The sequence below is a fragment of the Maniola jurtina genome, chromosome 12, assembly GCF_905333055.1.
Source record: "Maniola jurtina chromosome 12, ilManJurt1.1, whole genome shotgun sequence".
NCBI lineage: Eukaryota > Metazoa > Arthropoda > Insecta > Lepidoptera > Nymphalidae > Maniola > Maniola jurtina.
Window position 1 is genome coordinate 1,538,975 of NC_060040.1, and position 108,520 is coordinate 1,647,494.

Below are 108,520 nucleotides of genomic sequence, written 5' to 3' on the forward strand. Positions count from 1 at the left end.
AATTTTTTATTGCAACGATATACAAAAAATAGCTCACGCTATCATAATTTACTTTTTAAAAAGAAAGACATCAAGGTTATATTATGAAGGCATAATAAGATAAAGTTTTTACAAATGTGACTATATTGTAGAAATTAATTTATGTTACACACATTACGTTATATAACACATTATAAATATACAGTAACACACAAGATATTAATACAATTATTTGTTTTATTGTTGAAGGTCCCGTACATATTATTTTCTGTCTTCTTCAACAAATACCAATAGTAGTTACACAATCTAAGATTTTGTAAGTATTTTCACTTCATTTCGTCAATTTCTAGCTAATAATAGTTCTATAGCAAACTAGAAATAATATTAGATAGTGGTAGATGCTTTTGACGATTCGAAAGAACTTGTAAAAGTCTAATTGAATAAAAACATTTTGAATTTGAATTTGAATTTGAATTAATGTGTGCGGGACTTTAATTTTTTCTATTTAGCTGAAATAAAACATCGAAGCTAAAAATGATTTGGAAAAAAAACAGCAATGTAATAAGTAAACATGAATTTGTGATTTTATTGAATGTGGTTATACTTATTTTTTCTTACGGTATATAAGTAAAATAACAGTCTATGTAAATATTTAAAAATTAACAAAAAAAAAATATCATATTATTACTAATAATATGTACTGATTATGAGGGAGTAACTCTATTTTCTCAGTCCGCATAAGAATCTGTAAAACTCGGCAAAATGCGTGCAGTACGACTAAATAGTGTCACTCTCTAATTCAGTGTTAGAATGTTATATTATTTGAAATCGGGCGTTTTGCCCCAGTAAATGTTAAGCAATAGAATAATTAAGTTTGATTTTTGTATAAGATTAATTCTAAAGAATTCTTAACTTTTCTAGAGTACCTATTGGATTTATTGCGAAAGGAAATTATTGTATATTAGTACAAAGTATCAATAGGCCGGAAGCTGGCGAACTAATTTTTTTAAAGCTATTTTCAACATAAAATCATAAATGTGGTGATGAAAATATTTTTAAAGGAAAAGTTCACTAGCTCTCGGTTCACAAATCGGTGAGTGTTAAAGCTTCATAAAAATGTTTATTTTGATATGACTTGTGTTTTTTTGTGTTGTTTACAATAAATTAGGATAAATTTCGCATTATTCGGACAAAAAAAAAGGTTTTTCGATCACCAATCTGGACCAATCATTCTATTCTAGTGATGAATTTGCAAGGAATTGTACACATTTGTATACCAAATGCGTTTACTGCCTATTGTAAAAATAATTCATGGGATTTATAGATATATCTAACGTAATAGGAGAATAATATTTTGTTCAAACAGAGAGAAAGGTGCGTCTAGGCGCGCATTACCGTTTTTTTACGATCCACTGGTGTATAGAAAGAAAGCCGTGTGGTGTATACAAAGTTTAAAAACCACTGGTCGCCTAAATTAAAAAAAAAAGAAACGCAGCAATAATTCATTTCGGACCTCCTAAATTGTTTCACACTTCTTATTATCGTTCTTGATTTAATAACATGGATTGTTATATAACATGTTACATAGTTGTGCAAATGTGTTATATAACATGTTACATAGTTTGAAATTGATTTGAACGGGATCGTAACGGTCATGCAGGTCTAGTTTAATCCGATTCGATGGACAGAGAATCATTTTGAAAATCGAATCTGTTTTCAGCACGATTCTACGCACATACGACGTATCTTTTACTTTTGTTACATCACTAGTGTTCGATAAAAGTTGTTTATACACCAACTTTAACTTTTTGTTGGGTCCATTTATGGATGGCCCTATGTTGTTGTATCGAAGCTCAGTTGAGTGTGTGTGTGCGAACCTTAGGACAACTAAGTACCTAATTATAGGTGGTATTTCTAAATAGGTTAATTTCTAAAAGAGGGAATAAGTTTTAGAGTTATAAATTATTGCGTGTGCATTTTCTGTTTGTCGGAGCGAATGTTGACTGGTCCTCTGGTACAATAGCGTACATATTTTAGCGTTTTATACAAGTGATATCAGTCGAGAGTACTATTGTAACAGAAAGTCCACAAATTTATATGCAATTCAGAAATAAATATAAATAATTTAAGGAAACAAAGCGTTTTTTATTTATCCCTTCTATATTTACCAGACTGCCGCAAAGCCAGAAGAAAGAGTGATTTTAGCAGTCTATGTATGTATGTTTGTATCCAGATTCCGTGTGTTCCACCGTAGCGCCTAAACTGGCCAAATTTCAGTCCAATCCATCCAGTGGTTTGAGACCAGATACCGATTTATCGAAATGTTGTGTTATTTTACTTAATACTAGAGGACGCCCGTGTGGATTTCGGTTTTTTTAAATCCTGTCGATTTTCCGGGATAAAAAGTAGCCTAGGTCCTTTCCCGGGATGTACTCCACGTCTGTACCAAATGTCATTAAAATCAGTTCAGCGTTGGGTTGTAAAAACGTAGCAGACAGACAGACAGACACACTTTCGCATTTATAATTTTAGTAGGTATGGATTTTGGGTTTTACTTTTAACTCCACGTACGTCTCTAAACAGATATAATCAGTGTAGTAAGTATTATTTGACCTTATTAAAAAGATACTATTTGTAATATTATGTTGCGATACATCACGTATTGAACATTTTATGTAGACATTACACAGTTAATTGAACTTACTAGTGGAGTAAATAAAGCCGTAAAATAGCCATTCTTAGGAAGTCCTCAGAAACAGCTCCGATTTTGATGTTTTTTTTTTTTAAATTCTTGTTTTTTATACATTATTTAAAATCAGAAACGTTTTGAAGCGAGGAAATAATTTTTAGTATTTTTTATCCATATGTGCGATATTTATACACGAAGTCCAGAAAAACGCTACTTTTTCTTCAAGAAGTTGTAGAAGAGGTCAAATGCTACAAATGACCTCTAAACACTTATGGGCGAAAACCGCCCGTTTTTGAGTTGTTGATCGTTTTCAAAAAAATACGTATTTGTTTCTTTTAAAATTAATTAAAAAAAAAGGAAGGCATATTGCCGACTTTTTATTTAATTTCTAAGTACTAGACATCCCAATTAATAATTGTGAATACTAAAATAAAAATAATCTTTTTAGATTCCCCGGTTGGGGATCCAAGACTGTACCAGTTTCATAATTTCTATTGGGTTATCTTGCCAAAAATGCTATTTTTTTTAAAGTTACAGAAAGTTTTGGCCTGCAAATTATTTGCAAAGCTTTTACACATTCTCAGCTATCTAATGATGTACAAAACTTTAAAATAAATTGAAAATTAGCTAAAAAAACGATAAAATAATAGCACAAGGAAGAAACTTAACGCTTTAAACAAATCGTTTTTTCTTTGTTTAGAGGTAATCTTTACTTAAAAAAGGTAACAGTTTGCTGTGAATATGTGATTTGGTCAAGTCTGATCGTAAAATCGGCCACGGGATAGCTCAATTGATCGATAGGAACGATTTGTTAAAATTTAAGCGTTAAGAAATTTCTCCGTTGTGCTATTATCATTTTTTTAGCTAATTTTCAACTTTTTCAAGATTTTCCAGGACAAAAAGTAGCCTATGTGTTAATCCATGGCATAATCTACCTAGTATTAATAGGATTTTTCCTGTCTAACATGCAATTCAGAATTTCGCGTTTCCATAATCTTTGATTGCATTATGAATAGTCAGGGGGGGATAAATGAAAATGGTTGGAACTAAAATGAAAATTATTTAATTGAGTTTTATATTTTTATTATTCTTAAATCTATGTTCACGAGGTCTCCATAGCGGTGGTGGCAGTTTCCTCGGTGTATTTGCCCTTGTCTCCACCAAGAGCTGCCAATCTTCCCTTCGCTCTGCGGTCCAAGATGGCTTTACGGTCCTTGTTCATCTTTAACTTGACGATAACACACTGGGGACAAATATTTGATCAAATTAGACAAATATTGTTATTTATTGGTGTATTGGTTTGGATGTTGGTATATCAGAGCCATGGAAGTGTCTCAGCAGTAATTGTATCAATGCCGAACCTTGGCGATGCCTTGGTAAGAGCATATGACACAATCAATGTTAGTGTATTTTCATCATTTTGGATGGGATCATTTAGAGTGTAAAGAGGATGAGATCATTTTACTGTCAAAATAGGCTAGTAGTTAAAACATCAGTTAGGTCCTATTTAGGTCTAGGGTTCAATACTTTCAAGACAACAAGACAGTGATATTGTTACATTGGTAATTTTTTTTTTATTTTTAAATCTCTTCATCTGTGATCAGTCCTTGGTATAGTCCAAGGACTGATCACAGATGGAAGAGACAACAGATTTGAGGTCGGTGAATGTAAATTTACATTGATAATAATTAAGTTTTTTAATTTGAATAGAGAGTAACAGCTGCTGTTTCTTATAGACTTCCTATCTTTTTTAAACTGGTGTTAGAGTTCCAGAAGTAGTAAAGCGATACAAGTTATCCTACATAAAGTAAATAAAGAATTCAATGAAGTACCTTTGAGGGGTGGATGCCGACATAGGCGCTGGCTCCACTGGCCTTCTCCCTCTGGATCCTCTCAATGTACACCACAAATTTCTTACGGTACACCTGAACCACCTTGCCCACCTGTTGTCCTTTGTAGTGACCTCGTACTACCTGCAACCAGTCAAAAGTGTGTATTAATTGATGAAGAAACAATTAAAAAGTTATTAATACCTAAGTCGCTTTTGCTATGCCTATATCACTTGTGCTTCAAGCTCTTTACGTGATTGTCTACTCTATATTTTAATTGATTGATTGAGCTTAACATTACTAGATCCTAGCTGAGATGTTTTTTTGATGGTTTTTGAAAATTCTACGGGAGCTATTTCATCTTTTGATGGGTTAAAAAGTAGCTGTTGTCACTCTCGTCTTAAAATGTAAAAATCATCAATCTCTAGTCCATCAAAGCATGATAGACAGATAAACTAACACATTTTCTGCATAATATGGATAAGGATATTCGTTAAAATATGGCTAGCTAGTATTTCCACTAAGATAGTTTGTCAGGCAAAATAATCAGAGCCAATTTTTGAACCATGGTGCAGAAAAGCGTCCACCGTCGGGAAGCACAGGAGAAAACCTCCTGCACAATCCATCCAGCTGACACTAACATCCACAGTCTGTGAATGGTTTGGTATCATCATTTTATTTTGCACTGACATTTCATCTACCTAAGGTATTTTAATCGATATGAAAAATTAGTCTAAGTAAAGCTAATAGATTATTTTAACAGATTATTGTATAATAAATGGGTATATTAAAGCTAGTCATCATGTTCATGATCAAAGAAATGGATAGTTTATTTATAAAGAGATTCGTTTTTAGGTTAACTAACAACTAACCTATTTTTGATGTATACAAAGTTTAGATAATAAAATCTATACAAGATACTAAAATCTGAAGCTGTGTCCGTTTAATATGATCATAAAACTCACGTTTTTACTAAAATCAAGGTATTTAAAAATTGCTTTGCTAAAAGATCTGGACAAAATGTTAATGTTTGGACAAAGGAATTAGTTCTATGAATTAGAAAGTATGTACTCATTGTATTTACCTGTACTTCGTCGTCTTTGCGGATGGGCATAGATTTAACGTTGAATTTCTGTCTCAATTCTTTGGAAAGGGGAGATGACATCAAAACTCTTCGTATGTGTGAAGGAGCGCTAAAGTGGCGTTTCCTGTTTTTCCTCCTCGAGGACGTTACCAGCTTATTGTACTTCATACTGGCACTCTTTGCTGAAATCCGAAAGACCACGTTTTATTTACCACTCCAAAAACATTAGGTTATTCTTCTGTGCGTGCTAAACGTCAAAATGCCGCGGGTGATATTTCCTCCATAAAAACATGGCATCCGAGGAATAAACATTGTGATAAAACACTAAATGCTTAAGGATATTATTGAAAACGCTCAAAGATCACAATATGCATCACTATCGAAGATTTTTACGGATTAATTCAACGTACCCGAAACGACACGGCAAAGAATCAAATAAAAGAATGACAGATGAAAAAAATGGCGACATGTCAAGTTTTCATGGTGTTGCCATTTTAAAAATATAGTCTAAAGTCTAGAGTCGATGATTGTTGTAAAATAACATGCGCGGTATGCTTTAGAAACCACAGTTAGAAACCTTCACGCCATGTTTTAAAGGCATAAAAGCACTGCTTACCCAAAATGAAATAAAGTCTAATATTAGTCTGAAGTGTGATTTGAATGAAATTACTCTACTTCATTTTTGTCTTGCTTGTAAGTATTAAAAGCTGAGCGTTTATAAAAGCAAGATGATTACCTATACCTTCGAGAGAGATACTAATCCTTGACATTGGCGCGGTAGTATATAACTTCCTAAGTGATCTGAGATGACTTCATAATATAAGAGACTCGGAAGAAATACAGAAATGGAATAAGAACTGATTATGACTACCTCTACCTACCCAGATACATTTATATCATTTTACAGGGTTCCTCTCGGTTCTTTCAAGGTTTCTCGAAGTGTACCAACAGAACCCCTCCCTGTGTATCTGTTTGTCTGTCAACGGGCTGTATCTTATTAACTGTAAAATTATCTAAGTAGTTTGAAGTTGTCTTGGTCTGTCTTGTATTAAGGCCAAGCTTTATAAAAGCAAAGTGGTAGGTATCTGTTACCTTCGAGAAATATCTGATCCAGAATCCGCGCATCAGATCAGAGATCAGATATCGGCGCGGCAGCTTAACATCATTTCCGAGACTCGGAAGAAATACACGAATGAAGCCAGTATCGCAAACTTTTTCTACCTAAGTATCTATAGGTGCTTACATTTTAATTTTTCAGGGTCCCATATCTCCGGAGAAAAAAGGAAACCTTATAGGATCATTTCGTTGTCTGTCTGTCTATCTGTCTGTCTGTGAGCACCCGTCAAGGGAATCAAAACCTGAAGGATAGGTACTTCCCGTTGACTTAGAATAGTAAAAGGCAGGTATCAATGTCTTAGCAGAAGTATAAAGTTAACAATCCGTAAACTGTGAATTTGTGGTTACATCATAAAAAAAATTAAAAAGTGTTGGTTCTTCTATGACGGCACAGAAATCAGTCAGACTCGCACTTGACCAGATTCTTTAGGATTCCTTACCCAAACTTTCCGACACTCTGCTGTCTGTCTGTCTGTCCGCGTGTCACGTGTCTCTAGGCTCTAGCGTAGATATCACAGGCCAAATGAAATTCTCCAAAACGACAAGGAAAGCCTTTCTGAACTGGTAAGATGAATGTTTTAGTTGAAACTAAACCTCTTTGCATCGTAACGCTCATTGCTTCGGGTCGGGACTCCTTTTCATTAGTCTCACAGTGGGATGTTAGTACCTACTTAGCTAGGCAGAGGGGTATCAAAGTTATTTATAAAACTGTTCCTTACTGTAGTGGTCAAGCGTAATTAGATTATAAAATAAAGGGCTTGAAAGCTTTGAAACTATATTGGTTTTTCGCAGAAAGGGTTAGAATCACGCTTAATTTTTCTTCTCTCAGAATGAGAAGGGCTTAGGCCCTTAGGCCGTAGTCCACCATGCGAACCAAGAGCGGATTAGCAGACTTCACATATATTTGAGACTATGGAGAATTTACAGGCATGCAGGTTTCCTTCACGTCAATAAAGCAAGTGATGATTTAATCTCTTAAATTAAAAAGCACAGAACTCCGAAAAGTTAGAAGTGCGTGCCCGGGATCGATCTCCCGAACTCCCAAATAAGAGGCGGTCGATTTAACCACTACGCTATCATGGCTATATTCTGACGTATGGTCACAGTCATGAGTCAACAGCCGCACATAAAAGTTCTGTTGAGACTTGAGAGCTTAGAGGCGCGAATGTTGTTTACTTACGGCGACGAAGTCTGAGCGACCCTGTGACCTCTGAGACGAGCCCAACCCGGCAAAATGCGTGGCCGAGAAAGCATTGTAGAGGTCTCTAGCGTCCCACCGAACGCACGTCCGAGTCTGCGCAATCCATACACGTCGCCCGGGCTTCCAGTGAATGGAGCGGCCGCGGAGAGTTCGCACGCAGCTCTCTGTCGGAGCGACGTGATATGAGTGACGTGCAGTGATCGTGCTGGGATGGGACTCGAGTGACCGGAGAGATGGCCGCGCGCTCTCCGGAGCCGGGCGACGACCGACCATGTGCCGAGTCATAGGTGAGTCTCAAGGTCACCCCGTAAACAATCCACAATCCACAATCCCAGCCTGACACCTAAGCCTGTGACGGAACGGGAACGTTTCGGGCGTTGGACTCCCTGATACTATGGAACGTGATACGGATTTCAATCTGGTCTTCTTCAGTTTGGTTTACAGTGTGGTGTAGAATTTTGTCGTATACAAAATCTGCGTTTACACAGTGTCACTCGCTGAAACGCTGAAACTATGGAATGTGATACGAATTTCAATCTGGTCTTCTTCAGTTTGGTTTACAGTGTGATGTAGATTTTTGTCGTATACAAAATCTGCGTTTACAAAGTGTCATTCACTGAAACGCTGAAACTATGGAACGTGATACGGATTTCAGTCTGGTCTTCTTCAGTTTGGTTTACAGTGTGATGTAGATTTTTGTGGTATACAAAATCTGCGTTTACAAAGTGTCACTCACTGAAACGCTGAAACTATGGAACGCGATACGGATTTCAGTCTGCCTTGTTGATTTGGTTTACAATGTCATGTAGATTTTAGTCTTACTAATTCAAAATCTGCAATTTGATTCTACTCATATTCAAACTGACAATGATAAGAAAGAGGTAGCTAACAGTTTTTTTTATGGGTACTTTCTTACCTTCACCGTTCACGAAACAATACCTTATTATCGTATCTGTTTCAATTAAGCTTTTATTAAAGCTTAAAACAAGCGTGTCGTCAATTTTATTAAAATTAGCTTAAATTGTTTGATGGAAATTGTTTGAAGATTGTGTTTTACTTGCGGTCAAGTAACTCTATAAATTAAATCAAAGTTAGTCTTTGATTGCACATTGTTGAATTTGTAAGATACAATTGACATAGTGATAAAATTAATTTGGTACGTAAACTGAAAACTACGAGGTCTATTATATTGATGCCACGAGGGTTTCTAACGTACTATGGTCTATCTAGCCTTTTCTGTTTTGGTGTTTGGGATTAATTTGAAGATAGATATCATAGGTTCCAGAGAAAAATTAAAATCCAGAAAAAAATAATAAATATAACTTCCTAATGTACCGGTGGATCTAATCATAAACTTTACCATAAGGGGTTTTTGAAGACTTATTAAACTACTTTGTCAGCTTAGTTATTTCATACTTAAAGATTTCCACTATAGGTGTATAAAATACCTAATTTATTAATCTTCTGCCTAAGCGTCTCTATATTTTAATCCGATTCGCTATATAGTCTACTCATACATTTTCTTAAATAAAGTCATTAGAAAATTGAGAAAAGAGCGAAATTTTTTCAATTTTCAGCTAATAAAGCTCTAATAGAGCATTGATATAGTATTACAATGCTCGACGCGACGCACGTTGCGTTCACTTTTTATTAATTTGCTTGATCGCGAGGAGCGGCAGCCATTAATTAGTAATAAAATAAAAAAAAAAAACAATCTAGACTGGAGATTAAAATTGAAACCCACAGTTGCGCGATTGCAGCCCAACTTTGTTCCAACTTAACAAGCGCGGCTAATTAAGACTTGCTCAGCAAACAAGATGGGAAGTTTTCTGATTAAAATTACTTCAAGTTTATACGTCTATACCTATTAATATGTATAATAAATGCGAAAGTGCCTGTCTGTCTATTTCTTACCTTTACACAGCTCATCCCGCCTCCATTTAACCAATTGTGACGGGTAGAAATAGTTTGCGTTCATCAGGTTTTTATCCCGGAAAATCAGAGTTCCCACAGGATTTTTAAAAACCTAAATCCACGCGGATAAAGTTACAAGCATCATCATAGTTTCTTATAAATTCTGTAACAAGTTCCTAATTAACGACGAAACGAAAATCAAAATTTTAAATTATTATTTTCCGTAATAAACTATCAGCCTGTGAAAATCATATTTACAATAATGAAAGTTCTAGCGTGCGTAGCGTTCAACATCACACTTTTAGCGTAGTAAATCACGTAACAAAATTGATCCGATTTTGAAAATTCTTTCACTGATAGCTAAATTATTCCTATAATAGATTAGTCTCGATAGCTTAGCGGTTAAAAGAGCGAGCGGACTGAAATCCGAAAGGTCGCCGGTTCAAACCCCACCCGTTGCACTATTGTCCTACCTACTCTTAGCACAAGCTTTACCTACTATGAGGGGAGAGGGAAAAATTAGTTATAATGACAAACTTAGCTAATATTCTTTAAAAAAAAATAGTCGCGTGCAAAAGCTAGTCCTGGATACAGAAATATGTAAATTATTATTTTTCACCAGAACTGCGATTTTCAAGTTAAGCATACTTAAGAACTTTTTTATTATTAATTCATTCAACAATGTCTTTACAAAGATCTCAAGAATCCCTTAATCCCTATAAGTATTTCTTAGAAGTTTGGAGGCAAAAGAATATATAACAGAATAATCTCCAAGCAAGCGCGGTGGTCTTTAAATTGTTTAGGTTCTGGTGAGAGGCTTCGGTCGTAGCTAGTTACCTGGAGCATAGAACTTAGAAGAGTATGGGTTTAATAAAAATTCCATACCTCCTAGGACTTCTAGGTTACCTAGCCCGCTTCCCCTTATGAGTAAAGCATGAACGTTGGCATCCTTTTGTGGTCGACATCCAATCTACTCGCAAGAAAAGTTTTTGATCAACGTTTCTTATACGTAGGAACCGCTAAAATGTGAGATGCCCTTACGGCGTCCATGTTTCCCGCTTCGTATAATCTAAATCTAAATATCTTCATACTTACATACATGCATAGACTGCTAAAATCATAACCCTTCCTTTTGGCTTTGCCATAGTCGGGTAAAACAGGTTGCTATCTCGAAATAAGTAGATATCCAACCTCCACCGAGCCTTCTCACTTCAAAAAATTGCTTATAAATCTAGGTAATTCCTGTTACAAAGTCAAGAAGAAAGTATCTTATCAAAGCACCCTGTATATTGTAATAGGATGACTTACAGCTTTATTCCAAAGGGACCCATTTCCAGCTAACCGTATTAGGAATAGAAGTTAGGAAGCACATTCAAAACTTATAACGAGGTAGAGAACTGCGACTGGAAGGCTACAGGTAACAGTCTATTTTAGGCACCTATCTCACCGCCTACGATAAGCGAGAAACGAGTTGAGCTATAAACTATGAACGACTTGGTGAGCAACGTTTAGGCGGTGTATAGTTGGGATAGTTTTGTGGCTGGAGTATGACTAGTGTGCGAGTTTGACGAGAGATATCTCGTCGTCGAGACATAAGTGCATTTACCTAATTCCTATACAAACTGCACTCGTGAGTGTTTTTAACCCCCGACCCAAAAAGAGGGGTGTTATAAGTTTGACGTGTGTATCTGTGTGTCTGTATATCTGTGTATCTGTCTGTGGCATCGTAGCGCCTAAACGAATGAACCGATTTTAATTTACTTTTTTTTTGTTTGAAAGGTGGCTTGATCGAGAGTGTTCTTAGCTATAATCCAAAAAAATTGGTTCAGCCGTTTAAAAGTTATCAGCTCTTTTCTAGTTTTCTTGTAGAAAAGAAGGTTATAGATAACCGTTAGGTTCATAATATTATGTCAATTGACAAATGTCAAGCTGTCAAGATGGACGTTGCCTAGATTGCCTTAATTATTTATTTGAAAATGATGTTTTGGAAAACTCAGATACTTTGGATCGTAGGCGCGGAATAGTCCAAGAAAATCGGTTCAGCCGTTTGAAAGTTATCAGCTCTTTTGTAGTTACTGTAACCTTCACTTGTCGGGGGTGTTATAAATTTTTAATTTACAATTGTGACTGCTGTGAGCGTCACTGAGTGAGTGTTTTTAACCCCCGACCCAAAAAGAGGGGTGTTATAAGTTTGACGTGTGTATCTGTGTATCTGTGTGTCTGTGTATCTGTGTATCTGTGTATCTGTGTATCTGTCTGTGGCATCGTAGCGCCTAAACGAATGAACCGATTTTAATTTAGTTTTTTTTGTTTGAAAGGTGGCTTGATCGAGAGTGTTCTTAGCTATAATCTAAAAAAATTGGTTCAGCCGTTTAAGAGTTATCAGCTCTTTTCTAGTTTTCTTGTAGAAAAGAAGGTTAAATAACCGTTAGGTTCATAATATTATGTCAATAGACAAATGTCAAGCTGTCAAGATGGACGTTGCCTAAATACATAATTATTTATTTGAAAATGATGTTTTGGAAAACTCAGATACTTTGGATCGTCGGGGGTGTTATAAATTTTTAATTTACACTTGTTCTTTGTGTTCTTGTCGCTTCCACAAATTAGTGGTCAGGGACTTCACTCCGACAGTGTTCACAGTTGGCCACCTACTCTTAGCATAGATATTCTTTTTTATTGACATTAAATAACATATCGATTGTACATTTCTTGAACGGGTAAAAAAAGGCGATAGCTTGCTCGTCGGCAGTGGGACAAGTGTCTTATGTAGGTAAAGGATATATTGTTGACAACTTACTAAGGTAAATGCACTTTTAAGAGTGTTTAAATAAGTAAAGCTGTAAGTTAATCGTGTAAGTTACTTACGTCAGTAAAACTTACAGCTGGTGTATCCGCCGCCTTATTAAAGGTATCACGGAGTTATTTGGACAAAACCAGCGCAGTGGTGCAGAAAATGAACCGTCCGTTTTGGTCGGACTGTGGATCGTTTTACGGACAGATTTTATTATTTTTTAAACAAAACAACCGCATATCCGGTTCCCTTCCCCTCGTTCTTGTTACCGGCGTTCTAATTTCATCAAATGAGATTTTACCCGTTTACCCCTTTTTGTACGAGTATTTTTTAAAGGAAAATAATTGTTTATTTTTTTTAGTCATGGGCAAAAAAATTATAGAATATTTTGTGAGTTGATGATTAAAAGGAATTCGATAAATATTTGCTGAAAGGTTTTTGCCATATAATATAATACTCATAATATTATATATTATATTAAAATACCGGCTTCCCACGGTGCGTATGGATTTTAACGAATTATTGGATCTTTTCGTTAAGTTGTTTGTAACTGAAATTAGTTTTTTTCAAAGAAAGACATATTTGGATAAATAATAGATACTCGTAAGTAGATATAAAATTAGCCCTCACTGCATCGTAGCCTACATCTACGACGTAGCATCCATCTACGGCGTAGCTACATGGGCGCGTCTTCTGCGCCCTCTGCTCAGGACACTCAGAGGGACGCGGAGACAACACCCTCTCCATGCCAGGGTAATTAGCCATGGCCGGTGTACCAGGCTACACCGGGTACAACTCAGGCTCACGGGGAGGTTACCCCAAACCAACTGTTTCTAAGGTAACTCCCACAACTAGGCCACACGTCCCATTCCAGTGAATTTCATTTGACTAAACATTTCAACGACAAATAAGAACTCTACTAAAGAAATAATTAATCAACTCAATAAAATTATTACATTGGATCGGAAAATGAAACGTATTCATTAATTGGATGCGGATGCAAACACTTGAGAGTCGGTGGAGCTTCGTACTACTAATTGTCACTTTCCGGAGCTCTTCGGGTTTATTATTGTTAGACGGCATGCTAATTAATACAGGGGTCTAAGCTCCGAATATGATTTTGTCCCATTCGGTGTCGAGACCCTTGGTCCGTGGGGTCCTAGCGCTATAAGGCTTTTTAGAGAAATATCAAAAAGGTTAGTCGACATCACAGGAGACCGAAGAGCTACCTCGGACAAAGATTTAGTCTAGCCAGTCAAAGGGGGAACGCTGCCAGTATCTTCGGAACCATACCTAGAGGGGCTTCTTTTAATAATTTATTTTAGTTAGGTATTATATTATATTTTTCAAGGTTTTTAGTTTTAGGTTCTTTGTTTTAATAATTTAGATTTTAGATGTTCAGAATAAATTAATTCTATTAATAAGCTAAAGTTAAAGAATATTATCTAAATATAAAAAGATGATTGATTGACTGGCTGGCTTTATTAACGCACTGCTCATACTACTGGACGGATCTCGATCGGTCTGAAAGGCATACAGATAGCCATTATAACGTAAAGAAACACTAAGGAAGGAAAATTCACCCTGTGCGGTAAAATAGTGGTTTAAAAAGGACTAACGCGAAGTTAGTAACATGCATATATGAAACGAGGATGCTTGTGTCAGGTTATTGCTTGTGTTATTGTTAAAAATGTAATTTCTTTATTGAAATTAGTTTAATTAAATTGATATTTGACTCATTAGATGTCACTCTTGGATGAATTAAACACCCAAGATCTCGCTCCATCTGAAGTGACTATGTCGTATTAGGCATGTGTGGTAAAAAAATAATACCATATTTATTTACACAGACATGTCTGTGTAAATAAATATGGTATTATTTTTTTACCTTATTATGGTATTATTTTTTATTATTGACATGTCACTAAAACTAATACTACGAGGATCGTTAAATATTAAACGAGTAATAAAACTCATACGTCCGTTTCAGTATTTTGAAATTTTATTAGTCGAAGGACATAAAAGTTTAATATTTAAAAATAAAATAAGAGAATAGAAACAACTAAATGCATTTTGCTAGACGGAATAAATCTAGACAGTAGACAATCTATTTTTGTACAACATGAATTGTGCATACATATTGCATACCCAATCTACATTAAAAAAAATATTACCATATTTACAGAGACATGCCGCGGGCAAAACTACCAGGATCCCATAAATATTAAAAGAGTGATAAAACTTTCATACGTTCGTTTCAAAGGTGGAAATATTTTACGACTCGTCGGCACGGGTACCCAACCGGCGCGGAGTTTTCGAAGCTAGATTTTATTGGATCAAAGTGAAATATGGATTTATTGATGTGTTTGTGAAAACGGACATTCTGTGAAAAGGACGTTAGTCCTGGGCCACGACCTTGGCGCGTAAGAGACGGCTTTGAGCGGTGCGATAGGCGACAAAATATTCCAATACATAGAAAAGCCTTGTTGGCTTCTCAAAATTATCTTCTAGCTTCATTCGCTCGGGGGTGCCTTTAAAAGATCACTTTGTAGGCTCACTAGCCGGGCGATAGGTTGGTCATAAATGATAAAACTTGGGCCACGAGCCATGTTCTGAATTCGAGATTTCAACTCAGAAACTTTTAGATCTTGTCCCGCCTTTCACCTTTTTACTGCCGTACCCAGAGAGTTTCCATTCTTATATCGTCGACTCTCCATCTATACGCACGAAACGTTTTGCGTCATCATTCCTCATACGCATGGCTAAGGTTTGGAATATCTACTCTTCCGCGATCTGTTTCCTACCAGTTACAATTTGTGAATAGGTATCTTTTAGGTAAACGCGTCCCATCTTAGGCTACATCCTCACTTTCTATAAGGTGTGATTTTGGTAAAGCCTGTTTCTATAATGAATTAAAAAAGAATTGGAGATAAGCTCGAGTTTGGAAAACGGAATTTGGATCTATGCGTAACACCTCACGCAAATAGAATGCTACGGATACTTCGGATCGAGATTTCTTGGAATCAGATCGGGTGTAGTGCGAAACCAGCCTAAGGTACCATGTGGCATAAAGTTGATATAAAAAGATAGTACTTAAGTACATACAAGTGTAAATTAAAAATTTTCAACACCCCCGACAAATCATTTTCAAATAAATAATTATGTATATCTAGGCAACGTCCATCTTGACAGCTTGACATTTGTCAATTGACACTTGAATATTATGAACTTAAGGGTTATCTAACCTTCTTTTCTACAAGAAAACTAGAAAATAGCTGATAACTTTTAAACGGCTGAACCAATTTTTTTGGATTATAGCTAAGAACACTCTCGATCAAGCCACCTTTCAAACAAAAAAAAGTAAATTAAAATCGGTTCATTCGTTTAGGCGCTACGATGCCACAGACAGATACACAGATACACAGATACACAGATACACAGACACACAGATACACAGATACACACGTCAAACTCATAACACCCCTCTTTTTGGGTCGGGGGTTAAAAATGTGTAAAGTGGCTGTAAACTTTTACAACACAAGAAAAGACTGCACGTACAAAAATAAAAAGGAAAATAATATGATAATAGAAATAATTGTTTTCATATTACTGTTTGCTTTGTGTGCCCTAGTCCAACAAAATATACAATATATTATACAACTGAATAAGATTCTGTGTACTGCATGTTAGTACTATTTAACAAACCTAGTTTCTCTTTTCACCAAAGGTTGCCCGGTGGTAATTGCTCTGAGCAATAAGGCCGACTTTGCATACAATTGTTTTTAGTTTCTTTATTTTGTCTTGGTTCATGTTTCGTGCGTAATAAAGTTTTCTATCTATCTAAATAAATAAAAGGAAAAGATGACTGACTGACTGATCTATCAACGCACAGCTAAAACTACTGGACGGATCAGGCTGAAAGGCACGCAGATATTTAGTTATTATGACGAGGACATCCGATAAGAAAGGATTTTCGAAAATTCAATCCCCAAGGGGTTAAATTAGGGGTTTGAAATTTGTAGCTCACGCGGACGAAGTCACGGGCATAAACTAGTATCAAATATGGCTTTAAGACTTTAAGGATAATAAATACTCAAGGATACTTATCCCTGGAAAATATTGGTGGCGATTTTTACCTCGCTTAGTTCAAAGACTTCCGTTCTTGAGAATCTCAAGAACCGACGGTCCTTGTTCATCCTGTAAAGATAACGGATGTACAGGTTAGGGATAACGGTATAAAAATGAAATTTAAGACGGTTGATGTTCTATGAATATTTTATCTCAGCCTCTCAGCCTTGGCATGACAATAATTTCTTGCGGGATTTAATAGGACGAGGAGAGGTTTCAAGTCCCGGTTACATGTCAGGCAGTGTCAAAGTATTTGTTGAAACTTGACAGTTGATCTTGCGATTGTGTGTAGGTATGTTTGCGTGTGTGTGTGTCTGTGTGTGCTTGTGTGTGTGTGTGTGTGTGTGTGTGTGTGTGTGTGTGTGTGTGTGTGTGTGTGTGTGTGTGTGTGTGCGTGTGTGTGTGTGTGTGTCTCAACCTCGAACTCATCCATACGAGTAAGTACAGAAACGCCAGCACCTAATCAGAAAATTTACAAAAAAAATATACTTTAAATAACAAGAGTTTATAGGTGCAGGACGTTTTGAAGTTTTTAATAATATGAAAAAATTGTGAGGACAGTTCACCAGACTGCTTAGTTCGCATTATTTAGAATGATAATTTAAATAATTAACCTCCCATCTCTGCAAGGATTTGTAAATATGTAGATGAGTCACCGCGTTTTATTCTGGGATTACTTTACCGGCGAATTAAATGGAAATTTGTTCACAGACAGCTTGAATTTTCCATGAGTCACCTTTTCGTGACCGCTGTTGGAGTGCTTTCATACAATTTACTGTGGGAACCCTTCTGTAGTTACTTAAAGTAACACACTTACAGTAAATAAGTTACGTTGATGTATGTACCTGCGCAGAAAACTTATTTTTGAACGGCGCCACTCTTCTCGTTTTTCTCAGCCAATTATACCGCGCGTCCGTCCGCTATTGGTAGAAATACAATAAAAAAACCAATGTGACCAATTTCAAAATGGCCGCAGGCAAATTAAGAAAGTGCGCCAATAGATATGTAGGTACACTCTGTGAAAATTCCAAGTCTCTATCTATCACTGTTCACGAGATACAGCCCGTTGACAGACAGACGGACGGACAGAAGGATGGACTGCAGAGGCTAACTAATAGGGTCTCGTTGGCACCTTCGGGTACTGAACCCTAAAAAATATTTTTTCAGTGATGTTTTTTTTTTAATTTTCAACGTAGGATCCCTTTTGCCTGAGACTTGTTGAGTGCATGCACCGCATCTCCCGAGTCTTGTTTTAAAGTCCATTAAAAATGTAGCCAATTTTCGCCTACGGCAATCCCTAATGCATTCCTTTCACGAAAATGACAGGTATTAAACAGTCTCGAGAGTAGAGATAGGCATATTATTATTGCTACTTTTAAATAATTTTCATTTGGTGAAATTATTGTTTTCTTCATATTGATTTCGCAGACTATTTTTCATGGAACGTGAATTTTGGCACCAACGATCGCTTACTAGGTACGACATTTGTCTAATTGTTTTCTCTTTCTATCAGAAAACGATGCTTCTTTTTTCTGCACAGGGGTAGGTCCCGGAGACGGATAGGCTACTTTTTTCTCGGAAAATGAATGAGTTCTCACGATTTTGACTAAAGATACAGAGATAGCTTGCATTCCGATGACGTACATGGGCTACTTTTATACCAGAAAATCAAATCCACGAGATTTAAAAAAAAACCTTAAATCTACGCCGGCGAAGGCGCTGTTATAATATAGTATGTAAATTTTAGATTGGTTCATGATTTTTCACAGGTTAGGTAAGGTAGCTAATGTTACATGCTTTTCACATGCTTTTCACATGATTCTTTACATGCTACCTTGTGAAATGATCCATCTTTACTCGAGAGGCATTCTTCGCTTTAGAGTCTTTAGACTGTAAACACAGACGTGGGCGTAGGTTTATGAGACTCATTCTGAGTGACGAGGAGAAGATAGTGTGTAAATATCGTGCTATCTACTGAATACGAACCTACCTTTACGATAAGTAGTGCTTTTGAGAATGTTTTGAGATATCTGAATGACCTAAGAATTCTTTTGGTGATGTATTTACATTTTGTAAGGTTAAGGGTGGATTCGAAGTTAAAAATAAACTTTCCGTTAAATAAATGTCTTTAAGCTAGCTGTTGTACGCGACTTCACCCATGTTGATATATACATATTTTCCTATTTAAATGCGAATCACGCCGCAAAGGATCAACGCATCGACATGATTTTTTGCATGAAATAGTTAAAGACCTGAAAAGTGACATGGACTTGGAATGGGCTTGCTATGGAATTTTTAACTCGGGAAATCAAAAAGTTCAAAAGGATTTAAAACCAAAATCCTCGTGTTAGTTAGTTATATGAAAGAAGAAACTTCTGGAAGATTGACTAGTGTATAGTGATTATGTATCAATGCGTTGGGTCTAGACAGTGGAAATTTCGCAACGTAGATTCCCACTAAGAAAAAGTTTTCAGAAATTCTGACGGGATCTTTTTAACACGTTTTTTAAAATTTTAATTCATTGCGGGTGATGTCGAGAGAAACAGCGAGTTTGGGTAACTACATTTAAAAAAAAAAATTTATGCCATGGAGAGTATTCTTTTTTCTTGTCCAGGTAAATGTTGTAGCTTTCTGACCAATTGTTTGAAGTACCTGTGGATGATGGGCACAGGGTGGTCCGTCGTCCACAGTGTGGTCCTCATCAGGTTGGTTGGCGTGCTGTGGTTCCGGCATGCCTCAAACGGTGTTTGGGGGCATGTAGTATCCCAATGGTGGGTCTGCTGCGGCGGACATCCGCTGGCGGAGTAACGAGGCGTTTTCGGACCATTGTGCTCCGTCGTCAGCGGTGGGATGGAACTTCATGAGTTTTGTGGTCGGTAGGAGTCCGACATAACCACTGTTCTACGCCGTGGCCGATGACGAATTTTCCTCACGATAAAAAAAAGGGTTGTCAATTAGTTGAGGCGTCAAAAAAAAAGAAAAAGATTCCAACGAATTACGAACTTTTGAATCCTTCTTTTTTGAAGTCAGTTAAAAAGTTACAAAACAAAAGACGCTTTGAATGAATTTACTGTATGGAATTTTATGGGAATCATATCGGTTAATTTTGCGATGCAATCGATCAAAATATCTGTGACAAATATTATAATCCTGCACATATTATATGACGCCGTGATACCATTCGCTAAACCACTCGACAATTATTTTATTATTTTGCCTTTAATAATCAATTTTTAGGGTTCCGTACCTCAAAAGGAAAAAAACGGAACTCTTATGGGATCACTTTTTGTGTCTGTCTTTCTGTCCGTTTGTATGTCTGTCGTGTCTATCAAGAAACACTATAGGTTCTATTCTAGAATTATGAAATTTAGCAGGAAGGTAGGTCTTATAGCACAACTTGAAAAAGTCTAATTGAATAAAAATATTTTGAATTTTGAAAGCACTCGAAATAGTAAGAGATCGATTTATTATTATATGAAGATTATTTAGAAGTCTTTTTACAAATTCTAGCTTCTGTGTGTGCAAAAATTAGTCGCATAGTGTGTCTGTGCCCTAACACGTAAAACTTGGAGATACGGGAATGGCACATGGTAAAAATGAGGATTTTACGACGCAATAAAAACACGTCACCGCATTTTAGACTCTACACTCTACGGAATAGGATAGTTAATTATGCATTTCGATCTTAATAAATAACAAAGGCTTCTTTGATATCGGTGGCACTGTTTTAAAAAGGTTGTTTAATATTTTATGGAAATAATGGAACATTTCCCCGATGGATTTTCATGATGAGAATTTTTTGTTTGAAGTTATTTTTTAATTTAATGTTAGCTAATGCCCGCGACTTTGTCCACGTGGATATAAATTTAAAAAATCCCAATTTTGATTTTCCGAGATAAAAAGTAGCCTAGGACTGGAAATAATTAGTTCGATCTGTCCCCTCATCGCGTGTAGGGGGACAGATCGAACTATTTATTCCTATCTGTCCTCTGAGCGGACAGATCAGGGGGACAAATAGGAACAATTCACCTCCAGGTCTTACTATAAGGTAGGTACAATTATCTATGCAAAAAAAATCATCTTTGATTTTCTGTGATAAAAAGTAGCTTACGTCACTCTCCAGCTCTTTTACTTCACCTATCCATGCAAAAGATCCGTTTTCCCGTTGCGGCGTGATTGAAGGAAAAACCAGTAAGCAAAAATATTACTTCTGGATTTGGAGCTTAACGCATCGCCGTGTTTTTTTTCATGGATAGGTTAAAGACCTGGAGAGTGACATAGGCTACTTTCATCCTGAAAAATCAAAGAGTTCTCACGGAATTTTAATCTAAATCCACGCGGACAAAGCCGCGGCATCAGCTATTATTGGATAATAATATTCCAAAGCTCCTCAACCGTGTCTCATTTTAAGAGGGTCTCGCACCCCTTCAATTTAAAAATACACGCTGACGTCATCTCAATCAGTGATGTCCCAGTTATGCACGTAATGACGTGTGACAGGTCGACTATATATAGATAAGATATATCGAGAGACTTGTTGCGGGGAAAATGGCTTATCCAGCACAAAATGACTTGGTACGCATACTTTTCACACACGCATACAGTGGGTTGCGCCACACATGACAAAGTTTATTCCAGCGTTTCTTCTGCTTGAGGCTTTTTGGCTTTCATGCTTAAGAGGCGGAACTTTCAAAGAATAAACGTTTTTAGGGTTCCGTACCTCAAAAGGAAAAACGGAACCCTTATAGGATCACTTTGTTGTCTGTCTGTCTGTCTGTCCGTCCGTCCGTCGTGTCTGTCAAGAAAATCTATAGGGTACTTCCCGTTGACCTAGAATCATGTTTGGCAGGTAGGTAGGTCTTATAGCACAAGTAAAGGAATAAATCTGAAAACCGTGAATTTGTGGTTACATCATTTAAAAAAAAATTAAAATGTGTTTCATTTTTCAAAGTAAGATAACTATACCAAGTGGGGTCTCGTATGAAAGGGCTTTACCTGTATATTCTAAAACAGATTTTCATTTATTTTTATGCATGATAGTTTTTGATTTATCGTGCAAAATGTTGGAAAAAATACCCGAGTACGGAACCCCCAGTGCGCGAATCTGGACAGGTCGACATGCTCGACATGGCAATCGGGGTATGAGGCAGGGGGACTGCCTGCACACCCACACGTTTAGGCTAAAGAATGATTTACATTATTTGATAAGTCAAAGACTAGTCCCAGCGCTAATTAACTTTAGGGGTATAATTTTATTATTAATGTAAACATAACATTTTGTATTTTACATGTTAAAGCAAACTCAAGCCTCTTTCCTTGCCCAAGCTAAACATTTTTTACATATCAAAGGCCTTGTAACTTTATAAAATTAGAAGATAATAATATTAAGATCATCGTCATCAACCCATTGCCAGCCCACTACTGAGAACGGGTTTCTTCTCAGAGTAAGAAGGGTGTAGGCCATAGTCTGCCACGCTGGTCCAATGCGGATTGGCAGACTTCACACACCTTTGAGAACATGGAGAACTCTCAGGCATACAGGTTTCCGCTCGATCTTTTCCTTCACCGTTAAAGCAAATGATATTTAATCGCTTAAAACGCACATAACTTAATTAATTAATACCAATAATTAATTATGTCTCCGCTCTGCTTCAGTTAATAGGTAGCCTCACCAATCTAATATTCTAAAATCTAAACTTATCAACTTTAGATCTAAACTTAGGTAGATTTAAACTTTGAAATTATGGCTCACCTAGCTGTGGCTGTTATGAAGACAGTTCACTGTAAGCTGTACAGCTTTTGTTTAAGAAGAATGAAATTAGCTGCGCCGTGGCTTTGACGGCGAAGTTGAAATGAGCCGCTCGAATACTGAATTTCCCGTTACCTCTTGCATCGGTTACCGCGGGAACGGTAACGACCCATTCCTTAAGAGGGCTCTCTCCGTCACTCGTTTCATACAATCGTAGTTCCAATTTCATTTGAATATTAAGCAACTAAAGTCCATGAAATTTTGCAGACATATTCTAGAAACTAATATCTATGTCTGTGGTTTTCCAGATTTCTGTTAAAATATTCGGTTTCAAAGTCACGCGGTCTTAAAAATTTTCATACAAATCTTTGAGCCCCTGTAGTTTTAAAACCACATATTTTTAGAAAAATCTAAAACACCACAGACACAGATATTAGTTTCTAGAATATGTCTGCAAAATTTCATGGACTTTGGTTGCTTAATATTCAAATGAAATTGGAACTACGATTGTATGAAACGAATGACGGAGAGAGCCCTGTTAATTAATCCGATGCGGCAGATTTCCCTGAGGGCTCTAGGGTGTTTTAATTTTTTCTATCATCGTCATCATCAACCCACTGCTGAGCACGGTTCTTCTCTCAGAAATTAAAATATTTTACGCCATAGTCTACCACGCTGGCCATGTGCAGTATGGCAGACTTATAATACACATTTGAGAAAATTATAGAGAACTCTCACGTATGCAGGTTTCTTCACGATGTTTTCTTCCACCGCTAAAACAAATAATATTAATTGCTTAAAACACACATAACTCTGAAAATTTAGAGGTACCCGTCGAATAGGAGGCCATAGGAGGCCGACGTCTTGATTATTAGGCTATAACTGCTTGATTCTATACATCAAATGCAAAACTGACTGGTTGAAATAATATCAACGTACCTACAGCTCAAACTGTTTGGGTAGAGACTTGAGATCACGCATGTAGGTATATCCGTCTCTATAACGTAGGCCGTAGGTAACGTATCAATGATATGGCATGTATATCGCTGCGTAGGCCCCACTAAAAAGAATTTTGCTTTGACGGCAAAGTTGAAATGAGCCGCTCAAATACTCGATTTCCCGTTACCTTTTGCATCGGTTACCGCGGGAACGGTAACGGGTAACGACCCGATCCTTAATCAATCCGATGCGGCAGATTTCCCTAAGGGCTCCAGAGTGCTTTAATTTCTTCCAATATCACTTAGTATTTATATATTTCATCATAAATTCATTGGAAATTTTCTTAACTACGAAATTGTTTGGTTTCGTTTGTTTGATTTTGATTGACTTGATAATTTTAGCATATTGTATAAATTGTTATTTTAAAATCCAATTTTACGGGCAAATCATTCACAAAAGATAACTATCGCGAAAAATTATTTTTCGGCCATGAAAATGTCGACCGTTAAACGAAAAAAAAGATTCCGACGAATTGAGAACCTCCTCCTTTTTTGGAAGTCGGTTAATAAAAACGATCAAGTGCGAGTCGAAATTGTAAACGAAGGGTTCACGAAGGGTTCCGTACCATCATAGGTAAGGTATAACACTTTTATATGCAACAGTGCACATGTGATTTAAGTAAACTCATTATGTTATTTGTTTATGAACACAATATTTTAATCTTTTTTGTGATGTAACCGCAAATGTACGGTTTTCAGATTTTTTTCTTTACTTGTGCTATAAGACCTACTAGGTCCTAGTCCTAGACCTAAGTAGGTAACTTAAAGGTATTCACTTTTCTTGACAGACACGACCGGCAGACAAACAGCGAAGTGTTCCTATACGGGTTTCTTTTTGAAGATAAAGGACCCTAAAAATTGACGTAAGGTATATACTAAATATGTATATATCATCTCCTATATATTTACCCCTGTATAGATATAGAACGTATACAAGTGCCCTGTATTTCGGAATCCCGCTCTCCGTTTGCAGATTTTAATTAAAACCCTCAATCAATTCCGCCATTATGACGTGTTTTGCAGGTTTACGGTCACTTATTAAGCAGCTGACCTTATATTTACAGCTCATGTCAGGGTTTATGACTTGAGGGATATTACAGTGTGTCTAGTATGAGATTGTACATCTCACCAACGTTGATAGAATTCGAGAGCCAAAACACATTGTAAGAGTCAATGTAAAATGGACCTAAATTTCCTACATTTTAAGTCAAAAATCATCACCAATATTTTAATTTCGCAGTTATTCCGCTTGGAGCGACGTAGCGGTGGCTTATGTGTAAATAAACTTGATATTTTTTCAAAAATAGAATAGAAATATTTTTATTCAAGCTTTTAAGAGTACTTTACAAGGCAGTTGACATCCATTTTATTTTAACGCTGACGTATTTCGACGCTCGTTTCGAATTCTATCGACGTTAGTACGATTTTAAATCTTATACTAAGCCTACAGGCCTTCAAGACAACAATGTGATGAGAGAATTTTCCTTGAGAGCTTACGACTTTAGCAATATATTTTTTTATGTTATTTAGATATGGAAAAGATGGCTCATTTCAATAATAAACCTCGGATGAAACAACAAAATAATTATGATTCATAGTCTGTTATTGTTTTCTTTTGAAAGGAATCCATGTTCCGCTCAGTGCAAAAATCTATCAAGTGAGAATCGGACTCGCAGATGAAGGGTTCCGTACCATATAACAAGAAATAACATAAGAAAATTAAAAAAATAACACATTTTTTTTAATTTTCATGGTGGCCATTTTAAAATATCATTTTGTTGTTACGGCAATAGAAATGCACACTCCGTGAAAATTTCAACTCTTTACCTACGGTTCACGAGATATAGCCCGCTGACAGATCGACGGACAGACGGACAAATACAGACAGTGGACTCAGTAATAGGGTCCCGTTGTAATTCTCAGGTACGGAACCCTAATACATCTTTAGGGGAAATACAAATAAGTTTTTTTTAACTAGGTAAGATTCTTTGCCGAGTTTCTTGCTGGTTCTTTTCGGTAGGAAGGATATACCGTACCAGTGATAGAGTCACTCGATTGGAAAAACCAGCCAAGTGCGATCAGACTCGTGCACCGAGGGTTCCGTACTCGCGTATTTTTCCGACACTTTGCACGATAAATTAAAAACTATTGTGCATAAAAATAAATAAAAATCTGTTTTAGAATATACAGGTAAAGCTCTTTCATATGATGCCTCATTTGGTATAGTTATATTACTTTGTAAATCGAAACACAAAGATTAGACAGAAGACAGATAGATTTTAGTAGGCACCTAAATAGGTATTTAAGGTTTTTTCAAACATATATAGACTGTAAAATATAACACTTTTCTCGTATTGTATTAAAACCGGGAGAATGACGTGATGTATATTCGATCCGCTATTTTGTGACGAAGCAATAAGTATGGCGTCGTAAATCTGTGACAGTAAATGGAGATCGAAGTTTACGAGATGCGAGACCGTTGAGTGATTGATATTGACTCCGAATTCATAATCATTTTGAAGAGATCTTGCATTAATAGTACAAGTTTTCCTGGGATAACAATGTAATGGGTTCCCAGATCCTCCCAAATATTGCTAATTCAATTTTCCCATTTTCCCCAAATAGTTTACAACTATGAAAATGATATTCCATTTCACTGACTACATCAGAAGAATTAAAAGATTTTTTCCCATGGAATTAGTAGGTCTTTAAAAAATTCCTAGGAAGTGTTTGATTTTCTGGGACAAAAAGTAACCCTTGGGGTGCAAGTTACCAAATTTTGACAAAGCTGTCAAACGGATGGGTCATGAAAAGCTAGTAGACAGATAGACACACTTTTGCATTTATTATATTAGTATGGATAGTTACGCTTGCTCCGCTCCGCTCGCCTACGCTCCAGTCGTAACCACTCACCCTTATGTTCCACGTGTCAGAGCCCAGAACAGAGCCCACAGTTTACGAGGGTCACATAGCAAGCAGGAAGGCAATAATCGTTATGGCCTGTTAACACACGACATTTATATGACGTCCCCGGGGATGCCTGTTGCCTACACAGTTTCAAATACATAGACTAATAGATTACAAGTATTAAAAATGATGATTTGATTTGAAAACCCGTCAAGTGCGAGTCGGACTCGAAAACGCATGGTTCCTTACCATCGTACAAGATATAAAAATATCTGTAAATATGAAGAGTGTAAGTCTAATTAATTGTAATACGCTTTGGTATCACCTATCAAGCTGTAAGCAGTGGCGTGCACAAGTTTAAAGCCAGGGTCAGCACTAAGCATTAATGTACATAATATGAACTCATTTTCTGGCAAGTGGATAATAAGTGTTAATATATTACAACTAGGGTAGACAGTACTTTTATACCTCTATGAGCTGCACGTCACAGCCCGTAAGCATAGCAAGGATCTGTAATAAAATGAATAAAATCAGCCTATGTACTTTTTAACTTTTTCTAATTTGGCCTTTAAAAAAAAATTAAATTGGCCATTTTGAAATTCGTCATCTTGGTTATTATTATTTGTTGTTATAGCGGCACACTTTGTGAAAATTTCAACCCTCTATCTATTGCAGTTCATAAGATACAGCCCGCTGAGCGCTGACAGACAGGACGGACGGAGAGCGATGGCTTAATAATAGGGTCCGTTGGCACCTTTCAAGTACGGACCCTGAGTAGTGGAATAAGTATGCTAAATCCTTACTTATACCCAACTCAAAGAATCCTCCGTGAAACCCGCGGAAGCGAATGTCCATCGGGAATTTATATTGGTCTTATTCACATTTACGACGCGTCGCGTATTGGAAAATAACAGGCCACAGCCTTAGCTGAAATAAAGAAATATCATTACACTAGTGGTTTGGTCACTGTGCTTAGTATTAGATTTTACATCTCACCAACGTTGGTAAAATTAGAAAAATAAGATTTCTAAGGTAAATAATAATCGGTGTAACTTATAAAAGTTTAATTACTGTACTACTCAGGAAGAAACATGGAAGTCTGGTGAAGGAAATAATATGGAAGTCTTGCTAATAATTAATGATATAATGGTCAGCCATTTTATTAAACGTAAAATACGCTGCGTGCTATGCCAGACATTAATTTTAATAATTTTTAAAAGCAAGGTTCCGATATCAAATTCTAGCACCCGAGCTATTTTTCTATCATGAGGTCTATGTAGGTAACTCATGTTACAGTCTTTCACATTTTTTCAAGTAACACTTTTCTCACCCCTTCAGATAGTTTACCTTTTCGCCTGTGTGTAAATTCTCGGGTAAAATTGCAAAGAGATTATACGATTCTTTGGCTGACGCGCGACGCAAATGTCCGAATGGAATTTATATTGGGTCTTATCCAGTTAAGGCGTGCACACGCGAACAACTCCTTCGTCCCCAACGTCTAGCAAGAGCAGAAACGCACGTGTAACCTTTGCCTGCGCTACAAGATACGTTTTTAGAGTTTTGTGGTAAAACAATACTTTGTATCTAGTTCTGTATCTGTTAAAGTATTCGTCTATCAGTTGAAATTTAGCACAGTTATAGAAACCGGTAGCAGAGTGAACTAGAGTGAAGGAACTCTCTTTTTACTTATTTATTCTGAACTTATTTATTTCAATTGTAACAGAATATGTTATGGAAGAGCGGGGCCGCCCGCCACAAGTACTAGTTTAATACTAGTCACTTACTGGGACGGTCCCAATTTCTATGTTATATGTAAACTGGTTTTTTACCGAAATAAATATTTTTGTTTTTTTTTTTGTATTTTGTGTTCTGTTTGATCCTGAATCAACGATATGTCAAATTTTAGGCTATGGTGACGTAAAATCATCGTAAAATCAAAGAATAATAGGGCTACTTTAGGGCTGCGCCAAATGTGACGCTTGCCAGTGAAGTCTCGATATTTTGTTAGTAGTTCCATAACTTTCGGGAACTGTGCCTGTACACAGCGATGTGTTGACACTTGAGTTTAAGTGAAGATTTGTGTGGTATTTTGTGTTGGTAATGCGTATTGCTTGGTTTTCGTGCTTCTCTTATAGCGGGAGGGCGGGTGGTACCTATCGTATGCTACACGCTGCACCATACACATTCGTCTGTTTTGGCGAATTATAGCTAATTAAATATGTACATATCATGAACTTTTGCAAAGTAATACCAGCTTCTATCCAACAATTTGTTCGTGTGTTCAGGCCCTTAGGTCTCGGGACTCCTATTGGAAAATCGGATTCGTTCGACCCCGGTTGTAATAAAAGTGCGGTGAAATTGGAGATTATTTGCTCCTCGTGAACTACTTGCTTTAAATCCTTCAAGGATTTCCGAGTGTTGATAGAAGATAAGTGATCTAGTTTGTATACTCTATCCACGGAAATAACTTAGTATAGGGCTCTCTCTGTTACGTTTTCCCATATAAATGACAGAGATGAACATCTCAGGGGGCGAAAACCATTTTTTCACCAACCAATCACGAACATGTTGTCAAAAAATATTCGAAATTGTTTTCAAAAACATAACTCTCACAAATTAGACCAAAAGCAATTTAGAAATTAATAATACATTTTTAATTTACAATTACAATTGTTTTTAAAGCTGATGTAACCATATATTCGTGGTTTTTGGTACGGAACCCTAAAAACCTCACGAAGTTCCATCCCACCGCTGACGACGGAGCACACGGGACCGACAAGACAACACCTCGTTACTCCGCCAGCGGATGTCGGTTCAACTCAATACAATTATTGACCCGCAAAGCGAGTGGTTGGTAGCAATTATCCACTGCCGAACGCGACGTTAATAATTAGCCCAACAATTGATTGATTAGTCTAGTTGTCGGGCAATGCTGCGTACTTGTCATGGTGATGATTATGGTGTGAGCTCCTCTTCATTGAATTTACTAAGAACCAGTATAATTATTAGGACTCTGTTGCAAGCTGTGTTTTTAAACACTGGCCAAGTGCGAGTCAGACTCGCGCGCCGAGGGTGCCGTACTCGGGCATTATTTTTGATATTTTGCACGATAAATCAAAAACTATTATACGTACGGAACCCTTAAAACATCGTGTATAAGTTTTTCGGAAACCTTATTATTTTAATATTGCGTGGTCACTGATTTGATCGTCAAAATGAGAGAGTCCGTGAAAATGTCCTCTTCACGGGCTGGTGTCCCGGTAGTAGTAAAACGTAATTAAATCACTTCGCTTGTGTGTAGCGTTGTCGGTGTTCCAATGATGACCAACCACCAGGCAATTTCGTGGTTAAAACCTGCCATAAAAAGATTAAAAAGCTATACCTAATGATATTATCAAAGCTCTCTAAAAAGTCAGATGAATCCCAAAAACTGGCCAACATTTTACCATAACAATGAAGAGGAATCGTAATAAACGCGTTTGGCGGGACATAATATAATTAACATAATCGTAAAAGAATGATGCTCCATCATTGCGAAGGGTTGTTGTGCCAGTTAGTGTCTAGTGGAACGTACCACACCATCTGCTTACGTTACGGCACCAAAAATGTTGCCACTCTTCATATTGTGTTTGAAAATGGGATCGGTCTCGCTGTAGTCAAAGTCAAAGTTAAATTTAAAGCCATTTATTTAAAATAGACACCATTGCACACATTTTGATGTCAATTCTTGAATATGTAAGATTACACTTTATGTAATGGTGATAATTATTGAGAGCTACGAGAGTTTCAAGTACGTCCTGGTTTGACAAGTTGCTTTATGAGAGGCGAGAGCCACAAACCTCAGATTGTCGAATAAATCTATACCTACTAATATCAGAAACTAGCCGATGCCCGCGACTTCACCCGCGTGATTTAGGTTTTTTGAAATCCCGTGGGAACTCTTTGATTTTCCGGGATAAAAAGTAGCCTATGTGCTAATCCAGGATATTATCTATCTCCATTCTAAATTTCAGCCAAGTCCGTCCAGTAGTTTTTGCGTGAAGGAGTAACAAACATACACACACACACACACACACACACACACACACACAAACTTTCGCCTTTATAATATTAGTGTGATAATTAATCAATCCAAAACTGTGACAATATCACTACTCATAAAAATGAGTACGTATGTTTGTTTATTAGTTTACTAGCTGACGCCCGCGACTTCGTCCGCGTGGATTTAGGTTTTTCCAAATCCCGTGGGAACTCTTTGGTTTTCCGGGATAAAAAGTAGCCTATGTGCTAATCCAGGATATTATCTATCTCCATTCTGAATTTCAGCCAAATCCGTCCAGTAGTTTTTGCGTGAAGGAGTAACAAACATACACACACACACACACACATACAAACTTTCGCCTTTATAATATTAGTGTGATTGGTTCGTTGGTTTATTGGTTTGTCCTTCAACAATGCCACAACAAAGCAACGGATCGCCATGATATTTTGCGTAAGTGGACATAGTAAAAGACCCGGAAAGTAACAGGCTACTTACTATCACGGAAAATCATAGAGAGACCACAGAAAAATCCATCTCTTCGCATAGTATTTAGTTTTGCACTAATCCTTACTAATATTATAAATGCGAAAGTGTGTCTGTCTGTCTGTCTGTCTACTACGTTTTCACGGCCCAACCACTGAACCGATTTTAATGAAATTTGGTACAGAATTGGGATACATCCCGGGGAAAAGGACATAGGCTACTTTTTATCCCGGAAAATAGAAAAGTTCCTACGGGATTTAAAAAAACTGAAATCACGCGGGCGAAGCCGCGGTCATCCTCTAGTAGTAAATAAATTTGAAATAATGCAAATACAAATTTATATGAAAGGTACTGCAGCTTCAATATTCTGAATTGCCCTCAAATGCATCATTTCCTAGAGCACTCCACTTTACAGATTATGCGATATTCAACTCTATCTACTTTAAAATAAAGTACGTTTTTGCACTTGAAGTGTCGACGTTTAAATCTGGTCTATTTCTTCCTTTGCCTCCTGAAATCCTGTATCACTTTGGAATGTTCGTAAAGTTGATTTAAAAGGAGCAATATTGAAAACGGCTCTTACGATGTAAATTAAGTCTTCTTTCAATTTGTCCCTTTTTAGCGATGTGGTTCTTTCTTTATTCTAAAGGCTTGCATATTAAGTAGTTAGATAGTTAAAATATATATAATAAGGCACAACGCATACCCACGGAGTAGTGTAAAGGCGAAAAATAAAAAAGTAAAAAGTGTTATTTCTTGTACGACGGTACAGAACCCTTCGTATGCGAGTCCAACCAATTTTTTCTAGCTTTCAAAGCTGAACTAAGTAATACAAAACTCCTAGTTCATCTACTGATGGTACATATCTACTACATAATATTATGTACCCCCTAGAACTGAAAGTAGGTCGAATCTCAAGCGGCTAGTACTTGCATGAGTTAATATCGGAGTTCACGTGTTTGTTCGATGCTAGATCATCTCCGCTTCGGAGTTTTTAAGTGCTTTGTGTTTTAGGGTTCCCATGTCAGTCTGAGCTACAGAACCCGATAATTTCGTTTTCTACAATTTAAATCCCTATTTGGATCCATCAACTTTAGACACGAACTCGAGGCTTAGGTCCTGCAACTTTGACGTTGTAGTGTTTCGAATTTCGACACTCGAATTCTATCAACGTTGTCGATATGTGGGAACTCGTGCTAACTCTGTTATATTATTTTTCCACCAACTCTTGTCGGACCAAATATTTTTAAACTTTTCGAGAAAAGCCATACCAATTCTAATATATTATTGTAACGTCCAAGCCGTCATAACTCACCGAGTAATACAATATGTGGTCTCTTATACCCATTCATCATAGGAGTTACCAGAGCGTAAACAGGGCGTATAGAGCACGTTGTTTCTTTGATTGTTTCATTGTTGAGCTAGGTGTAGGCATGGAGATGAAAAAAAATAACTTTTTACTACTTACGAACCAATTTTTATATTTAAATGTTTATTTAAAAATTAAATTCTTAAATTATGTAATGAACCTACTTAGTTCTGTGTTTTTGGAGCAGGTGCCAATATTAGATGAACAATAAATAATGTTTTACTAAGTATATGTTATAACATATATATATATATATATATATGTTATATATATATATATATATATATATATATATATATATAACATAATATATATACATATATATATTATACATATATATATAACATATATATATATGTTATATATATATATATATATATATATATATATATATATATATATATATATATATATATATATATATATATATATATATATATATATATAACATAACTTACACACATAATTACATACGCATACTATTATACAATACGCTTATACACACGCACACACACACCGATTAACATACTAACAAATATAATAGAATAGACATTAGAATAGATCAGCTTAGATAGAAACCATGTAAATACTAGTAATTGATAAGGAAAATAAAGGCTTAATAATAATAATAAAGTATATGTTAACACGTCAATGCTTTTTTACGTGTGAACAGATACTTGGGAATACATTTGTTCTATTTGGATGCTTTTTTAACGGACCTTAAAAAAGCTCTCGTGTAAATGAGGTCTAAATGACTGCGAATCGGACGTACAACAATAAATTGACAGGTGATGGCTGTAGCAGAGTTTAGATATGATATTACTTGTAAAGGTTCTACGAAGCCGTCTAGACAGAACAATCGTGTAGTTAGTGCGGGACAAGAAGCGTCCCGCAGTGTCCTTCGTAGTTAGGGCCCTTATGTTGAAGGGTCGTCATGGTTACCGTTTACCACGAGATCAAAGACGTCAGGCTACTGTATCTCTCTTTACACTGTGGTGTAGGTGCAAAGGGCAGTACATACTTGTGAAGGTACACATTACACAGTATACACACGTTTACATTACAGCTACAAGCGACGGCTAATTTTACTGCCCGTAAATAACTGCGGCACACACACAATAATAAATTGAGAGGTGATGGCTGTAGCACAGAGTAAGATATGATATTACATACAGAGGCTCAACGAAGCTAGCAATCGTGTGGTTAGTACGAAAAGTGTCCCGAAATGGCCTTCGTGGTTAGGGCCCTATGTTGAAGCTTGAAGGGTGGTCGTCATTTACCACGAGGCGTCGACTATTGTATCTTCTTATCACTTCTTATCTAACGTATTTATCTCTTTACACTGTGGTGTTTTAAAAAAAATACAAATATCGAGCAAACGAGCAGGTGGATCTTCTGATGTTAAGTGATTACCTCCGAACATGAACATTTGCAGTACCAGAGGAACCACCAATGCGATTTTTCTGGTGCTGCAAATGTTCATCTAATGGTGTAGGTGTAAAGGGCAGATCACGCTTGAAGGTACACGATATATTACGGCTACAAAGCGACTGCTAATTTTACTGCCCGTATATGATTGCGGCTCGGACACAACAATAAATTATAGTATTTGAGTGGGCAGGGGACGCTTATAGCTTGAATGATGGTTTTGTTACGCCTACCTTTGTTAAACAAGAGATTATCTTTACTATTATTATCCATGCTCATTTTGTTTATGTCAATACCTATAATGGGCTTCTGAATCGGTGATTTTAAAAACTGCATAGCAAGTTTTTCTCAAACATGATTTGCTTTGAATGCTTCCTCAAAGATGGATGTACAAACAAACCTGAACAACAACCATGTAAATCAGTACATTCATTATAAAGTTCAAACACTATATTCAGTCCGAAAGTCCTTCAAAATTCGTTTCCCTTTGAATGAAACAGTTTTTATTGAGTACTTAAAAAATATAATTCAGTGACTTAAGCGGTTTTTGAAATGACCGATTGTTAATAAAAGTGTTTGTATTGGTTTTTGCACGCAGCAATGATGCAATGCAACTCATAATAAACTAAACGGAACCTGGAACATAAAGTGTTATACTTGTAGTTGCAAAATATTATTTAGTTTCAATATTGGAACGGAACTACGAAACATCAAAACAAACAAATAATTTATGGAATCTACGGTGTGTACTCATCCTTAAATCGAGGCCAATTCGCCGCTGCCGTGACAAACAAACCCACTGTAGTGTGGAGATCAATTCTATACACTCAACAAATACTCTGAGAGCTCCTGCAAATTGCTATTTTCATATCCACGATACGATTCTATGTTTGACATAGTTCAAGAGCTGAACTAATTTGTTGACGTGCTTTACCACAACCTATCACCGGTCAACTACTGAGTATGGATCTCCTCTCAGAATTTAGAAGAAGGTTTAGACCACCACCATTGGCGGATTGGCAGACTTCACACGCCTTTGAGAACATTAGGGAGGTTTCTCAGGCAAGCGGGTTTCCTCAGACTGTTTTCCTTCACAGTATAAGCAGGCAACATTTAGTTGCTTAAAACGTTATATAACCTTGAAAATTTATAATGATCACTGTATCTAATTTCAATACTGAAGTTGTTAGTTTTAAGAAAACAAACAATAATTTTGTGGTATGCACCTACTTATCCTTAGCTCGAGACCCATTCGCCGCTGTACCGTGACAAACGAACCCACTGTAGTGTGGAGATCAATTCTATACACTCAACAAATACTATGAGAGCTCCTGCAAATTGCTATTTTCATATCCACGATACGATTCTTTGTACGACATAGTTCAAGAGCTGGAGTAATTTGTTGAAGTGGTAACTGCTTCAAGTATAAAATTTTAAAAATAGTGTACGAAGTTCTTCATTCATTAACTTCAAACCATAGCCCACTACTGGCCCGTACTCTGCAAGGCGCTCCAATGGTTCCTTTTTTGAAATCTTTTTGGGCACTACCGACAAGAAGGCAAGTAGATTATGTCAGCTTATTACCGACTTAAACGCTATGGTGTTCCACGCTGCATTGCATGCTGAGGCAGGGTCTCTTCAGGGTCTAATAAAGTGACCCTACATACCGTCTGATGCATGTCAGGAACACAAAAACTAGCCTCATGACTCAGGGACCTTTTTCCTATCCGGTGACAGACTTCTTGTATCTATCGCTGAAGCCCTTCTCAAGGGAGACCTTCTTGCGATAGATGGCATGAAAGCCCCCTGTCCGTCAGACCTGCAATAAGACGCAAGAATTTTCCCTAAGTCGACAAACTTTAATTAAAAGACGTCGTCCTTCCAATTATTCCGTGTAACCTTTGGATAATTTTTCGCGTTCGTCCTTTCATGTAATTAAACGCCTTGCGACTTAATTATATTGATGGCAAAGGAGATTTTAGCTCCGATGGAGGGGAGAAATTCGATCCTTCAATATTTTCTCGTGTTCGTTCGTTTTCTTAGCGATAACAGACTAAAGACTCTATAAAAGATAATAAGATGCAAACTGGCATCACCCACCTAAACACGGTATTCTTTTTTTATTGCGGGACACGCTTGCGCTTGACGACTATCATTCTTGATGAAAACCGACCAAGTGCGAGTCTGAACTCGCACACCAAGGGTTCCGTACTCGAGTATTTTTTCGACATTTTGCACGTAAATCAAAACTTTTATGCATAAAATAATCTGTTTTAGAATGTACAGGTAAAATTCCTTTCGTATGATACCCCACTTGGTATAATTATAATATTACTTTGACAATTGAAAATACTAATATTATTTGTTTAAAATTTAAATGTATTTTTTTTATGTAACCACAAATTCTCGATTTTCAGATTTTTCTCTTTACTTGTGCTATAAGACCTGCCTACCTGTTAAATTTCATGATTCTAGGTCAACGGGAAGTATCCTATAGGTTTTTTTGACAGACACAACAGACGGTCATACAGACAGACAGACAATGAGGTCATCCTATAATGGTTCCTTTTGTCCTATTGATCTACGGAACGATGTACGAGGTACCCAAAAAGCAATGATCAGGTCTAGGTTGGAGTGCGCTTGCCTAGAAGATGCCTATTCACGTATTTAGGTTATACGTGGTAGGAAACACGGACGCTAAGAAGGCATTCCATACCTTAGCGGTTCCGTTTGGCAGCTCAAGACTGCAACCGTGGATTTGACCTGCTATTCGCTCCAGCAATGCGCAGGACTTCAATTGCTTTTATACATGGCATAATATTGTATATCAAATCTTTGAGAGCAACCGCCGAGTTTCTTGCTGGTTCTTCTCGGTAGGAAAGGCATACCGAACCAGTGGTAGATGCTTTTGACGATTCAAAAGAACTTGTGAAAGTCTAATTGAATAAAAATATTTTGAATTTGAATTTGAACCGGTGTCACTGTCATGGTGTCCTAGTGAGGTACTGGCCTTAAGTACCCGGCAAAATCCGGTTTAACTTCAAACAGATTCGAGATAGATACCGCCTACGGGAGACAGGAAATCGCGTTTGTATCGAGGTGGCTTGTACTCAGTAACCGGTAATACTAATTCTGTTTCCGTTTCTTGAACGACGCTGACTGAATGGATTTTGAAGGGAGCTTCAGATTGCAGATGAAAAATGAAAATGAAATGAAAAATCTTTATTTATAACTCTTTAAAATGCCTTAACAGTAAAGTACGGTAACAACTGCGTTAGTTACAAAACTTGATGACTTTATTCAACGACTAGCTGATGCCCGCAGCTTCGCCCGCATGGATTGGTCAGATCCCCTGCAGCATCAGGATTGAGGAGTTGGACTCCAAATTTTTTATGAAACAATGTCGCAAAGTTCCTCTATCGATTAAAAAAGAAATGACGCAAATCGGTTCAGAAATCTCGGAGATTTCGGTGTACATAGGTAGAAAAACACAACTCCCTTTTTGAAAGTCGGTTAAAAAAGTAGCCTATGTTACTTCCTGGTCAATTCTCTACTTGTCTGTGAAAATCCCGTCAAAATCGGTTCAGCCGTTCCCAAGATTAGCCTTTTCAAACAGACAGACAGACAGACAGACAGACAGACAGACAAAAATTTAAAAAACGTGTGATTCAGTTATAGTATCGTTCAATTAACCATATGACTTTAATATGCGGTAGTTAATTCGAAATTACAGACAGACACTCCAATTTTATTTATTAGTATAGATTGACGATGACAATGTAATTGAAGGATAAACCAACAAACGAATAAACCAGCAAACATACACAGTTATGCATTTATAACAAGGGTAGTGATGCGAAAGTGTGTTTGTTGCTTTGTTCTTCAACCACACCGCAACGATCGACGTGTACTTTTCCATGGATTAGTTAAAAACCTGGAGAATGACATAGGCTACTGTAATTAAATAAATTAACAAGTGTAAATTAAAAATTTATAACACCCCCGACAAGTGAAGGTTACAGTAACTAGAAAAAAGCTGATAACTTTCAAACGGCTGAACCGATTTTCTTGGATGATAGCTAAGAACACTCTCGATCAAGTCACCTTTCAAACAAAAAAAACTAAATTAAAATCGGTTTATTCGTTTCGGCGCTACGATGCCACAGACAGATACACAGATACACACGTCAAACTTATAACACCCCTCTTTTTGGGTCGGGGGTTAAAAAGTAGGTAATTAGGTACATAATCTTATACATGGTACGAACTACGTACGAGTTCAGCTCGCACTTGCCGGTTTTTTGTTTACATAAATATAGAATGTTCGTCAAACGATCTTACTTCTTATCAGGATTTTATGCTTCTGGTTGACATGAATTTCTGCTCGAGCAAAAACGACATGGGTTAGTTAGTTCACTAGAGTCTTAAAATTCAAGACTTTATTTGAGCAATATTCAGTATATTGCAGTCTGAAATGCTTGCACTGCCGATATTGAATATGCACCCCTAATATTCAGATCCAATATGGCCGCTGTCACTCACAATATCTCTGAGTGCGAGAATTTAATAACGATGCAACATTTTTCCACAGTATCCAATAAAAAGACGTGACGAAGTATATTTTTAAAATAAATTCAATTTTTCGTGTCATCCATTTTTCCCCAATATATTGATTGGGTTTCACGAAATAAACTTTTTTAAAGCCAAAGCTTTTGAAATAAACCAAATGGTGTAACTCATCATGAATATCAATCATATAAGCTTTCAGAATGAGAAAGGGTTGTCTATGGTCCACCACGCTGGCCAAGTGCTGATTGGCATACTTTAAACAATTTTGAGAGCACTATGGAGAATTCTCAGGCATGCGGGTTTCTTCACGATGTTTTCCTTGATAGAGAAAGAGTCTGTGAGGGCCAGACCTTCGTTATTTTAAAAGGTTGAAAGTTTCTATGGCATTGTCCCCAACACAGGTAGGAACGATTAGCGACTATGATCTTTAAGTCTTAGCTTTTTCCGTAGCTTAGGCAGATAATAGGTAACAAAGACCTAAGTGTAATTTAGGCTACTTACTACCCTAAAGGCGAAACTTAAAAAAAAAAAATGAACGTTACATGTCTCTGGTTGTAGTTGTAATCAAAATACAAATACACGTTAGGTTAGTCGTTGGCGTTGGTTTTATTTGGAGTTCTACCGCAGTTTACGTCAGTTAGGGAACCTCTAACAAAACACCGAGGTGTCGAAGTCACTGGCAGGCTTCAAATGGTGGTCAAATGTTAACTTACATATTTTGACACAGGTAGCCCTATAATTATAAATCTATTCTTCTATGATTTCACGACGCCATAGCCTAATATATTTTACCTCCGTCGATTCAGGATCAAACCGAGAGTTCCCTCACTCTAGTTCACTCTGGTTCTACCTTGTGCGCTGGCCTTTAGACTGCTACGAAAACACGTAGAGCGCCTTCGTAGCAAGTGTGTAGATTGTAGCGGGCTACGAAGTCTTGTAGTCCGTAATTCCGTGCATCGAGGTCGCTTGCATTACGGTACATCTACGTGACTGACATTTTAACATCTTTTCTCAAGAACTTTCTCCACGGTAACTTTTTCTAGACTCTTATTTTCTCTTTTGGTAACCTAATTTGCTTGAATCACGGTAGTCAAACTTTATTACAATACTAGATGATGCCCGCAACTTCATTACGGAATAAAATGTAGCTTATGTGTTAATTAAGGGTAAGTTTCACGTATATAATCACACTAATATTATAAAGGCGCATGTTTCTGTGTGTGTATGTGTGTTTGTTACTCTTTCACGCAAAAACTACTGGACGGATTTGCCTGTTTAGAACGGAAATTTTATTTTGACTTATAAGTATAATATTATGTAAATTAATTAAATTAGTTTTAAGATTATATTGTATCTAGTGTTATAGTGATCAAATTAAAAAAGTTTTCTTTTCTTCTTTACTCTGGATAACTACACGGAAAACCCAAGATGTCCCACAGGATTTAAAAAACCTATATCCACACGAACAAAGTCGCGGGGATCAGCTAGTATTTTATATGAAAAAGTAAAACGATTTTTTTTTATGTAATGTTTTTATTCAAAGAGTTCCCACGGGATTTTTTTAGAACCTAAATCCACGCGGACGAAGTTGCGTGTAACGTCTAGTACGAATGTAATAGGATACATACCCGAGGCTTAGAATTTGAGATGAATTATATATGTTAAGAATATTAGCTAATGGACAGTCACAGTCAGTATAAAGAATGTACCTAACTTGTTCTCATTTAAAACTTAAAATTAGAGAGAGAAATTAAAAGTTTTGGTTGTAATTATTATTTTTCCTCGAACTCATACAGTAAATACAGTAGTTTCTAAATACAGTTCATTGTTAGACGAGTAAACAAGATTTACTTTAATGAACAAACGTTCGAAAACTCTCGCAATAAATGTTTTCACTTAATATAACTCTTCTTCCAAGGGAATATGGTTGAATTTAGCCCGATTTGTGTGAAATAGATAAACACATAGATCTTGCCTTCGATCAGAGGTATTCGTAGTTATTTGACTGGTAAACTGTACATTATAATAGTAACAAGGTGCCAAACATAGCACCTACTGAAATTTTGTTTCGATGCTAAAATTAAGTTTAGAATAACCTAAAAAATCAATTTATAAATAAAATAGACTAATATCGATGAAATGGTGAAACAGTTAAATATTTATCTAAATAGATACATAAAACTGAGTGACTGTCTGTCTGATCTATCAACGCACCAGATAACTATTTATGACTGACATCCGCTAAGAAAGAGTTTTTGTTTTGTTTTTTCTTGGCTTTTGTCTTAGTTTTTTCTTGTTTTGTGTGCAATAAAGTCTTCTATCTATCTGTCTATCTACATATCTATCTATCTTTCTATGATAGCGAAATCCATTAACAAGGGGTTTTAGAAAATTCAAGGCCCTAAAAGTGTAAAACAACGGCGTGAAAATTAGTCCCTGCGGACGAAGTCGCAGGCATAACCTAGTCACATTACTACTCATAATACACAATTGAGTTTCTATAATTCTATAATTTAAATATACAATATAATACATAGTATAACAATCGTAGCACCTGCATTTATAGATTCATATCATGTTTATGACGCGCAGGTGTGGCTGTAGCTTAAGTATTTTTTATTTACTATAGGCGCACGCTTGCCCACGATCACACCTGATAGGAAGTGATGATGTGGCCTAATATGGGTTTGATCGTTTGGCTAGAATGATGCCTAGTTTAAAAAATATAGAATAACAATCCATCCAAACCTCGCAGGCTTTTACGAATCCTTTTTTGCGATCTTCCGGCTTTTCATCTATGCGTCTGTTAAAATGTCGATAAATATAAATATAGGTTATGTGAATGGAAATATTTGGTGCCGGAAATTGGGTCGCCGGTGTCGGATTGCGTTGTCGAAACTAGATCGATCGCCGCGTATAGGAATATTCTCGTGAAATTCTAGGAGTATGGTCGCATAAAGTGTCTTGAGCCTAACGATGTGTATTATTGCTACTTTTAAAACATTTTGATTTGATGTACATGATTATTATTTTTCTTTAAAGCGATTTCACAGGTAGTTTTTCATGGAAAGTTTTTATTTAATATTTCATGGCATAAGATCAACAGCGACGATCTTTCACGGAAAATAATGTTTCAACACACAATATAATCGCTTGCTACATTAATTTTCATGATACTAAGTAATATTTTGTAATAACAAGCTGTGTTACAGGTTAGGACGTCCGCCTCCTAATCGGAGGTCGTTGGTCCGATCTCGGGCACGGACCTCTAACTTTTCGGAGTCAAGTGCGTTTCAAGTAATTAAATATCACTTGCTAAAGCAAAAAAGTGAAGGTTTTCCTTCACTTCTACCTCGAGAGGAAACCGGCATGCCTGTTCTTCTCCAAAGTGTGTGAAGTCTGCCAATCCGCATTTGGCCAGCGTGGTAGACTACGGCCAAAACCGGTGATGGGTTGATCATGATGAATGATGAAGTAATATTATTATCTGTAAAGGTGCATGCTCGGTGTATTTTAATCAGCGCGCGTTTATCTTTGCACCGCTGCTATAAATAAGAGGCGCTTACTGGAGGATTACCGATTAGGAACGATCGAACTATTTAGAGCCCCTTCACACGAGCATTTCTCCTGCATATGCATTCGTCGAACGGCATTTCTCCTGCATATGCATTCGTCAACGGCATTTCTCCTGCATATGCATTCGTCGAATGTATGCGCAACGTGGATGCCGTAACAACGCGACGCACGCGCACGTGAACGCGGCATTGAGCAATTAAATATCACTTGCTTTAAGAAACACCATTGATTTTAACGTTTTATAGCTCTATCGCACACACACTTCGACTAAGGCATTTTCTAGGTAAACGCATCCCATCTTAGGCCACATGATCACTTTCCATCAATCACCATGATTCCAACTTGATAGTCGCTGATCGTCCCTTCCTGTATTGGAGACAAATACGCACAGAAACTTTCAGCTTTTATAAAATAACGAAGGTCTTGTCCTCGTGGGCCCTTAATCCATAGCGCTTGTCTCTGTTTTCATGTAGCATAGCTGAAGTCGTGGGTCAGGATCAACCGTAGTACCTTAATCAGCCGACCCTTATTTTTTCGATAAATTTTACAAACTTATAACAACTTTTGCATAAACTCTTTTTGATATCCGATACCACTATAAGTACTTTTAAGTTGTAGTTACAATTTTTTGTAACTTAACCTTTCTGAAAGACTTTATATAAAAATATAATCGAAATACTGGGTAAAATAGGCAGGGGTATAATTTTATTTTACGCTTGTTAATAAAAGAAAATTGTAGATGTACCTACCTACGCCTCGTATATTATTACGGCGATAGGTTAATAAAAGAAACCATCCAAGTTACCAGCGCTTTCTCTGCACCATTACTTACCCGCACGTAAGATCGCAGTTGAGTTTCAGTGTTTATCTGTTTACGCTTGGCTTCTACCATATTCATCATGATCAACCTATCGCCGGCTCAGTACTGAGCACGGCTCTCCTCTCAGCAGGAGAAAAGTTTAGCCGTTTACCACAATTTACCAAGTGCAGATTGGCAGACTTCACACACTTTTAGAAAATTATGGAAAACTCTCAGGTATTCAGTCATCATGATGCCTTTACCGTTAAAGCAAGTAATATTTAATTGCTTAAAACGCACATAAACATGGTCGCACTTGTGACCCAGCTTTTTAAATGAGAAAAAAAAACTGAAAAGTTAGAGATGCGTATCCGCGATCGAACCTTACCTGCCGAAGGAAGTCAACGCCTTAACCACTAGCCTATCACCGTTCAAACCAAAAAATACATAGGCAATGTGTTTGGCATTTTGGGGCTCCTATCAAGACCCCACGTGCCTTTAAAATAAAGACCGAACGAGCTATGATTAAAGGAATAATGCAACTCAGTATAAAACATAAAATTTTTGGAGTTTCATCAAAAGAGGCACAAATAAGTTGCTTGATCCATCAACCCGAAGTAAGGGTCACATTGCTTTTTGCTTTAACCGAAACTCGCCATGGCAGTCTGCGGGAATTTTATTAATTAAATAGTTCCCCGGCCGGCGGCAACGTAAAAGCAAATTACTGGAAGCTCTAAAGCAAACTATTCTTCATAACTATTTTCATACTGCTCTTTGAACGCTCTTATATTTCATCGCATCATCGAGCACAATATAACCCCTTGGAGCAGCGATCCGTGTACTTATAATCACTTTGAAAAGGTTCTGGCAATATTTTTTTTATTCGCTACTCGTACTACGCCTTCGTTCACGTGGATTCAGATTTTCAAAATCCCGTGGGAACTCTTTGATATTTCGAAACAAAAAGTAGCTTACCAGTCACTCTCTAGGTTTTTAACTATTAATACCTGCAAAAAATCACGCCGGTGCTTCGTTGCTGCGTGATTTAATGACAAACCAACAAACCAATACACAAACGAACAAACACAATTTCGCATTTATAATATGGATACGTGATATGGGGTAGGATAGGCACACGGTTGACCACAATCACAACTGATGCAAAGTGATGATTTGGCCTAAGATGACATGCGATTATTAACAGGGCTCTCTCCGTCACTCGCTTCATACAATCGTAGTTCCAATTTCATTTGAATATTAAGCAACCAAAGTCCATGAAATTTTGCTGACATATTCTAGAAACTAATATCTATGTATGTGGTTTTCCAGATTTCTGTTAAAATATTCGGTTTCAAAGTTACGCGGTCTTAAAAATTTACATACAAATCTTTGAGACCCTGTAATTTTAAAACCACATATTTTTAGAAAAATCTAAAACACCACAGACACAGATATTAGTTTCTAGAATATGACTGCAAAATTTCATGGACTTTGGTTGCATAATATTCAAATGAAATTGGAACTACGTTTGTATGAAGCGAGTGACGGAGAGACCCCTCTTAAAAAGGTGCCTATATAATTCATTCTTGTTTTAAAGATTTGTTATCACACTAATATTATAAAGGCGAAAGTTTGTATGCCCGCGACTTCGTTCTCATGGATTTTACAAATCCCGTGGCAATTCATTAATTTTTCGGGATAAAAGTAGCCTATGTAGATTATACCCTATCCAAGGTATAATCTATTTCCATTCCGTCCAAATCCGTCCAGTATTTTTTGCGTGAAAGATTAACAAACATCCATATATCCATGCATAGAAACTTTCGAGTTTATAATATGCGTAGGTAGGTACTTTTAATAGGACTACCAACTTTGTCAAAAAATTTGTTGTCAGGATTTCCTGACTGGATGTGTTGGCTCAACTCTGCGTTGTAAACACCTTGTCATCCCATATTCAAACAAATATACTATTTCAGGTATTCAGCGTTGTAATAAAAAGTCACATTGGCCGCGGGAACTGGGTCACAGTGGCCGAGGTCAGACTGTGACTGGGAGTCGATTATCGTTCCCGGACGTGACAACATTTGTTTTTAGACTGTTCTGCTTCTGACTCATATACTAATTCTTTGATTTAGTAGCTTTTACGCGCAGTTTCATCCGTGTTACATTTATAAAATTCGCGTTTTTTGTCCTTTCTTACATTTTATCTTTATAGCAATGTTTTTTTGGGCTTCCGGAAGTTTTCCTTGCTATTGTTATAACTCTCGAATGTACTAGAATTAATTAGCTCTATTATTAATTAATTATTTGATTATTATATTTCTAAGTGGTAGCAGTAGTAGCCATGTAGTAGCAGATATAGTTGCAAAAAGTTACATTGCCCGTCGTGGGACGCGGGAACTGGGTCACAGTGACCGAGGTCAATCTGTGACTGGGAGGTGATTATCGTTCCCGGACGTGACAACATTTAAATCTCGTAGGAAATCTCTGATTTTCCGGGATAAAAAGTAGCCTATGTCCTTCCCCGTGATGTGTCTCAAGTCTGTACCAAATTTCATTAAAATCAGTCCAGTGGTTGGGCCGTGAAAACTTAGCAGACAGACAGACAGACACACTTTCGGAATTATAATACTAGTATGGATTAGTATGGATTTGGTCTCCTTTACTGCTTACCGAATACTATCGTAACAATTTTTTTGGGGAAGAAAAAATAATACTATGTTAGTATTTGTAAAATTTCCGACACCAAGCAAGTAAGTAGCGCGCCAAGTGAAGTAAGCATCTGAGTCCCTCTTCTATGTCGCGAACAGTAATTGAAATTTTAATCTCGACGGCGTACCCAGCGGCGAATATTGGCAGAACCGTTGTGTTACGAAATAAATAATAATACCTACAGAGTACATAGAGATCGTTGCTACAGAGTAAATAGAAGCTGACTTGTTAACGGTGCATTAAAGCTTCATTTAAAGCTTGTCCGTCGTATAAAATTACCTTTTGTATTAACTTACTTAATAGAAGCTTTTATTAGTTTACTTTGTTCATAATTTGTCAATCCGTCGAAATCGATAACTTATTTACCCGTTACTTCCAATTATAGTCCAACTGTTTTACGTATATTGATAATCAAGAGGAAGCGTCGGAATAAATTATAGTGGAGTAAATAAAGGCGTAAAATAGCCAATCTTAGGAAGTCCTCGGAAACAGCTCCGATTTTGATGATTTTTTTTTTAAATTCTTGTTTTTTATACATTATTTAAAATCAGAAACGTTTTGAAGCGGGGAAATAATTTTTAGTATTTTTTTATCCATATGTGCGATATTTATACACGAAGTCCAGAAAAACGCTACCCTTTCTTTGAGAAGTTGTAGACGAGGTCAAATGCTACAAATGACCTTTGAACACTTATGGGCGAAAACCGCCCGTTTTTGAGTTATTGATCGTTTTCAGAAAAATACGTATTTGTTTCTTTTAAAAATCTATTAAAAAAAAGTAAGGCATATTGCCGACTTTTTATTTAATTTCTAAGTACTAGACATCTCAATTAATAATTGTGAATACAAAAATAAAAATAACCTTTGTAGGTTCCCCGGTTAGGGATCCAAGACTGTACCAGTTTCATAATTTCTATTGGGTTACTTTGCCAAAAATGCTATTTTTTTAAAAGTTACAGAAATGTTTTTGGCCTACAAATTATTTGCAAAGCTTTTACACATTCTTAGCTATCTAATGATGTATAAAACTTTAAAATAAGTTGAAAATTAGCTAAAAAAATGATAAAATAATAGCACAAGGGAGAAATTTCTTAACGCTTAAATTTTGAACAAATCGTTCCTATCGATCAATTGAGCTATCCCGTGGCCGATTTTATGATCGGACTTGACCAAGTCACATATTCCCAGTAAACTGTTACCTCTTTCTAAGTAGAGACTACCTCTAAACAAAGAAAAAAACGAATTGTTTAAAATTTAAGCGTTAAGAAATTTCTCCCTTGTGCTATTATTTTATCATTTTTTTAGCTAATTTTCAACTTATTTTAAAGTTTTATACATCATTAGATAGCTAAGAATGTTTAAAAGCTTTGCAAATAATTTGCAGGCTAAAAACATTTCTGTAACTTTAAAAAAAATAGCATTTTTGGCAAAGAAACCCAATAGAAATTATGAAACTGGTACAGTCTTGGATCCCTAACCGTGGAACCTACAAAGGTTATTTTTATTTTAGTATTCACAATTATTAATTGAGATGTTTAGTACTTAGAAATTAAATAAAAAGTCGGCAATATGCCTTACTTTTTTTTAATAGATTTTTAAAAGAAACAAATACGTATTTTTCTGAAAACGATCAATAACTCAAAAAACGGGCGGTTTTCGCCCATAAGTGTTCAAAGGTCATTTGTAGCATTTGACCTCGTCTACAACTTCTCAAAGAAAGGGTAGCGTTTTTCTGGACTTCGTGTATAAATATCGCACATATGGATAAAAAAATACTAAAAATTATTTCCCCGCTTCAAAACGTTTCTGATTTTAAATAATGTATAAAAAACAAGAATTTAAAAAAAAAATCATCAAAATCGGAGCTGTTTCTGAGGACTTCCGACGAAAATGCTTCGTTTACTCCACTATTATGTCATGTGTGGAACAGCCCGAAACAAGTGTAAATCAAAAATTTATAACACCCCCGACAAGTGAAGGTTACAGTAACTAGAAAAGAGCTGATAACTTTCAAACGGCTGAACCGACTTTTTTGGATTATAGCTAAGAACACTCTCGATCAAGCCACCTTTCAAACAAAAAAAAATATTAAAATAGGTTCATTAGTTTAGGAGCTACGATGCCATAGATACACACGTCAAACTTATAACAAACATCCAAACAGAGGGGCTTTTTGGGTCGGGGGTTAAAAAAGGTCCCAACTCAGCGTAATGCTGTACACCTTGACATATACAAAAGCATACAGCGCTGATTTTCAGCCGGAAATCGGATTCGGTAAATAGGTAACATTGTAAACATTTTGATAGTCTTTTAGAATAGATAATAATGTAGGGGTGATAATTAATAAATACGTTCCCGCTAAATAAACCTGCGTATCTTGATTTTCCGTCTTTTATTTTTCTTTCCTTCCTTTCCTAACTTCTTGAGCGCGTTAAAAATATATTATGCTTTCATTGTAGTCGACTGTAAACTTTACCTAAAAACCGTACTCTTCCATCACTTTATTTAGACAAATTCAATAAAAAATTACCAAAAAGTACATTGATAAGATTAAAATGCTTAACTTTAAAAGAGCAAAATCCAAAGTCAAAATATTGTTTATCCGTAGCAGATATCCCTTTGTTAGATTCTTCGACCGCTGTTTCGATTTTCTGAGAGTGCATTTTCCGTTTGTGTACACTATTATTCTACAGAGTTGGGAAAATAGCTTTCTATTCAGGAAGTAAGCTTAGAAAACGCCGATAAAAGAGTTTTAGTGTGGCGAATCCATTTCTATTAGAATCGGATTTGCTCTATATATATTTTTTTAAATAGTTACTTGCTTGTTTATTTATAAAAGGATGAATTTAAAAGGATGAAAGGATTTGTAAATGCCTGATATAACAACTACATCTCAAACCCGCTGGAATGGGTGTAGAAACTTGAAATTTTGCATTTAAGTTATCTCTTTAGCATAATATAGATCCATAGTAAAGGTCATAGCACACATATCAATTCGAATTCTTCGAGCAAGGTAGATCAAGGCAGATGCAATCGCGGGGATTGTGTAGTCACTACCCTTATTATAAACGTGAAAGTGTGTTTGTTTGTTAGTTTGTTGATTTGTTCTTCAATCACATCGCAACGAAGCAACGGATTGACGTGATTTTTTGAATGAGTTTATTTAAAAATTTGGAGAGTGACATAGGCTACTTTTTTATCAAAAATCAAAGAGTTCTCACGGGAGAAACCCTAAATCCACGCGAAGTCGCAGTCCTGGGCATTATCTAGTTTCCAATAAAAGTAATTAGATACATACAGACATTAGCCCCCGCAGCTGGCGTCTCGCCAGTTTCATTGCCTTGCTTTAAGCAGATAAAGTGAGTTGAACAGTTCTTACGAAATGTTTATTGGACTGCTTTTATGTCCGTGTTAGTAGTGTTTTATTGTTCTAAAATGAGTTTAATTTTGTAGAATAAGTTTGTCACTTGATGCTAACATGTTAAACTTTTATTTTCCAGTTAAATTGTTTACTCTCAATTTTCAATCCTTTTGCTGTACCTAATGTGTTTGATCTCGAACAACGAATACTTTTATTTTGTAATCAACAATATAAAAATTTTGAAAATCTTATCTGAAAACAGTCTTAGATATCAGACTGAATGTCAGATAATATTTTCAAATTAAAAAAAAATTTGAATTGAAAATTTTGAGTCATCATAAAGTGAAATAGGGTGGAACTGTGTGTGTGGACCATAATGAAATAAATATTTTTTAAATGAAATAATATGATAACATGACTTACACTAGCTTCAAAAATTGCTTGTTGGCCACGCTGCCACCCTCAGTGGTGACGCAGCTAGTAACAATTTCCTAAATTGTACGTTCTTTATAAAGGACAATGACCACTGATAAATGGGGACAAGAAGGCAGTGTTTACCTACTTCCTATGATTAAACTACCTCATCTCTGACTCTAATTAATTACACTCAGTCAATGGCGGGCTGTGAAGGCCTGGCGCCTCGCCAGCCTCATTGGCCGCCATAAAGGCATTAGTTTCATAAGAAATGTTATGAAAGAAAGTTCTTAGTTTTATTACATCGTCGGCTCTTTGCTCTTGTTATTTGTGAATCATTTTCTCTTTTAAACTTTCAATACATGCCTGGAAGGAATTTGTAGTTCGTTGCCTTTTAGGCCGAGCGAAAGCCGAAAATTACATAAAAATTATTTAAAAAAAAACTTTAGTTTAGAGGGGATCAAATGGTGGTAAAAGTTTTGTGGCCTTACATACGCATGTAGGATATTGTTAGAAAGAACTTTTCAGACACATTTTAACTTAACGATTTTGACCTTAGTTTCACGTCCTTTGGTTTGTGCAATTTATGACTGGGCAAATTATATAAAAGGCTTATGAAAATGTCAGGAAAAATACAAAAATCCTTAGTGTTTGAACTATCGTTAGAGAGATTTCCATTATAAATATGTAAGAATCCGGCTTTACCCACGTGTTAAGTCGACTAAACACGTGAGACACCGGATTCTTAGGTATTTAAAATATAGACACGTAATAGAACGAATTCTCAGCAAAGATATTCTGAAATAATTCGAACATTTGCCTGCAATTCTTAGTATAATGAAGCATGTTCCCGTCCCACGTACAGACTACAGACGGTATCAAACGTACCTATAACTCCCCGTTGTTTCGAGCAGCTGAATTAAACGAGAGGAGCGTTCGTTTCGCTGGCGTAAAAGATTTATTTCAAAGATGGCGGACGTCCGGGCAATGTTCACAAGATTTTAAAATAATTGACCATTTCGTTCAAATTATTTGCTACTGTTTCTGTTTGCAGGGTAATCTATACTAATATTATAAAGAGGAAACCTTTGTATTTTTGTATGTTTGTATTGAATAGGCTCAAAAACTACTGGACCGATTTCAAAATTTCTTTTACCATTACTTAGAGGGATTCTTCCGAATCCGTATAGGCTATATTTTATCCCGTAAAATAGAAAAAATAAATGTCCACCCGTGCGAAGCCGGGGCGGGTCCGTATACTATATACCCTGCAAACCTTGTTTTAATTCAATGACTAGTTAACCCCTGACTACGATTTCATTTGTCTGGTGGTAAGTGACTGATTTGCCTAGATTGCATGGCAAATCAGGCTAATTTGGAAGAGGTATCGCAGTTTAATTAAACCTAAACCTCAATGAATTTCTACACACTCGCAGCATTGGAACGATAAATCACTTGGTGGTAGGTTTCGGTCGACAAGGCGGTAACTAGGCATAGGCCGAAGCATACCAACAGACATCAAGGACAATTTAGAAATCATAAACTTCTAAATATCACCTGCCGGAAATCGAACCTAGCATATCTCTCTTGTGAAACCATAGCGTTCACCATTCCGCCAGGGAACTCTACAATTTTTTTTAAACCAGGACCTTAAGGTACTCATAATTCATATCTACTCAGCATAGAAGTATAAACTGCAAGGCTGACTTTTTTAGGCATATTTATTTGTTTATACACAAACATAGCAATCATAACACGTGTAGGAAACCACCTCTATGACCGTGTCGGCGCATATTCAGTACCTGGTTATCACACTAATATTATAAAGGCGAAAGTTTGTGTATGTGCGTATGTTTGTTACTCTGTCACGCAAAAACTACTTGACAGATTTGGCTGTAATTTCGAATGGAGATAGATTATACCCTGGATTAACACATTGGCTATTTTTATCCCGAAAAATCAATGAGCTCCCACGAGATTTATAAATAACTATATCTATGCGAATGAAGTCTTATCCTATCACACTAATATTATAAAGGGGAAAGTTTGTATGTGTGTGTGTGTGTGTGTGTATGTGTGTGTGTGTGTGTATGTTTGTTACTCCTTCACGCAAAAATTACTGGATGGATTGGGCTGAAATTAAGAATGGAGATAGATTATACCCTGGATTAGCAAATAGGCTACTTTTGATCCCGGAAATCAGAGTTCCCACGGGAATTTAAAAAAACCTACATCCACGCGAACGAAGTCGCGGGCATCAGCTAGTAATTTAATATTTCACGGCCACAGGCTAAATAAAACGGTAGGTCTATAAACGGCATTTAGAAAGATCATAATGCGTGTAGAAAACCATCTCTATTGGCGCTCTAAGCAAACCAAGCGGCCGTGTCTGAGCATATTCAGTGCCTGGTTACAGTCTATAATAATTTAATATTTCATAGTCACAGGCTAAATAAAACAGTAGGTCTATAAACTGCATACTATACTGGCGTTGTTTGATATTTCGTACATAAAATGTAAAACTAGACGATAGGCTTAAAGCAAGTCATATTTTATCAAATAATCGAATTTATTAATTCACAGTGTAAGTTAAGCCTAACAAATGACTAGTTATGTATTTCTACAATTCCAGTTGTAAAGTAAAAGTAATTCGCCAGATGTTACAACGTAAAGACGTGCAATTTTTAAGAAATATCTAAAGCGAATGTTTTCAAGCATTTTTGTTAGCGATTCATGCCCTGCAATTGGCCATATTTTAGCGTATTCACCCGGCGAATACAAACCATAAATTTAATATTACCCCGACGCGCTGCAGGCTAAATAAAACAGTAGATTTATGACTCACGGTATGCTCGCTTGCAAAATTTTAAAACATAATTTTGTGTGTTTGACTTTAATTTTTGTTTAGCTCAGGACATTAAATTAGGTGGAGGAAGGAAAACGGTTTGATAAACGAGAAGTTGTAAAATTATAAATGTAGCTGAAAGTTTATTTACAAAGCACTGAGTGCACTTATTACGAATGCATACAGAAATTCTTCAAGAACTCAACAGTATTCGTAGAGTAAGTTGCTAACACACAGTTTTCTTACTTTTTAAACATTCATATAATTTTTTAGTTATGCAAAGCTTCCAAAGCTTGCTTCTGGTATTCCTTTAGAGTCTCTATTATTCTAAATCCATTGTGCACACATAAGCACATGTAAAAGATTTACCCTTTGTCTAATACTTTTATATTAAAAAACTTTTGATCTAAGTTATGGGTTAAAATACCATGTTCCCCTAGCCCCCTTTCATCTTAGACAGTTGGACTGTATCTGAGATAAATAAAAATAGAGCTTTTTATCTATGGCACTAACTACTTTTTCGTTATCATCATCATCATCATCAACCCATCGCCTCTACTGAGCACGGTCTCTTCTCAGAATGAAAAGGGTTTAGGCCATAGTCTGCCACGCTGGCCCAGTGCGGATTGGCAGATGGCACACACATTCGAGAACGTTATGTAGAATCCTCAGGCATGCAGGTTTCCTCAGGATGTTTTCCTTCGCTGATATACATATGTGATTGTTTAAAATGCACATAACTCTGAAAAGTTAGAGATGAGCTTTGACAAAGCATTGTACCTACTTATTCCTTTTATGACAGTTTGTATTTCTTTAGGCACAGTATTTATTTCAAGCAATTATGTAGTACTCTATAACTAATTAACAGTAACTCTATAAGAGACGCCGGCCACAAAACAGCTGTTCAGTTTGGCGGCCGTTTTTGGCGGAAATAACATTTGAGCGTTAGGTACTCATGTTTGAAAAAAATCTGAATTAGTCTCGAAGAAGTCAGACGTTTTACCACAAATTAACATTCATTCAGGAAACTCTCAGTTTTGATCCCGAATTGACATCTGTCAAATATTAAATTAGGGATGACGTGAAATCAAACATACCTACTCGTGTCATAGCCTACCTATGTAGCGTCAAATACCTGTCAATATAGGTGAAGGCTCGACGTTTTGTTAAAATTTTCCTAACCCGTGAACTTTAACATACTTCTGAGTTTTTCCAAATTATTATTATACTGATACCTGTAGACTATGGTAGCAGAATTTTTAATAGAAGCAGCGCTCACATTTATTTAAACATCGAGTAAGCCCGGCCGTAAACCGCGAAAGCTAAATGCTTTAACCACTGTGTTTGGATTATTTACTCAAGCAATTTTGCTCGGAATATTAAAACACTGTACATACAATTAGACTGTGGTGTTGCTAAAATATTACTTTCGTTTTTACGCGAGTTATTGTAATGCGATAGTTATTTGTGTTACAAGGGGCCAAAGTGATATTTTGCTTCTCGAGGGCGTTATTTTGAATTCAGAGCGTAGCGTATCTTCTAAATGTATAAAAGGAAAAGCTGACTGACTGACTGATCTTTCAACGCACAGCTCAAACTACTAGACTGATCTGGCATCAAAAGGCATGCAAATAGCAGACCCCATTCGGGCTATTATGATGTAGACATCCGCCAAGGTAGGATTCAATCCCCGAAAGCGTAAAATAGGGGTTTTAAATTTGTGTTGTGTGGATTGACCAACTAGCATGAGCTAGTTCAATGTACGCCGCTCAAGAGAAAAATATTTTGGTGCCAAGTAACATACACTATTTTTCATCATTACCTATGAGAAAAAAAAAAATACTTAAAGCTTTAACGCGGACCAATCAGAAGAGAGAAACACAAGATAGAATTTTGTTCTCGCTATCCCCTGATGCCGATTTTTGTTTTTCGAATACATATATATTATGCATTTACACGGTGTCCTGGTTAAATATTGTAGTAGAAGATTGCGAAAGTGTGCAAGTACCTATCTCTTAAGTTATGACGCCTAGAAGCTTGAGAGCACTTCGCAGCATCTTTTAGATAAATATTGTATCACATACTATTTTCATTCTTAGAGTCGTTTCAGACGGACCACACTACAACCAAATCACCGTGATTCAAAAGTACTTTACTTACTTACTTTTTTTGAACTGTGACAAATAGCAGACGGTGATTTGCGCAGTTAAATATTATGAATAAGTATGTCCTTCCGATGAAATATCATATTCTCACGTGAAACCTAAGACTTGAAAGAAGTCTCTGATGATTGCTTGTATTGTTCCAGATTGGTCCGCTCCCGGTCGGCGCACGAGCCGCGGCGGAGAGAGGGCCGCGGGCTCGCCGAGTTGACGTCATGCTCATCGCTTCCAACCACTCAGCCAACCTCTCAGACCTGGCCCTCGGCCCCGACCTCCCCGAGAGCCCCTTCAGCCTCGCGCAGAAGATCGTGATCGCGATCATCGCCAGCGTGCTGTCCGTGCTCACCGTGGTCGGCAACTCCATGGTCATGATCTCCTTCAAGATCGACAAGCAGCTGCAGACCATCAGCAACTACTTCCTGTTCTCGCTGGCCGTCGCGGACTTCGCCGTGGGCCTGATCTCCATGCCGCTGTTCACCATGTTCACCATCTACGGCTACTGGCCGCTCGGCCCGCACGTCTGCGACACCTGGCTCGCTTTAGACTACCTAGCCTCCAACGCATCGGTCCTCAACCTTTTGATAATAAGTTTTGATAGATATTTTAGTGTCACTAGACCGCTCACGTACAGAGCGAAAAGGACTACACGGCGCGCCACTGTGATGATAGGCGGCGCGTGGGGGTTCAGCTTGATACTGTGGCCGCCGTGGATCTACGCGTGGCCGTACATCGACGGCGAGAGGAAAGTACCCGAGCACGAGTGCTACATACAGTTCATAGAGACGAATCAGTTTATTACGTTTGGGACGGCCATCGCCGCGTTTTATGTGCCAGTGACAGTTATGTGTTTTTTGTACTATAAGATTTGGAGGGAGACTAAGAAAAGACAGAAGGACTTACCTAACTTGCAGGGGGGGAAGAAGCACGATTCGTCGAAGAGGTCCAATTCCAGGTGAGAAATCTTTATGATCATAAAAATCTAGCATCATTTTGAACAATTCCTGTATGTACCTAACATACAGGGTGTAAAATATATGCCTATATGTATATAAAAAAGCCTAAAATATTGGGACAAGTCAAAAAGTTAGATATTGCATTTTACGCACAATCATACAAATGGATTCGCGTTTTATAACTTTACCTAATTGAAACACGTAGACCTATCACCATCCCAATAAAGACTAAGAGCCTATAACTTTATATATGCCACTTAGAAAAAGTAGAATTTAGGACTCAAGTAACAATTTCTCCAAGTTTGGGAATCACTGTCCTTTCCACTTTTATTTTTAGGGTTCGGTCCCGAACGATGCCAACGAGACCTATTTAATTATAACCATTAGATTACTACATACATGGGGTTATTCGCGGGGCGGACCAACAAATTCCTGAAAGGCCGGTAACGGTGGCGGTAATCATTTAACATCAGGTGACCCACCTGCTCGTTTACTCGTTATTATTATTTAAAAAAAGTTATAACTAAGTCAGTGGAGTTAGTTATAGTTATAACTAAGACTTAGTTATAACTATAACTAACTCCACTGTCCATCCGTATTTTTTCTTGTATTATTGTACAGAACCCTTCGTTTGCGAGTCCAACTTACACTTGACGGATTTTTATCGATCGCAAAGTTCCCTGCCGAAGTAAGAAACTTAATGGTCCGACCAAAATCATTACGTTCAATCTGCAAGTTTAGCAACGGCCACAAAAACTTTTACAGTAATTCTGTTTGGCAGTTCACTTCGGATACTTGCGAAATTGCGTTTTTTCCACTTGCATTACGGCCCACTTTTGTTTGTCGTAGCTTTTTATTTATTTCTACCGTTCTTTCGTGAAAAGTTCCGCCTGAAGTATGTAAAGGGTGAATGACGATAGTTTTTCTTTGTGAGTTTTTGGTTTACTGTTATTTTTATGGGGTTGCTCAATTTATCACAATTTCGAATAAATTTCAGGCTGGTTACTAAAAAATAAGAAAAATATATTACTAATATATTAATATAATATATGCGGCTTGTGCTACTACGCTAAAAATAGAATGCTAATACATTGTTTTTTTGTCTAAAACCATCTTCGCCTTATTGCCCTTCTAATAAAACAACCAAGAACTTAAATGCTAAACTCTGTGAAGTTCTTTTCTATGATGGTCAAAATTATCGGGAAAAAATTTCTAAATCCATAACACTTTCAAGTTCTCACTTCTCAAGCTTAAAATAGGCCATATTTTACCTTTTTATTGTAAAATTCTAAATATTCTGCACGCTTTGTCGTGATTTACTGCGAGAAAACAACATTTTTCACGCCTAGTCAAATAAATGCCACTCTTCGAATACGAAATTTTAAACCAAAAGCAAAACAAAGCATTGTTTCTAGAAGTTTAAAAATTCAGCATTTGCGAATAATATGATCCTGCATTGATTCGTGTTTATTTTCTCGTCTCTATTAGCCTCAACTTGAGGCAATATGATCCGGCTTGAGGCAATATGATAGCTTCGTGATTTTTTTCTCGTCCCTATTAGTCTCGATTTGAGGCAAACTGAGGCTATTTAGATGAATAAATTTTTTTGATGACCTCCCTAGCGCAATGGTGAGCGCTAGGGAGATAGAGAAGATAACTACAACCCGTGCGCATTAACATGGCACCTAACTCGAACATAATCCCTCCTCCCACTTCCCCGCGCGATGCCCCGCTCTCGCCGTGCCGCTACTGGTCTCGCACGGCGCGGCGGCACGGCGAGAGCGGGACATCGCGCTTGGAAGTGGGAGGATGTTCGAGCCAGGTGCCATATGTTGGTTAATGCGTACGGGTTATATATAAAATGGGGTATCATATGAAAGGGCTTTACCTGTACATTAAAACAGTTTTTTATTTATTTTATGCTCTATAGTTTTTGATTTATCGTGCAAAATGTCGAAAAAAATACCCGAGAACGGAACCTTCGGTGCGCGAATCTGACTCGCACTTGGCTGGTTTTTTAAAGACGACTTGACTTGTGTGGGGCAGCACCTCAGACTGAGGCACGTTTAGGCAAGTTGAGGCAGCCCCCCTCTCGAGTTGTGGATACAAATCTAAAGAATTGTCCGCTTTGGCATGCTAATGAGAGCTGTCCAATCATCAGAGTCGATAAATCGAATAGGACTCGAATTGGAAGTATCGAATGAATATTCAAGAGGTGGTCTAACGATGGATACAAGAATAACAAGTGGGTCGGCGGTCATTAATGGCAACGACTCCGATTTTAATGGTGTATTTTTTGCTCTGTATTTTTAATTTTTAGCCTGGTAATAATTACTATTGATTGTGACGGGTAGGGTTGAAAGAGGTTTTATACTGTGAGTAGCTAAAGCAACCCGACTTTGCTTGAGTGGAATTTTTGAATTTTCAAATATCCTGAAACACGTATTTTTTCATTGTTGACCTAAACCTCAAATTGTGCGAATTTTCATGAATAAGTTGAGTAGCTTGTTTTTCAACCTATAACCTAACATACCTATATATCCTAAATATAATAAAAACCTAAATTCATGCGTGGACGAAGTATCTACTGGGTATCAATTAAATATTTTTGTGTGGTTTCATAAAATCATTCATTTATTTATTTGCTTTCATGAACCTTTAATGAACTTAAAAAAAAGTTTTTCGTTAATAGCTCTTATTTCAGCAATTGGATTTAAAAACTCACTTTTTAGCATAAGTTTTCTTCTTACCTGAATTAATTATTCACGGTCTACTACTTTACCTGCTCGTCTACGGCTTGGGTTTAAAAGCGCTTTGATTTTCATTACCATTAGCACACTTGTATACATCACACACATGTATAATAAATTAGCTGACGCCCGCGACTTCGTCCGCGTGGATTTAGGTTTTTCGAAATCCCGTGGGAACTCTTTGGTTTTCCGGGATAAAAAGTAGCCTATGTGCTAATTCAGGATATTATCTATCTCCATTCCGAATTTCAGCCAAGTCCGTTCAGTAGTTTTTGCGTGAAGGAGTAACAAACATACACACACACACACATACAAACTTTCGCCTTTATAATATTAAGTGTGACTATGTATGATGTAGCACACTAATAAACTATCTACTACCTACTGCTTTTATTATTCTTTGTCATGTTAAGTTTACCCATATTATAAACGAGATGCAAAGAATAATAAAACAGACCCGTTAAATAAAGCATGCTCAAGTTACATACGTAGTCGCGTAAATCTTCTCTGTATCTTGCCGGTAATGTCTTGCTACGTACCCGCCCCCTGATGATGGGGAAAAGGGGGAATGATGGGGAAAGGGGGAATTAATGGGGCTTGAGTAGTGCTGTCAAGTCGCGTATCGCAAATTGCGGGATCCAGTGAAAAATGGGAATTTGATATTATGAAAGTGATATGCGAAATCTGGGTAATGCTAACATTACGGTGCATCAGATAGGCTTTAGGTTTGGTACTCCGTTTATTAGTGAACGTTTTTCGTTTATTAGATTTCAGGTTCCCACATAGTTTACGTAGGTATTAACTTAGAATTCGTTGTTGCAAAAGGACTGCTTAGTGCTTTATAGAGCTCTCGACCAGTTTGCGTTTTGAATAAAACATTTTTTTGCTTTACCAAAATAAACTTTTACTGGTACTTTTGAATCGTCAAAATCATCTGTCATTCCACTGTAAGTGCCGAATTTCATAACTCGTTTTGTTGAAATTCCGTTCGCACTGCGGAAAATCGGGTAAATAAGGTACAATGTGTGATTGGTTTGATTGTGAACATACACATGTTACGTTTGAATCACATGGCTGGAATTAATTCGGTGATTTTATTTTTTAAATTGTGAGCGAGACAAAAGATAAAAGTCAAGTGCAAGTCGGTCTCGTACACGAAGGGTTCCGTACCATCTACAAGAAATAACCCTTTTTTAAATTTTCATGGCGGCCATTTTATATGTTATAGCGGCAATAAAAATACACATTCTGTGAAAATTTATCTACCTATTACACGAGTTCAAACAACACAAGACAAACAGACGCACGGACTGACAGCGGAGGCTTAGTAATAAGGCCCCATTGGCTCCCTTTTGGGTACGGAACCTTATATACGCATGAAAGTAGAAGAGATAGCGCTCTACGAAAGTGAACCAGGGTGTCCCAGTTTTAACTTTGAGTCTTCACTTTAGATTACCCACTTCTTTTTTACATTACATATCAAACTATCATTGGTTTTTCTGTAAGATTTCAAGATTCAAAGGAACTTTTTCTCTTCAAAAAATCGGCCAAGTGCGAGTCGGACTCGCACAAGAAGGGATCCGTAGAGTTTCAGACGTCACAATAGCATTTAGGAATGAAGGTAAAGTGAGACGGTATTCTCAGCAAGTCAGTCAGGGCGGCGCGCGGCGCGCAGGTGAATTTTGACGAGATCTCACGCGATAGGTATTTTTATTAGATACGTGAGGGAAGACACGGCCGCCTGGGAATTTATCACTTATCCCGGCATTTTCCTTGCTAATCGGGATTCGTTACGTGTACTGTAGGTACTAAGCGGTGATAAACTAGGGGTTAATATGTCGGCCTCCTATTAGGAAGGTCAGGGGTTTGATTCCGGGCACACATATTTAACTTTTCAGAGTTAAGTATGTGCGTTTTAAGCAATTAAAGCACTTGCTTTAAACGGTGAATGGCCATAGGCTACTTTTATACCGGAATATCAAAAGCTCCTACAGGATTCTTTAATGGCCATCCGTTTAATAGATTTATATGGGTATTGGGTACAGAGGTAGCTTGCGTCCTAGAAATTAACATAGGCAACTTTTATACCGAAAAAATAAATCCGACGGGATTATTAGAAAAACTAAATCCGAAAAAGTCGCAGGCGTCATCTTGTACAAAATATATTGACCTGCCAATGCCTCGACTTCTGTGTATTTAAAGATAGGCCTTTATGGAGTCCTCTGGTCCAAAGCTTGCAAGTATGATAAGAAATCATAACCATAATCAAGCATAATCTCGTAATAAGAGCCATGGCTGGCTGCCAGAGATAGGGCGCCTAAACCTCGTTAGGGGCCATTCCGCCACCAGGGGACATAACAATGTCCCCTTAACTGTTCAACACGGGGCTACCCCATCAAGGATTGGGACACACTGATCTTAATCAATTTATATGTTACCCCTCTAGCGGTTTTATCTAGCGGTATTATCTTAAGATCATTTATTTATTTAAATGATATTTATACATGAAGTCGAAGTAAAACGTTACCTTCTCTTTGAAAGGTTGTAGAGGAGGTCAAATGCTACTCAATGACATTTAAATATGGGAAATTTCAATCTGCATGCCAAATTTCAGCTCGATCCGTCCAGTAGTTTGAGCTGTGCGATGACAGATCAGTCAGTCAGTCAGCTTTTCCTTTTATATATTTAGGATTCTAGCGTAACAGATGCATAAAACAGGAATAATGCATAACGTCCTATACTTAACAAGAAACCCCTAAAATAAAACACTTGTTGCAAGGCCTATAAATCTTTCCAGCTATTTTTGGATCCCTTAAAAAAGGCGCGACAAAATTATCTCGCCCAAGACCTTGATAATGAAGTGTTATCTTGAACACATAAGTGGTCATTCCGTAGGCTTGAGAGGGAAAATGGCACATCTTTGGCTAAAGTCCATGCCATTTATTGGCCAGTTATTGTATAAAATAATGTTATCTGTTGTTAATGATTTTAAATGAGCTAGTATGTTGCGATGTACGTTTTTAGGGCTCCGTACCTCAAAATGGAAAAACGGCCCAGTGCGAGCCAGACTCGCGCACCGAGGGTTCCGTAGTCAGGTATTTCTTCCGACATTTTGCACGATAAATCAAAAACCATTATGCATAAAAGTAAATAAAAATCTGTTTTAGATTGTACAGTTACAGCCCTTTCATATGATACCCCACTTGGTATAGCTATCTTCCTTTGAAAATTTTTTTTTGTGATGTAACCACAAATTCACGGTTTTCAGATTTATTCCTGTACCTGTGCTATAAGACCTACCTACCTGCCAAATTTCATGATTCTAGGTCAACGGGAAGTACCCTATAGGTTTCTTGACAGACACGACGGACAGACAGACAGACAGACAGACTGACAGGCAACAAAGTGATCCTATAAGGGTTCCGTTTTTCCTTTTGAGGTACGGAACCCTAAAAATACCTGGTTTTCTGATTGATGATTATAGGATTAAGTAAAATAAGCTTGTTGTTCCTATTGTGCTAGACCACTCAAGGTTCCATACAGAGTGCGATGCACGAAAATTAAATTTTCCGGTTCCGAGAGCAAAGTATCACACTAATATTATAAAGGAGAAAGTTTGTGTGTGTGTGTGTGTGTGTGTGTGTGTGTGTGTGTGTATGTTTGTTACTCCTTCACGCAAAAACTACTGGACGGATTGGGCTGAAATTTAGAATGGAGATAGATTATACCCTGGATTAGCACATAGGCTACTTTTTATCCCGGAAAATCAAAGAGTTCCCACGGGAATTTTAAAAAACCTACATCCACGCGAACGAAGTCACGGGTATCAGCTAGTATAAGATATATTTTAGTCCACACCACACCACAGTGGTTACGAAGCCTTTGTTCCTGTGGCCAGCGTGAAACAGCGTATGTACTGGAAACTTTTATCTCAATAGAATAAGTTAGTCCAGAGTGGAAGAGAATAAATAAACTCAACATTTTTCAACGCAGCTGTTTTGAAAGAGTGAGCACTTTTTTTTGTTTTACTTTTTAGACATATTACACTGTAGCTAGTGTTTAGTTTTGTCTATGAATATGATGTACAGCAACTAAATGGTTAAAAAAATATCGGTCAAGTGCAAGCTGGATTCGCACACGAAGAGCTCCGTACCATAGTGCAAGAAATAACACTTCTTATTTATTTTTATGGCGGCCATTTTTGATTTTTTATTATTTGTTGGTATAGCAGCAATAGAAATACCGGTAATAATTACGGTTCACGAGATATAGCTCGCTGATAGACGGACGGACGGACAGCGGAGGCCTAGTATCTGAATAAAAAGAAGTTCGCCAGGCATGAGTGTAGGTACGTTATTGACTCCAGAGCGTAATATTTTTATTTTTAGCATACCCACCTAACATGTCAATTATGCACGATACAAATTAAATCGACGCCCGCCGTAGGGGATTTATGGCTGAACATAATAATTATATTCCGTGTAAATATATATTTTTTTTTATAAAGAATATTAGCCATGCTAATCATGACTAATGCTCCCCTTTCCCCTCCAATTAAGCGTAAAGCTGGTGCCAGGAGTGGGTACGACAATAGTGCAACGGGTGGGATTTGAACCGCCGACCTTTCGGAATTGAGTCCGCTCCTCAACCGTTGAGCTATCGAGGCTCTAAATCTAATCTCTTAATCTCATATAAACTATCAATATCACTACTCATATTATCACTACCCATATTGTTTGTTGGTGTATTGGTTTGTTGGTTAATTGTCCTCCAATCACGCCGCAACGATACAACATTGATCAAAGGCCTGGGGAGTGACATGGTCTACTTTTTATCCCGGTAATAATCGATCAGTTCCCACGGGATAGCGTAAACTTAAATCCACGCGTGCGAAGTCGCAGGCATCAGCTAGTCAACTTATATTTTTAAGTAGTCGAATACTACAAAAGTTTATTTCAAAACAAAAACCCAACATGATTTATAACGACCACCCCAACCAGCCATCGACCGATTTAATCGAATCTAAAACCAGCTACACTTTTTAATCGTCCTCCCGGGTCCGAGTAATTTGTCAACGTCCGTTCCTTCCAGTACTTTCCAAATAAGTAAAGTAATTTTAACAGGGCTCTCTCCGTCACTAACTCCATACAATCCTAGTTCCAATTTCATTTGAATATTAAGCAACCAAAATATTCTAGAAACTAATATCTGTGCCTGTGGTGTTTAGATTTTTCTAAAAATATGTAGTTTTCAAATTACAGGGGCTCAAAGATTTGTATGTGAATTTTTAAGACCTCGTAACTTTGAAACCGAATATTTTATTGCTTATAAAACAACAGACAATTTTTATTACAAGTATTTTTTTATGGCAATAGCTAACTATGTTTTACATTAACCTCTAAACTAAACCAAACTGACTAGTCTAATAGTGCTATCCCTTATACCACATACGAAGTAGGCATGCATTATGAAAGGGATATAAGTTTAGTTTAGAGATTGTGTTAAACATAGTTAGCTAATTGTCATAAAAAATCTCTAAACTAAAATGACAAATCTAAATGTATTATTCCTTTTTCCCTGCGAAAAAGATTTAAGTAGATCTACTTGTCAATTATTTAGTTCAGTGATTTTTCTTTGAATGCAAGTTTGTAGCATCTCTAAATAAGCTCAAAGGCTCTAGTGCTCTCAAACCACTAAATTCTCTGTGACTGTAAGGGCCGGGGCACATATGGCGGAGCGCAGCGCAGAGCATTTGTCACAGTCAAAATATTATCGACAATGTCCTCATTGAAATAATATCTAAATTCAATTGTGCATCCGTGCGGATACTCGCGCATCCGCGCGCATTGCCGCGCGTGCTCGCGCATTCTCTGGTACAAATTCGCGTAATGTGTCACGCAATTAGAAAACTTCACGGGCATGCTCTGCGCTGTGCTCCGCCATATGTTGCGTCGGCCCTAACTTTAAAGTTAACGTTAACTGTGCGTAAACCTGTCATTCAGTATGCAGATGGCAATTTATGTACTTAATACTTACTACCTTTTTACTACCTACTGAGTACTTAATAATTCTATGGTCAAATCACGATGCTATTCTATCGTTATCCCGTTCATATTATGACAGATTTGGGCACAGTTAACGTTAACTAGACAATCGTTTAAAATTGACTAATTTCATGTCTTTCATAATTTTTGCCTACTAAAAATTCAACTAACTAACTCAGCAGCAAAAAAACTACAAACTAAAAGACAACTAGAATAGAAAAGTGACAACGCAACGTGTACTAGGGCGACATATTCGCAAAGGCAGTTTCCGTTCTGCATACAACTCTCAACAATCGAGACGCAACACAATGGCATGCGTCCTTCCCTTTCACTCGACTAACACGGACATAATGCCGTCTCGCTTGACACGTCCGTCCTAAGCACAACAGCTAGTGATGGTATCGACTGCACGCTGACAGCGATTCAACACGGCATGAATAGAGCGAGAGTGAATAGATATCTGATGCGGTACAGTCGAGATAATACGTTTATGAATGAATGGACCGAGCGACGGTGTACCTATCTAATAACAGTCAGTGATATCAAGACAGTAGGCGAGCCTATAAATTAAATCTTCCTATTAATGTTAACTAATGTAAAACATTTATAATTCTATGCCTAGTGTATTTAAATTTTATAGAAGGAAAATTCCTGACTCACAACGCCCAGCCCAAACCTTTGGACTGTCAAAGTTCTATAATTTTCGTTCTCTATTACGTCGTATTCCTCATTTTTCAAGGCCACGCCCCATTTTCATTAATTGACGTTATAGTAGGTATTGCTGACGATAGTGATATCTTTATCAATAGATAGTCAATTTTGTTTGGGCTGTTTTTGCGACAATAATCCCTTCTTCGCTAGTATCCAATGTTTAAGAGCTTGTACATTATCAAGCGAATAAACGTGACGATCTTTCACTACGTAGGTATGGCCTTCTTCATTTGTTAAAATTAAATCGATTTGAAAGAAACGTCTTGCTTTGTAAATTCCATACCAGAGATTAACACAACTTCAATATCGCTTGTAAACTTAAAACTCAGGTATTAGTCGGTCCTTCGTCGGTACTAAGAGATGCTCGCCGCTTAAGTCCTTTGGAAGCTCGCTCTTTGTGGAAATGGCAAGTATCAATCGTGTCAACATGATTGGATTCATCTTGTATCTGAAGAACGCTCACCGGCAGACAAGTGTCGCTGCCTTACAATCGGCACAGTGAGACTTGCTCTGAGCAACATCACTATTTAACCCCCGGCCCAAAAAGAGGGGTGTTTAAAGTTTGACGTGTGTATCTGTGTATGTGTCTGTGAAATCGTAGCTCCTAAACTAATCAACCGATTTTAATTTTGTTTTTTTTTTTGTTTGAAAGGTAAGATCGAAAGTGTTCTTAGCTATAACCCAAGAAAATCGATCCAGCCGTTTGAAAGTTATCAGCTCTTTTCTAGTTACTGTAATCTTCATATTTCAGGGGTGTTATAAATTTTTAATTTACACTTGTATACGTAGTTATTACTTCTTTATTCGATTCTGAACGATAAGTGATCTTACTGCTTTTTCTGCTACCATAATAGCCCAGTCATTTGGTAATTTGAGATGGAAAGTTTTCCGGGAGTTATGCAAATTGGTGGTTTTATAGATCTCGATGTGCTCTTTCCGAATTTTTATTTTGCCACCTCGTATCTTTACCGCTCGCGCCACCATCTTGGAAAAATGGCGTCCAAAAACAGTTTTTTGATGATAACTTTTTTCCGACTCTTTTTTAGGATGAAAATGATTATGTAACAATTAAACTAGAGACAATTCCCTACAATTTATATAGTCATTTTTTTTTGTAGACTCAATAGTTTTAGCGTACGAACGCCACAAAGCCCACTCCAACACTCGTTTTGGCCAAATAACTCATTTACACACCACGATGTGGTAGAGTGAGCGGTTCGGTTTTTTTATGGTATCTCCAGGAGACGGTAGTCACCTTCAATTTTAGCCATCACTTCGTCCAGAGAAAACTACACTCTTCAGAATTCTGCTCGAGATAAGTGGAGTGGGCTTTGTGGCGTTCGTACGCTAAAACTATTGAGTCTAAAAAAAAAAATGACTATATAAATTGTAGGAAATTGTCTCTAGTTTAATTGTTACATAGCCATTTCATCCTAAAATGAGTCGGAAAAAAGTTATCGTCAAAAAACTATTTTTGGACGCCATTTTTCCAAGATGGCGGCGCGAGCGGCAAAGATAGACTTTGGGATACTAAATTGTTGTTCGAAAGTTCCCATTACGAAAACAATCCAAGCTGACGAATTTGACTGGTATTCGGTCTAAATGTTTGGATATCCTTTTCTTGATACTCCCTGTGGACAAAGATAGCACCAAAAGACCTATCAATTTAGTTTAATTTAAAGAATCGTGTACAAGAGAATTAGCCACAGTAACTACTCTTGCTAATAAGTTTTTAAGCAAATGAACTTTCATTTGCTTAAAAACTTACCAGCACCTTATCACCAGTCCCGATTACTTAGAGCTTAGAATTAGTTCAGTGTTGCTTCGATTTTCAAGACTTCTTTTTATAGACGTAGGCATCTATTTTGTACGAAATATCTATGTTGTGATGTGGCTATCTTAGAAATTTATAACAACTGGGGCAAACTTGATGCAATCGGTTTTCTACCAAATACGGGGCAGAATTTGTTTGCTTCACTGGTTTCCGTGTCAATATTTGTGACAAACATTTGTGTCACCGTCCGAACACCGCCAACAATCTCACAAATATTTGAAAAGGCCGTAGTATTGTGTCAAGTGAATAACAAATTCACCTGTTTCCGATTTTCCAAAATAGTCGTATCCTCCAAAATTGTTACAGGTCTAAGTCATAGGACGTGTCAGGTCAAAGCATTTTGTCATAGACTAGTATCTAAAATCCTTTCCATATCCATACTAATATTATATATGCGAAAGTGTCTCTGTCTGTCTGCCACGTTTTCAGGGCCCAACCGCTGAACCGATTTTAATGAAGTTTGGTACAGACTTTGGATACATTTTACTTAAAGCTACTTTTTATCCCAGAAAATCAAAGAGTTCCTACGGGATTAAAAAAAACCGTGACAGACAGACGGAGGGACGGACGGACAGCGGAGGCTTGGTGATAGGGACATACTGGCACCCATCGGGTACGGAACCACTGAAATAAATCGTTTTCATGATAATTTTCTTAATGGAGTCGGATTCTATAGTTTTAAATTCAATCTTGATAAAAGACCGAAGTTGTACATCAATGGTTTAAAATAAATTATTTTGTGTGAGATTCTGACAATGCTGTTTTTAGCACTGCTTTCATGAAATGAAAGGGGGTGAGTTGGAAGAAAGGGGAGGGGGTGGGGGTTCTGAGGAAACCTTTTACTGGTTGACTGGGAACACGGATTTATTTAGCCACATTTTAAACGCGGAGTTTCTTTAAATTTCCTTTTCTTAGTTTCGTTATTCGTAAACTGTTAAAAGCAGTCGATTTGTAGATTTTTGATGTCGTTTTCTCAATTGTTGATGGACTAGCCTATACCCGTGACTTCGTCCGCGTGGAGTACGTGGGTATGGATGGGTTCACTGATAACTATTATAGTGCGCGATAGGTTGAGATGGCAATAGGAGTGCGAATGCCCCGCACATCCGCACAGCGCCTGTGCTAACAGGTGCGGGATAGCGCGGGTGACGAGCGGGTGTGCGGGGCATCCCCCCGCCTCATACCCCGATTGCCATCTCATCCTAGGTACCTAGCTACTTAGTCCTAACTTTTTTTTTTTTAAATCTTGATTTTGGGAGTTTTTTCCATCTGGAAAATGCCACTCCGTAAGGCCACATTATATACTTAATCACTTATTTGCGTAAGGCCTTCTTGTACAGCCGTAACAGTGCCCTAGCCTCATCCGACAGAGGTTGGGATAGGGCACCGTTACAGCCGCCGACCTGGCGAACAATGGGAAATCTTTTGCAGATCTCCCATCTCTCCGCCTCGTTCCGCACACATTCCACTAATAAATGGTGTACGTCCTCCGGTTAGTCCTAACTTCTTAATCAGGAACTACAGAGAACTAAATAAGTAATTGACAAGTTTAAAAGTGCCTTGCGACGTGGAAACTTTACCCATTGTTAAGTGTTGGATGAAAATGAGTTTCATTCTCTACAGACTATCCGAGTTTTGTATTTGGGCATTTGGATGTATTTTCAGAAAAACGTTTCAACCCATAATTAAGTCAAAGTTATTGAGATACCATGCCCGCAATTTTATCCATTTGTATCCCACTATCCCACTAATATTATAAAGGCGAAAGTTTATGTGTATGAGTGTGTGTGTGTTTGTTACTCCTTCACGCAAAAACTACTAGACGGATTTGGCTGAAATTTGGAGTGGAGATGGATAATATCCTGGATTAGCACTTGGATTACTTTTTATCCCGGAAAATCAAAGAGTTCCCATGGGATTTCAAACCTAAGTCCACGCGAGCGAAGTCGCGGGCATCGGCTAGTATAATATATAGGCTACTTTAATTCCGAAAAATCAAAGAGGGATTACTCTACTACGGGATTAATAAAATCTATATCCACGTAAACCTAGTCGCGGGTAGCATCTAGTTTGTAATATATGGATACTACTAAATTAGACGAAACTCTAGTGTTTAGTGTTTACAGAGCTTGAAAAACAACTAAAACGACTATTAATAAATCACACCACTAATAAACCTGAGTAGTAACGAACGAGAATGCTCCTATGAAATTATATTCTGAGAGCTAATCGTAAACAAAAGTTAAGTAAATGTAAAGAACATTATAATAATGTTGTAGATAGCACTAAGAACATGTTAGGTAATACATCATCACCATTTGCCAGCTCACTACTGAGAACGGATCTCCTCCCAGAATTAGAAGGGCTAGTCCGCCACGCTTGTCCAGTGCGGATCGAAAGACTACACCCACCTTTGAGACCTTTTATAATTACAGCTATAAAATGACCTGTATCAGCAAATAAATAAATTGAATACTGAAATATATTGAATATTGAATATTGAGTACTGAAAGCAAATACAAATTACGAAACTGCACTTTCCGCCTACTACGCATACGCATATTCGTGGATCCGATATGGTATAATCCTCTGGGGGGAAAGCACCAATGCAGAGGATATCTTCATCCTGCAAAAAAAATGCATCCGCATCCTTGTCAACATAAAACCACGCGATAGCTGTAGACCGCACTTTCTAAACAAAAAAATCCTGACAGTACCTTCAATCTATATAATGGAGGCGGCTTTATTTGTTAGGAAGCATTACAATTTATACAAAACTGTGGAGAACACAAAGAAACACGAAAGAAGTACACGTTTGCAAAACAAACTAGCATACCCTACTTACAAGCTTAAAATCTCCTGCCGCGGCCCACTATACAGAACTACTAACATTTATAATAAAATCCCAAAATACATAACAGATGAAAATAACGATACGACCTTTAGGCGAAAACTCAAACAATGGCTCACACTAAATTGTTTTTATGACATAAATGAACTTTCCTCGTAACTAACTGCACCTACTTTTACGTATATGACCTCAATTCCACGATAAATTATGTACTCCAATGAATATTGTTACGATAGATGTATTCTGAGCAATGGATAAGAACATTTATTTATACGTGACATTGTATTTTTTAATTAATTACCTACCATTTAATTAACTCAAAATTGTTATTTACATTTCATAATTTTCATAATTGTTAACAGTAGAATTGTAATTGTTTTAATCACCAATGTTATACTTTGCAGCGCCCTGACGGGGCTTCATGTTGTAATAATATTTTTTATGATAAAGACATGAATGCAAATAAAGAAAGAATAAAGAAAGAATTGAATTGCAGTATAGAGAACTCTCAGGTATGCAAGTGATCGATTACTTTATAATGACAGATACAATGTCACGATCGTAATCAGCTCTGATTGGCTGACGGTCTGATTGGTTTACTATTGACTACAATGCATTGTGGCAACAAGAGCACCATAAATTCAGCCAATCACAATAATCGAGATTGATTATTATTGATAAGTTTCCTGATCAACCAGCTGGTTTCCTCACGATGTTTTTCTATCACCGTTAAAACAAGTGATATAATCTCAGAAATCCGAATAATTCCCCACTTGGTATAGTTCTTAGGTTCTAGGTATCTTACATTTTTTTTTTGTGTGATGTCACCACAAATTCACGGTTTTTGGATTTTACTTGTGCTATAAGGGTACCTACCTACCTTTCGTGATTCTAGGTCAACGGGAAGTACCTACCCTATAGGTTTTCTTGACAGACACGACGGATGGACAGACAGACAGACAACAAAGTGATCCTATAAGGGTTCCGTTTTTCCTTTTGAGGTACGGAACCCTGAAAATCAGTATAAATATTAGGTATGATGCACAAAATGTTCGCCAGCTCTTGGCCTATCATGGCCGAAACGTGGAAATGTAATAAATGTAAATAGCTCTGTCGGATTGGCCGACGTAATCTGACTTCTGACAACGACGCTGTTTTCCAACAAACAACTCGCAAACACGAGTAAAGCTACGGCCACACCTGCGCGTCATAAACGCGGGATGCGGGAACGTATAGTATAGTTTCGGATTGAGTACGCTGCGTAGGCCCTACTGGCTGTTAGAGCAACAAGGTGGGTGGGGTGGCGAGCGTGGAACTCTGCCTGAGGGTGAGGCCTAGGGCTCGAAGAAATACTTGGGGAGATTGAAGGACAATGTTCTCCTAAGAGCGCCTCCTGTAAGGGTCAGACCAGGGGCGCCGACTCCATGGGTGCTCGGGTGCTCCAGCACCCATGAGAGGTAAATAATGGGTGCCGAGCACCCACGACTATAAATATCAAAAATAATTCTCATTTTCATCTTTAACAGACGCAATCTAAATAATATACTTACCTACCTAAATAATGTTAATTAATTGTAATTTAATAATTAATTTAAAGTTAAAGACTTTTAATGACATAAATGACGCGCAAGTTTATTTATTTTGAATCCAATGTTTTAAAACAAAAGTATGTGTGCACGGTGCAGCATTTAGTTCAACGGCGCGGTCGCGGCGGCGCGGCGGCGGGCGGTACGAAGTTCCCCAGGACCTGGTCAGCTAATACTGATATAAATAACAAAAATATAAGTAGCTAGGTATGTCATTAAAAAGCTGGAGCACACACGGGAATTTTAAAAACCCGGTGCCCCTGGCTCAGACCACGGCTTAGGATGACGTGAAGGTATGGCTTAGGAGTGACATTCAGCCGAGGCTTAGGATGGCGCGGGAGCGTCCACGATGGGAATCTGTACGTGCACACCTACGGGACTATTGTAGTCGCGTAGCTAGGAGTGCAAGACACCATTAAATATCGCGGGAGGCGACCGCCGCGTGGCTGACGTTCCCGCTTCGTAGTCACTTCGGTCGCGCAGATTTGGATGATGCTTAAGCATAAGCAGACCGAGCGCGCCGAGTTATCTTGTCTATCTGTTTGTAAGTCACAGCTAATTGCTCTAAATCTACTGGACTGGTTAAAGGGACATTTGGTACTGATATAGATTTCTGTGAACCAAACGTAAATATTTTTGGGGAGTCAATTAGAAAATTTGATGAACAGTTTTAAAGTTATTTGAGATAACCGATGAGAATTGACTTCTCCTCCTTCCTCCCCTTCCTCCCGCCACCCCTCTTATTTCAAGTTATTGTCAAAAGATTCGGTTTCACTCCATTCCATCTGTATACGTCGACCCTTACATTTTATTACAATAAGTTCCGGGCATTTTCTGAAAGGCAGTTCCTAACAGCGAAACACTCTCCGACTCCTTATTACGTCATAATGTTTCCAACAAAAGCGAAAAACGGTGAAGCGAAAACAAACGTATCGTTTCATCCCAAAAACGATTTCATCCTCCCTGAAAAACTGCTATAAATACAAGCAAATATCGACCTTATTTTCAGGCATGTAGGATATAAATTAGAATGGTCATTTTCTCAATGAAGCCTACCATGGATCCCTAAGCACTCTCGTGAATTTCTATCTGTTGCATCGTCTGAAGAATCATAAAAGCTCTCTTAAGAGTCAAGCGATTGTGAAGCTTATTGAATTAGACTCTAAGTTTCTTTTTGATTATTATTATCTCTGGATATTACAGCAATATTACAGTAATATTTTGGGAGGGTTGCCATGGACACTCCACTCTTATTACAGGGCATTAAGGTTCAGTATATCGCAGGTAAAATTAGTGCAAGTTGTGCTAACAAAAGAATTGTATAGAGACGTAGAGACAGTGCTTTTTGCAAGGTTGTTATTTTTAATTAGTTAACAAGTGTAAATTAAAAATTTATAACACCCCCGACGATCCAAAGTATTTGAGTTTTCCAAAACATCGTTTTCAAATAAATAATTATGTATTTAGGCAACGTCCATCAGTTACATAAGGACGACTGTCCAGAGCTGGTAGAGAAAGTAGAAATCCTTTTGGTTGTGGAATGGTTTAATTAGGTACTGATTTACATGAAAATTACATATTATAATTAGAGATATACGTCCGTTTCGCACCGATGGTAGGTAACGAAGGCTTCGATTGTAGTCTGCATTCTGAAAATTACATATTATAATTAGAGATACGTCCGTTTCGCACCGATGGTAGGTAACGAAGGCTTCGATTGTAGTCTGCATTCTGTATATGGTGTTATTTGACTCTCTCGGCACGTTTCGCTGATGATGGAAGTCGTCCAGCGTAACACATCTTGACAGCTTGACATTTGTCTATTGACATAATATTATGAACCTAACGGTTATCTAACCTTCTTTTCTACAAGAAAACTAGAAAAGAGCTGACAACTCTTAAACGGCTTAACCAATTTTTTTTAGATTATAGCTAAGAACACTCTCGATCAAGCCACCTTTCAAACAAAAAAAACTAAATTAAAATCGGTTCATTCGTTTAGGCGCTACGATGCCACAGACAGATACACAGATACACAGATACACCGATACACAGATACACAGATACACAGATACACAGATACACAGATACACAGATACACAGACACACAGATACACAGATACACACGTCAAACTTATAACACCCCTCTTTTTTGGTCGGGGGTTAAAAAATTAGCTGGGTTCAAAGTCAAAGACGAGGCAACAAAGCTTTTTATTCAAAATGTACCATTGTACATTTTTAGGGTTCCATAGTCCACTCCCGAAGAGTGCCAACGGAACCACATTGTAAGCGTCCGCTTTCCACTCGTCCGTCCGTCTGTCAGCAGGCGGTTCCTATCTCATAAACTTGAAATTCCACCCTCTGACATAAATAGGTCGAGAGTCTTCCCACATAGAGACCAGACCTACTTAGTCATCATATATTATGTTCCTATACAATAAACGGTCTAGAGTTCTGTTTTATTTTTCTGCGTTTCAATCTAGATTCTAGATAGTCCTAATCATAAACAATGGGAAAATGCAAACAATGCAACATAGTCATGCAGGGAACGAGCAATATCCAATATGACCGGTAAACTGAGGATTCTATTCTTGGAATTATTGTCGTATGCCACAAGGCATTGCACAGCACCGAATTAACCGTGTCATTAATTGCACAACTCGAAAAAACCGGCCAAGTGCGAGTCAGACTCGCGTACCGAGGGTTCCGTACTCGGGTATTTTTTCGACATTTTGCACGATAAATCAGAAAGTATTTGCATAAAAATAAATAAAAATCTGTTTTAGGATGTACATTGTACAGGTAAAGCCCTTTCATATTATGATACCCTACTTTATATACCTAGTTATCTTAGTTTGAAAATAAAAATTACACATTTTATTTACCCATGTAGGTACACATTTTTATTTATTTTTTTGTAATAACTAACCCTATAGGTTTTTTTGACAGACACGACAGACGAACAGACAAACAGACAGACAACGAAGTGATCCTATAAGGGTTCCTTTTTTTCTTTTGAGGTACGGAACCCTAAAAAGATTGTAACTCAGCATTATGCTGTATGCCTTGATACATAAAAACATACAGCGTTGATTTTCAGCTACATCGCATATATAATATTTAATCTCTATGTGTGATGAAGTGAGCAAGGTTTTAAATCTGTTATTTTTTAGGGGATTTTACAGGTGACCTATATGCCAGCCCCATCGTTGATCTGTTTTTAACCCCCGACCCAAAAAGAGGGGTGTTATAAGTTTGACGTGTGTATCTGCGTATCTGTCTGTGGCATCGTAGCTCCTAAACTAATGAACCGATTTTAATTTAGTTTTTTCTATTTGAAATGTGGCTTGATCGAGAGTACTCTTAGCTGTAATCCAAGAAAATCGGTTCAGCCGTTTGAAAGTTATCAGCTTACTGTTTTCTAGTTACTGTAACCTTCACTTGTTGGGGGTGTTATAAATTTTTAATTTACACCTGTGCAAGTTTTCTGTTTTTATCGCATTTTAGTACCTGCACCTGAAAATTATGGCGCATGAAACATACTGATAATCCTCCTTTCCCCTACCCTTCACATATGTTTGAGGTTTGTTTGCAAAAACTGGCATAAATCTACTGATTCATAATGCATTATCCCTCGGACTCGACATGTAGATTTAACGTTTTTTCACTGAAATTGGCGAACTCTAATATCCTGCTCCATTCTGCAAATCTGGCCTGCATTTGGCTCGCTGCCAAGTGCCACGCCCGTTCATCTCTTTATGTGCTTTTTATTAGCCCCTTTACGGGTTACTATGTGAACTTATGGCGACCTTGCGTTTGTGCACATGTCTGACTTGCAAGGGTTCAATTCCCTGAAATGAAAGTTATGTTTTTTAACTTACGTAGGTAGGTACGTACTAAAATTGTCCAGGTTTTGAAAAAAATTACACCACCAAAAATTACTAAACTATTTTTTACTGATATGCAACTTTATAATTATTACAAATATTATTAGTGGTTAAGACGTGTAGTGGACGTTTCTACTCAGGAGATCGGGGATTCGATCCCGGGCGCGAAACTCTAACTTTTTGGAATTATGAAATTAAATATCACTTCCTTTAAGAAAAACAGCGTGAGGAAACTTACATGCTTGAGAGTTCTCCATAATGTTCTCAAAGGTGTGTAAAGTCTGCCATTCAGCACTTAGCCAGCGACCCCAGGCCAGGGGTAGACTAAAGTCAACCCCTTCTCATTCTGAGAGAAGACCCGTGCTCAGTAGTGAGCCGGCAATGGGCTGTTCATGATGATGATGGTGGTGATTTCTGTGTGCAGTGACGAGACGCGGGAAGTGGACGGGCGAGCGCGCTCGGAGTCGGGGGATGCTGACTCCGTGTACCACGTCCGCGGTGCGCTGCATGATACACGGTGGAGAGAACATCAGGTAAGACTACCTTGCCACACTTACTAAGTCATCTACACAATCCATATCCATTATACACATAAATGTCTAACGACTAGCCTCACCTGATTAATCCATACTTCCATACTAATGTTATAAATACGAGAGTGTGTCTGTCTGTCTGTCTGCTACCTTTTCATGGCCAACAGTTAAACCGATTTCGGTGAAATTTTGTACAGAGGTAGCTTGCTTTCCGAAAACTGACATAAACAAATTTTAATCCCGGAAAATCAAAGAGTTCCTACTGGATTTTAAAAAAACCTAAATACACGCGGACGAAGTCGCGGGCATTATCTAGTAGGAGTATAATGCCGCAAGCCTGGACTACGGTGACAGTACCAGCGGTGAAGACCAGCTGCAAGAACCGTCGGGAGATGTTAAACGGGTGGGAATTTAAAGATTCTATGAGAACTTGTCGATTTTCCGGTATAAAAAGTAACCTATGTCCGTCTCGGCAAGATATCTGTGTACCTTTCATCAAAATCGGTTAAAAGCGGGCTGTGAAATCTAGCAAACAGACTTTTAAATTCCAATCTTGGTTTCTACGCGAAAGAAAATTGTAGTGTCAAAACAAGTTACATAAATTTTCCAAGGCCATGTATAGAAGTAAAAATCGAGTTTTATGGAACAGAGAGCCATAAATATGACAAAACAGTCCATAGTTCCCAATTCAAGGTAATATTGCCAGTTCACGAGGAAAGAACTCTTTTTAACTGGAAATAGTTCCACGTTAATGGGTCCACAATTTCGCCTCGATTTATGGCCCCGGTGCCAAATGTAGCCCATTAATTGTTAAAGCAAGAGCTATTTCACACTGGGAGTAAAAATCGACGCGTGAATTCTTATATTCAGCAGATGAAAAGCCACGGAATAGAGGGTAAATGAAATAATATGCATATCAAAAAAATCTTTTAATAATATAATTTGGCAGAAGAAAAATTAAATTCATTAAAAAATTTAAATTTAACTTAAAAAACAATAAAATGAAATCTAGTACATACTAATCTACAAAATAAAGTTATAATTATTACTTATATAAAAAGATCCCAAGGACAAGACACAAAATATGAAACTCCCATCAAGGTTTTCATACTTGCGTCTCTTTTCTACTACTTGCGTTTAGGATTTTAAAATTCTTTTAAGGTTTTTTAAAGAAGTAAAGATTTTTTAGCTACGATCTAAAAAAATGCAATAATTTACATTTGATTTGTGGTTGGATGCAATCCGTTCTCAATTTTAACACGAATTTTTAACGAACCAGCAAAGCAAACCGAAAAATCACCAAACAAATAAGCCAAGAAACTAACAAACAAACATATTTTCGCATTTATAATATGGGAAGTGATGGGTAGTGATCTAATGAAAGAGCATTTACACATTGCAAAATTGGTTCCCAACGTTGCTAAATTACGAATGCCCATGTTGGATGGGGATTTTCCTGAGTGCACGCTTTTAGTTCAATTAGGGGCCTTTAACAACTCAAAGGCTTAATTAGAACGCTACAACAACACGGATCGAATGAAAAGGCCTTAATAAAACAACCCCCTGCCATACACTTAAAATTGAAGTGTCTGTCTGTTTGAACGGGCTAATCTTCGGAATGGCTGAACCTATTTTGACAGGACTTCAACAGACAAGTAGAGGATTAACGAAGGAGTAACATAGGCTACTTTTTAACCGACTTAAAAAAATGGAGTTGTGTTTTTCTAACTATGCACTGATATCTCCGAGATTTCTGAATCGATTTGTGTAATTTTTTTATCCATAGAGGAACTTTGCGACATTGTTCTTAAAAAATTGGATTCCAACTCCTCAATCCTGATGCTGTAGGGGATCTGACCAATCCACGCGGGTGAAGCTGTATGAATCATCTTGTATTTAATATGCAACACTAAATCACAACTGTTAAAAGTTCCACTGGCAGGCAGGTAACTACGGGTAATTTCCGAATGCTGTAGTTGGACAAACTTTCCCGGAGGGGTGCTAAATTTTGGTTAATTAATATAACTGCCGCGCTTTTCCACTCATAAATAATGTTCAAAGCGATTATAACTTGGCAGAGTGTGTGATATTGGTAATATCCAAGTACCTACCTACTTACCTACTAATTTTATACAATAAACTAATAAATAAATAAAAATATTTTACAAGTACTTTTGAATCGGCAAATGCATCTACCGCCATACGTGGGGGCGGAGGGGGAGGATTTCCAATTTTTTAATTTTCCCGTTGTGTACTTTTACGAGTATGCAATTTCTGGCTTACATACCAAATATCAGTCTTCTAGGACTTCAGGAAGTACCCTAGAATTCTTGGCTAGAGGTTTTGAATGTCTATAAATCTGAAACCAAAGCTAGACAATTGATACTTCGTAAGTTTCATAAGTCCGCCAAGGACATCTTGTCGTCAACATTTCAGACTTTACAGATACGAGTATGCTTCCTCTATGCGAAGGGGTGGAGGGGGAAATATTCCGGTTTTTTAATTTTCTTGTTGTTCATATGCAATTTTTAGCTGACATTCCAAATATCAGTCTTCTAGGACTTCAGGACCTTAGAATTTTTGATTAGAGGTTTTGCTGATTATCAGTGAGGAACGAAATTGACGTATTTCAGGTAACAATAAATCTGAAACCATAAAAGCTAGATAATTGATACTTGGTATGTTTAATAAATCTGCTGAAGACACCTTATACTGAAAATTTCAGCTTTCTAGTGTCATCTAGACCCAAGAATCGTTCGAAAATACGACGAATCGCTTTGAGAAAATAGGAACGTAGTGCCCCGTCCACCGTTTGGATCATATTGGCGGGGGCGGGCACTGCCGTGCCCCCTGATAATCGTGTTTATTGAATTGATAAATCCATTTGAAATTAGATCTTTACAAAGTAATACGAATATATGGGTTTTAGATATCTCGACGCATGCGGTTTGGCCGAAACGCAAATTTTGTAGCCATTCTAATCTCATGGAGTCATCACTTCTATTTCAAGGCTATAAGAGTTATATTTGATTGGAAATACAATGTTAGTAGGAGTTTATGAATCTGGCATTGTTCCAACCATTGTAACTGCAACCGGAATGGTTGGCAAATGCCGGTGAGTTTGGATCTCGATTTACTGCTAGGGTTGGTTGGAAAACATGTAGTCTGGTGGGTGGCTTCGGCCTTGGGTAGTTACAACCCTAGCGGCATAGCCGAAGCGATTTTGCGTTTCAATACGATGCATGCCGGTAGGAACCGATCACGGGAATGGGTTTAACGGAAAGCGTTCTTGTAAAACGTCACGGGATTTCAGTTCGATAGCTGAAAGTTCATGATCTAGATTCTAGCCCAACCAGGCAGTCAAGATAAAAATATACACTCAATAAAATGGCACTCAAGTGCACTTTGGTTTTCTGCAGCAAAAAATCACAAACTTTAAATAGCACGAAATTCTTGCGATTAAGTAAACGGTAGTCTCAAAGGCCTGCTTTATTATTCATGGAATAAGATTTAGCTTACGTCTAAAATCTGGCAACCCTGAAAGCGACCAAGTCGCTCCCGAATGTTTGCCAAGGTGTGCAGTTAAGTGCCCACAATTTATGGCCTTTCTACAAGTTTGTGTGCTAAGAGAAAGCGGTTTGCAAATATTTTTCGGCCTGTTTATTGATGCGGCGAAATTGGCAGGTCACCAATATTTCATTTAGGTCAGTTTATTAACTTTGGGAATCTGTGAAAATTTAATTTTTGAGAACTCATACCCGCGACTTAGTACACGTAGATGTAGAATTATCTATGTACGTATGTGTGTATACCTATATACTTTATTGCACAACAAACACAAATGACATAACTTTTTTAATCCCATGAACTCTATATTTCCCAGATTCCATGTCTCAAGTACCTTGACGATGGTTTTGTTCACGAGTTTTAATCACAACTCTCTGGCCAGATGCTAAACTGCATTTTACACTATTTTTAACCGACTTTAAAAAAAGGAGGAGAATTGAGAATTCGTCGGAATCTTTTTTTATTTTTTATGTATGTTCTCCGATTACTCAAAGACGCCTGGACCGATTTAGAATTTTTTTTTTGTTAGAAAGGGTATACTCTCCTAACGGTCCCATATAAATTTGGTGAATATCTTCGGAGATGAAGAACAGAACTCCTCAATGCATAAGAGCAAATTGCTCGCGATCAGTGTAATAGATTAGTAAACTGTTTTAACTGGGCATAGCTTAATATAGGTACAGTGAGGCCACAAAAATAGTTTGTGGTTTTTAAGTCGGTTTTATTTTTCTTTTTTGTGTTAGTATATGTCTGAGCTTTGAACAGCTCTTTTGTAAAATGGACAATTGTGTAGTTAGTGCAATTGTGAACCATCGAGATGTCTCCAGCATACAAACGATTTCGATGCTAAAATTATTGAGACTGGTTTAGCGGTACATACACACATCAACACACACACACACGCACGAACACACACACACACACACAGTACAGTGTGATTACTCATTTAAGTATAAACGCTAAAATCTCCCGCGAAATTAGGTGCTCTTTATAAAGATTGGCCACTGTGGCCAAAATTCGGGCGGCAGGACTGCTTAATGCGTAATGTATTAAAGACTGTATTAATGCTGGATGTTTTTACAGGCCACAACCCGTCAACCGAAGCGTGGCTGGGCAGCGGTGCGGGCGTGGTGCGTGGCGTGGTGGCACTCCGGCCGCGAGGACGTGGAGGACACGGAGCCCGAGGAGGAGCCTTCCGACCCGGGGTACGCCACGCCCGTCTCCGTCGAGACGCCGCTGCAGAGCTCTGTGTCCAGGTGAAACTAACTGATCAGCATGACTGAGCTGAGAGCACAATAGATCGGCAACGGTTAACGTGATACAGGGTATGAGGGGCCCTGCATAGCCGCCAAAGTAGAAAGAAGAAGAAAATGACTGGACTCTGTATCCAGGGAGAATTAACTGATCAGCATAAGTAAAATTACACCCATATTGAACAATTTGCGTTTAAAAGCCCGCCTTAAAAACTTGTTGATTTATTACCTATGTGTTTTTTAATCGAAATTATTGATGAAAATAGGAACTAGGTTGGATACGATTTTTTAATAACTGATCCGACTTCCATACTCTGCAGTCTTGTGGTGAAGCCCTATAGCTGTCTTTAACTTGTTTAAAGTTTTTCGTCTACTTGGTGAGTGGGTCTGAAAACGCTGCGTCTTCCGCGTTAAGGCTGCCATTCCGCTCGGAAGTCGGGGCCCCAACGTCATGTCGATCGATTCTTCGAACCCCTTCTTTGTGTAGAATTCGCACTACTAGTCCAACTATTAATTACATGGTTCTATCATAAGAGTAATCTAGTATTGGTAGGTTTTATTGTACCTTTTTTATGGTCTCAATCACAATAAGTCTATTCTAACTCTACTTTTATTTGTTACCGTCTTGGTTCAAATCAGATAAACTTTAAAAATAACTGATATCTGTGAATATTAATCGTTACATAATACAGCCGCTTATTTATACCTCATTTCGTTTGAATAATTTTGATATAGTATTTTATACCCTGTTTTTGTCCACAGGTGTACATCTCTAAATGTTATTAGAGACCCATACGCTGGTCGCGGCGGATCTGGTGGTTCCAGTGTAGCCGATGGAGGTACGTCACCTCTTCGTCGAAACTATGAACCACCAGTGCCCATACCCGCAGCCAGGGACAGCCGCTCTCTTCCCCCCAACACTAGAATAAACGCCGCTACCTCACCCGCACCTAAATCAGCCTCAGCTGATTCAGTTTACACTATCCTAATCAGACTGCCAGACGCTGACACAGAAAGGCCTAGTATTAAAATGATCACAGAAGAATCACCACCGACAAATGCACGAACGCATTACCGACCACCAGCCCGAGGAGACTCCGAACTAAACCTTCATCCAGCAGGACATGCAGCTCTAACAAGAAGAACCTCACACATACAAGACGTAAGAATACCGCTCAACGCTAAAATAATCCCGAAGCAGTTAGCCGGAAAAGGGATAACTTCGAAGCAACCGAAGAAAAAGAAGACTCAGGAGAAGAAACAAGAAACGAAAGCGGCGAAAACTCTTTCCGCAATCCTCCTCTCCTTCATCATCACGTGGACGCCGTATAACATCCTCGTGCTCCTAAAACCTTTTACTGCTCGCACGAACTTTGTCCCGGACGAGCTTTGGTCTTTTTTCTACGCCCTGTGTTACATCAACTCCACGATAAACCCTGTTTGCTATGCGCTGTGCAACGCGACGTTTAGAAGAACGTATGTTAGAATTTTGACTTGTAAGTGGCATAACAGGAATAGGGAAGCTATGACTAGAGGAGTGTATAATTAGTGGTACGGATTTTGCTATTGTTTTTAATTGAGTGGATGTTAAAGAGTCGCTAATAAAACACTTTTGTGCCAAAATAGCAATTGCCCAATTTTGGTACAAAGGGTCAATGGTGTTTTTGCCAAGTTAAGATTCATTTTTTCAATAAAACGAATTCCAAAACACTTTAAAAAACTTTTGTTTTTAAATAATTTTTAATCGACAGTTAAGGAAAGACAGTTAAGGAAAGATGAAATCTTCCTCATTTAAAAGGAATCTGTAGAAAATCCTACAAATAAAACTAAAGCTAGAACAGGCTATACTCTGCGAGATCGTAATGCAAAATGGCGTTTTAAAACGTAAATTGCTTTTTCGCGTGTCGAACGACTTAACTTGGTAGAAGCTCCATTAGTGTACTCCTATTTTCGTTCCTTTCAGTGGTTCTAAGTACCTTTAAAGTGTTCTGAAACCACTCTCCTTCCAGTATTTTTATATCCTGGACTTATTTTAAATCTCGAAGCAATCTGTTTAATTTCGTTAGTGAGTTGTCGTCCCGTCCAAGAAGAAATTAATTTGTATTTGTATATTCGTTGGTATTTGTAGTATCCATATGGGTTTGTTTCCAAATTAGATTATTTTAACCTCCAATCTTCTGTTGTAAGAAGATCAGTGTTGAAATCAAGGGTAACAAAAAAGCCAAATAAGAGTGAGTAATGTGTAGTTTAGTGAAATCGAATCTATGAATAATTTCCTCGTAAACATAATCCTAGTGTTTGCGATATTTCGATTTAAGTGATCTCTCTAGTCAAACATTTTCTAAGAAGTGTTCTGGTAATGCGTGAGCTTGTAGGGATAAATTCGACGAATTTAGAGCATGAGAATTTTTATTCCTTTCTTGCATTCCATTTTTCTTGTCATTGTTAATGTAGTGGTAATCTTATTTGCAATCTACATATTTATTGTCACTAACTGAATAACGATTGTCGTCACAATGATCTATGAATAAGTATATGTTAACGACCAACGTGCTACTTATTATCTCTATATAAAGTATGTGTTGTAATATAATCGTGTTGTATATAACACTTTTTTGTTCGTGGTGAATTTTTTCAAAAGAGAGACTTTCAGCTTTGAATTTTCAAAGTCTAGATGTCTGTAGTTGATGCATTAGTTATAAAAATTATTGGAATCCTAAGCAATATAAATTGTACAATTTTGTTGTGGCGTATTTATATATAAGTGTTGGATCGAATTGTTTCATTGGCGTCATGAAATTTTAGACAAGAGGAAAAATGATTTTGAACACAAGCCCATTTTCATACGGTTTGATATGGACTAGTGAAATTTGGTCAAATACCTGTCCCCTTCATGATAGTTGTGATTATAATTCTTGTTAAAATTACCATGGTTATTATATTGAATTTATGATATTCATGCTGGAACAGTGTATTTTAGCCACTAGTGAATTTTGAGAGTGTTAGCCAATCAGAGGTAATTGCGATAGTCAAACAACTGTTTAGCTGTCAAACAATGACAGTAAGCCTACCGCATCGAACTACGAGTACCTACATAAATACGGGGAAACAATGCATGTGGCATAGTGAACAAAGCTTTAATCCGCCAAAACAAACGAATTTCTTTGATACAATGTCCAGCACGCAATAGCTCCGCCCGCCCTATACTAAACATGCAGGAAAATCAAGCAAATAAACACATAATACGCATCACCACCACACAACACCACACAAATCTAAAATACACTCAACCATCAACGTAGGTTTCACTCCGACACCGGAGCATTCTGAGAATATGTAGACTCTACAGTGCACAATTGCAAGATTTGTTTTGGTGGATTGTAGCGAATTAAGCTTGTTGTTTCTTGTATACCTATCATACCGCATACTAACGCCAGCTGTAGCCTACAAAAATGGAATGCGCTTTAGTGTCAACCTATCATTTATAGCATGGGTTAGGAAATCGCACGCACTCGGAAATCTTTTCCTATCTTATCGACCAATGAAAATAATGAAAATGAGCTTTTATTCAATAATCAATATTGTCTATAAATTATTATTTTTTTGTATATTTTTGATTTTCTAGTTCATAACTTATTCATAACTTATTGTTTAATTTAGTCTGGTTTTCTTCGTACACTGATTGTTGATGCTAACCTGTCAGTACGTACGCTATTAGGTGCAAGGCACACTGGCAAGTGGCATCGGAGAGGCGTGAGGTCTTTGTCGATAACATCTCAAACTAAGCTTTATTTACTTTGATATTATAGTAGCAGCGAGCGGTAAGCCTAAATAGGCCAAGTAGGGGACAGACGTGTTCAGCGTATTTTGTTTTCCTATACCAATTTTAGCAATTATTAAGCAAGCTGAAGTGGCAATGGGCAGGTCATGTCTGTCGTAGAACCGACTACCGATGGGGCAGACGTGTTCTGGAGTGGAGACCGCGTACGGGTAAGCACAGTGTGCGACTACCTCCAGCCCGCTGGACCGATGACCAGAAGAAGGTGGCGGGGAGCGGGAGGATGAGGAAGGCGGAGGACCGTGTTTGGTGGCGTGCTCTTGGAAAGGCCTATGTCCAGCAGTGGACGCATAAAGGCTGATGGATGGATGGATGGATACCAATTTCAACGATATCGCAAATTAAATAAAGCTGAGTTTAATTAGTTATCAAAAAAACTCGACTGGTTCTCTGACTCGACTCTGTTTGTTTGTGAGGTGTGTTGAACACCCTTACCGTGAGTTTGCACTGATAAACATAGAAACATGTTGAAAATTCCGTTTAATGTATTGATCCGCATTTGTATCGTCATATGTCTACTTGATAAAAACGTGGAACCAAATCCTTTCGGCGGTGTTCCAAATACATTGCAACATGGGGTTATTCTAGAGGCGGATCAACACATTCCTGAAAAGACGGGAAAGGTGCTGCAAATGTTTATGGGTGGTAACCACTCACCATCAGGCGACCCACCAGCTCGTCTGAGTAGCTATTTTGATAAAAAAAGTAACTCATTTAACATCAAATCTTGAAATCTGTCATAGAATTTACCCGATTTTCTGCCGTGCGAACGAAAATTCAACAAGTTATAATTCGGCACATACCACCACTTGTCTCAAACTTACAGTTACGACGTATAATTTGGATTACGGTCAGTGCAGCTCAAGCTTTAGATTTTTTTAATACATATTGTATCTATAGCATTTTATTATAATTTTATTTACTAGAAAGCGTCATACAACGATTTTGAGGACATTAGTTAGGTACGAGTATTCTTCGATTTAATATATTTCTCGGGCTTCTTGAACCCGATTTATGTATTTTCATCTTTCTAATGGCATCGTTTTTGTGATAAAATAAAACCAGTAACGAATCCAAGGTAAAATGAGAAATCTTTAAAATGCTGTAAATGTGGCTGCGTACACAAAAAAAATCCTTTGCATAAACGAGTAGGTTTATTTACATATATTATACCAACGGAAATTGGTTATTAAAATTACTTGCTTATTTTGCTTTCAATAATGGCCTGAAACTGTTGTTTATTTCAAACAATTTTTTTTCATTAAATTTGAATACAATAGGTATAATAGAGATTTTTAATTTTCCCATTCCAGGGCTATAGCAGACATAATACTTTTAGCATCAGCGGTTGGCGCGCAGCATCGCGTTTGTCGACTATTTGCGTTCAAGCGCTGCATTGAAATCGCACGTTTTAGCGAATGTTTCGATGCTGCATCACGTTTTGATGACTGTCTGTCTGCGTTTGATCGCTTGTACTTAAATAATAAAAAACAATTGATCACTGTGACTTGAGATTGATTGTATGTGTGCGGACTGCAGAGTGGAGCTTTCATTACCGGCATTGAACTTTTGAAAAGCAACTAAATGCCGATCGCTGATGCCCAAAGCATCGTATCTGCTATGCGTCTTGAAACTGAAACGTCTATTGGCACATGTTAGTGCTGGTGCCTCACAGTCAAGTTAAAAATATGCAATTTTTTACAATTTTTAACTATTTTCATTATTTTGCAAGTTTGCAAACTCTGATTATATTTCTTCTTCTTCTTTTAATGCTTCATAAACTATGTGTTATAAAACTCATATGCATTTTTATCATAAAGTACTGTTAACTCTCTACTAACATTTATCCTACTTAATTTGACCTACGAGTAATATTAACTAAACTTCTAAACCAAAATTCTAATAACTAATATTTACCTACTTATACTTGAACTTTTAACTAAGAATCGGTCCATTGACTTATCTTAGAAAGTTCGTAGTGTATTCATAGTTAATAGTTTTTGTAAGATGACACTTTGCTATTCTGTTCTTTAAATAATTGCACACTACACCCGCTCAAAAGGCTAAAGTCAGGCTTTTTAATTTATAATAATATGTTGCAAAAATTACTTTTTTTGTTGTAGGCTTTTCAATTGATGATAATAAGTTTAGATAACAAAAATTGCCTTTTATGTTGTATGTTGACTATATTGAAAGACTTTTTGTGTACTCAGCCATAATATGTGTTTATAGTATAGTCATATTATTGTGTGAAGTAGTGTAAGTAACCAAAACATTACAAATTCTAAATATGGGTGTTTAATTAATAAAGAAGCGATAAATGTACATAGTAAAACTTATTCGATAAGTTAACGGCAATTTGTATCAGCGTATATAATTATAATAGTTGTTTTACTACCGATATAATATTACTTATATACAAGTAATAATGTGTAATTAAAAAAATAATGTAAAAATAAATCTGTGTCGTGAAACGTTCCTTTGTTATAAATGAAATTTTATTAAAATATTTATTAATAAAATATTCTATGTGTAGATATAGACTACTATAATATTAACTTCAGTAATATACAGAAAGACAAGACAGATAATTTTATACAAATAGGATGAACTATGCGTTTTGTTGGTGCCCATTAAATAACTTAAAATATTATTTGCTTTAATTTTATGAATTAGATTGTTCAAAAGTCAGCTTTTCGAAAAAATTAGTTCGAAAAAATACTATCGTGGTACTTAACATCTTATGTACCTACCAAAATAGACTGATTTATTTTTCAGCATTACATTCGATTCAATCATATACACTCAATCCAAAATGGTCTTGTACAGTCTTTTTTTTTTTTTTTTTTTTGACGCTGGGGAATGCATTTACGCATCCCCCCCGGAGGGAGGGTATGTGGGACTCGCCGGCCGAGAGGCGACCGGAATACCCACTAAACCCCAGCGGCGCTACTGCGCGTCGCCTGGCGACTGGGTCACGGGAACGGCCGAAGCAAACAACCGCGACCCAGCCAGCGACGTCTGCCAAGGCAGACCCTCCACCGGGGACCTGCTCGGTCCCCATCGACGCACCTCCGGGACGCATCAACGAAGTGCGTCCCCCGACCTTGGGACGCGCACGTCGCCCGCGTCCCATCCTCCGCTTCATCCACTGTGCCCTCTGCTAGTCAGAGGGACACGCGGAGAAACCTCCCCCCCTGCCAGGTCATTAGCCATAGCCAACAATATCTCCGAAGAGAAATTATTAGCCATGTTACCGGGGCGCACCGGCCCGAACACTGCTCTTCCCCTCGGACGCATCCAAAAGGGACCAGCAGCATCCAGGCACACTGGGAGGTTACCTGGCTGGCGCCCCGTCTTGTACAGTCTGGTCAAGATGTTTTTTTTTTTTTTTTTTTTTAACCTTAAACATTCATTAGAAGTGATCAAAGTCTTGTACAGTCTGGTCAAGATTTTGATCACTTCTAATGAATGTTTAAGGTTAAAAACATTAAATATACTAAAAATAGGTTGAAGAAAATTTTACTTTGTGAAAGTCCTATAGAATAATTTGATTTTAGAAACAAATCTTTTCTAGAATCAAATTATTCAGTAAGGGATAGGTATTTTAAACACTCTAACTACTAGGCTATTGAGGCTGTAATAAACCTTTCAATGTAATAAATTAAATATCCGCAATATTATTTGAAAAAATGTTAAAAGTGAAAGTAAGAATATATTTCTACTTTAACGGGGCGTAAAATTAATTATGATTGAACTTTTTTATTTTATGACTGGCAAAGACTTTACTCGGCCGTAAAAGTAAAAAAATTGGATGTAACTCACTCAAATTCGTATTTTTGCGCACGCTTATTTTATACTGACGCCAGACTTATACATACCTAATTTATACTTTGTTAAGTAGCAAGTGCAGGTGACAAATGCAAGTAAGAAGTGTTAATAAAATCAACGTATAAACGGGCACGCTGTTAAGTGTTCCCACAAGTGCACGTTTGGTGTTACACTTAACACGTGACACCCAAAAAAACTATTAACTAATCACTCGCACTTCACAAAGTGTAAATCAGGCATTATGCGAAATTCGGTAAAAGTGTGTAAGGCATTCTCGTCGCCATTTTCCGATTTCTCGCCCTTCTATTTTATTACCAATATTTACTACCACAACCAAAATCATCGTATAAACCATGGTAGTATCCATTAAAAAAATGACAAGAGTCCAATTCACACATCTTTTTTGGTCTTTACAATCAATTTCGATCGAAAATCGTTCTAAGTCCTATTCGGAATATCAATGCGCACAGTAAGATTGTTTGTATACCTAGTTGTAAATTTGAAAGATATTTTTTGTGAATGTCTTAAGATTTTACATATTGTGTTGTAGCTGTAGGTAATATTTTCTATCAATCGGAGTACGGTTTTAAAGACAATATTAAAAAAAGGATTATTATTCTATCCGTATGAAAATAATGAATTGTTTATTTGGTATATTTTTATTACTTTTGCATAACTTTTCCAACTTATTGTCCTTTTCTTTTTTTGTGAATTACCGGTACATCTTACATTAATATAATTACTATTTTAAATATGAAAATCTCTCTATAATTGCTCAATTGTAACTTTTAATATTATTGTTACCTATGACTACTTTTATGACTACATTAACTTATCTTTTCAAGGTATTGTTTTTAAATGTAAAAAAGAAACTTTAAAATCGTACTTATGAATTCCAATCTTTGTAAATAATTTTAGATAATATCACGAATCCTTTACATAAGCATAATGTATTACATAGTAGATATATTTTATTTTAAATTATATTATATTAATGTAATGATATATAAAACAACCATTTAAAACTAAGTGTCCTAAAAACCAAACTAAATAGTAACTAAGTGAACTGTCAACGTAAAAAATATCCAACTAATCGATTACATATTCTATAATATATTTAACATCATCAGTTAACAATTTTTTCAACTTGTTCTATGTTTAATTATTTTACTAGTTCTATGAGTTATTCCGGCTGTGAGCTCATTTTATTAGAAATAAATAAATAAATAACAATTTATATTACAAAATATGAATAAAAAATATTATACCACTTAACCACTCACAAACGTTTCTAACACTAATAAGGTATACTATTTTTAGTATAACTTGAAATTTCATATAATTATAGCGACAAAATATATTTTTTAAATTCTGTTTATAAAGTAAATTAAAAAAAGATCTTTTTATCAGTATTCAGGTCAGCCATATTCTGAATTAAAATTTCGTGTATTAAATTTTGTTGTGTGATCATATTAATTTAATAATATGCGTGTATGTGTTAATATTTGGTAATGAGTGAATATTGTACGCAAATTAGTGGCTCGTCCCTTAGCTTAGGGGAGTGGAAAATTGCTTTGTAAAAGGGTTTAAATTCGTACCAAAATAGATCTTTTCAAGTCAATATTGTACATTAACGCAACATCACTCTAGGTACTTGTTTTTAGATTGCATTCAAAATTAACGCTCAGAAAGATTATATCTATTTAATTTTACTTTAACTATGGTTTAGATTTAATTGTATTTTAACATTTTAAAAATAGAACTATACAAATACGATGATAATAGGATTTACAATTTTAATTAATTCTCCTTGTAGCGCCAAATCTCTAGCCAAAAATATATTTCAATTTAAATATTGATATATTTGCGTGATAAAAAAGATATTTTACATTAATTTTACCCAATATATAATAATCTGTTTTAGTCCAGTAGTGTCAAATTTTTTAAAATTTTTACCAACGTAAAGATTGGAAACAAAATCAAAGTTAACGAAAAAGTAAAGCTGACGATAAATTTTTCTATTGGAAAAAAATAGCAACATAAATTACTTATGTTAAAAACAAACAAGGGATAGAAAAACTAAAGAAAATTAATAAATTCATAAATTAGTGTGGAATGATGTTAGTATTTTTGAATAAAAATCTTTTAAGGTTTTATAGATAAAAAGTACCTAATACCATTGCATCACATCTATTAGAATAAGTTGACGCTCACTTAATCAATGGTGAATTTAGATAGAGCACACGACGATTTTTAAAAAGCACCTAAGACAAATGTGTAACGCTTGGAAATATGAGTATTAGACATGTGACAATCGCATCGTATTGAAATCACCAACTTGGGATCAAACATACTTAAAATCGATTGATCGCAGAAACAGCTAGTTTTAGGACAGCGCCATATTCTAAGCCTAGTTGTTTAGCTTTACACACGATCATAAATCAAGTGTGTGAAAAAATTGTGTAGTGCAAAGGTACCCTAATGTTCCATTGGTGGATAGATGTGAAACGCACTTTTGATTGGCTTTAAATTGAACCAATTCAGACAGTAAATACTCAATTCCACTTTAGCTAAAATACCTTTTGCAATCATTGACTTTTTTTGAAGTGATTGTGATCCAGAATCATCTCGCTTTTACCCCCCAGAGACTAAGCAAAGTAGACATAAATAATATTATATTATATTATAAGAATAAGATTTTGTTTATATTATAAGAACAACTGGATTTTTATGTTAATATTTAAAGAATTAATGTACCAAATAGAATGCCAAAGATGAAATGATTTTTACTTTTTTATTATCGAAATCTTTAATTTTAACTGAGTGAGTGTCACGAAAAATTAGGTAGTCAACATATTATGAGTAATTGAATTTTTTTATTTAGTGTAATATTGTGTTATTATCGAAATCCTATAATATGATGGACTATGTGATGAGGTTTTAGAAAGAAATTGGCGAAGCATCTAAATGTAATTATTATAACAAGGCTCAACGCAAATCGTTGACTTGTAACTATTCTTGATTTCAGGCTAAAATCTTGAAAAAATTTTAGGTTTGTACTAGTTTGTACTATTGATATGCAAGTTGTACATGCTGTGTACTACATTTTTTTTTTAAATACCTATTTGAAATAAATTATATTATAATCAGGGCAATATTACTGCTCCGTTTGTATTTTTGACCAAATATCAACTTTTCAATGTACTTACATGAATATTATGTTTGAATTTATACTCAAGAGTCTCAGAATTAATTTATTCAATAAGACTTTTTAGTCGTACATTATTATTTATATTGCGATAATTGCTACTAGTTTGTCGCACGTTTGCGTTGGGCCTAGAGTGAAACTTTTGTGAATGGTTAGCTGTACGTCTTGTCTATACAAACCTTTGATATGGTATAAAATACGCAATAGGTTCTATAATAATATTATTATAATAATAATAGTTTTTATTATAATCAATGTACAAGTTTAATATCTCACGATGTATTTATCAAAATAAATAAATGTGTTTTTTGTAAGTTATTTTAAAGATTATTCCATGTTTTTGTATAACCAAAGACAATAAAAATTTAACTACACAGTGTTATTTTCTGGGTGACCGAGGATAGTTAATTGACGCGCTAGTCAAAATCAAAATATAAGGCAAAATCACTATTTATTATAAAAAAAAATAAGAGTTACAGTAGTAGTTAGTTTAGCTGTCTAAAACAAGAGTTATTCTTTAAACGTGATTCTAGGTCAACGGTGAGTAACCTATAGATTTCTTGAAAAACAGACAGACAACGAAGTGATCCTATAAGGGTTCCTTTTCTTTTTGAGGTACTGAACCCTAAAAATGATACCCCGTCAACAGGGTTGGTAAAACTATAGAGTAGAGATAGCTAGTGTGACTCTCAACTAGTTAACCATGGGGCTGTCATTAGCTTCGGTTTGAAGAAAATCTATACTAATATTATAAAGAGGAAACCTTTGTATTTTTGTATGTTTGTATTGAATGGGCTCAAAAACTACTGGACCGATTTCAAAATTTCTTTTACCATTACTTAGAGGGATTCTTCCGAATCCGTATAGGCTATATTTTATCCCGGAAAATAGATGTCCACCCGTGCGAAGCCGCTAGTCTCCAAATAAAGATAGTAACCGGATGTCAAAAGGAGGACCAAATTTAGTCCTTTATGTATGCGGTAGGTTTCTGAAGAATTAGGAAAGCACCTATGTTTTTCTAATAGCAAATATCAAAGGTAGTTTTTAAATTACTTATAGTGTGACACGTGCGTAGTGACGCGCGAAGGAAAACCCCTAACACACCGGGTTACGCAAACGTCCAAGCTTTACGCAACTGGTGTGCCATGTTTCGTACAGTTCCATACATTACAACGAAATGGTACACGCTACGTCTACGCTTACGCAGCCTGTGTGAACGAGCTATAAAATGTTAGAGACGCATGCCCGGGATCAAACCCTGGCCCCCGACTGTGAGGCCGACGTCTTAACCACTTGGTTATATACAGAACCAATTCTAAAAATAATAATATAACCAAAGAAATATTCTGCACTGATATTCGATGACTTTCGGGAGGTCACGGATTGACCTCAGGCACATCTAACTTTTTAGAGCTAAGTATGTGCGTTTTAAGAAAAGTATCACTTGCTTTAACAGTGAAGAAAAATATCGTGAAGAAATCTGCATGTTCGAAACATATCCATAATGTTCTCAAAAGTGTATAAAGACTGCAAATTCGCATTTGTCCAGATTACAGCTGCTAACCCCTTCTCATAAGTAACTATGTGCGTTTTAAGCAAAGTATCACTTGCTTTAACAGTGAAGAAAAACATCGTGAAGAAACCAACATGTTCGAACGTTCTCCATAATGTTCTCCAAAAGTGCCTATAAAGACTGCAAATTCGCATTTGTCCAGACTACAGCTAACCCCTTCTCATTCTGATAGGAGACCCGTTCTCAGTAGTGAACCGGCGATGAATTGATGATGATGAATATTATACTTAGTACCTACTTAGTTAAAAATCGATTTCTTTGTTCATTAATTCAATATTACTAATAACCAGAATGCGAAGGAAGTTATCAATTACCTATTTCGATTATATTGTGATTTATTGCCTACTTGCAAAATACACGGCATTTCCTTTGTTTCGGCTGCTATAATTAGTATCTTGCCTACACATAAATCACAAATTTTATCATCGTGAGGAAACCTGCAAGCCTGAGAGTTCTTCATAATGATCTAAAGTTAGCTATGCGATGACTGTTACTCTATACCTACTAATAAAGAGGTAAAGTTTGTAAGTTTGTTTGTAAGAAGTAATCTATGGAACTACTGAACCGATTTTGAAAATTCATTCACCAGTAGGAAGCTACATTATTCCTGAGTAGCATAGGCTATATTTTAATTTAAAAAAAATTGGAGATCTCTAGGAAAATTGTATTTAGCTACCCGTTCCAAGCCGGGGCTGGTCGCTAGTCACTTATATTTTGGCAAGCGTTCGTGGGCTGAAATCGGCTCCTCAAAACCTGCATCAATCATTAGTGATTGGCTGAATGTATGGTATTCTTGTTGCACCTATGCATTGTAGGCAATAGTGAGCGAGTATCAACCAATCAGCATAACGGTAAAATGATAGCTACAATAAACAGGAGAACCAGAGTGACTGATAAAGCTCAGCAAATTAACCAGCTGAAGTGGCAGTGGGCAGGCCACGTCTGACGGAGAACTGATGGCCGATGATTATGTGATTAATGGAAGGTGACCCTTTTTTAACCGTCAGCGTGAGGAATATAACGAGAGAGAGGGAGCAATATTTTCCTATCCTAACCTATCTTGTAACCTATCATTACCGGAGGACGTACACCATTTATTAGTGGAATGTGTGCGGAACGAGGCGGAGAGATGGGAGATCTGCAATAGATTTCCCATTCTTCGCCAGGTCGGCGGCTGTAACGGTGCCCTATCCCAACCTCTGTCGGATGAGGCTAGGGCACTGTTACGGCTGTACAAGAAGGCCTTACGCAAATAAGTAGTTAAGTATATAATGTGGCCTTACGGAGTGGCATTTTCCAAATGGAAAAACTCCCAAAAATCAAGATTTAAAAAAAAAAAACCTATCATTCTAAACACAGCTAGCAACAAAGTTTTGGCCTAAATTCTGTAGCATCAAGAGTACCTCTTATTCCGGCTTCACTATTCTAAAACCAATCGTCTCGCTCGGCTAGGATCAATGAAATAATAAACATTCACACTCCAGCGGGGCATGAATACGTAACTAGCTCCCTGCTCGCCTCCAAGCGTTAATCTTGCAGAGTACAAACACTATTCATGCCTTGCTGGAAATGGCATTCATGCCTAAATGCAGCAGGGCATGAATGTAACAATACGGATCTGTCACGCTCGCTCCGTTTATTAGCTTGGCTTTGTAATACAAAGTACATTGACGGCCCATGTTTGTAATACAAAATACTTCACGACAACGCTGGTCATGATACAAAGAAACTACTGTGTGCCCAACACATGGTGCAGGGAAACTATGGTATCGTTGCGTGCCATGAGGTACCAAAAGGCGAACAGAGCTAGACATTTTTATATGAAGACGTGTGTCTAGTGTTGTGTGATGTTGTATTTAGAAGTGTGCATAGCACGCGAGCGTGTTGCGACCGACTAGAGTTAGCACCAAACAAGTTTTCCAATCAGTCCAGGTATAAGCAAGACATAAGCCATTCTGAAATTTGTATACTGCACAGTCCTAATCCTCCTGTTCAGATTGTACTAGTTTTCGATCATAGTTTGTTTGCATATTCATTTACAAAAATTGAGTTTTATAGGCTGTTACAACATAGTTCTAAAAGTATAACATAGGCCGGCGCTTTGTGAGTGCGTTTAGTTCACCGGCGACTTCCAATCTCTATGTAAATACAGAAGCATAATTTAAGAGGGCTCCCTCCGTCACTCGTTTCATACAATCGTAGTTCCAATTTCATTTGAAGACTAAGCAACCAAAGTCCATGAAATTTTGCAGACATATTCTAGAAACTAATATCTATGTCTGTGGTTTTCCAGATTTCTGTTAAAATATTTGGTTTCAAAGTTACGCAGTCTTAAAAATTTTCATACAAACCTTTGAGCCCCTGTAATTTTAAAACTACATATTTTTAGAAAAATCTAAAACACCACAGACACAGATATTAGTTTCTAGAATATGTCTGCAAAATTTCATGGACTTTGGTTGCTTAATATTCAAATGAAATTGGAACTAGGATTGTATGAAACGAGTGGAAACGAGTGACGGAGAGAGCCCTGTTAACACCGCCTAAACTAGGCTACTATCTGTAGCCAGCTTTCAGGCGACTGAAGTATGCAAAGTGCTTTATTTTAATATTTTGACGCTATCCCAATATTCGGTTCACTTCGCTCATATAAACATTTATTTACACTCCAGCGAGGCATGAATGTGTGACTAGCTCGCCTCCGAGCATCAATCTTGCAAAGTACAAACACAATTCATGCCTTGCTGAGTATTGCATTCATGCCCATAATATTGTGCAGCAGGGCATGAATACGTTACAAGGCGTATGTAACGGTGCAACTGCTGCCTTAACGCTCCGTTACTTGACCTTGTTCTAAGGATTCACAGACGTTCTGCATTACAACTACAAAGCAATTGCCAAATTGCAGTTTCAGAGGCCGATAACTTTTTGTATTACATGTAGTTAGGTACACAAGTGCTGTATGTAAGTCGTATTATGTATTCAGTAAGGTATAGCTTCCCTGGGTATATATTTTTGAACTGAAATCTTCTTTAGGCACGTTGGATTATGCGATTAGTTTTTGTTTTTTTTCTCTTTACTGGAACTCATACAGCATTTACATTATTTCTTAGCTACTTATTCCCAGTTAGTATATACGCATATTGAGTTTTCACTGATTTACATTATCTATCTAATTTTGTGCGAGAGTTAGTAGGTTAGTAATTTAAATAACGGATTCAAATAATTTGTGGAAATTTGGGTTTGGATCAGAGATCGGATGAGTGCATAAGCAATATCCGAATTCGGTCCGAGTTTTTAAAGGTAGGTATCCGTATTTTGATCGTTACGTACGTCATCGATCGATGGTGTACGTCGTTACGTACTCCATCGATCGGATGGAGTACGTAACCGCTCTTACGCTAAACTTACTTGAACTTGACATGTACTTTAATGTTTCAAAGCCCTTAAATAAATAAAGAAAAAAAAAAAACTTACTTGAACAGAACCACGGAAGTAGGAAAGCTTAGTCATGATTTCCATAGAAATAAACTGGACCTCTGTATGAAATGTTCTGTGAGTATTAGGTATCTGAAACGTTTTGATCTGAAATGCCGGCTGAGGGTTTGAAGTGCGCGCAAGTGGCTTTTAGAGGTAAAAAGCCCTTCACGTTTAATACCTGAACTTCATCTATTGTGGGCACTATTGAATGGCACTCTTCTCTGTATTTAAACTATTGACCGCTCCGGGTTTTCCCGGATGGAATTTCGAAAATGCTTTCATAACTTCGCTAGTAATAATCAGCAATATGGCATATCAACAGGTTTTGTTGTAAAAGTTTAATTGAATAAAAATAATTTGAATTTGAATTTGAATTTTGAATTTGCTAGATGTGCTTCAAACGCGCCCCGAAAAAAAGCAAAAATAATAGTTTGGCCTTATTTAAAATTAGTCAAATTTAGTCTTATTTTTAACCCCCGACCCAAAAAGAGGGGTGTTAGTTTGATGTGTGTATCTGTGTATCTGTCTGTGGCATCCTAGTTCCTAAACTAATGAACCGATTTTAATTTAGTTTATTTTCGTTTGAAAGGTGGCTTGATCGAGTGTGTTCTTAGCTATAATCCAAGAAAATCGGTTCAGCCGTTTGAAAGTTATCAGCTCTTTTCTAGTTACTGTAACCTTCACTTGTCGGGGGTGTTATAAATTTTTAATTTACACTTGTAGAATAAATATTTTCGTTCCTTGCAGTTGCATCCACCACATAACCTCAAAAGAGCCTCAGTTCCTTTCCAGTTCCGATATTCCTCGGTAGTTGAAATCTAATCATCGTAATATGATCGGGTGGAGTCTCTCTCGGAGATGTTTCCCGTTTAATTGCTTTTTCAATTAACGCCTCGACGATCTTCATTTCACATCCGCGTAATGGATTCAGCATAGATTATTGAATCATACATGCAGATGTGCAATTTCATTCATAATAAAAGTGTAGATCGCTTCTTTTGTCTTGTTTTCTCTTCTCTTGTCCCCCTGTCTTGTTTTATCCTCTCTTATCTCTTCTAAAGACTTCCCTGTGCACAATTCTTCTTTTAACCCCCGACCCAAAAAGAGGGGTGTTATAAGTTTGACGTGTGTATCTGTGTATCTGTGTGTCTGTGTATCTGTGTATCTGTGTATCTGTGTATCTGTCTGTGGCATCGTAGCGCCTAAACGAATGAACCGATTTTAATTTAGTTTTTTTTGTTTGAAAGGTGGCTTGATCGAGAGTGTTCTTAGCTATAATCTAAAAAAATCGGTTCAGCCGTTTAAGAGTTATCAGCTCTTTTCTAGTTTTCTTGTGGAAAAGAAGGTTAGATAACCGTTAGGTTCATAATATTATGTCAATAAACAAATATCAAGCTGTCAAGATGGACGTTGCCTAAATACATAATTATTTATTTGAAAATGATGTTTTGGAAAACTCAAATACTTTGGATCGTCGGGGGTGTTATAAATTTTTAATTTACACTTGTTTACGTCACACCTAGTTCTCAAATACCTAATATTTGATAGATATATCGATTCTTGACTAGACCGAATACTTACTCACTTTAGTTGACTCTGACAGTGTGGTCAGAAAATTGTTTTATGTATATACCTATATCATTTATCGAAATCAGTTTGATTAGTTCTTGCGTTTTATTAGCAAGTCGATGAATTTGCAAACATGATCTGTTAAATTAAATGACTCTACGTAGTCGGGTAAAAGGGTATGCAACATCTATCTCTATTGTTCTTTGCCACACGCCGCTTTCAGACGTCCTTAATTCCATTTGGCAGGCGATGGTTGGTCCACCTGATACGCTTTCAGGATTCCCGAGTAGAATAAAATAAAGTTTCGCCTGAACATGGTCTAAGAGCCCGGGAGAGACCCTCGGCATTTTATAAAAGCTGAATGTTTCTCGGCGTATTCTCTCCCCAAAGTTTGAAGTATTGTAAGATACTTTTTCATTTACTTTTACTAAAGGATGCCCTCGACTTCGTCCGCGTGGATGTAGTTTTTTGAAGATCCCGTGGAAACTGTTTGGTTTTCCGGAATAAAAAGTTGTCTATGTCAATAACATGGACGCAAGCTACCTCGGTACCAAATTTCATACAAATCGGTTGAGCGGATGGCTCTTTAGGAATCTCAACAACAATAATTATTTTTAACATAAGAAATACTTACTTATCACGTGATTTTTCACATGCTACCTGTGAAATAGTCCACCTCTACACTGGACCAACGAGCAGAATACTAATGTTCCGGTCCCGTAGACGTGAGATGGGAATTATTCGTTCTTTAATCAAAAGACGATTATTTTTAAGATATTATGAAATGCTTTTCATGTGATTTTTCTCATGCTACCTGTGAAATGGTCCACCTCTACGCTGGACCAACGAGCAGAATAACTAATGTTCCGGTCCCGTAGACGTGAGATGGGAATTGTTCGTTCTTTTATACTTGTTCGCTAATTGAGAGCATCATTCTCTCGGGGTTTTTACTTGGAATTGAAACGTGTTTACTTTGCTGTTATTTTCGTGGTCTAATGCATATTGGACTTCGAGTATAGATTCTGCAGCTATATACCTACGCAAAGAGTAGGTATACCTACTAATATACCCCGGTAAGTATAACTGGTTATAATTTGTAGGAGGTGTAGGTAACGCAAGACTATGGCCTAAGCCCTTCTCACTCTAAGAGGAGACACGTGCTCAGTAGTGGGCCGGCGATACGCTAATCATGATGATGATGATGATGATGAACCCAGCCGTTTTCCACAGGGCGTGTTCTAGAAGATTTGTGTGGTGTTGTGTGTGGGTGGTGTGTATTGCTTGCTTTTCCTGCTTCTTTAAAACTAGGAGTACGGGCAGTGCCTATTGCAGTATATCGCATGCTGCATACCTTTCATACAGATTTGTTTGTTTTGTGCGGATTTATCCCTTTAGGGATTAAATTTTCAAAAACCTTTTCTTAGCCGGTGTCTACGTCATAATACTAGCTATTTGCATGCCCAGCTTGATCCGTCCAATAGTTTGAGTTGTATGTTGATAGATCAGTCAGTTAGTCGGTCAGACCATTTCCTTTTATATTATATTTTTTATAGATTAAGCTTGAGTTTCCTTGGATATAAGGCAACTTGCATATTATTTAATTTGTTCAACTGTATAGAATCGTCACTAAACTAATCAGAGAAAATAAAAATCCAAAATAAAGAAGAATGCTTTATTTAGTTAGCGTACTGATCAACAAAGAACATACGAGTACATGGCGCCGATTGGTTTACTTCGTCCGAAGATATCTACAAGTATTTGCCCTTGCCATAGAGACCATAGCCGCCATAGCCGCCATAGCCGCCATAGCCGAGGCTTCCCAAACCGTATCCTCCGAGGCCGTAGCCCAGGCTTCCCAGTCCGAGGGTAGATACGGGAACGGTCTTGAGGACAGGGGCGGTGATGATGGGGGAGACTGCTACGCTCTTAATGATGGGGATGGGGGCAGCCTTGATCAGGTTCTGGGTCGAAATTGCTGGGGCCAGGATGGGGGTCTTGATGATTTCAATTGCACCTGCACAAAAAAATTTTTGGTTACTAAATAATATTTTGTCTTTGGACATCACTGTGAATCCATTTATAAAAATATTATATCAGATGATGCTTCCGACTTCGTTCGTGTGAATTAGGATTTTAAATGATCCCGTGGCAATTCTTTGATTTTCCGGGATGCAAGCTATCTCTGTACGAAATTTCATAAAAATTGGATTAACCAATGAGTCTGTCTATCCTTAAATTCCCGTAGGGACTTTTTGCTTTTACTGGGTAAAAAGCAATGTCCGTCCCGGGGATATAAGCCTCTACATAAACCCTTAAAATCAAAAGGGTTGGCCATGAAAAGCTAGCAGACAGATAGACACGTTTTTGCATTTATAATAATATTTATGGATATGAATTAATGTATAAATATTATTTAGGTAGGTACTAAAGAAAGATTTTTTAATGTTGCATATAAATTAACAATTGCCTTATTTAATTACTGTACAAATCAATATCGCGTGGAATATTTCAAGAATATTAGCTGCATTTCGGACAGCCAGGCTGATCCTTTGCACGAAAGTTAAAAGGAAATTTTAAAAACTTACCACCATATCCGCCCAAACCTCCATATCCGCCCCAGCCGCCCAGGCCGCCATAGCCTATGGCTGAACCGTGGCCGGTCGCGACTACGGCCAACACGCAAGCCAACTGTAACAAATTTAAAACCGGTCAAGTGCGAAACGGTCCCCGATCTCTTCGGGTTCCTAACATAAATATGAACATATTTTAGATGTATGACATGTTTTTTTTCCGAGCTAAAACATCGCAATAAACCGTGAAAGAAACCCTGCAAACTGCTCTTTGTAAATAGTTTTTATAAATAGTGTTTTACAAATATTTGTATAATAGTTAATAATTTGTATAATAATTGTATATAGTATTTTATAAATAGTTGTGTCCAGTATTTGTCTTTTAAATACATACAATTAATTACTTATGGTACATAATAATATAGCGAAATTTTATATTCCTAAATAGCACAATTTTTGAGATAGCTAGTGATAATGATGATCATGATGATGATAAAGCGGTAAGTAATTAATAAATAGATTTAATACTAATAAAATTTAAAATGAGAAAATTTGAATGTTTATTACTCCTTCATGGCACAATAACTGAATCAATTTGGTTAACAGTGGCACCGATTCTGATATGTCTCTAAAATAAATTTAGAGTGACTGCGTCTTTTTCTATTTAATGTTGCTAAAAAAGGAAGGAAAATTAATTTTAAATTTAAAGACTCTAAATTTTAGTGCACTCTACAAATTTAAACAATGGGTCACGACTAGCAGCTAAAGTCAGGACTCAGGAGGTTTGACAGGTCTAAATTGAATTAAGTTTGTATGTCCTATTCTTATAGTACATTGTCAATGAAAGATGCGAATACTCTTCACGCAAACTATAAAAACCCTAATAGGCTCGCAAATGTTACGCTCCGCCTCAGAAAAGTTGGAAAGTCATTTGTGGGAATGAATGAGTGTAATATTTTATAACAAAATTCCACAGTCAATTTTAGACTTGCCTCTACACAAGTTTTAAAATCTATTAAAAGTATGCTCCTGGGAAAACTATTTTATACAATCGAAGATTATGTAAATGAAAAAAAGCATGGATTTGACTCGCTCCACCAATGCACGGGGCTCCATTTGTTTGTGTAGTATGGCATATTATTGTGAATTGAACACTTTAAAAGAGCAACCGCCGAGTTTCTTGCTGGTTCTTCTCCTGTAGGAACGACATTCCGAAAAAATGTTTTCCAGTGGTTTATTTTGACGATTCAAAAGCACTTGTAAAAGTTTACTTGACTAAATATATAATCTATTCTATTCTTTCTAAATATTATGATGATTTATGATATTTTCGCCTAGCAAAGCTACGGATGTCGCTGATATTCAAATAACAATAATCAAATTTAATTTGCATGTAGCGCGTTCTGATTATACAAGACCAAATATAACTAAGTAATATTAAAAAAAAATGGAATACTCACAGTGATGTAGGTGTTCATTGTAGTTGATTTCTTCAGACGAAGTGTGTCGATGTTTGCACATCGCTCATTATTTATACTAACTCAGGTATCCTGCAACCTTTCAGCGGGTTCCGCCGTTTCATGATGCAATCCGATCGAATTGAGGTGTCAGGATCCTATTTTACGAGTGAGTCGGCTTCCTTCATTAACTGTTTAATTTCAAGATCGATTTAACTAGGAAGTCGGAAACGTTAAACATTGTAGTGCTCGCTGAAAAATGGTTTGAGGCAAAGATAAATAGAAAGGTCGGTTCAAATCCCATTCGTTGCACTGTTGTTGTTTGTCGTACCTACTCCTAGTACAAATTTTTCGCTTAGTTGGGGAAAGCGATATTAGTTATGATTAACATGGCTAATATTCTTTAATAAACCGGCCAAGTGCGAGTCAGACTCGCGCACCGAGGGTTCCGTACTTGTGTATTTTTTCCCAAATTTTGCACGACAAATCAAAAACTATTATGCTTGAGAGTAAATAAAAATCTGTTTTAGAATGTAAGTGGGGTGTCATAATATGAAAGGGCTTTATCTTAGTTTGAAAATTGAAATATATTTAATTTTTTTTTTCTGTTGAAACACATTTGTTTTGTGTTTTTTTTATATCTTTTATTTATAGGCTTTTACAAGTAACCACATATTCACGGTTTTCAGTTTTATTCCTTTACTTGTGCTATAAGAGCTACCTTTCATAATTCTAGGTCAACGGGAAGTACCCTATAGGTTTCCTTGACAGACACCACAGACGGACAGACGAACAGACGGACAAGTGGACAGACAAACAGGCAGATAATAAAGTCCTGGATGCATGTTCTATATAATGTTCTCAAAGGTACCTATTTGATATCTACCAATCCATACTCTGCCAATGTGAACTAAGGCTAAGCCTTTTCCATTCTGAGACAATATCCGTGCTCAATAGTGAGTCGGAGATGATACGATATGACATAATGGTGATTGATCAGTAAAGTAATAGTTTTATAGCCTAGCCCAACCGCATTCAATTCAATAGACCCGTGATCAAAATAACTTTATCGATAGAGTTTTGCGAGCCAATATTGAATGCGGAACTTCAATATTTGTACAGATGTGAACTGATTTTGCAAGTTTCTGGGATTTGAGGTACACTACTGTCTTTCATGATCTCGTATAATATTCCCTTTGAACGGAAGTCCATTGGATTACTATTCCAATGAAACATTATGGTTTCATCCCCGTTGGTAACAAATTTCTCGTAATCAGCTTCTTAAAAAAAAAAATCTGCCCCTCACTGTAACACTTGTATAATCTTTAAGTTTTAAGTTTACGTGTCAATCAATCAAATTTTAATAAAGGCTTTGAGTTTGAGGTGTTTAATTCATCCAAGAGTTTGAGTTTGAAAAAATATACTTTGAGCATGTCACTACCCATATCTGAGTGAACAAGAGTGAGGAAACTCTCGGTTTGATCCTGAAACGACGACTATCAAAATCAAAATCAAAATTATTTATTGAAAATAGGTGCTACTGTATGCCTTTTGATCGAAGCAAATGTTAGATTTAGTATAGATATGGATTTAGATACAAGTTAGCCCTTGACTGCAATTTCACCTGGTGGTAAGTGATGATGAAGCGGGCTAACCTGGAAGGGGTTTGGCAGTTTTCATTAAACCTATACTCCTTTGGTGTTTACAAGGCGTCGTACCGGAACGCTAAATCGTTTGGTGGCACGGCTTTGCCAGTAGGGTGGTAACTAGCCACGGCTGAAGACTCCCAACAGGCCAGACCAGAAATTTATAACCGGCCAAGTGCGAGTCGGACTCGCGCACTGAGGGTTCCGTACTCGGGTATTTTTTCCAACATTTTGTACGATAAATCAAAAACTATTATGATACACAAAAATAAATAAAAATCTGTTTTAGAATGTACAGGTAAAGCCCTTTCATATGATACCCCACTTGGTATCTTACTTTGAAAATTAAAAAAATATTTTAATTTTTTTTTAAATAATGTAACCACAAATTCGGGTTTTCAGATTTATTCCTGTACTTGTGCTATAAGACCTACCTACCTGCCGAATTTTATGATTTTAGATCAACGGGAAGTAGATACCTTATAGGTTTCTTGACAGACAGACAACAAAGTGATCCTATAAGGGTTCCGTTTTTCCTTTTGAGGTACGGAACCCTAAAAATTGTGAAATTCCAAACCCGTGCTGGGAATCGAATCCGGAACCTCCCACTACTAAGACTACAGCGCCGCTGACCACTGCGTAGGGAGGCCGTTGAAAACGGTATCGGGGCACGGCGTACATAAATAAATAATTAATTATTTAAATTTGTGTAATTGTAATGATAAATCTTGGAAATAATCGCCGCTGAATTAGCGGCGTTAATAATTGTATGTGTTTGTAACATTTTGTTTCGTGTGCAGGAATAAATTTAATGCTCGAACGGGTAATGGACGGTTTCCTTTATTAATCATACATTCAAGGTGTTAGATTTGCTTTGTTTGATCTGTTGACCTACTGCCGTCGTTTGACAGATACAGTGTGACGACCACAATCACGTCTGATTGGCTGACACTTGGCTGGCACTCTCTCGCTATTGGCTGAAATGCATTCTTACAGAAAAAAAATAATAAAAATAAATTCATCCAATTACAACAATAATTTAGGTTGTACCAATAATTTATACAGCTTTTAGGATTCCGGACGTCAATAGGAAAAACGGAACCCTTATAGGATCCCTTTGTTGTCTGTCTGTCCGTCCGTCGTATCTGTCAAGAAAACCTATAGTGTGAATAGAAAAACCTAGAATCACGAAATTTGGTATTTAGGTGGGTCTTATAGCACAAGTAAAGGAAGAAATACATCCGAAAACAGATAATTTGTGGTTACATCACAAAAAAAAATTAAAATGTGTTCACGAAAAAAAAAATTTACTAAATCACATATCGATGGCGCTGCATGTTGTCAATTAACTTGTTGTGTTGCACATAAAATATTAAAATATCTTGTACGATGGTACGGAATCCTTCGTATGCGAGTCCGACTCCCACTTGACCAGTTTTTTTTGTGCGTAATCATCCAGCTGAGCTATTTTAAAATTATAAATTCTGGGAATCGAACCTTCCTTCCCACCTAAAGGACCACATACTACTGTGCCAGGAAGGACTTAAAATTCGACCTAATTAATTGTTCTGAAATAGGTACCTCCTGCTATAAACAGGATAAATTCAAACATGTTCTACAACTTTTCATTTCATTTTTCTAGCTGATAAGATATAAAATTTCCTAACCAGACTACAGCACTATATAATCTGTCTTGTCTGTCTGACGGAGCGCCTTTGAAATTAAAGTGTACTTCGACAAAAAGAGGAGTTCGAGGAGAGCGGGGACAAATGAGCTACCCGAGCCACGACAAAAGAAATAAACGGAAAACTCCCCAGCTAATATCTCTCTTCAGGAAATATTTAACCGCGTGTACCGGGGAAGGAAAACATCGTGAGGAAACCTGCATGCCTGAGCGTTCTCCATAATATTCTCAAAGGTGTGTGAAGTCTGCCAATCTGCACTTGAGCAGCGTGGTGGACTGTGGCCTAAGCCCTTCTTATTCTGACAGGAGATCTGTGCTGAGTAAATGGACCGATGGGTTGATCACAATGATAACCTACCATCATCATCATGATCATTAATCATGATTAATATTATTCTTGCAACTGCGCATTTCAGTCATTGATAGTGCGTATTAGCCAATCTGATAGGTATAGGGAAGGTAAAATACTTGGTCGTTCACCCAGTTACTGAAATATGTGAGTCAGCGTTTCAACAAACTACTTGTAATATATACGTTTTGAGATTTCACTCGCCGTTTTCATTCTATATATCAACTTTTAGGTCAAAAGTACGATTTTATGACAGTTGTATGTATGAGATCTTAAAATGTACGCACTATACAAGTATTTTATTTTATTTTTTATTTTTATTAATTAGGTTCACTTACAGCTACTTACATTAAACATTAAAAATAGTACATAATCTAAACTTATTTGCTAAATGTAGTCGCTATTTACAAGTGAACACAACATTTACAACAACAAAGTTACAAAAAAAAATAATTAATAGGTACAACGATGATAATAATTAAGTGGATAAAGATAAACAAAAAAGAAAGAATGAATGAAGTGTATCTAATAATGTAAACTAACTATGGCTAAAAGTAAAGTGTGGTTTCAAATTTTAGCTGGTAAGACTCAAGGCTTCCAAGATACGAAAATCTTTTCCCGAAACTTATACAAAGAGTCAGAGTTAATGTCGATGACAGAGCTGTTGAGGTTAAGAGTTTTACACAACCTTGAAATAGGAGAATTGGCGCCAAGGACATATTGACGTTGTATGGATTAGAACCCGTACTTGGCCCGTTTAATTCATGCGCTCTAACCGCTAAGCCAATGCGGGGCTGAAACTAGTTCATAGTTTAATTAGAAATTTAATTATGAACTATTTCCCCGTCTTGTTAGTGCAAGCAGCCTTTGCTTGGTCACGAGCAGACGGCGACCGTAGTTGTAGTCTAAGAGATAGCGGTTCGATTAGTGTTTCGACCATTTCTGTTTAATACTCGATGAGTTTTTCGAGTGCCACGCCGCGCCGCCGACATATTTAAAAAATAATACTCTTGTAAATGATTCTTGAAGATGTTTAATATTTGAATGGTTGTACAAATTCAAGTAGATAAATCTGTATAGTTAGATTACAAAAAAAACTCTTTTCATATTAATTTTATTTTTCTGCCTACAGAAACCTTAATTCCTTACTAAGATAGTTAAAATATTTTAAAAATAATAATTTCTTAATCCAAGTAGTATTGGCTACGAATTATAAATAGTCGTATAACGCGGACAAAGTCGCGGAAAAAGGCTAGTACATATTATTATGATTTGTAAACTTAAAGTCAAAGTCAAAGTCAAAATAATTTATTCAAAGTAGGTACAATTGTACTCTTTTTGATGGTCGAAATTTTAAATTTGTACGATATAGTGGTGATAATTAATTACTCAACTTAAAACTAAAGCTACGAGGGTTCCAAACGCGCCCAAGTCTGAGAAGAGCCAACAAAAAACTCAGCCGGGTATTCTTTTTTTATTTTATTGTTTTTATTATATAACTTACTCTCACGCCAGGTTACAAAATAGATATATATAAAAGCCAAATTATTATTATTATTATTATTTTTAATAAGTTTTATGACAAATCTGAATTGTATAGGCACCGACTTAACGAAATGTTCCACCAGTTCTTGGTGTACTTTAAACTTGTTCGTTCCTTTCCACGTCGAGTGTTCTTCAACAATTTTCACCTTTTCTATGAATAAATTTTCTCTATGCTTTGTAGATTGTACAATTTTTAAAATATCTACCTTTTCAATGATAAACTACTTACTATTTCATTATGCTTTATATGCTATTCAGACAAAAACCAACTTGTGACGCATTTTTACTCAAAAAATGTACCTTTTGACAATTTTTCTGTAGATGAATATAAAAATATTTTGCATCTTCGGTCGGAGATTTAGTACATAATAGTTTAATGTCTTCGGGCCAAAATCTAGTATTCAGCATACGCAATTTCTTGCAAATCTCTAAGGGTCAATTCGGTGCTTTCGGAATTAACTAATGACCGTAAAGATACTTATTACTGTTACTTAATACTTAAATTATTAATTATTAGATTTAAATTATTACTTAACAACCTAATTTTTCAACAAAAATGTCAGGGTCCGTGGGAAGTTTTCTCCCTGATTCTTTCCTCCTCTAAAAAGAACCGGTTTCTTGATATCGAATCTAGGGTTTCCTACTTTCAATCCTTTCTGTCATGCCAGTAATATACTATTTTATACGTTGAAAACTCTTGAGTAGTTAATTACTTACCTATTATTGCTAAAAAAATCAGTGCCAACTGGGTTTTGCAGGGTTTTTTTTTAGATTTTTTACACTAATTACACATTCACAGTGAAACAATTTCACATAAACTTCACTACAAATGTTAAACGTAACCAAACGTAAATTAATTAATAAATAATTTTATTGCAACACTAGTTTCTAGCTTACTTGAAATATTACAACATTTAATAAAAAATTCTTGTACTAGATACATTACAATAGTTTCGCTTATTACAACTATGTTTCCTTTTGTTATTTAAAACTTCGTATAATAATAATTTATAGATGATTTTTATTAATTAAAGTTAACCTTTAACACTTCGGTAATAAGTGCCTATAGTCAATAGTGATAAATATTTTTATATTGTTAAAATAGAAGACATTTAGCGTTTCCCACGACTTCATGCACGTGGATTTAGGTTTTTAAGGAGTTTAGATATTAACTTAGGTACGAATAGAAATGCTTCTCTAGGTAATGTGTAAGATTTGTAGGTACTAAATTTCGTGGAAATTGGTGAATCGAAGTAACAGGCACTCATAATTTTGGATTTATAATATTAGTAAAATATGGGTTTTACGTGATTTTTTATTGACAAGTGGAATCGTTTTGAGAGTTATTTTCTAAATTGCTTTCATGATTTAGGTATGAGGATATATTAGCATTTATTTGGCGTTTATTCTACAAAAATTCATTCAGGCGTTTTCTGCTTGGGGGGGCCCAAGAGGATGTTATGACTTTTTTTTTGTTTTTAACTAACTGGCTGAAATGTAATGGTATACTTAGTGTATTTTTTAAATTAGCCCATAAAACCCTTTCATTTGATACTCCACACAATCATACAAAACTTAAAAAATAACAATTGATTTATTATAATTTTTAGGACCACATAACACAAGTTACCGGCATCATCAAACACACATCTT

General features: G+C 36.9%; 3 protein-coding genes across 4 annotated transcripts; 1 reads left to right on the forward strand and 2 right to left on the reverse strand.

The window, feature by feature from the left end:
* Nucleotides 1–3,715: 3,715 nt before the first annotated feature.
* LOC123870104 (60S ribosomal protein L26) lies at nucleotides 3,716–6,098 on the reverse strand. Its single transcript, XM_045913271.1, has 4 exons — nucleotides 5,992–6,098; nucleotides 5,582–5,763; nucleotides 4,501–4,641; nucleotides 3,716–3,911 (listed from the first exon to the last, which is right to left on the reverse strand). Exons 2-4 carry the CDS (start codon nucleotides 5,747–5,749, stop codon nucleotides 3,771–3,773), a joined length of 450 nt encoding a protein of 149 aa, XP_045769227.1. The 5' UTR covers nucleotides 5,750–5,763; nucleotides 5,992–6,098; the 3' UTR covers nucleotides 3,716–3,770.
* A 1,949-nt stretch (nucleotides 6,099–8,047) lies between these two features.
* Nucleotides 8,048–83,924, forward strand: LOC123870146 (muscarinic acetylcholine receptor DM1). The gene is made up of 5 exons (XM_045913321.1): nucleotides 8,048–8,185; nucleotides 54,295–55,100; nucleotides 75,189–75,297; nucleotides 79,948–80,120; nucleotides 80,880–83,924. The coding sequence occupies exons 2-5, from the start codon at nucleotides 54,364–54,366 to the stop codon at nucleotides 81,664–81,666; spliced, it is 1,806 nt and encodes a 601-aa protein (XP_045769277.1). The 5' UTR covers nucleotides 8,048–8,185; nucleotides 54,295–54,363; the 3' UTR covers nucleotides 81,667–83,924.
* A 15,350-nt stretch (nucleotides 83,925–99,274) lies between these two features.
* Nucleotides 99,275–107,830, reverse strand: LOC123870115 (cuticle protein 64-like). 2 transcript variants are annotated; one of them, XM_045913284.1, is made up of 4 exons: nucleotides 107,585–107,830; nucleotides 101,647–101,834; nucleotides 100,202–100,304; nucleotides 99,275–99,630 (listed from the first exon to the last, which is right to left on the reverse strand). In XM_045913284.1, exons 2-4 carry the CDS (start codon nucleotides 101,662–101,664, stop codon nucleotides 99,365–99,367), a joined length of 387 nt encoding a protein of 128 aa, XP_045769240.1. In that variant the 5' UTR covers nucleotides 101,665–101,834; nucleotides 107,585–107,830; the 3' UTR covers nucleotides 99,275–99,364. The 2 variants fall into 2 exon arrangements, with proteins under 2 accessions (XP_045769240.1, XP_045769238.1); XM_045913282.1 differs by having other exon boundaries at nucleotides 101,647–101,895.
* Nucleotides 107,831–108,520: the final 690 nt, after the last annotated feature.

What these genes read in the sequence shown, in the direction of transcription:
- LOC123870104 (XM_045913271.1), bottom strand. Translation starts at nt 5,749, where the DNA reads ATGAAGTACAATAAGCTGGTAACGTCCTCGAGGAGGAAAAACAGGAAA. An exon ending in GCAAAGACGACGAAGTACAG is followed by an intron (nt 4,642 to 5,581) that starts GTAAATACAATG and finishes GACTGGTTGCAG; the next exon opens with GTAGTACGAGGTCACTACAA. An exon ending in TCGGCATCCACCCCTCAAAG is followed by an intron (nt 3,912 to 4,500) that starts GTACTTCATTGA and finishes ATTTGTCCCCAG; the next exon opens with TGTGTTATCGTCAAGTTAAA.
- LOC123870146 (XM_045913321.1), top strand. Translation starts at nt 54,364, where the DNA reads ATGCTCATCGCTTCCAACCACTCAGCCAACCTCTCAGACCTGGCCCTC. An exon ending in TCGAAGAGGTCCAATTCCAG is followed by an intron (nt 55,101 to 75,188) that starts GTGAGAAATCTT and finishes TTCTGTGTGCAG; the next exon opens with TGACGAGACGCGGGAAGTGG. An exon ending in CTGCAGAGCTCTGTGTCCAG is followed by an intron (nt 80,121 to 80,879) that starts GTGAAACTAACT and finishes TTTTGTCCACAG; the next exon opens with GTGTACATCTCTAAATGTTA.
- LOC123870115 (XM_045913284.1), bottom strand. An exon ending in AGGTTTGGGCGGATATGGTG is followed by an intron (nt 99,631 to 100,201) that starts GTAAGTTTTTAA and finishes TTTTTTGTGCAG; the next exon opens with GTGCAATTGAAATCATCAAG.